Source organism: Pan paniscus, chromosome 5 (assembly GCF_029289425.2).
Source record: "Pan paniscus chromosome 5, NHGRI_mPanPan1-v2.0_pri, whole genome shotgun sequence".
NCBI lineage: Eukaryota > Metazoa > Chordata > Mammalia > Primates > Hominidae > Pan > Pan paniscus.
The window spans coordinates 26,330,989-26,475,167 of NC_073254.2; the positions used below are offsets into that span (position 1 = coordinate 26,330,989).

The 144,179-nt window shown below is 42.6% G+C and overlaps 1 protein-coding gene and 1 non-coding gene across 9 annotated transcripts; one reads left to right on the forward strand and one right to left on the reverse strand.

Moving 5' to 3' along the window:
- Positions 1-27,505: 27,505 nt before the first annotated feature.
- Positions 27,506-27,647, forward strand: LOC112440245 (small nucleolar RNA SNORA67). The gene has a single exon (XR_003028420.4). It is a non-coding gene; the product is annotated as a small nucleolar RNA SNORA67 (small nucleolar RNA).
- Positions 27,648-28,083: 436 nt separating this feature from the next.
- On the reverse strand, positions 28,084-99,411 carry ADTRP (androgen dependent TFPI regulating protein). 8 transcript variants are annotated; one of them, XM_055113182.2, is made up of 8 exons: positions 97,206-99,410; positions 96,287-96,671; positions 85,924-86,058; positions 83,909-84,010; positions 53,268-53,383; positions 41,027-41,178; positions 34,973-35,080; positions 28,084-32,194 (listed from the first exon to the last, which is right to left on the reverse strand). In XM_055113182.2, exons 2-8 carry the CDS (start codon positions 96,437-96,439, stop codon positions 32,160-32,162), a joined length of 801 nt encoding a protein of 266 aa, XP_054969157.1. In that variant the 5' UTR covers positions 96,440-96,671; positions 97,206-99,410; the 3' UTR covers positions 28,084-32,159. The 8 variants fall into 8 exon arrangements, with proteins under 8 accessions (XP_054969157.1, XP_054969156.1, XP_054969155.1 ...); XM_055113181.2 differs by having other exon boundaries at positions 97,184-99,410; XM_055113180.2 differs by having other exon boundaries at positions 96,287-99,410.
- Positions 99,412-144,179: the final 44,768 nt, after the last annotated feature.

The window sequence follows — 144,179 nt, forward strand, 5'->3', positions numbered from 1 at the left end:
ACTATGCCGCAGGTTCCTTCTTTAAGGGGACATGGTCCTCCCTTCAGCCAAAGGGATCTGGATGGGTGAACTGGTTTGGATCTAGAAACCAGGTGAGAGGTCATGGTCATCTATTGTACCATGACTCAAGTCAAGTTTTTAGCTCTCAGACTTGGAGTTCCATTATATTGTTCAAGGGTTGGACAAAGAAAGGGTAGTCCCTGGCCAGATCTGGCCTGCCTTCTGTGTTGTAAAACCTATGACCTAAGAATGGCTTTTACATATTTAAATGGTTGGAAAACATCAAAAGGAAAATAGACTTGGTGACAAATGAAAGTTTTATGAGCAATGTCCATAAATAAAATTTTATTGGAACCCAGCCACCTTCCTTTGGTTACTTGTGGTCTATGAATGATTTTACACTACTATGGCAGGGTTGAGCAGATGCATCAGAGACCAGATGTGTCTTCATTGCTTATAAGGTGACACTCAGCATGATGTTAAGGTGATGCAATTATAACGTGATGGCATTTTGAGTGCCATACATATCACTCCATTGCGAAATATTTTTTTTACCAGTTCATACAATTATGTCATGACAACAAAATAATAGTGAACTTTGCATGCATGCCTTTAAGGTACAGTGAAGCATGGATTATTTTGTTATCAAATTAAATGGCAAAGCATTACGTTTATTATGCAATGACACAATAGTTTCCAAGTGGTTCATTTGTTAGCCAAACAAGCGAGGAACACCGTTTACTAATGGTGGATTCATTAAATTATGCTTGATCATAGCAGCCAAATAAATGAGTCCAGAGAAAATAAACTTGTTCAAGACTATTAGCATTTCAGCAAGAACAGTTGTTTGAAGAGTTCAGAACATTGAAAGTAACACCAATGGTCAAAAAAAAAAAACAAAGCAGATGATTTCAAGTGGTTTTCTTTGGCTCTTTATGAATTGACAGATGTTTACAATACTGTTCAATTGTTTAATTCAAGGAATCAGTACTTGACTAGTTTGAAGTGACTAAAGAATTAGCCAGTATGAATAGTCTGTGTGGAATAAATGCAGGTAAGCATATGTTAACAGAAGTTAAGAAAATATGAATCTAGTATAACATGAAGTAGAATCTGCTATGATGTGTTACAATTGAGGGTAGTAAAAATATAACTGGAGCAGAAAAAGACTTAGACAAATTTGCAGTGCTTGTAACGATGTAAAAATTTTTAAGCCTCTGTTTATTTGTTGTAGTATCTGTTACAGGTATCTTGTGAAAAATACATTAATCTGTTATGTATTATTAAACCAGTCGTACCAGTGGTGAACTGCATTTACGATTGTAGATTTTACTGTCGGTTCCATGAATTTTTGTCAGAGATAGAAGCTAAACATTAAACATGGCAGTTTTATGGTTTAGCAGTGGTAAAGTTTTATTGCAATAAAAATTTTGAGCTGAGGGATGACACTGAATTTTTTCTGAAAGAGAAGAACTGGTTTAAACCATTATTATCAAACACTGAATAGCTTTGGAAATTAGCCTTTGCTACAGACTAAATAATGTTTATTAATGAATTCAACCTAAAATCATAAGGCAAATGTCACTTATATATGTGAAGCTTAACTATAGTAAAATTACTTTGACAACTAATGTTTGAACTGCAATTAATGTCAAGCTGCTTTATACACTTTCTAATCTGTCAATGGTTAAAACAAGAATGAGATCTCCATTCCCACATAAATTTGCAGTAGATACATTCTCAAGCTCAGACAATGGTTATGGCAATGTTTTTCAGACCTCAATGGAAGTGCAAAGGAAATTTCAGTATTTCGAAACTGATTTAGTTGTACAATTGAGGAACTTCTTGCAATGTAATGACCTGCTAACAGGCAAATATAAGGGAAGAGTCTAGTAAAATTCCATAAATACCTTCTAAGCAATGAATACACTCAAATACAAATCCATGCTCCTGAATTTCATGTTAATATTTGGCGATGCCTATCTGTATAAAAATGTAGTTTCAAATATTAGATTAAATGTATAAAAGTTCATTAAAGATCAAAATGACAGATGATATTAGCAAACAACTTTAATGATAGAAAACACTAATTTTGAACCTGAATTAAGTGAAATGTTATCCCCCCAAAAAATTCCTTTTCCTCATTAGTATTACAAAAAAAGTACTCAATTAGTAGTAGTATATTTTAAGTTTCATCAACAAAAATTTTGTAAAAATTTGTGTTATCTTCTGTAATATAAGTACCTATATAACATCATTAATTTTGCTTCTTGAAGTGAAAAGTCTAAAATATTTACTATCTGTACCTTTACAGGGAGAGTTTGGTAAATCCTGACATAGATTAAGTAACATTTTCATGGGTAGTCCATCTATTTCATTTCCAAGGACACTGTGGTCAGCAATGACCACTGTAAGTCAGAAACTTTCTAATTATCACTTTGTCTCTCCTGTACTTTTCTGTAAATGCATTTCATCTTTCTTTGGTAGTAAAAACTACCAAATGACCTATGTCACTCTGGGATCTCATATTCCCATCAAAATATCAATGTGGAATCCTCACCGTCATTTGAGGCCTACAGATGACAGCCACCATATAGCTAACATTCAAGAATGCTGATGCTCTCTTCACCAGTGAATTTCTCAATTGTGAAGGAAGCATCTTTGGGCCACCTGGGGATGTGGAGAGTAGAGGCAGGGTGTTCAGGGAACACATTATAAATGTGCTTCAACATTGTTGTATTCCTAAGACTCCAGATTCCTTCACATTTTGCCAAGGAAGTTCAGGCATGTCAATCTCATTAAACATAAGCCATGGTTGAGTCAATCTATCAACCAGGCAAACTGCTAGAGCCACATCTAGCTTCACGAGATAAAATATTAAATCCGGGGTTTCTGGTAAGTGCACTCACATCAATAAGTTCAATAAAATCCAGTCCACTTGTTATATTTCATTCTCCTTGGTCTAATACCCTTGGAATAAACTCCCACACATACTTTTTTCAGGATTCTACCACTAAAATTAGCATAATCTTACAACTGTTTTAGCATGTAAGTTATTTCCTCCTGGGTCAGACTTTGTACTTGCCCTTAGGGAACATGCTGAGATCGGGCCCTTATTATGGGTATAGTGAGAAAAGGAATGGTCAGAATGGGTTGATGAGAAGACGTATTTCATGGCAAGGCAACTGCCCCATTATTAAAGTTTATTCAAGAAACAGAAGGCTGGTCTCTCCAGGTATGTGAGGATAGGCATCTTCTGCTGGCAAAGGAGGTCAGATGACTCAGGGGTTCAGAATTCTGAGCTTGCTATGAATCCATCCTGATGTCATTCTTTCGAGTCTAAGGGTCATTATCTTTTCTAGTTGATACCCAACCTTCACTTGAGAAACTTGAGAGTCTATAAATTCAAATTCAACTTTCAACTCTGAAATCTGTGCAATTAACTTTTGTGTCTTATTTTCAGCAAACAAGAGAAAGAAATGATATTCTTTCAGGACTGGCCTGGAAGCTTCTTAATTATCTATGACTCAAGCTCAGAACTTAAAGAAGCAGGCTTTTTTTTTTCTTTCTTTCTTTTTTCCTTATGCAAGTGCTTTAGGGCATTCAGAGGGAGCCATTCCATACTATCACCCGTGTAGTCATCGTAGCTGCTGCAGTAGTCAAATGCAGAGGACATTTGGTTCTTCCAAGGCTCTTGCTTTAGTAAGCACTTGAAAAGCAACCACAGGTAATAGTTTTATAAACTGTGATGTCACTGCATGCCACTGGTTACTGGAATTCCATTTGCCATTAGCAGGAAGTTCAGCACTGCATTCAAGATGAGGGACACAGCCAAAGCAAACCCACAATTCCATTGTTGATGTTTGGTCCTACTGATTTGGGTTCTAGACCCCCAAGGAAAGGATAGCCACCTGCTAGTGTTTCTGAGGGGGCATGAATATTGGAAAACTACAACTGGAATCTTCTGCTACTTCCCTAACCATCCCTGCTAAAGTAAAGGAGTGAGGCTGGGCGATGATGACAGCAACGGTACGCAAACAAGAAGAGTGAGTGCCTTCTTCTTCTCCAGCCATCTAGTCTTCCTCCACCCACCACTATTAGAGGAGGCACACCTGGGGCCAGGCACAGTGGCTCATGCCTGTAATCCCAGCACTTTGGGAGGCTGAGGTGGGCGGATCACTTGAGGTCAGGAGTTTGAGACCAGCCTGGCCAACATGGTGAAACTCCATCTCTACCAAAAATACCATCTCTACTAAAAATACAAAAATTAGCCAGGTTTGTTGGTGGGTACCTGTAATCCCAGCGACTCAGGAGGCTGAGGTGGGAGTACAGGAGATTCGCTTGGACCTGGGAGGCAGAGGTTGCAGTGAGCCAAGATTGCACCACTGCACTCCAGCCTGGGTGCAGTGAGACTCTGTCTCAAAAAAAAAAGAAAAAAGGAAAGAAAAGGAAAGACACACTTGGAGGGAGCTGGTAAAGCAGAAATGGGATTTGCAAAGTCAGCCCCAGAATCACAAAGCCAAGTATAGAAGCATGAGTTTGAGTTTGATACCGAGAGAATAGCTTAATAACTGGCTCACTAATAAAGTGCACTAGGATGAAGTTTTAGCCACTTTTTCATTTAGTACACTTGTAAGACATGGTTAGAGTCTGGGCTGTAATTAAGGATATAGGAGAGGACATATATTTTCCCTTGAAAAGAAAATATTATTGGTTTCCCTATGAAATGTTTCTTTTTAACGTAGTCTCTGTGGAGTCACTCATTTACACTGTGAGCATTATTTATTAGCTCACGGATTTATAGAATACAAGTCAGGATGCACCTTCTGGGTTTATGGTGTTTGCTGCTGGGGGATTCTGTAGAATGGGAAAGAAACCTCATTTAAGCTAAGTTATGTTTTCAGCTGTGCCAGTAGCCAATTTATTTGAAGTTGGCTAGAGTCTTAGTCAATTTTCTTTTGCCACAGTCCATTATTTATCAACAGAGGTCTGTGTTAAAGAGAGAAAGAGATGAAAGAAAGAAAAAGAAAGAGAGAGGAACATACATTTAAAAATATATAAACACCTCATCTCGGCTCCTTGATCCATTTTCACAATCTCCCAGGGATTTGGGGAGAGGGAAGGAAGTGTGAGTCCCTTGCTTTAGGCACTGATTATATAAGGTGAGATTAATTTTCCCACATCGTGTATGGAATCCATCTCCTTGCTTGGCAGTCATAGTTCTGCCTCACTTAAATCTATTTGCATCTAGCTAAGCCCACAGAGGAGGGTGTAGCTTAGAATAGAATTTTGCCTTTCCAATGCTTCTTTGGGAACTTTTCAGGATGATGATAAAGGAAATAATATGGTTAGCTTCATACGTGCTCATAATTCTTCTGCAATAAAAATTGAAAGCGAGGGGTTGAGAGAAAGGAAGAGACCTGGCTATCTTCTGGGTCATGCTGGAATGCGCTGTTGGTTTTCAAAGTGTGAGGAGTGTTTTAAGATAGTAGGGATCAGGGACAGGCCAAATGGACCCTGTGATGGGGGCCTCTGTTATCCTTCACTGCAGTTAATTAATAGCCTAAGGGAGAAGATAAAGGAGAAGAGAAATGCTTTAGAAAATAAATAAATAAAACGTGGGTACAGGGTCAAGTAGTGCTCTCGCTGTAGAAGGAGATGATTATTGTAATTAGCAGCAATGCATATGGATCGTGCCAATTTGTGAAACTGTGAGGGTGTCGTATTTCTTCTATTCTCTCCTCCTACAATCCTCTGCTAACTCGGCTACTCTTGTTAACCTGGTTACTCTGCTGTCTCTGTGTTTCTTCTTTCTCTCTCTCTCTCTGTGTGTGTGTGTGTGTGTGTGTGTGTGTATGTGCGTACGTCTGTAGGTAGCTAGATACATGGCTGTGGTAAGTGGTTCTACAGCAGGCAAATATCCCAAAACAGTCGAAAGGGCCAATGTTCTTAGTTGAATGCGACTCAAAATGCAACCAAGTCCATGGTTGCCTGTGATTAATATGAACTAACCCCCTCCCACTTGAAGATGAGAGAGGAGGATTGTGTTGCCTTAATATTCACAATTGCTCATTATCTCGCTTATCAAAGAATGACTGAATTTTAAAGCTGGAAGGGCTTTAGAAATCACATTTTCTAACTTCTTATTTTTAAACATGAGAAAGCTGAGGCACGATAGGCTGAATTATGTCTCTGAAGTAACACAGCTGGAGGAAAGCTGGGCCAGGATTGGAAAACAAAGGTTTGCCAGTAACTTTATTGCTGCTTCTTACATGTGATGTACACATGAATAGAAGAGGGTAAATACAATATGTATGCATAATGTAATATGTAAATACATTCAGCTATATTTGAATATGACATTTTTTTAAAAACTGCTCTTTCTACTTTTTTATGTACAGACATGGGTTCAAAGATCTATTAAGCTTTATCGCATACATTCTTAGATAAAAAATTTGTTATTTGTTGAATATCAAACTATATCCTTGATAACGTCCCTCCTTTTATCTTTCTATATTCTGCCTTTCAAAAGCTTCTATGAGAACTTTTCAGGATAATGATAAAGGAAGTAATGAGGTTAGCTTGACATATGCTTAAGTTCTCTTTGATAACCCTGTCTAAGGAAAGATTCCTCGGGAGACAGAATGGTCTCTGAACTACGAAGAGAAGAACAGGAAGCAAAGGATACACAGACAGGGGTAGAGGTAACAAGAGAAAACTGCAGGACCTGGGCGCTGATCGCTAAGTTCCTGCTTGGTCTCATTTGGAGACCTTTGCTACTTTGTATATTCACCTTTAAAACTTTCTCTGGGTTGCTTCTTTTAAAAAGAGCAGTCTCTTTTCAAAACAAGACATACAGACAGCCAACAATCATATGAAAAAAAGCTCAACATCCCTGATCATTAGACAAAAGCAAATCAAAAACCACAATGAAATACCATCTCACACCAATCAGAATGGTCATTATTAAAAAGTCAAAAAATAATAGATGCTGGCAAGGTTGCGGAGAAAAGAGAACGCTTATACACTGCTGGCGAGGGTATAAATTGCTTCAACCATTGTGGAAGACAGTGTGGTGATTCCTCAAAGACCTGAAAAACAGAAATACCATTGGACCCAGCAATCCCATTACTGGGTAGATACCCAAAGAAATAGAAATCATTCTATTCTAAGGACACATGCACAAGTATGTTCACTGCAGCACTATTCACAACAGCAAAGACATGGAATCAGCCTAAATGCTCATCACTGATAGACTGGGAAGAAAATGAGGTACATATACACCGTGGAATACTATGCAGCCGTAAAAAAAGAACAAGCTCATGTCCTTTGCAGGGACATGGAAGGAGCTGGAAGCTATTATCCTCAGCAAACTAACTCAGGAACAGAAGATCAAATACCACGTTTTCACTTATAAGTGGGAGCTAAATGATAACACATGGACACAAAGAGGGGAACAGCAGACACTGAGGCCTATTGGAGGGTGGAGGCTGAGAGAAGGGAAAAGATCAGGAAAAATAACTAATGGGTACTAGGCTTAATACCTGGGTAATGAAAAAGTGTGTACAACAAACCCCCATAATGTGTGTTTACCTACGTAACAAACCTGTACATGTACCCCTGAACTTAAAATAAAAGTTAAAAAAACAAATAAATATAAACAGCAATTGTGTTGTAGATTCAGGTAGTTCTCTCTGACCTCACACAGCTCCTGTGCTTTGTTGATATTGAGTTCCAGAACTCAAAAACAGCCTTCAGTAGCCGGCATAGGCTCATTAGTCATCATTTCCTATCTTTACTCTTCCTTTCTTGTTTTCTGTCAGAACCTATACCATGAATTGTCAGGTCATTTACTTTAACAAATGTGTATATATTTACCTTTGAAAAGAGCACTGTCAAAAATCTTAATTTCAAGTTCCCACTCAGTTACTTAACTGTATGGCTACAACCAAATCACCCAACTTCTCAGAGGCTTATTTTTTCCTCTGTAAAACTGGAAAATTTATACTGGATCTGCTACTCTGATGAGATAAAGTGGGAGGTGCTTGTTATTTTTTGGTAAGTGTGGTGGGCAAAATTCAAAGATGGGCCCTGAGATTCCCAACCCCTGGTATATGCCCTGTGTAATCTTTTCCATTTGAATTTGGGTGAGACCTTAAGTGAATATGATGGAATATCACTCCTGTGATTTGGCAGGTAATCAATCAGCTGACTAAGAGTTAAGCAAGAGGGAGAAAATCCCAGGTGGGCCTGACCTAATGAAGGGAACACTTAGAAAGGAACTGGACTTTATCTGACAAAAGACATGAAACCAGGGAGATACTCCTGTATCTCTGAGGAAGGAAACAGCCTTCTTGTGAATTACCTACCGAGGGGTGCACCTGTGAATGAGGGACGGGTCTGAGTGTGGAGCTGAGAGTAGTCTCCAGCTGAGAGCTGGCAAGAAAGTGGGAACCTCAGACATGAAGCTGAGCATGAATAAACTCTACTACCACTTTATAGAGCTTGGAAACAGACTCTTCCCCAGTCAAGCCTCCAGATGAGAATATAGCCCTGCTGAGGCTGTGCTGGAATTCTGACTCATGGGAATTGTGAGATAATAAATTTGTGTTGTAAGCTGCTAAGTTTGTGGTAATTTATTATGCAGCAATATAAAACTAATGCACTGGGTGCAGTGGTGTGTGCCTCTAGTCTCAGCTACTTAGGAAGCTGAAGCAGGTGTATCAGTTGAGCCCAGGAGTTGGAGGCTAGCCAGGGAGACATAGCAAGACCCCATCTCAGATAAATAAATAAATAAATAAATAAATAAATAAATACAACTTAAAATATGCACAATGGCCTAAAAATAAACAAATAGAAAACTAATATAATTATCCAGTACTGCACTCCAAGAAGTGAGGGGTAAAGAAAGTATATATTCTTTCTTCTCACCTTGCAGCACCTAGAGGACAGATTTCTCCAATAAGATGTGCCCACCTAGAACTATGAATCTGGAAGGAGGAACATCCAGACCCAGAGACCAGTCACAGTGGCAGCAGTGGCAGATGCTAGTGGTGCTGGAGGTTGGGATAGCTTTCAGGCCAGATGTGACCATGGCATGACTTTGTGCCGCGCAGGGCCAGGTTCCCTTAGTTCCTGAGTGTTCTCTGTGCTCTAGGGCTCACATAAGTTCTGTGGACTATTCATCATTTTCCCAATACATTTATTTCTGCTGCAATTAATCAGACTTGGCTTCTCTTGTTTGACTCCAAGAACTTGGATTATTATGGACCATATATGTAAGAGTGCCTTGTAAACTGTGACAAATACTATACTATAAATGTAATGCACTATTTTAGTTGTTTCTCTGCTCTCGTTTTCCTTTAGGCTCATATGTATGACCTTAGACCCTCTCTGAGTTGTTATAATTCTTGGTGTCATCCTGCATGCTGATATTCCCATAAATAAGTGTACCTTTATTCCAATAAATACATGAACATAACATGAATCTATGTAAAAATGAAAGGCTTATTGACAGATCAGAAAAGTGAAAACATTTAAGGACTCAAAGTAGAGACTATTTCCTGAAGGGCTTGTTTAGGTTTAACATATTGCTTTCAGCTGAACTCAAAGGTCAAACAAAGCAACATCTGTTTCTGTCTTAAACCATTGAGAAAACAAATGTCTGCTACTATGAGTGTCTCCAGGGAAGAGGTCTCCTTGACCATTCTTCAGAATGAACTGGAGTCTCAGGAGTATGTATTCTGATGGGTTCAGATTCACATCTTCACTCACCAGGAACCAGAACAGAGGTCTCTATGTATCTTTCCAGACCTCTTACAAATTCCTATTATGAAAGGTGCAGAACAGTGAATAAGCACAATGAAAAGTTTCATCTTTGAAACTTAATTGCAAAGCACAGTTAAAAGCCAGACAAAACAAAAACCACTGTGTTCATCAGAGCCATCTCAGGAGCCTTGCAGGTAGTGGGGGAAAGAAGGGGCGAAGCTTTGGCAAGTAACTACACTCAATCATTGCAGCTATGCTCTGAGATTTGCATGTTGAGGTTTTGAGGCTCTAAAAACTTTGAGAGTACCTGCTGGCAGAGCTATTTGTTTTGATTGTCTAAACCCAGGACCATTGGGTAAATTTACGTATGGCCACTGTGGCTCTGCAAGGCAAAAGACTATAACGATGACTTTCTCCAGTCACTACATTTGCATCTAGTCTCCAGCAAGGGGAAATAAGTTTTTTGCCTCTGATCCCTGGGAGGAGAGCTCCAGTGAAGCAGAAGGCTGAGGTTCAGTCAGAGAACATGCATTTTCTGAAGCACAGGGAAAGAGGTAGGAAAAAGAGGTATTAGAATGGCATGTGGTGCTTTGCTGAATAGCTTCCCCAGGACAACAATATGAGGACTTCATTTAAGTTCCCAAATACAGAAAAATGCTGTCAACACAACCTCAGTAGAGAAAGCTGCAAAAGTTAATAAATACAGCAACTTCGGCTAGCAGTTTACTTGTAGCACTTGGAACAGAAACGATGAATGCACCAGAAAGTCAGCTGCCACGTGGCGGTGGGAGGTGCAGAGTGCATTGGTAGTAAAAGCTGCTGCTGCAAGGAGAGGCAGAGCAAGGCCAACTGACCTCATGGGTATCAGAGCCAAACTGGAGAGGACTCCCCTGGGAGCTGTCCCTGGCCTGCCTATGCCATGGAGGAAACTGTTGCTCTGATGTTCCCTAAGTTGATTTAACTTTAATGGTATATCCTTCAACACAGAGGGCAGAGTGTGGCCAGGGGACTTGGTAGTCTTGGAGTCCTATGTCATCTATGTGGTCTGATATGGTTTGGCTCTTTGTCCCCACCCAAATCTCATGTCGAATGTAATCCACATGTGTTGGGGAAGTGGCCTTGTGGGAGGTGATTGAGTCATGGGGGCTGACTTCCCTCCTGTTGTTCCCTTGATAGAGGTCTCATGAGGTCTAGTTGTTTGGTAAGTGTCTGGCACTTCCCCCTTCTCTCTCTCTATGTCTCTCCTGCTGCAATGTAAGATGTGCTTTCTTCCCCTTTGCCTTCCACCATGATCATACATTTCCTGAAGCCTCCTACCCATGCTTCTTGTTAAGCCTTTGGAACTGTGAGTCAATTAAACCACTTTTCTTTATAAATTACCCAGTCTCAAGCAGTTCTTTATATCAGTGTGAAAAGGCATTTGAGACTTTTATTTCAGAGGCACAGGCTTGGCTGGAAATAAGGATGGTGTACCACTTGATGCAGCAGAATCCACCTGGCAGTCAGCTCCTTTTGGCTGATACGAGGCCAGAAAATCTGTGCCTGTGTCCCTTCAGTCTGCATTTATGAACATGGGCTGTGATTGAGTGAGACCTTGTAACTGTTAAATTCCCTGTAGACATGGTGCCTTCAGTGAAGGGTAGTATAATTTCAGAATTTCAAGGCTCAAAAGATAATAAAGCAGAGCTAAACAAAGCTTAAATTGTATCTCCTGGTTCATATACAAATGAATATGGCTATGAGTGAGTCACTGGATGTTTAGAAAAATTGATCACCGATTTATACACATTGTTCACTTCATTCACATTACTGGAAAATCAGAGCTGCAACATTTAAACTAAAAGGCTTAAAGTTATATGAGAGAACAAGGGACACTGATATTTGGAATTTCTTTGACTTACTGCTGGAACCCAATGTGATCAAGACATCTTTAATGGGCATTCTAATTGGTTGCTTTGGCCAAAGTTTTGGTGTGACTGAGAGAGGGGGGATGATGAAGCCTAGTTAGGAGCTCTCCTACCTACCAGGGAGTAACAACTTGTCCCGTAGGGAAATATGAACAAGAACCATGTAACAGACCAAGGTCAATAGCAGTGGCAGCTCTGTATTGAGCATTTATTCAGTGTCAACTACTGTGCTGGGCTTACCTTCACAGCGAGACAGTATTACCATCATCATTTTACCAGTTAACAGTTACCTATGTAAGGCCACACCGTTCATAAGTGGTCGAATGATAATGATGATGATATTAACAATCATCATGAGAACTTACCTGGCATTGTGCTTTTCTGTTTACAGAAGGAATTTAAATAAATAATTGCATTTGATCCTTATAGTATGTTGGTGTTGCTATTATTATTTTCATTCTTTGTGTGGAAAAACTTGGACTGAAAATTGCCTTCAAAAGTAGCACATATTAAAATAGTAAGTCAAAATTCTTTCTTTATATCCATTGAAAGTATACCAACTTTCAGCTGTGTGACATTAAGCAAGTTATTTAACTTATTTAAGCCTTGTTTTCCTTGTATTGACTACTCAAGAGTAGAAAGAATGAATGCAATGATTGCCTTAAATTGTTTGGTGTTGTTGGGGTTCAATAAATATTAGCCATTTTAATATTATTATTATGAGAGTTTCAGATTTTCTGGGGAATTTTCCATGGGACTTATTTTACAAAACCATCAAAAGGACTTTTTAATAAGGTGCTCATATCCTTGAAACAGTATCCTAGTGTAACCAAGGACAAACTGGATGGAAGATGTATTGTTTACTTACGTCTTTTTCTTAAAGAATATTTTCTCCTCAATATATTGATTCAAGAAATGCATAGTTAATGCCTCCTCTGTGTCCTTTATTGTGCAAGACATTGAAGATAAGCCAATAAACCAAACCCGGTCCCTGTTTTCAAATAGCTTTCACTCCAATGGAGCAGCCATTTATATGGATAATACCAACACACTGGTGAGTGCATTTCAGTGCAGGTGCTTCACTTCTAGGTATTTCCTCAAGAGAAGAGAAAAAATATATCCAGTAAAGGCCTTGTATAGGAATATTCATAAAACCTTTATTAATAATGAATCAAACTGAAATTGACCCAAATGTCTAAAAAGAAGAAAATGGATTAACAGATTGTGATGTATCCATACATACTAAAGCAATACAAATGATGAAACATGGATGCAAAGATATGAATGAGTCTTTAAAACATCATGCCTATACCAATGTAAAGAAGCCAGACTATGTTCATCCTATACAATTTATATGAAATTCTATAATGACATTAATCTATGCTGAAAGGAATCAGAACAGAAGTTGCCTGGACTTGGAGGTGAAACAGGGATTTACCAGGAGGTGGCATGGGAGCTTTCTGGAGTGATGAAAGTGTTTTATATCTTGACAAGGAGAAAGGGACATGGCATAGGATACACAGGTGTATGCATTTGTCAAAACTCATCAGACTGAGCACATGAGATCTATGTATTTCACTGTATGTAAATCCTACCTTAATTAAAAAATTTCTAAGGATTTTTTGTTTTTACACTATGGTAAATTGTATTTTTGGACATTTTATTTTCCAAATCTTTGCTATTAATATGAAGCAACACAATTGATTTTTGTATATGAACCTTGCATCTTCAGACAGACAGTGATAAATTCACTAATTATTTCTAGTAATCAGTTTTTAAAAATATAACTCTTTTGGATTCTGCATGGTAGACCTCCTTCAGTCTTTCATTTCTCTTAGCTATTCCCTCATGTTTTCCATCTTTTGTCTCTCTGTGCTACACTTAAAATAATTTCTTTTAATATTTTAGTTCTCTCTAGTTTTGGCCTTTCTTCTCTCAAACTCATCTATTAGGTTTTTTATTTCTATATTTGTATTTTATTTTATTTATTTATTTATTTATTTATTTATTTATTGAGACAGAGTTTCACGCTTGTTGCCCAGGCTGGAGTACAACAGCACAATTTTGGCGTATCTCTGCCTCCAGGGTTCAAGCAAATCTCCTGCTTTACCCTCCGAAGTAGCTAGGATTATAAGCATGCACCACCATGCTTGCCTAATTTTTGTATTTTTAGTAGAGATGGGGTTTCGCCATGTTGGTCAGGCTGGTCTCAAAAGTCCTGACTTCAGGCAATTCACCTGCCTTGGCCTCCTGAAGTGTTAGGATTACAGGCATGAGCCACTGCTCCTGGCCTGTATTTGTATTTGTATTTCTAGAAATTTTACTTGGTTATTTTTCATATCTGCTAGGTCACTTTTCTTTTTTTACAATTTCCTGTTTGCTGCAAATATTTTCTATCTTTATTTCTTTAAACATTGCTATTTTGTAGCTTGCATCTAATTGTTCCTATACCTGAAGTCTTTCAGGGTCTGTTTATGTCATCTGTTATTGCTGCTGTTTCTTTCTCATCATAACTTCCTTTCTTGTGGCTTGGTTACCATGAACTCTGCACTGCTCATTGTCTAGAAGACATGATTTCTGGTAATTCCTGTGACTTGGGTGAAGGCATCCTTCTCCAAATAGTTTTGCCTTTGTTTCTGTGAGACATTTAGGAGCACTACCTCTCTGTAACCAATTTATATTAAAGTTATGGCTTGAAGTTTTCTGGTCCACCCTTGGGTTTCAAATTTAGGCTAACAATTCTCAGAAGCTAATCTCTAGACAGACTACTCACGGACAGGTTATGTGTTGTTTTTGTTTTTCTCCTTTATTTAGCACTAAGACACTGCTATCTTAGGATTTTTTTTAAACAAGAGGAATGGGTAATTTTTACTTCCTGAAGGTTTTACCTTTGGGATTCTAGCTTAATGTAAGTGGGGAGTCTGATATTAACATTCCAATTTGGGTGGGCTCTAGGCTTTTGACTTCTGTCCCCCTTATTTTGTGAGGTCTTCAAAACTGGAGCACAGTTCTCTATATGTTCTTAGGACAAAAGGCTTTGTTTGGCTGTGTCCCCACTGAAATCTCATATGATATGGTTTGGCTGTGTCCCCACCCAAATCTCATCTTGAATTCCCACGTGTTGTGGGAGGTAATTGAATCATGGGGGCAGGTCTTTCCTGTGCTGTCTGCGTGATAGTGAATAAGTCTCACGAGATCTGATGATTATATAAGGGGGAGTTTCCCTGCATAAGCTCTCTTCTCTTGTCTGCCGCCATGTGAGACATATCTTTCACCTTACACCGTGATTTTGAGGCATCCCCAGCCACGTGGAACTCTGAGTCTATTAAACCTTTTTTTCTTCCCAGTCTCGGGTATGTCTTTATCAACCGTGTGAAAACGGACTAATACAGTTTCTCTTCTGGGTTCCTGGAATCTCTTAGATCTTGGTCTGGTAATTCATTATTATCTTGTCAGTGTCTTGATGCTTTAAAGGATACTAGAAAATTATTGTATTCATTATTTTTAGTTGATTTTAGCAGGAGAGTTGACCAAAGTGGCCTAGCTCTTTATTATTAGAAATGGAAGAAAATAAAATTTGGAATTTGTATGGTCTATCTTTCATCATTTCTAAGTATAAAAGTAATCCCCCAAGTTGATAAGTTTCACTATGTAAATTTTTTTTTAAAAAATCTGCATGGCAAAAAAGAAAATAAAGAAAAAAAAGAAAGAAAATAAATCACAAAGAGGACTAATAGACATTCAACAAGCAAGAAAAAGCATTTAAAATTCTAATCAAGAAACTCAAGCTCAGGAGAAAGAGACCGATTTTCTTTCTTTTTAAAAAGTTTACCATTTTATTTATTTAATTCATTCATTCTTAGAGATGAAGTCTCACTCTGTTGCCCAGGCTGCACTTGACCTCCTGGGCTCAAGTGATCCTCCTGCCTCAGCCTCCCAAGTAGATAGGACTACAGGCACTCATCATTGCACTTGACTTAGCTTTCTTAATATATCAAAAACTCTATATTATTATCAAACTCTATATTATCAAACTATATCATTATCAACTCTATATTATCAACTTACACTATTTTATCAAGTCTTAAATATTGCCTTAAAACTTAATACCCTAGGGCAACAAATACTTATAATCTCAAAGTTCCTGTGGGTCAGGAATCTGGGAGCATATTAACTGAGTGATTCCAGCTCAGGGTCTCTCAGGATGTTGCAGTGGAGACATCAGTCAGGGCTGGGTCTTTCTAAGGCTTGCCTGAGGCTGAAGGACCCTGGCTAAGGTCATTCATGAAACTCTCAAAAGAGCCTCTGCTTCTCACCACGTGGTCTTCTTTATCCAGGGCTGCTCAAGACCTGGCTACTGGTGTCCCCCAGAGCAAGTGAGCTTGAGAGAGCCACCAAGACAGAAGCTGATTATCTTTTATGAGCTAATCTTGGGAATGACATACCATCTCTTCTGCCATATTTTATTGGTCACACAGAGCAACTGTGGTACAATGTGGGAGGGGGAGTATGTCAGGGTGTGAATATCAGGAGATGGAGTCATCTGGGGCCATCTTGGAAGCTGCCTGCCACAAACTCCTACAGTTCAATAAGACAAGCAAAAAACAAACCCCAAGCAGAAAAATGAACAAGAGATATAAGGAGACACATATAACTAAATACATGTATAGTAAAGATAAGGACAAAGGTGTATCTTTATGTTAAAATACATCTTAAACATCCAAAGATGCTTGACCTCACTCAAATTAAGAATAATGTAACTTAAAACTGTATTGGGGCACCATTTCTACCCATAAGATTGGTAAAGATAAAACACAAAGTTCTAACTCACGGTATAGTTGAGAATTTGGGGAAACAGAGCCTCATATTTTGTCAGTGAGCATAGACTTTGGTAAAACCTCTATGAAGAATAATTTGGCAATAACTATCAAAAGTAAAAATATACATATCCTTTGATCCAATAATTTCACTTCTAGGAATTTATTCTAAGTATATTCTGGCACACGTGCAAAAATGATGTCTGCAAGAAGATATTTATTGCAGCATTGACTTGTAATAGTAAAAGATTGGAAACCATCTGAATTTCTATCAATAGAGAATTGATTAAATAAATTATGGTAATATACATACATATAATAGAATTCTGTGCATCTCTTGAAAAAGAATGAAGCAGCCCTCTTTACACTGATTTAGGATTTTCTCCAACAGGTACTGAAAGATGTCAAAGCAAGGCACTGAACTGCGTGTCATCATTTGTGAGAAAAATACGTACATGCTTGCATGTGAACCGAATATCTCTACAAGTATATCCAAAGGGTTGATACTTGTAGCTGTTTTGTAGAAGGGAACCAGGTGGGTACGGTGTAGGAGTGTGAGGGAGACTTACCTGTTATGCATTTGTTATTGTATATGTTGAATTCTGTACTATGTACATGTATTAAGCACTCAAAAATAACTTAAAAATACATTTCTAAAAAGCATACCGTAAGCCTGGGCAACGTAGGGAGTACCCTGTCTCTACAAAAAATTAAAAAATTAGCCTCTTATGGTGGCACATGCCTGTAGTCCCAGCTACTGAGGAGGCTGAGGCAAGAGGATTGTTTGAGCCCAGGAGGTCGAGGCTGCAGTGAGCTGTGATTGTGCCACTGCATTCCAGTCTGGGTGATAGAGAGAGACCCTGTCTCAATAAAAAATAAAAAATAAAAAATAAAAAATAAAAATAAAAATAAAATAAAATAAATAAAAGGATATAGTAATGACCTGAAATTTAGGTGCCCCGATCTAAGTTGGCATCAATAGAAATAAAGAGAAGTAGAGCTGGCAGGACATGATGAATCATTGGATTGGAGAGTGGGAGAAGGAAAAGTTCAACGTGATGATCCACTTCTTGCTACAGGCATCCGAGTAGATGGAAGATAGGGAACCTAGGAGAATACCTCTGACAAGAAAACTTCTGTATTTGATAAAATGATTAAAGTTTATAGAAAAAAATACGTTTTTAAAAAGTCAAGGCTGTTCTTTTTTGTACTCTACTATAAGCTTCTTGCAACTAGATGTTATATTATAAATTTTCTTATAGCTCTTACAGTACTTAGAACGGTGTCTTACTTGTTATAGATGCCCCATAAATATTTGTTAGATGAGTGTCTGAAAATCAAATTTCTAAAACACTGTTTTATCTTTTCAGAAGGTGGATTAACTATTTGCCTAAATGCAAAGTGTGAGCATCAAAGAGGTTGAAAATGTAATATCTCATTATCTGTTTACTCAAGGGTGAGGAGAAAAGATGAAGAAAAGTGGAGAAAAGTGGAGAAAAGATGAAGTTTATGCAGCAAATTGCTAACTGGAACAAGGCATAGAATTTTCAAAACACAAGATAATTAGTTTCACTATCTCTTAAAAAAAAGAAGAGTCCATTTAGCCACCAGAGGGCTCTCATCTTCCCATTTAATTACAGGCCTAGACCCAAACATGAGATAATGTAAACATGCGGTTGAAAACCAGAAGAGAATATATATATATATATATTCAACTGCATTTTTGCATTTTATATATTTTGTATATATAAAATACACACATATATAGGTATTTCCTTTCCTCCCCATGAAATGTATACTACAATTGTAAAAACATCCTGCCAAGCCTTCTTATCACAACATAAGAAGATAGAAATTCATCAAATATGCTTGAAATACTCTATCTCCAAATATCAAGGAGGGCCTCCTTGTATTTTGTTAATTGCAAAATGAGGCCGGGCGCTGAGGCTTATGCCTATAATTCCAACAATTTGGGAGGCCGAGGAGGGTGGATCGCCTGAGGTCAGGAGTTTGAAACCAGCCTGGCCAACATGGCGAAATCCCGTTTCTATTAAAAATACAAAAATTAGCCAGGTGTGGTGGCGAGTGCCTTTAATCCCAGCTACTCGGGAGGCTGAGGCATGAGAATTGCTTGAACCCAGGAGGTGGAGATTGCAGTAAGCCGAGATCACGCCACTGCACTCCAGCCAGGGTGACAGAGCAATAGTCCATCTCAAATAATAATAATAATAATAAAACAAAAAAGCAAAATGAATTTGTCTCTAGGGCTCTGTAAGGCCACGACTGCTTAGGAGGCATTCCTATACACCAGTGGGAAGAAGGAGGGCACTGCAATGGACTGCTTTTCCTTTGCGTAAGCCTCCTGAAATTGGGTTATGTGTTGAAATGTTAATGCTTTTCATAGACTTAGAGGGTTCTAAAATCTAGGATTTCTAGACTCCATGGCATTTACAATATTTCATTGCTTTCCTTTATTTTTATTGTGTTTGGACTTCAAGTTGGGGAATGGGTGCTGGAACATGTGATTTGGGACCCTCTTGTTGATGCTGTGAAGCCATGCGGACAGTAAGGGAGCTTCCCTTCCATGAACGCCTTCTGCATCCTAGTCCTGCCATCAGCTCCCCTTCCATGAACGCTGTCTGCATCCTAGTGCTGCCATCAGCTCCCCTTGCATAAATGCCTTCTGCATCCTAGTCCTGTCATCAACTCCCCTTCCGTGAATGCCGTCTGCATCGTAGTGCTGCCATCAGCTCCTCTATACTATGATTTCACAGTACCTCTCCCAGGCGTTCAAATTGTGACCCATAAGTAGCCTCCACTGGATTAGTAGAGCCTTTTAGTTAAGAGAACAGAGAAAGAAACGGGTATTTATTGGATGCTAACACTGGGCTGAATGTCCTCAGCCTATTATTATTATCAACATCATCATCCTTCTTCTCAGTAGCACTAACACAAAGCAGGTATTGCGTTCCTCCTCTATATATGAGGAAACCTAGCTCTGAAAGGTTGAATGAGTCACCCAAGATGGTAAATGCTGTGGAAATGGGACTAACCGAATTTAGAGTATCTGTAAAGCTTATGTTCTTTCACTCTGACGCTTTAGTACCCCCGCGATGTGAACATATACTTTGGGCTTTCTTTGTCCCTGGGATACCACCAGCTGTCTATGGCATTCAGGGGTCTCTGGGGCCATAGCTTGTAGGTGGAGCTTTGAGGCAGCATGTCCGATGGCTGTGCAATGTCCACTGAGAATGTGGCTTAATGGTGGTTGAAGCAACACGACAGGGGCCCCTCTACATGTGTGGTAGGAAGGGAAGGATAGTGCCTCCTCAACCCTTCATCCTTCACAGGAGGAAGACATGGTGGCCCACAGCTGAGAGAACGCATGCTCAGGGATTTTCTCTGACTGCTCCTTGCCTTAAGCAATGTCATACGAACAGGCTGGTGGCATAGGGTTGGTTGTGAAATCTGTAGCCATGCAGGACAGTGGCCTTCAGTAGCTTGTTCAGGAGGCCACGCCCCAGACCACCATCTGGTAGGCACCACTAGCCACATGAGACCATGTGCCAAATGCAGACCTGTGCAGAGCAGACGGAGCCCTGTAGCCTGGCCTCTGAGATGGAGCCTGTGGAACACCAAGTCCCCTCACTGTCATGCGTGGAACAGTCTCCAACATGAATTTTCAAAGAAACACTCACACAGACAGTTTTCTTTCTGAAATCTGCTCCATGAATGGCTTCATCCTAGGGAGGAGAGACTGTTGTTTCCTTGATGGGATGATGTGGGATTTGGGGAGACTCTTGAATGAAAAGAGGAGAGTTTGGCAAGCAGAAGCGGAAGGATTATTATAGGCCTATGAGTCACAGACACTGCAGGCAAACGACACGGACAGCGGAGGGTGGGAGGATCCAGAGAAAGGAGGTGAGGCTAGGGGAGCCAAGGAAGAGTGTAGCAGTCAGGGATCTCCAGAGAAGCTGGATCAATGGGATGTGTATGTACCTAGAAAGAGATTTATTTTAAGGGCTTGGTTCCCATGATGATGGAGGCTGGCAAGTCCCAAATTATCAGGGCAGGCCAGCAGGCTGGAGACCCAGAAGAGAGCCAGGCCACAGTTCAAGTCCAAAGGTCATTTGTTGGCACAATTCCCACAAGGTGCCTCCCTGGCTCCAGTAGTCTGGGCTCTTGCTAAGGAAGTGCACTGAGGTCCCAGGGAGACAGGAGACAGCTCCACCGGAAAGCTTTGCAGGGGTATCTGAGCCGTTCCCAGAGCCTGGCTCCACACTCCACCCCAAAGTCACCTCTGCTATTGCACCCAAAGGGACCAGGCAGTTGGTCATGCCATAAAATGTGCTGAGCACTTGCATGGCTGGGCAGTGGCTTTACAAGGAAGCTTGGAACAAAGGCAGTGGCTCTCTCAGATGATGTTCAAAACAACCTGAAGACCTCAGCTGCTGCCATAGGCAAGGAAAATGGACAAGAATTCCCATACGTCAGGAATCCAGGCAGCCTTCAACCTTGGCTGCACATGGGAATGACCTGGAAGTGCTTTTAAGATTCCCAATGCCCAATCTGCAGCCCAGACCAATTCAGAAGCTCTGGAGGAGACATCTGGGCAAAAGTACTTTTAGAAGGTCCCCAGGCGACTCCGAATCTGCAGGCGAGGCTGAATGGCTCTGCCATATACTCTTAGCAGCAATTTGTATTTCCCCTTTCCCTTTGAGGTCCCCTTCTGTCCATTTACCCACTTGCATGCCTGTTAAGGCTCCGGCTCAGGAAAGAGGGTGTTTCCACCATAACACCCATGCCCCTGAGCCTGCATCCTTCCCACAGTGCCTCAGAAGATTTGAAATGAAAATATTTAATGTTTTGACCTTGAGGAGACAGAAGGAAGGGCTGATGTTCCAGACACTGTGAAGGGAACAGAAGCAGGATTTGGTAGAAGTTGTGTGGTTTAATGGAAAGGGGGTAGGTGTCAGAGCCAGCCAGAATGAGCTCTGTGCTGTCACTGGGTAATTCTTTGTTGGAAAAATCTGTCAACCTTACTGAGCTTCAGTTTCTTTATCCTTAATATTGAGAGAATGATGCCTGTCTCTCTGAGCATGGTGAGGCCTAGAGATAATGAATTGCAAATGCCTGTCCTGTAGTGGGCACTCAACAGATGGTATAAATTACGGGTGACTCTTTGAACCAGGAAAGACACGTGAGAAGTGTTAAAAGCTGGAATTTAACATCTCGATCCCCTCATTTGTCAAATAGGGATAATGTATTGGGTTGAATATGGTCTCACCCCTTTCACCCCCAGTACGCATGTCCACCTAAAACCTCCGAATATGACCTTATTTGGAAATAGGGTCTTTACAGATGTGATTAGTTTAGGATCCTGAAATAAACGATCCTAGACTTACAGTAGACTCTAAATCTGTGACTAGCATCCTTATAAGAGAAAGTACAGGGAGATTTGAACACAGATTCCAGATTCTCTGTAAGGTAAGAGGTGCAGAGACACACAGGGAAGAATGCCATGTGGAAACAGGCAGATATTGGAGTGATGTGGCCACAAACCAAGGATTAGTGGGAGCCACCAGGATGAAAGATTCTTCCTCAGAGGCTTCAGAGGAAGCATAGTAATACTGACACCTTGATTTCAGACTGCTGGCTAGCAGAACTGTGAGAGGATACATTTCTATTATTTGTATTTATTTATTTATTTATTTATTTTTAGACACAGTCTAGTTCTGTCACCCAGGCTGGAGTCTAGTGGCACGATCTCGGCTCACTGCAATCTCTACCACCCAGGTTCAAGCGATTCTCCTGCCTCAGCCTCCTGAGTAGCTGGGATTACAGGCGCCTGCCACCACGCCCAGCTAATTTTTGTAGTTTTAGTAGAGATGGTACAAGGTGTTTCACTGTGTCATCCAGGCTGGTCTCGAACTCCTGACCTCGTGAGCCACCCACCTTGGCCTCCCAAAGTGCTGGGATTACAGGCAGGAGCCACCACGCCCGGCCACATTTCTATCATTTTTAAGCCACCTGGTTTGTGATACTTGGCTATAGTAGCTCCAGGAAACTAAAACAGATAATAATAGTAACTATACTACTTCTAGGTTATTGTAACTAAAATAAATTTATATTGTAAATATAACTAAATTTAGTAATAGTGAAATTTTAGCTAAATGTGAATTGGGATTATTTAGATGCTAGGTAAGCAGTCTAGGGTGATGATTTCTGTGCTAGGGACAAAGGCCACTGGTGCTTGGAGGGCCTTTCAAGTGTGACTGTGTGAGGGATACAGTGAAATGGCAAGAGTTGAGTTTAGGAAGGGACAAGGTGAGACGCAATAAGTCAGCACCAAAGAGTGCCCTCTCGGGCACCTCCACTCACCAACCAGCGAAGAGCAGCTGGTTATCCTTTGGTCTCTATCTCACAAGCACCTCATGCACAAAGAGCTTAGCATCTTCTTGGCTGTCATCTTGGGGATCCCCCTTAAAGTTATACTTTCAATCCCATCCCCAATAAGCGACCACAGAACCACGATTCATGCAGCCGCGGCATTTTCGTTAAGCCCTAGAATGAATGGGTAAGTTTCCCTTTGTCATTGTGTATATAGTCATGCAAATAATCCCTGTCTTCCATGCTTGGGGTCTAAAATGGTTCCCAAGTGGACTTCGATATGTTCCTCTGTGAATTGGCAGGGCATTTTGGAATGGTTCTTTCCTTCCCCTTGATTTGAGGATTACATGGAAATCCACATTGCTGAGTAGGAAAACTCTGAATTGGTGTCCAGCAGTTCTTTTGGCCTCTTCCTCTTAGTTTGGTGATATGTGACGGCAATAAAAGGTCATGATGGCAGGATGAGTCTGGAAAAGGAGAAAAACTGGCAGTGATACTGCAATCTATTTTACAAGAAAGAGAATTTTATTTAACCACATGATTTTAAAAATTGGCAAAGTTGCCGGGTGCAGTGCCTCACGCCTGTAACCCCAGCACTTTGGGAAGCCAGGGTGGGTGGATCATCTGAGGTCAGGAGTTCGAAACCAGCCTGACCAACATGGTGAAACCCCATCTGTACTAAAAATACAAAATTAGCTGGGCATGGTGGCACACGCCTGTAATCCCAGCGACTCGGGAGGCTGAGGCAGGAGAATCACTTGAACCCAGGAGGCGGAGGTTGCAGTAAGCCGAGATTGTGCCATTGCACTCCAGCCTGGGCAAGAAGAGTGAAACTCCATCTCAAAAAAAAAAAAAAAAAAAAAAAAAATTGGCAAAGTTGAGTTAATGTATATATATAAAATGACAACATAAGTGCATTTTAGAATGTAGCTAGAAAAATTTTCATAAGGAATAAAACATGTCTGGATGGGAGTCTTTAGAATCACGTACCAGATTCCTGGCAAGGTATTGTAAAAGTCATACAGTACATGTTTTCCTAACTCTATGTCATCTAACTTCATTATTAGAATCTTAATAAAATTTAGTGTTGAGTGAAAACAAATCCCTAAAGTGTAACCAAATATATTTGCTCAGGCCAGACTTAAGCCTCAGCGGAAGGTTTTGTAAGCTCTTACGGTGGAAGGGATCTTTTTCTTCTTCCTGTTAGCATCTCAGAGGAGCTGAGTCTAGCAGAGCAGCTGCTAACAGAGGAAGCTGGGAAAGCCAGGCTTGGTGTCCCAAAGGAGCGGCAAGATGAAAGCATGCAATCCTCCATACAGGCCTGCAAATGCCAGGTGGATGACCACCATGTCCTTACACTCAGGCCATGGCATGCATATGGCCAGGGACATATATTTAGTAGGCACTGTATAATGAATGAACGAACCCTACAGTGTGGTGGAGTGGAGTGTTGTCCAACTTACTGAACTAAGTTGAACCCTATCATTAATATTATTGGATTAAGAAATTCATTATTTTTTAATAACACTATTATTGGATTAAGACATCAATTTCATGGTCACGACATATTTTAATGGAATAGGAAACAATATCACAGAAAATAAAGCGGTATGTCACCCATATTAAAAGCAAGTATGAGTTTATGAAACTTTTCACAAGCGTGTGTGTTTCTACTGGATTATGATGTAAAATGTATTTCTGAAGGTATCACTTAAGAAAGATTGAGCACTGTTGGTGGAGTGGAAACTATTTGAGGCATTTGGGTCAGATAGATCTTTATTTGAATTCCAATGCCACTGTCAGACACTGAGCGTGTTACTTAAATCCATCTGAGCATCACATATGCATTGAAAGTCAACCATATAGTATGCACTGTGCTCGATGAGGGAGATACAGTGGTGAGTAGGACATACTCTTGCCCTCAAAGAAACACAAAATATGCCCTTAATAAGTGTCCACCTCTCTTCAGCACTTCAGTATCTCTGTGACTGGTTGGTAAGACAGATGTCTGGATAAAAAGAGATCTTGGAGAATCTCAATACTGCTTGAGGTTTTTCAGGAGCCAAAGGAATCCTAATTTTTTCTTTGCTCTGTCTTCTTTCTTCTTAAGCATGGCAACAACTCATAGGTAGTAAAAGCTGTCATACTCATGCATTTTGAGGGAAATTTGAGAAATATCAATACCCAAAGCTTCTACATGGAGCCATTCATGTTATCCAGTCTTTGTTTCCAGAATCATCGTAGGACCCTGATGACAGTAGCACCAACTCTCAAACATAAATTCGAGAAAATGAAAAAGTGGCATTGAATATCTACACGGAACTTCAGAAGTACAACACACACACACACACACACACACTCATACACACAAACTCATGAGCAATCATAGTAATTTGAACAACAACAAAAACCATGATGTTGAAATTTGGAGGATGTAGAACCTAAGAGTCTAAGAAAGATTAATTTATGCTACCAACAAACACACATTTAAATTGTGGGAAAAAAGCATGGTGGCAATGCAACACTACTCTCTCAAGACACAAAGCAGGCCAGACGTGGTGGCTCACGCATGTAATCTCAGCACTTTGGGAGGCCGAGGCAAGCAGATTGCTTGAGGCCAGCAGTTCAAGACCAGCCTGGCCAACATGGTGAAAACCCATCTCTACTAAAAATACAAAAACTATCTGGGCATGATGGCACATGCCTGCAATTCCATCCTCTTGGGAGGCTGAAGCATGAGAATTGCTTGAACCTGGGAGGCAGAGGTTGCAGTGAGCCGAGATTGCACCACTGCACTCCAGCTCGGGTGATAGAATGAGACTCCGGCTCAAAAAATAAATAAATAAAAGACATAAAGCAAGTTTAAATTCCTGTAGTGCCAGCCAGATAATCAAGGCTGGAAACAGAGTGGCATATCACAGCTATGTCCCCTCTGTCCACCCCTCCAAGGGCATGCAGAATTTAGTTGACCTATCAGCTGCCAAAATCATGGACCAACTTCATTTTGGGGTGCTCTACCCACCAAGTAGCTCTCTCAGGGAGGGGTGCAGAACAATCATAACCTGCATCTATTGGCAACTCACACGGTGAAAAATTATGAACTAGGCAAGTTTTGTCCTTGGAGTCTACAGCTGACCCTTCGGCACCTGTTCCTTTACTAACAATATCCTCATTTTCACTCTGCCAAGCGCGCCCTCCCCCACATTAAAACTTGCTTTCAAATCATCAAATATCCTTCACTGAGAATTGAACATGCATGAGTTTCATAGGTCACTTCTTTCAGAAGTATTTATATGTTAAATCTGGCTCTCCATATGAAATGGGCGGCTTTATTGGTGAAAGAATTGTTTTGTACGTTAGCAAGATATTTAGGGTGGCAGTGAGAACAGAGGCCCTTTTCATGGCCCCGAAATAACTACACCATGCAAGAGGCTGACGACATCATGGTAACGATGATGTGCTAGTCAGACTAGACTGGGCCTTAATGATAAACACTTGCCATCTGTCAGGAAGGGGTGAGAAGTCACCTAAGGTAAAATGAATTATGATGTAAACAAGGTTTGTCTTCAACATCCCCCCACCTCCTGTTTAAGGATCAGTCTTCCTGACTCGGACCCTAGTAGCCCATAGGCTCTCCTTTGAGTCATTAGGGCCATCTAATCATCCATTCTAGAGCTTCCCTGCATGCAAGCCGTTTATCCTCCAGGCCATTCCTCATCTCCTTCTCCTTTTCATCAAATGTATCTGCTATGTGTCCTATTCTATCGATGTTCATTCACTACCAGTCCACATGAAACTGCAATTTGCTCGTCACTATAAATAGAATTGTGGTACGTAAGATGGAGAGAGTATCTGAAATGAAACAATAACTCTAATGTTGAGACTATCAGCTTCCCGGAAAGCCTAGGGTGGAAGATAACTGGTGATGATGCCTGTAAGGTTAAGAAGCTATAAGGAATCCTCAAGTCCGTCTGTATTTTTGAGTACTTTCTAATGGTGCAGAGTTAGGCTTTGTTGGAGATACAAAGAGGTAGACATGGCCCCTCATCCCGGGAGTTTGCAATCAAGCAGGTGGGATGGTGAATTAGGCCATTCTTGCATTGCTATAAAGAAATACCTGAAGCTGGGTAATTTATAAAGAAAAGAGGTTTGATTGGCTCACAGTTCTGCAGGCTTTACAGGAAGAATGGTGCTGGCATCTCCTGGGCGTCTGGGGAGGCCTCAGGAAGCTTATAATCATGGCAGAAGGTGAAGGGGGAGCAGGCACGTTATATAGTGAGAACAGGAGCAAGAGAGATGGGAGGAGGAGGTGCCACAGACTTCTAGACAACCAGATCTCGCCAGAACTCACTGGCGAGGCCAGCCCCAAGAAGATGGCATTAAATCGTTCATGAGAAATCCACTCCCATGATCCAAACACCTCCCACCAGGCCCCACCTCCAACACTGGGTATCATGATTCAACACGAGATTTTGAGGAAACAACACCCAAACTATATCAGACGGAGATCTTGGGAGCCAGGCACTTGCATCCACCACTTTAAATAATCTTATTTAATTGTGGTGGTATCATTATCTAACTTTGCAGACAAGGAACCAAGGCTCAGAGGAGTAAACTATTTTTATCCAAGGTGAGTCTCCCTCCAAGGGGCTGACTAGTGCCTCTCTTAGGACAGTAGCAAGTTGGAATAAAATCTGGCATGCCTAAGGTCTTTAAGGAACAGGGGATGCTTACTTCTTTTGCGTTCCTTTGGCGGCCTACATAGCATACTTAAGCTCCTTCTGGATAGACTGTGTCCTCTTATTCACATGCTGAAGTTGTTATATATTTTTAAACAAATAAAAAGTGAATAATACATTTTTCTAAAAAGTAACTGATTTTCTCTAGGTTCAATACAGATAGCCAGCCATGGGATTCAGAATTTGAACTCAGATCTGGTCTGGTTCTGAAGCCTCTCTTCTTTCCAGCTGTGAGACAAAGGAGCAAATATGAGAAGCGCCTTTTGCTCACTTCTGCTTGCCAGCAGAATTTCACAAAAGCCCTGGACTGTGAAGATGTTTGGAAAGATGCTTTGAAGACGAAACCTTTAACAGGGTTAGTGTTTATGCCTCTGTAATCTACAACCAGATGCACTGTTACACCCAAGCCTTGATGGGATTCTGCTGCGATGGAAATTCTGAGCAAATTTGATGTGATTGTGCAGGTACTGAACCTCCACTTCCTGTCTGTAAGCAGTGGGCTGAAATCCTGGGCTGGAGCAGTCTCATAGGATCTGACAGGCTGTTGCCAGGCTGTAGGCCTTGGTCTGTAGTCCTCAGTAAGACTTCTGAATACAACTAACTTTAATTCTTTAAAAGCTTGACTGTTTTCTTTAGTCGGCATGGCATTCCATACCATTTCAGAAACAGAAGCCAGGAGGATACATGAAGGAGAGAGCAATGGCATAGTGTGCGGAGCTGATTAGCTGTTAACTAGCAGAATTGAGAGAAGGCAGCCGGCCAAATGCCCTGGAGGGGCAAGGAAAAGCTTTTTCAGAGAGTTGGGAAGTGGCACTCCAGTGAGGTTTGAAGCCATGAAGGTTGACTTATTTATTCCACAGTAGCTACAAGAAGAGGGGTCTTTCTAGGGAGTGTGACCAGTTTAAGCAAAGGCTTGGGAGGAGGAATAATAACTTGCTGGAAGTGGGAAAGGGGAGCTGGTTAAGGGGCTGAAAGTTATTCCTTGTGGATTACCTTCTCTTCACACGCTCTTTGACCTCATTGTAGTTCAATGGAGGGAAAGAGAGTCAAAAACAGGAGGGAAGTTTGTCTCTAAGCGGACAGGGGCTCAGCAAACCCAGCCTTCCCCCCAGTCTTACCTGGAGCCATTGCCTGGGGAAGAGGGTGTTCAGGCCACAGTATCCCAAGGCTGGGGGCACCTTTGCTCAGAAGCCCCCTGTGGTGCCGCTCCTCAAGAGCCTCCTGGGAGGAAGGGCCAGGGAGCCAGGCGGTTCTCCCTTCCCCTTCTGGAATCCTGGCCAATTTCCATGTACATAACCCAGCTTAATCCATAGAAACAGGAGCTGCAAGGCATGTTCTTTCTCTTTTTTTCCTCTCCAAGACACGGAAACCTTTATTTTCTCCCTACACCGCAAACCGGTACTGTTAAATAATATTGGATAATTGCACCTGTCGTACTCCCCATATTGTGCTGAGGAAAAATAATTGCTGGTTTTCTGCTTTGCCGTTTAGCTGTGACTCCGTCATTTGACTCGGAGCATGTCATTTTCTCCCATTTTAGACTGTGTACAGTCAAACCCTGTGAAAGGACTCACAGATAGCGGCCCTGCGTGTATGAGTGGGCGCGGGCCTCATTCAGCAACGATTTCTAATTTATACAGCATTGAAAATCCACAGCTATAAATAAACAGTTCTGACTGGCTTTGCTGCCTACTCAAATGCTTTATTAAAAAAAAAAAGTCACCAGCAACTGCATGAGAAAGGAAAACAAGAATGTCTGGATGTGGATTCTGGCTTCTGAATCCTGGGCTTGGGAGTGGGGACGCCCCACCTTGGGAGCGGCTCAGTGCTCAGCCCCTCCAGTTTTTGGAAGGCCTGGCCTCCTCGCTCGTCGCTCAGCCCCTCACGCTCCCCACGTGTGGGTGCAATGTGTTTGGGGATTACAGTATATGAAACTGGCTTCCTGTTATGACAAGTATTGCAAGTGAGTAGGTGTGGAGGAGCTGAAAATAGCTTAAGAAATGTAGGACCCTTCTGGGGAGAGAATGGGGTTAAGGCATTGTTTAGGCAACAAGACGAATCTTCTACCCAAATTCAAAATTGGTTTCAAATGTGAGACAGCAACACTGGAACAGAAGCATGAGTATAGGCCAGTCCCTGGGGTAGTGGTGGCAGTGTCCTTCCTCCTCCTGTAATGGGGACAGTTTCCACCAATATGGGACCTCTTGACCACCTTCTTTTGTTCAGCTCTGCAAGATGTGGACACATTTTTGTTTTGTTTTTTAAATAAAGTTTTTGGATGACCCGGTACTGCTTTGCTCTGTAAGAAAGAGGAAGGAAAGTGGGCTCATGAGTCAACTATCCATGTGACCTGGGACTTGTCATTTCCCTGCTCTGAACGCAGAGGTGTGCTGGAGCCAGTTTGCACAACAGGCTCTCGAGGACTAAGTGGTTGTCCACATCTCTTCCCAACTCTACATTCAGCAACGTCTGCCAGCTTGAAAAAGGCCATGGGGAGAGTGTTTACACCATGGAAATGAGCACACATTATCAATCAGAGCCTGACAACTTTTCCCCAGAGAGCTGGTTGTTAAACCTTTCCCAGCACACCACCCTCAGAAACTCAGTTTGCTCATTTGTAAAATGAGAACGTAACTCATCTCCTACTTACAAAGTTTCCGTGGGCTAAAATAAGTGGGAGTGGTGATAAATTACTTGACACTATACAAATATTGCTGGTATCATCATGTGGTTGCTATAGTTGTCATTTTCTATTAAGGGCCTAACATAGTGCTATGCAATCTGCAAATACCATATACCTTTTAGCAAATGTTTAATCAGTGTGTTAGTGTTTTGTTGTGTATCTTTTCTTAAGCTACTGCAGCACCGAGCATGCCCTTGTGTGCTTAGGCATGTGCTCAATGGGAAATGGTTCCGAGACATTTCTAGTGTTGGAAGAGATATTGCACAATGGCCAGGCATGCTGCAATCAAGGTTTAATTTGGTCCTAGGGCCAGTAAAGCCACAAATAGAAATTTGCAGGCTCATCCCCACCAAGAGCTTACTGTGACTGAGAGTCACGCAGCCCGAGTCACCTCTGGGGTGTGGAAAATTTGGGTGATCCCCCGAGGGCTTCACGTTTGGGGAATTTCCACTGTGGCAACTGTTTCTGAGCTCCCGCTGAGACCAGGTGCTTGGAGCAGTGAAGAGGCAGCCGTAGATGTGGGGAAAGAGGTGGTATTCCCAGCTCCAACTGGAAAAGACTTGAGGCCCATATTAACAGAACAGTAGAAAAAGAAGTGGGAATTAAGCAGGTTTCTTGGTGCCTGTCCTGGTCTTCCCTTGGGCTGCCTTCCTCCCTGAGATATTCTGTCCTCTTCTGTAACCCTTCAAGACCACTCTTGCTCATTTTTACCAGATTTCTCCTATATAATGTTAGGTTGGGAAGTCCAAATCCAATTTCCTTCAGTGTCCACACCCCAACCCATATGAGCCTAGTGACATACTAGTAGACTCAAATATGTCTACCCACCAATAGCCATTTGCCATTTGTGTTCTTTAAAAAATGTGCCCACAAATAAAGGCCAGGAAAATAACACTAGGAAAATCACAGCAGGGATCATGAATCCTTGTTAAGCATCTGGAAATCAGCTTTGTTAAACCACACACTAATTCAGAAAAGTGCTTTGTAGCAAAGCAATCTCAACAGCCCTTATAATTCTATCACTTCCCATCCAGATTCTTCTGCAAGTAAAATGTCTTACTATACCATTTATTTGATGAATTAATCAATGTTCAAATGGAAGAGGTTTTGACAATGTCACTATGTTTGATGTTTATACCTGCTCTGAATGCTTGCTCAGAAGAGAAACAGATTTCCCAATATTTTTTATAACTTACTTTCCCATTGTCTTCAATTAATTTGCTATTATCCCAAGTAGACAGACAACTTCAGTAGTAGCCATCTCCCTACATTTTTAGATCACTGAAAAAAATGGATGAGCAACCCATGAAAATAACTAGCTTACTGAAATGCTTGTCTTTTAAAGAAAAGTTGGGATTATTTAAAAAAAAAATGGCCCAGGACCGGTAGCTAGGAGATCTGGGAGAGAGAAGTCATTGCCTTGGTTCTGACACTAAGTAACCCTTTTGCCTTTTGCAGGTAACTTCTCATCTAGGTCCTCAGCATCCTTCTCTGTAAACTGAAGAGTTTAAATGACTCTAAGTTCCTCTCTCTCTCTCTCGATGTTCTCTAACACCAAGTTTATGTGAGTTTCTTTGGCCAGATTTTAACCAGAGACCATCCTCCACGGAGGTCAAAGATAATTAATTCTGAGATAGCAGGAGTTGTTTTTGGCATGTGCAGTCAACCTTTCAAAAAACCAAGAGTTCTTAAGTTAAGCTACCTTCACGAACCTCTTATTAAATTTAAGTATCACTCTCTGTCCCTCCTACTTTGCTATGTTCCTCCACCACCTCCCTCCACCAGAAAAAAAAAAAAAGATGAGAAAAATCTCTTGTGTTTTCTTCTTTCTTGGTTCTTGGAAAATGGTGTGCAATTACTTCCTCTTCTTCCGTGGCTGCCTCTTGTCACCTGTACAAACAAGAACAGAGACAGACCTCAGGCTTCAGGCTTTCCCTAATGGGTATTTTTGTTGTGGGTAGAGATTCACTCTGACTTGGGGCAGTGGAAAGTTGAACACACTTTTCCCAAGGTGACAAGATACAGTTTAAGGAGTTATGAAAAACAGCTGCCACGATGACAGGGGCAGAGAACAACTCTGCCATCCTCCCTCAGTGCTGGGTTCACAGTTAGCCAGGCACCCACGATGCTGTTTGCCTTGAGGTACTCTGCATAGCTAAGAGGAGGCATATTGCTGTGACTCTAAGTGAGTGTTTGCAGGCTACACACAATCCATCAGCAAACTTTGAGACTTTGCAGATGGAGATGAAGAGACCACATCAAATTAGAGAGGAAATAGAAGGGTGGATGTTCACCTAATTGGGGTCATTCTGTGACCTCTTAGCAAATGAATTCATCAGCCTGGTGGAAAAGTACTGGCATATGGATTAGGTTTGAGTAAGCTCATTAGAGGGGCATTATTCTACTGAAATTATAGCATTAGATTTGTAGAATGACTTCTATTCAGCCAACAAGTTGGTACTCCATATTTAATGATCATAAATCTTTGTGTAAGCTCTGCAATTTATGAAATTTCATTAGCTCATTATCCTTTGTGCTTGTTGCCAAATACTGTCAATGCTACTTTAAAAACTTCTCCTCCATTCCAGAACTTACAGCCCTGGTAGTTCTGGCTTGGTATTCCTGCAGCAAATCCATGCTCCTAATTCCATGATTCACCCTTCAAACCCTGCCACCTTCATCAATTCTATCCTTAACAGTAAACACTAGATATCTTATACTCATTCCATTCTGCTGGAACTCCACTTCTTGGAGGCTATTGTGACTGGTGACTTGAAGTCCTGTTTGTGGCCCCTTAATTACACTGATGTCCTAGGATGGCCACCTCTTGATTATGCAGTCCTCATGGCTATCCTTGTATTCATCTCATGCAAAATTTTCAAGATCAAAACTCTCTCTTCTTCGTCTGCTCCTCATCAATCTAGACTACCCCAGTCACTTCAGCCGAGGCTTATTGTTTATCAAGCTTTATGGATTTCACGTTGTTTTCATTGGTGTGTCTACTTCTTTCTCTTCTGTTTTTCCCTTTTTTTTTTTTTTTTTTTTTTTTGAGACAAGGTCTTTGCCCAGGCTGGAATACAGTGGCACAATCTCAGCTCACTGCGGCCTTGAGCTCCTGGGCTGAAGTCCTCCAACCTCAGTCTCCTGACTAGTTGGCACTAGAGGTGCACACCACCATGCCCAGCTTTTTTTTTTTTTTTTGCTTTTTTATTAGATACAGGGTCTCATTATGTTGCTCAGGATGATCTTGAACTCCTGGCCTCACCACAAGGGATCCTCCCATCTCAGCCTCCCAAAGTGCTAGGATTACAGGCAAGAGCCACCACCCTTGGCCTTATTTTCCATTTTTGATGTGAATTCTCTCCTCCCTAGTTAGGCCTTCTCTACATTAGGTCTATAAGTACAAGCACAGCACCTCCTTTTTCTGTAGAGTATACTCTGGGCCTTTAATGAATTCTTTTTCAATTAAATAACCAGCTCACATACAAGAGGGACAATATAAACTTGGTCAATATAAACTCAAATTTCTACCCCTGCAGTCACTCTGAGGATTCCTAAAACTTTCTTTTATCCATGTTGTTTACCAATCCCCAAGCCCTCAAGCCTAACTGTAATCATAACCTCAGTCCTTCCACCCCAGGTGTTGAGGACTGAAGACTCCCTTCTCCATTTAAGAAATGCAACAGAACACGAAGGTTTGGAGAAAAGCCACCCAGGAGCAGACATGGTGGTATGAAGCTCTGCTGGGGGAGGACAGCAGGTGGCTCCTTCCATTGGATTAGAGTCCTCTGTCCAAAACCAAGTAGCTAGGAGGAACACTCAGAAATGCCCACATACCCATCCACATGCTAGAGAAGGCACTGTTCCCAAATGGGTCTCTGTGGTGCTCCCAAAGTCATTTTATTCTGTAGGGACTCACGTGGCGTGAACGTTGCAAAAATCATGTTTCTTTTTGCTTCTAGCAGCTGGGAATGGCAAGTGGGTCTTAGTCTTGAATTCTCACAGAGCTAAGCAGTTTCTAGGCTTCTTTAAGTCTTCAAAATTTATCTCTGACCATGCTTTTTTTCTTTTTCTTTTTCTTTTTTTTTTTTGAGACAGGGTCTTCCTCCGTCACCCAGGCTGGAAGGCAGTGGTGTGATCTTGGCTCACTGCAACCTCTGCCTCCCAGATTCAAGCGTTTCTCCCACCTCTCAGCCTCCTGAGTAGCTGGGACTACAGGTGTGCGCCACCACACCTAGCTTTTTTTTTTTTTTTTTTGTATTTTTAGTAGAGATGGGGTTTCACCATGTAGGCCAGGCTGCTCTTGAACTCCTGAGCTCAAGTGATCCACCTGCCTTGGCCTCCCAAAGTGCTGGGATTACAGGTGTGAGCCACCACACACAGCCCTCTGACCATGTTTCTGTAACGCATAGCTGGAAATAAGGAAACTGTTGACTTAATAATAGATCATATATCTTACCCAAACCAAATTCACAAAATGGATTTTAAGTTGTAATTGGAAAATTATGTTTATTATAAATATTTTCTTGATTGAGAAGCATTTTTCCCGGTAGAAAGTATCCTAGTTGGCAGATAGGAAGTTAGATTCACCCCGACTTGTTTTATTCCTTTAACTGCTGTCAGATAGTACCAAGGGCTAGAAATATTTTTATAGCCCTGATATTTCACCTGATATTCTTGACCAGTTGGTGCTTGGCTGGTGACTTCCAATCGGGCCACTGGAAGCAGAGATTCCAACAGATTCTAGCCTCCATCTTTGCAAGATCTGAACAGAAACTGCAGGCATGGCCAAGAAATTATTGTTTCAATCAACATCACCATAGATACCATATATAATTATATGCCTTATTATTCCAATAGTTAGAACTCTGGATAAATGAAAACATAGTGTTCTCAAAGATTTACACCTATGTATCTACAACCACAAAAATGAATGCCGGGAATTGAAAATTTGAAGAACATTTGCCTAGTTTCAGTGGGCTGACTCAGAAAAGGGCAAGAAAATTGATGGTTGGGGGGATAGCAGGTGTTAGAGAAATGAGATCTGAGCACTGATAATCCTATGTGCACACTGCAGAAGTCCAGGGAGGACAGGGAGCTGAGGGCTGGCTGGAGAAACTCCCGTGGGAAAGAGGCTGAGGAAGAGGCAGGGAGGCTAATCCACAGCGGGCTCTTTTTGAGTTTAGGGAGATGAAGTTAGGACAAGAAAGGCAAAATGGAGATAAATTTTTGCCATTGACTAAATGCTGCCCCAGCGGGACCATGCTTTAGAAGTACCTGTGGAGTCATCGCATGATACAATTCTTTTGTTATGGAATAAGCAGAGTTAATAAGACAAACCTCATCTAATTCCTTCATGAATAAAACAAGGAGGTGGACTAGATGGCCTCTAGGCAGCTTTCATCAAGAAAATCTGCCTTTTAAAAAACCTGGTTTATGGCAAATAATATTAAAAGAAAGTTTCCATGTCATTCTGTCCAAGACACACTCCCAGCGCCACTTGGCCAGGCTGGAATTTTCAGCTTACAGTCTGTCCTTAGGATGAGAAGGACCTATGGTCTTAGGGGCCCTGACAAAGGACAGCCTGACTCCTGGCATGTGTCCATCAAGGGGCATAGGGAGAGGGGTCACAGGCCCTGGATAAGCTGACTGTCTCTCCAACCACCCCCACATAGCAGAGGCCCTGCCATTTGGGCCTGGAGGTGTTTAGCCCCTTTCTGTGCCCCGTATCTCTTGTGGGATGATTTTCTCTTCCTGAGGAGCTTGTGTGCTGGTGTCAGCATCCTTGTGTGCTATCAATCATCAAAGAAAAAAAAGAAAATTAAGCACATAAGGGGCAGAGAAGGGAGCCTTTGATAGGATGTCCTGATTGCCTCTTGCCCCCAGTCAATGTGGAAGAGAACCTGCCCCGGGCATGCCTGGGTGTTCAGTCATGGTCATGGTGAGCCAAGCTCTCAATGTCTTGCCAGAGACAGCTTCCCCCATCTGCTTCTATCATGGTTTGAAGTTAACATTCCATCTAACTCCTCCCAAAAAGTAGAAATTGAATCTTTCTTGGGGGTGACTGGTCCCAGTAACTGACTCTGTGCTTGCCCAACCCTCTGCCTCATGACACAGAAAGGCTAGCCCAGGGCAGGGAGTGAGATGGTGACAGGTCAGGCCAGGTGGCCCTGAGGAACCTCTTGTGAGCTTTTTGAGTCTCAGTGCATTCTTGAAGGACCTTCCTGTGGGCCATGACAACACTTGCCTCCTTGACGCTCAAAGCCAGTTCCCTGCAACTGAGTGCCCTGGGAGGGCCTCATCATACACTTTCCAATTTAACATGTGATTCCCAGTATGGTTTCTTATTGCTGTCCTTCTTGCTCTCTTGTCCATATTCACCCACTGATGTGGCACAGGAGGAGGGAGAAAGTGAGTAGATGTTCAGCTATTGTGACCATCACCACCAACACCCTTCTCAGTCCAGCAGCCCACTCAGGAGAGCACCACACCGCACAAGGATGCCGTAGACAGAATTATCCACATTGGGAGGAGTCCAGGGTCCTGAGATGTAATAGAGCCTTGTCCTCAGACCAGCAGCATCAGTATGTCTGGAGTATGCGTTAGAAGGGCAGAATCTCAAACTGCACCCCAGATCCACTAAATCAGAATCCACACTTTAACAAGATCTCCGGGTTCCCCAAGATCCTCATTTTGATGAGCATCAGAGGCCTATACAGGTTTGAGAAGCGTTGCTCTGTAACAGCGGTTCCGGATCCCGATTGCAAGTTAAAATAACTGGGAAGCTTTAAAAAATACCCATGTCGAGTCACCATCTCTAGAGATATGGATCTAATTGGTCTAAGGCAGGCCTGGGAATTATTATTTTTTAAACTTCCCTAGTGTTTCTGTGATGTAAAAAGCCAAGGTGGAGAACTACTGCTAGAGAGATACTGTCACATTGAATGGGTCTTGACTGATACTTCGCCTGATATTCTTGACCACTTGGTGCTTGGCTGGTGACTTCAAATTGGGCCACTGGAAGCAGAGATTCCAGTTGTGTCTCAGGATTTCAGAAGCAGAGATTCCAACAGATTCTAGCCTCCAATAGCCTGACCTCCTATTCACTGTAAGTACCTGAGGACGTGCATCATCTCTGTCCATCTGCTATCGGGTAGCTGTTACCTTTAATCACTTGCAGCTGGGAAACTGGTAATTTATACATCAACTCAAAGGGGAGAATGAGGGAGAATAAGATGACCAGCAGCAGTGACTAACTCTGTATGCCAGGTCCTGCTGTAGGCGCTAGATCCTCAGCAAGTCATCTGAGGTTCTCCGTGAGCCCAGGAGGAGGCCACTAGCATTATCTCCACTAGGACAAGAGAAAGCTGGGGAACAGAGACCTTCAGTGTCTCACTCAGTGTCACAGGTACAAGTGGCAGGGCCAAGATAGAAACTGAGGCAGTTTGGCACCAGAACTTTTCTTCTAACCACAGCCCCCAACTGCCTCCCTAAAGCATTCATTTGAATTTCTCCTGTCATCAAAGGGGGCTCAGGCTGTGGAAGGAGGGAAAACATAGGCTTAGCTCTGGCTTTGGACAGAACACGTGGCTATCTATAAGTTTCCAGAACCGAAGATCTGGAGAAAGGCTCACTGGTAGGGGAACCAGTCAACTGAGTGCCCAAGCCTAGACGATATTAAACCTTATGAATACTGGCACAGCAGGAATAGACAGGGATCATCTCAGGCCACCTGGGCTTGGTGGTCACTCTACTTAGAGGCTATCTGATCACTGAGGAATTGAAGTGCATTGCCATAGAATACATGGTTGGTTTGCGGCCAGGTGAGGGACATACCCTTTTTTTTTTTTTTTTTTGAGATGGAGTCTTGCTCAGTCACCCAGGCTGGAGTGCAGTGGTGCGATCTCGGCTCACTGCAAGCTCCGCCTCCTGGTTTCACGCCATTCTCCTGCCTCAGCCTCCCGCGTAGCTGGGACTACAGGCGCCCGCCACCACACCCGGCTAATTTTTTGTATTTTTAGTAGAGACGGGGTTTCACTGTGTTAGCCAGGATGGTCTCGATCTACCATGGCTTTCTTGATTCCTATTCCAGTGCTCTTTCCCCTGTTTAATACTTTCTGCCTTAACATGTATGTCTTCAACAACTCTCTAACTGGTACGCCTTGTCATCACCCTCCTATACTCCTTAAACTCCCTGCCCAATACTCTACAGCCATTAGAGTCACTCCTTATCTGCCGTCTCCAGAACACCTTTGCAAAAAGTTGTACTTTACACCTAGGAAAAAAGGCCCTTGGATATTCTATTGTCTGCACTGATTGAGGCAACGAGAAAGCTAATGGAAATAGGGGATTTTAAGATGAACAAGACATACCCCTAATCCGTAAGACACCCGAGGTCTAGTGGAAAAACAAATCCCTAAAGCAGTAGTAAAACAGCAGTCATGATAAAATGGTAAGTCTGGTGACTGGGAGATAAAGGGGGAAGCACTGGGAAGGGCATGAAGTCCAACCTGGGCTGACCAGGGAAGGCTTCCTGGAAGAGGCGAGTGTTGAAATGAATGAGTATGAACCAGGCAAAGACTGGAGGATAGGAGAGACAGAATCCCGTGGACGTAAGAAACAACATCAACGTGGAGGGAAAACCAGCAGTTTGGTGCCACTGGGGCACAAATATAGAAGAGCAAAAGCCAAAGCAGGGACTGGGTCACAGAGGCCCTTGTGTGTCATTCCAAGTGTGTGGACTTTCTTCAGTCAATTGGGGGAAGCCTTAGAAAGTGTTTTCAGTAGAATAGGACATGGGGAAATGTGTTCACATAGGTTATTTAGCTTTCAGCACTGTAAAAGTGTTCACTGCATTGCAACTTTAACAAATCTAATTTTTCTTTATTCGTATTAAATTATTTATAATTAATAAAGATCTGTTCAAGATTTAATACATTTCTGATCTTATTCTGATGTTAAATAGGACCTTTTACCCTTTCTCTTCTTTAAAAAGTTAAAAATCTAGAAAGACCTCAAGAGGTAAGTACAGTCATTTACAATCGTCTCTTTCTACTTGAAAACTTGCATGTACATGAGGTAGTTGAGGGTCCATATGATGCCAGCTTATCTGTTTATTGAGACCTAATTATAGTTAAAAATTGGATGCAGTACTTAAACAATGAGGCTTGTTAAGAATGTTGTATTGAGAATAGTAATTTCAATAATAATAAATATGATGATAATTTTGTTTTTTAATTCAATGGATGTTTAAAATTCACCGTAGAGTAACAATTTAAAAATTAACTCAATACATTATTGAACTCAATACAATTGATTTTAAAAGTTATTGTTCTCTAAGCTCTAAGTAATCAAATTTTTCTCTGTACTTCCTATATCTTAAAGCTTCTTTAAATATATATATATAGAGAGAGAGATTTGGGGAGGCATCAGAAATCTTTACCCAGAACTTCAAGGAGCCAAAACTAGTTAAAATTATATGTCAACACATCTGAAATGTCAACACATTTTTTTTTTGCGATAATTTTCTGTGATTTGGAATCCTGATTGGGAAGTAATTTTTAGTATTCCATTTTTTTAAGTGTTTGCTTTCAGAGAGAATTTTGCCCTTGAGAGTTTCCTAAACCAGTCAAATTCTCCAAGAGTAGAAAACATGTGATACATCCAAGTTGCGTGCTTATTTCTCCAGGGTCTCAGCTTCCTCTCAGAAACGCACACTCTGGTACTGAACCTTCTGAAACTGTCAGGTTTTTTTTGCATACACGGGCTTATGTTTTCACACCAGTTCATAGATTGGGCGGAAGATGGCACTTCTGCCATCTCTATTTTGATAGAACAGAATGGCATGTGGGCGAGTGATGTGGGGGACTGGGTGTGACTCTTTGCCTTCCTTATATACAGAATCAGGGTAGAGTTCCTGCGCTTCTCCTGGGGTAGGGAAGCAAGTCATGGGTGTTTTACAGCCTGACTTTCTGGTAGTTACTTTTCCAACAATAAAAGAAAAATTCTGGGGTGGGGTGGGGAGAGAGGAAGCAGGAAGGAGAATGAAATCTTCCATTTTAAAATTAACTAAGTTAAGATGATTTTTTTTTTCTTAGGAAGAAGCAACAGGATTGTACCCACCTATAACGAGAAAGCTTAACTTACTGACATATTCTCATTGCTGAAGACTCTGTGTGAATGAGGATTTCAATCTCAAGTCTAGGATGTGATTTCCTCTGGTAAATGTCTTATGGAAGGCTGAGGAGCAGCCTAATGAGGTACTGCTGAGTTGGGAGGAGGTGGGAGGAGCTGAGAGGACTATCTGGACTCACTTCCCTCAAAATGAAACCTTGATATTTTCAAAGCTTGTGTCCCTGGAGCCCTCACTTGGGTTAGGGGGAGACCCCTGATTTTATTTATTCATGCTAGGGATGGTAATACCTTGTTCTCTAGGTCCTGGGCTTTCTAAAGAAGATTATTTTTAGCTCTAAAGTTAAATGACACATGGTTTGGGGGAGGAGGGGAGACCCTTTGATGGGGTCCTTTAAAAGAGTGCCCCACCCCCAACGCTGTCCTCTTGCCTTGGCAGGACCTCTTGGCAGGACCTGTCTGAGTACTTTGGACAAAGACAGTAAGCATCATTGCTTCTGTTTGCGGCTAGTTTTTCTTTCTGTTTCCAGGTGAAGGGGAGAGGCAGGCACGGAAGAAGCGCATCTGTAGCTAAGAAAGAAATACACTGACCCCATTTCCAGTGGTTGAGCTTCTCTCCAAGTAGGTAGATGCTGGCGATGAAGACGTAGCTGAGAGAGAAGAAAGCTGCTAGACCCAAGGGGCTGAGTTTGGCAAACACAGGATACACCCAGGTACCCGTCTCAAAGTAGAGCCATAGGATGCTGCAGGAAATAAGAAGTCATGGTGGTTAGAGCAGGAGGAGAAAAACAAGCCATTTTCTCATCAGGATTAATGAGGTACTGGTACCCAGGCAGGGGAAAAGAACCCATCAGGGACGTTTGTCAACAGCTGTAGTATTCCCACAAACCTAAAGAAGTGAGGCTTTTCTGGGTAAATCAACTTGATTCAATAAGACATGCTGTTTGATGGGCTGGGCTGGGCTGTTTTACCTAATCCACTTAAATTCAACATTGGTGAAAAAATATAAGAGAACATAGGGCCAGGCACTGTGGCTCATGCCTGTAATCCCAGCACTTTGGGAGGCTGAGGGGGGTGGATCACCTGAGGTCAGGAGTTCGAGAGCAGCCTGGCCAACATGGCGAGACCCCGTCTCCACTAAAAATACAAAAAATTAACTGGGCATGGTGGCTCAGGCCTGTAATCCCAGCTACTCGGGAGGTGGAGGAAGAAGAATCGCTTGAACCTGGGAGGCAGAGGTTGCAGTGATCCAAGATCACGCCACTGCACTCCAGCCTGGGCAACAAGAGTGAAACTTTGTCTCAAAAACAAACAAACAAACAAACAAACATAGAACCATCGTTAGCTAAAGAACTAAAGAGAGTATGTGGGAACACGAATGATCCCTTTCCCTGAGAGGTATGGCCTGCTGAGACATTGAACCTGCTATTATGGCATTCATTTTGCTGGCTCTGAGCCAGAGAAGTGGGGTTTGCTTTTTTGGATCCAAGAATCAGGTGCAGCTTTCCCTTAGCTCTCCAAGTCTGCTGGGATGAGGGAGCAGAGATGGAGCGTTATTGCCCTAACACAATATGCCTAGGATTTAACTGTCGGCCCTGATTTTCACTCATGCATATAGCCATAAATAGAGTGTTAGGCAGTAATGCATGGATTTGCAGGGAGGCTCAGATCTTGCTTATGTGAGGATAGGCTGTAAGTCATTTCTGGAAGCCAAGAGAAGGAAAAGAAATGCTAGGAGAAGAGCCATGATGTCTAAGTGAAGCCTAAAAATGCAGTTTGCTGGAAACCAACTGCACTGGAAGGTGCCAAAGTCTGAAATAACTTTAAAAAATTAAATGTGGGGAAGCTGATGCATCAGCTACAGTTCATCATTGGTTAGGAGCACAGAATCTGGAACTGGGCTTCTGTGATTCAAACCCTAGCTCTGCCACCTAGTAGCTATGTTACCTCCAGCAATTTCATCAACCTTTCTGTCCCCATCTCCTCAATGTGTAAAATGAAGATCCAAACAGCATACACCTTCTAAGGCTGTTGTAAAGATTACAGGAGTTAACACATGTAAAAGACACAGAACAGTGCTTGGCACATTGTAATATTTGACAAGAGTTCAAAAGCTTCCATCTCCACTGAGGGATGGCACAATGGGAGTGCTCTCAGAAAGCCTTCTTTGAAGCTGCTGATCTCTTGTAACAATTAGGATAGGCCAGGTTATGCTTCAAAAACAACATTTAAATTTGAATATCCCACGTTGTCAAAGGAATTCAGAAGGAAGAATGAAATTCTGTGCTTAAACTTTCAGAAACCCAAGGGTGATCTCTGTCATTTCAAATACTTGAAGTTTGTTAAATGGTTTGTGGAAGAGTCAAGGGCTATATTCAGGACCAGGAGTAGGGTGAAGCAAGAGAGGCCCTAGGGTGTAAAACTTAAGGGATCATCTCTGCATCAAAGGACACAATAAACAGTGTGAAAAGGCAATCCATGGAATGGGAAACAATATTTCTAATCATATCTCTAATAAGGGGTTAATATCCAAAATATGTAAAATATTCCTGTAACTCAACAATAACAAAAAAACCCAAATAACTCAATTAAAAATGGACAAAGGACTTGAATAGACCTTTTACAGAGAAGATACATAAAAGGCCAACAAATGCATGAAAGGATGTTCAACATCACTAATAACTAGAAGAAATGCAAATCAAAATGACAGTGAGATATTGTCTTACACTCATTAGGATGGATACTATTTTTTTTTAAAAAAGACAAGATAACAAGTGTTAGTAAGGACATAGAGAAATTGGAACCCTTGTTCATTGTTGGTAGGAATGGAAGATGGTACATCTGCCTTGGAAAACTATATGGTGGTTCTCCCCAAAATTAAAATAGAATTACCATCTGATCCAGCAATTCCACTTCTGAGTACACACCCAAAAGAACTGAAAACATGGCTAACATGGTGAAACCCCATCTCTACTAAATATACAAAAAATTAGCCAGGTGTGGTGGCAGGTGCCTGTAGTCCCAGCTACTTGGGAGGCTGAGGGCAGGAGAATGGCATGAACCTGGGAGGTAGAGCTTGCAGTGATTGGAGATCACGCCACTGCACTCCAGCGTGGGCGAGAGAATGAGACTCTATCTCAAAAAAAAAAAAAAAAAAAAAAAAAAGGAATTGAAAACAGGGATCTGAAGAGATATTTGTACACCCATGTTTATAGCAGCATTATTCACAATAGCCTGAAGGTGGAATCTCCCCAAGTGCCCACTGATAGATGAATGGATAAATAAAATGTGGCTTATGCATAGGCATTAAGAAGGAAGAACATTCTGACACATGCTACCACACAGATCAACTTTGAAGACATGCTAAGTGAAATAAACCAGTCGTAAAAGGACAAATACTGTATAATTCCATTTATATGAGAAACCTAGAACGTCAGATTCATAGAGGGAGAAAGTAGAATGGTGCTTGCCATGTGGTTGCAGGAGGAGGCAGCGGGGAATGCTATCTATGGTTTCAATATGGTTTGTTTGTTCCTACCAAAACTCATGTTGAAATTTGGTCCTGTGTGTGTTGGTGTTGGGAGGGGGAGCCTAGTGGGAGGTGTTCGGGTCATGGGGATGGATCTCCTAAGAATGGTTTGATGCTGTTCTTGTGATAGTAAGCTCTAGAAATGGATTTTTTTCTATGAGAATGTGTTGTTATAAATCTAGGGTGCCCCTCAGGTTTTGCCCTTTTCACACGTGTCCATTTCCCCTTTGATCTTCTTCACCACATTGTGAGGCAGCAGTAAGGCCCTTGTCGGCAGCCAGGGCCATGCCCTTGAACTTCTCAGCCTGCAGAATATGAGCTAAATAAACCTCTTTTCAATCTCTGATATCCTTTTATAGCAACACAAAATGGACTGAGCCAGGGAGTTATTGTTTAACGGGTAGACTTTCAGTTTGGGAAGATGTAAAAGTTCTGGAGATGGATGGTGGTGATGGATGCACAACAAGGTAAATGTACAAAATGCTACAGAGCTTAAAAATGATCAAAATGGTAAATCACTTAAAATGGTTAAAGTTGTAAATATTGTGTACCTTTTACCACAATTTAAATGTATCTAAGGAGGTGTCAATTTTAGGGTCATATAAATGTAGGGTTGGCATTTAGTTCCTCGCCTGGGCCCTGCTGGTATCACTCTGCTTTCCCAAACTTGTCTGGATGTTCCTCCCAGATTGAGAATGAGGTGACTAGAACAAACAATAATTATCATCATTGTTACTAATATTAGAATTCTTTTTTTTTTTTTTTAGATGGAGTCTCACTCTGTTGCTCAGGCTGGAGTGCAGTGGTGCAATCTCGGCTCACTGCAAGCTCCGCTTCCTGGGTTCAGCGATTCTCCTGCCTCACCCTCCCGAGTAGCTGGGTTTACAGGCGTGCGCCACCATGCCCAGCTAATTTTTGTATTTTTTGTAAAGACAGGGTTTCACCATGTTGCTCAGGATGGTCTCAAACTCCTGACCTTGTGATCCGCCCACCTCAGCCTCCCAAAGTGCTGGGATTACAAGCATGAGCCACCATGGCCAGCCTAGAGTTCTTTAAGATATGCGTTCCATGGATGCATTACAGGATGCCCACAGTGATTCTTACCTGCATGGCTACTTCTCATGGCAGGACAAAGAAGGTATATGGCATAGAAAATAAACAGTTTCAAGTAGATAGGGCTAGGAGTTTGGAGTCAGTGAGGAGCTCTGAATGTACTCCAAAAAGTTGCATCACTTAGTTCACTTTGTTTACTTTATATAGTTGAAATTAGGGCTTCTGAATTCCCATGCACATTTATGTAAGAGAGTCTATAAATAAGGACATCCCCCCAGAGGCTTGGAAAATTTCTGTTTACTTCATGTTTGTTTCCTTCAGCATAAGGCTTGTAAAGGAAAGTTCCCGAGGTAAGCTAATGAATTGTGTACTTTCACAGATAAAGTGCAAGGAAAGTTATAGGTGTGGTACCTGACAGTAGGAAAATTAACAGAGATACAGAGTATGAGGCAAGATGATAGTAATTTACCAAGGGTACTCAGCAGAGAGGCATGAGTGAGGACAGAGTCACACTGTTAGTTGACATCACTTCTTTATGGCTTGCCTGAATATGAGGGGAAGGTGGGAAGAGAGAGGGGAAAGAAGAAGGAAGGAAGGGAGGGAGGGAAGGAGGGAGGGAGGGAGGGAGGGAGGGAGGGAGGGAGGGAGGGAGGGAGGGAGGGAGGGAGGGAGGGAACTTTGCATTCAACATGTCTTCTATTTCAGCCAATGTCAGCCCTCCATTCAATCTTGCCCCCAAGTTTGATCCCATGAAATCATATCTATACTAAACTTCCTTCTAAATGTTTCTTCAGTGCACACATTTCACAATCTTCCTTCAGCCTCCTTCATTCCATCTGGGTTTCTGTCATTGTCTACCAACTAGGCTTTCTTGCTCCTTTCAACCCACTTCCCCTATTGCAAGCCATCAGTAATCCGGTAATCTTCCTAAAAGCGATCTCTGTCCACAGCCCTCCCCTGCCTGCAGTGAATCCCAGGATCCCAGCTGCTTACCCCAGCTGACCTGGCCTGGCCGTGCCCGCTTCCATCCGGAGATCTGCAGTCCATCCATATTGAACCCCTTTGTTTCTTGAGTGAACTGAGCGCTGCAGTTTCTTGGCTTTCACACCTGCTGTTGTCTTCACTGGGTACACCTCTGACCTTTTTGTTTCCTGGAACCTACTTCTCTTTGCCCTGTGTCTGGCTGAATCTTACTCACGCTTCAAATCTCAGCTTAAAAGTCTATTTCTCTAGAAAAGATTTCCTGAAGCTCTCTCCCCCAACCCTGATTCGGGTAAATGCTTACGCCAGGTGCTTCCTCCACCCTGGAACTTACCTTTGTTACTTATTTGATTGTTTTTCTCACTAGCTTGAAAGCTCTGCAGGGGCAGGGACTGTCTCTGTCAGGCACATTTATTTGCCAAGTGCCCAAAATGCAGCAGGTTCTTTGAATTTTGAAATGAATGGCTGTGTTGGGTGGCTCTGTAGGACACTGCTATGGACGGCTCTCAGTCGCCTGACTCACCAAGACCACCACAGGCTCTGGAAATTTGGAAATGTACCCAGTGGCCTTTCAAGTTTTGGTTAATCTCACTTTACTAATACTTTGAAGAGGCCAATGACGTTGCCCCTCAGTTCAAAGAGCAATTTCACATCTTTCTTGAGCCATCTGCTACGTGAACCTCTGTGAGTTGGACTGGGTGGGCACCAAATGGCAGCCAAAAATTAATCTTTTAGGGTCTCCTTATCCTAAATCTTAGAGTATTATAATGGCTGTCAAGAAATTCATAACTTCTGCGTCTTATCAGTAGAGAAATACCGACGTCTGTGGGTGGCAGATAAACAGATAACGGAGTTTTGTGGGCTTTGGGCATATAATTCTTTCTTTCGGTGTTAACCCTCATGTCACGTCTTTCCAGCCCAGGAGAATAAATCAAATAGAAAGAGTCAGGAGAAACTGCAAAGCTAGAGTGTTAGTCAAGTAGTTTACCTAGATGTTGAAGTGTCGGCAGTGATGAGAGTTATTGGGGTGGCAACCTCATCACGGCATTTAAAGCTGTTGCCCGACCCCTCCCTGAGACACCCCCTTCCAGTTTGAAGCCTCTCTGCCTTCAGGGCCCATGGTTTTCTAACTTCCTGCCCTTCTACTACCTGGTCATACCTTGCTACCTTTGCTGCTCCTTCCCCCTCCCGTCCCTGAGAGGAGGGCCCTTCCCTGGTGTTTGCTTCTTACTTATCTTCCCTCTCTCCTCTCTCTCTTTCCAGCAATCTTGTCACTCCACGAGGGTTCAACTAGCTGCATCTCCTCAGCCCCACCTTTCTTGAGACTGCAGGGTCTGAATTTCTGAATGGAAATTCCTCCAGGCAGGTGATTCTCCATCTTGTCTCAAAATTAGAATTGACTTGAGGGCCTTAAAAATTCCAATGCTGAGGGCATATCCTGAACCAATTAAACCAGAGTATTTTTGAAATGAGACCTAGATATGGGATATTAAACTGACTGTTTTACTTATACCCAAAACTATTTCTTTCACAATTCATTTTCATCTATCAATGGAATCACCATTTTTCTTGTCTACTAACTTAAAATTTTTAGAATTATCCTAATTTTTCCTTTTCATTTGTGTGGTACATGTCAATCAATCCATAAAACCTATTCTGTTGTTTCAACAATGTGTCTCAGGCATGTCTCTCATTTCTGATTCTACAGTTTTACTCTCTTCATGCTGTTATTATTTCTGATTTCTGTTACAGGCATTTTGGTTGAATAAGAACTAAGGTTTGAACAGGAAAGATGAGAAGAGCAGGAGATGAGATACCCTCTCCTCTCCTAGTCCTCCACCTCCATCCCTCTTCAGTTTGGATCCTGGCTGGGCTGGACCCCGCATGTTGACAACAAGGATGTGTTGTGTGGCATCTTTTTAATTAATTTTCATATATGAATTTACAGGTAGGGTAAGGATTTCTTCTGTGGAAAATGGTGCTGAGATTCCAATCCCTGCTGAGTTGAGGTTATAAAGCTATGGTTGACCTGGATGATCCCAGTTGAAGGTCATATTTTGGAAACGGTAACAGTGGCTCTGGCTCTGGTAGGGAGTTCACAACATGGTTGGTTCTGAGCAGGACCAACCATGTGTTAGGGAAAATATTTATTCAATGGAAAAATGAATAAGAACCAGAAAGAGAAGAAGAGAATTGCTGATTCTGGAAATGGCAAGGTGGCTGGTCCTGGAACTCAGCTTAGTCTACCCCTTGGCAGCTTTTAATGTATTCTCAGGGTAAGATGTGTACATGTATTTGTAAATGAGGCATGAATTTAAAGAACTGTTACTTCTGGGAACCCAGGAAGCTTTGCTGAGGGATCTTACCCTGGCGAGCATAGTATAAAAGAAAGTAATTCTCTCTCTTGCCTCATAGGAACTACTTTGGGGAAGGGACTTTACAAACATCTGCCCCAAGGCTGGGTGATAGCTGCACATCTGTGCAGTGTTTCTACTGGGCATGCAATACTTTACACACTAGCAGGGACACCTGCAGCATCAGTAGGTTTCTGGTCTACCAAGAGCAGTGTGATGATGCACTCCAGGCCAGCTGGGGTGGTTGCTGTGGCGAGTAACATTGTTAATTCTACCAACACAGGGGGCTGATGGGTAAATGACACTGTTGGCATCAGCAGTGGGCATGGTGTGCTAACCCTTAACACTGTGCCAGGTGGGGATGTTGGGCCCAGTGGGGATTACAGTTTTGCTATCTGTGTGTAAGAACAATGCTCAGAACAGTGTGCAGCATGGGTTGTGCAGTGCACGACAGGGGCATGTGTGAGCACTCAGCAGATTATTGGAACTCCTTGGAAAACTGGACCAAGACCTCCAAGGCAGAAGGGTGCTTGGGGATATCACTGGAACTGTGAAATAACCATACATAAAAAATAAGACATTGTGATCAAAGTACATAATGTGCTGGCTAGTTTTTATTTTTATATTGGTTTATATTTTATTTTGTTTCCCATCTCCTGTCACTCCAACTTATTTGAAGCACTATCGTCAAGAATGACATTTTAAAGCATAATTTGCTGGCCAAGTTACAAATACTGCTCACCCTTGCTTCCACTCCAAACAAACAAACAAACAACAGCAACAACAAATGCTCCCATTTTCTATACTATGTCCAACATCCTCTAGTCTGCCATCTGCAAGCCTTCATGAGTGGGTAGTTCCAGGGATATTTCTCATTAGTCTCTTTCACAAACAGGTCCAGCAAAGAGAATTACTGACCCTTGCTCTCACGCTTTCTGCACTCTCCTGGCCTTGGGACTGTGCTCCTTTTGTTTACTTTCTCTCATTTTTTCTAGCTCCAATCCTGCCGGTCCTTCGGGGCTCAGATCCAATGCATGCCTTCCACAGTGCCCTTCCCACACCGCTCAGCTGGATGCAAACTCTTCCTTTTCTGTGGCTCCTTGTGTTTTTTTTTATGAGGTTTTACCACTTTCCATCTTCTGCACTTCTAATTTGTATGCATGGGTCATCTCCACTTATTAAGGATAAACCCCCTGCAGGCTGAAGCTTGGCCTGATATAACATTGCTTTTCTGGGCAGGACCAACCATGTGCTAGGGAAAATATTTATTCAATAAAAGAAAGAATAAAAACCAGCAGAAGGAACATTTCTATTTTTTTGCTCCTCACCACTGCCTCAGGGAGAACTAGGTGAGGTGTTTTGGGGTAAGAGAGAAGGGAGGAATAAGTGAGCTACCATATTTAAAGGTGACTAATGCTTTCCAAAGGAAATGAAAGCTTTGCAGTCATTACTATTTTGCAAAGCTTTATTTTCCCACTTAGGGGAGAGCTCTTCAATTTTGCAATCTGAAAAATAACTAAAAGCAACCACCACATGTAAGGCGGTCCCCACGGTCTCAGGGACTATTTTTAGGTCATTTGAACATGGTTTCGGCAGTGAAATGCTTCTCCAGCTCAGCTTCAGTGCCGTTTTCCTGACTCATGTTCGTTTCTCACGCTCCCTCTGGCCCGAGCCCATGCTCTTTACCTCATTCGTGTTATGCCATTTCCCCATTTGACTGTCCAAACTGGCACATCTGACAGTGGGCCCATAGCCACTTCCCTAAAACATCTCCACGGGTGTCTGCAGTTTGTAGAACTTCATGGCCATCTGTGGCTGTGAGGAGCCAGGGGCCCTGGAAACTGCGTAAGGGTGGGAATGGCAGGCACCAAAGAGTCTGAGCCCCTCTAACCGGGGCGTGAACAGAAATACAGATGCTTCCATCAACAGGATCACATCAAACACCCTCCTTTAAGTGTCTATATTTGATTTGTTCTAGCAAAAATGGGGCTTAATGGACCAAATACCAACTTAGCATTTTTCATGAAGGACGAAATCCCAAACCACCTCAGCTCCCCACTGGGCACTGGGGCCCACCCAGTCACGTTCCTGCTGGTGACAGGTCTCCATCCCTTCCCTCCACTCCCTTCATTACCAGTACTTTAATGTCTAATCCAAGCACATAGAGCTGGGAACAACACGTGAAAGATTTCAAAGTGCAGAGCTAGGTCAAGCTTTGTGCATGCCCATCCATCCAGCATTTAGCTGAATGGTTTTGCACACACTGGGAATTGAGCAAATACCTGGCCATGTAAACACAGTGGAAAGACAACTGGATTTGGAAAGAGAAGACCTCAGTTTTAGTTGGCTCAAGTACCAGCTTTGCATTTCCACCCCTGCCATATGACCATGGGCATGTCATCTACCCTACTGGAGATTTAGTTTTCCAATGCTAAGTCATCTCTAAGTCACCTCCCATTGTTCACACTCTCTGATTTTATTTGTGGATTGATTGATGTTATCATCAGTTGGCTAACATCAACTCCCCTGAGTTACCAGCAATGCCACCAACTGGTCTACCTGTCTTGTTCCTCTTCAGTCTAATGTCCACAGTTCAGCCAGAATCGTCTTTCTAATCAGCTTTCTTACATAAACCACATCATTTCATTCCTCTGATTATAACACTTTTCTACAGAAAAGCACTTGGTTTAAAAGTCCAAACGCACTAATGTGGATTTACGACCTGGCTTTACCCTGTCCTCCAATTCAGCCATACCCTCAGCTCCTCCAGCCCTTTGCAGATGCTGTTTTTTCTGCCTGAAGGTCTTTTCCATGTCTCTTTTGACCTATTCTTACTCATTCCTTGGGCCTCAGCTTAGACAGTGCTTCCCTTTAAGAAGCCAGTCCTGCACATCTCTCTGTGTGCCCACAGCATCCTGGGCTTATGCCTATTACAGTCCTATCACCCTGTCTCCCACTGTCTGTTATGCTCCTCTTTCCCCGACAGTCTCTAAAGGTAGCAGGTTTCCTGAACTTCACTGTATCCTCCGTATTTTAGCACAGTGCCTGGCGCTGGTGAACCACTGAATGGATAAAGATGCACTTGTACCTGGCTCCCATCCTGTGGCATTTCTTTCTCCAACATCCTAATTACCTGCATCATGGGGACACCCGCCCAGGTACTGATAAACCAACCTCCTGGCCTCTACTTCTCATTTTTATAGCCACTACAATTTTCCCCAATAACAGCAGTGGCCTTAGGTGCTTTTTATCTTCTTCATCCCCAAAAAGGAAAAGAACAACAAGGGTCAGATATGTGAACTGAAAATCAACTTACAAGTCCTTAGGTAGAAGACATTGGTAAGTAAAAGGTAATAACATATATATGAACTACAAGATTTACACTTGGCAATAAAAGAGTAAGTTAAAGACCACCAAAAAAAATACAGCATACAAATTCATGTGTATAATCAGCTAGCTTCCACTTTGCTTCTCTTCAACACATGCAAGAACAACAACAACAAAATCTTTATGTGTCTATACTCTTACCCCAATCCAGGTCCCAGATACTCTGTCTTTAGGGATATATTCCTTTGTATTAAGCCAGATATGGCAAACACATAGCATATATCTTACCACTGTCCATTGTCATGCTATTGAAAGTCATTGCCTAATAATCACACAACATTTTCTTGGTAATGCCTCAGAATCCTTTTCAACAGAGTGCTCCAGACATCAACTATCAGTAGGACCCAAGCTTAAGCCTCGTTCTCTGAAATTTCCTTTGTTAAAATGTAAAGGCTTCAGAGGCTGAAGAACAATATAGAGCACCGGAGTCTGGGGGTAGATTTATTGAGCAAGTGCTTTCTTTAAGATGGGAGAAGAAAGATTTGGGTACTCAGGGAAAGAGGGGCACAGAAAGGTGGGAGGGGTAGACACCACAAAAGGGAAGGAAGGGCTAGGGAGAAAACAGCAGATGAGGTCTGGGCACCAAGTTTATTTGCTCTAAGACAGAGGCTGGTCGAGTCCATAAAACAGGCACTGCTAGAGCCCATGTTCTTTGGAATGCACTCTCTCTCTCTCTCTCTCTCTCTCTGCTTCCATCCCTGACAGAGCACTGAACTGAACTAAACTTCCCCGCATATAGGGATCGGAGGGTTGTCCAGATTGTCACACATGAATAGCTTGTGTGAGTCTAGAGAAGGAACACTGATTAGCTTCCAATCTGCAGGTCTTGTGTTCAGCAAGCCTCTTTCTTTCAGAAGGAACAAAAGCGTGGTGCTAGATGAGAAGGTTATAGAATGGAAGAAAAGTTTCCCAGTCACTGGGTGAAAGGCCAAGCACGTTCCCTTGATTATAGACTATTGGGCAGCATTTCTGAAAATGAGTACTGCAGGTGGTTGAATGACGAAATCTAGGCCAGCTACAGAAATCATCTCCCATGCAATTGCCCAAATGCCTTCTAGGAGCTCTGATGCCAGCTGCTGATGCAAATAAGCCCATAATGAAACAGGCAACAGGAGTGGACAAACCTAGCATGCTCTGCCCACTAAATGACTTTTCAGGTAGAATGTAGTTAGATGCCTCAGATCCCTCAGCCATTCAAGCATGTTCATTGAAGATAGAACCAAGGAGCAACATTTTCTTGGGAAAGCAAGATGAGTGGCTTTGCAATGATTCATTCTTCACGAGAGAGTGAGGGGAAGTTGTGACTTGCTGTGTATGTGTGTGCACACCTGTATGTTTCTGTGCTTGGGAGGTTTCCATGAGCATTAAAATCAAACAATAAGAATGCTTCTTACCTGGAAATGTAAACATGATTAAATCCTTATTAAACCAAGATAAAGGGATTCTGACAGAACAGTACACATTTCTGGAACTTCCCTCAGGGTCTTGAACGACAAGCCTAAGTTGACTTTCTCCATGTAATTCTTACCGGCTGATGTAAGCAATGCTGGCAGCAGCCAGCAAGGTGAGTCCTGTCTTCTTTGATGGATAGGAGTGAGGCCTGAGGACGACTTCAGCCAATGTGATGGGGAATATGAAAGTGTGCTGCAGGAGAGAAAATGGCAAATCAGAACGGCAGGGTGTCCAGGGTGCCTACAGTGCCCATAATTCTCTGTTCCCCTTCCAGTCTACCTCTTACACACTGCTAGATGAAGGTTTCCAGGTCATGCTCCCTAGATGCCCAAGGACCTACCGTGGCTCCCTCTTACCTACCACATTAGTCCAAACTCCTCTGTCTGGCTACCAAGGACTTTGCAATGTGTCTCACCCTCTCTCCGGTCCTGCTTATTGCCCACTGCTCCCCTCTCCCTACTTTTTTTTGGCGGGGGTGGGAGGTGGAGATGCAGTCTTGCTCTGTCACTCACCCAGGCTGGAGTGCAGTGGCACGATCTTGGCTCACTGCAGCCTCTGCCTCCCGGGTTCAAACAATTCTCCTGCCTCAGCCTCCTGAGTAGCTGGGATTACAGGCATGTGCCACCAAGCCCGGCTAATTCCTGACCTCAAGTGATCTGCCCGCCTTGGCCTCCCAAAGTGCTGGCTTGGCGGCTTGGTGTAAGTCACCGTGCCTGGCCCTCTCCTAAAACACACACACACACACGCACACCCACTCATGCATACTCATAAACATTCACACATTCATGCACAAACATGCACACTCGCACTCATGCATATATACAGTCATGCACATCCATGCACACACACACACACGTTCATGCATACTCACAGATATTCACACATTTGTGCACAAACACGAACACTCACACATATACACTTCGGCATATTCTCACATTTGTGCACACACATGCACATGCACACATCCATACTCTTGCATACTCTCACACACATTCATACATTTGTGCACACATACACACACCCACCCCCCCTCTGTTAGACCGAGGCTGTCTCCTTCACCCTCCGTTGTGCTCAGCATGCTCGCTCGCACTTCCAGCCTCCTGTCCCTGCTTCCTCTCCCTGTGTGGACTGTGCCTTCTCTCCCTGGGATTCAACTCCTCTATGTTCTTTGCAGCCAGTGCAATCTTCCATGATGCTGTCTCTGAATTTTCCTCTTGCTAATTTCTCTCACTCAACTCGACTGCATTTATATCCTGTGCCATGTAGTCTAGCACTTATGGTGTATATTCGTACGCTCTGGGGGGCCGGAGAACACGTTCCACCCAGTTCTGCGTTTCTTGTTGCATTTAGCATGGTGTAACTGAGCTCAGTCCTGCTGAGGGTGGTAAGTGTGTGGGGTATGCGTGAGCCTCCCTCTGAAACCCCTATGTCCTCCCCCTCCTTCCCTGCATCACCCCCTCCTTATAACCATCTGTTTTCTTACATCCTCCAAACCCTTAACAGTAGAGTTTTTAAAATGACATAATCAAGGAAATAACTTTAGGAATGATGGCGTTTTCAGATGCAAAGACTGCTGCAGCCTGCTCCCATCTTGGTTATAGAAGCTGACCTGGGAAAGGTCACTGGAGTATGTGTGCCATGTGTTTTCATTTATTGATAACATTTATGAAGTCCTTCTGCCACCCTCTGAGCTTACTGGAAACATCTAGTAGTGCTAGTATTTTGCGTTTTTTGTAGTTCCAGCTATCATTCCTCCTTCACTCCTGCTTGCCAATTTCCTCAGCTCGTGGCTGCCTCTTTCACCCACAGTCTCCACCTGCAAGCTCCCGCCCCATCTTGTTCCTGAGCCCCAAGGCAGCGGTGTTGGCCCCTCAGTTAGGGCAGTCTCTGGAGCTCGGGAATGTCATTGCGTTCCCATGCCCAGCAGTGCAGCTGGAACTCTGGGTGCTGGCTCTGGGCAGTCTTTGCTGTCATTCACAAAAGACTTGTGCTCAGGAGGCATCCCCAGGAAGCAGTAGCTTCCTCCCATCCGAGCTGATCTGACTACAGCAGTCGGATATCATAATGACCCACAGATGACCAGAAATGGGTCAAGTTTTGGTGAGGCAGGAGCAGGGTGAGAAGGACCAAGCTGTAAGTACAGGGCAGCACTGGGTGAAGAGGACCTCTCAGGGTGCCCCAGTTAAGGCCACAGTGGGGTGGCCCAGAGCACCTGGGCATCTCAAGGGCCCTGGGCACCCTGAATTTTACTAACGATGCCTAGAGGAACAGCATTGCAGACAAGCTACAGCTTTTACATAATTTGCTCAAGGTTGGTCCTGAACATACTGACTGGTTGGAGAAACAAATGGAAAGACTCCCAGGCCCCCGTCGCACCTTGCATATTTCTTCAGTCTGATTTTAGGCTGCAGCTTCTGTGTCTCTCTCCCTAATAAAAGAGCATGGCGTCTAAAGGCACACAGTTTCTAATCTAACCCTGGGCTAGTGACCAAATCTCTCTGAACTTCAGCTTCCCCGGTTATAAAATGGGGACAATAAATAGTACATACCTCTAGTGATGCTGCTATGGGGATTGACGTGAGTGCGTGTAATATGCTTAGTCTTTGGCCCTGGAGAGCTTCAGTGAGCATTTGCTGGGGTTGTCACTATTATCAGTGTGACTGTTGTCTTTCATCTCATCGGTGGGCCCAGGGTGGGGTGCAAGCAAGGGCCTGGGATATCCATGGCTTCAGGTGCTTAGATGAACTCTGGCCTGTGGTCTGCAAGAGGCTGTGGCATGCCAGCTGCTGGAGTATGGTTGTCCCTGGGGCTCCCTCCCCAGCCCACAGCTGGTGCCTGCGTTCCTAGTCAAGGCCACCTTGGAGCCCTGCTGATGCTCAGTGACCAACAGGGATACTCTCTGCATCCAGAGGCCAACTCAGCAGGCAGGAGATGGAGCTGTCTCCTGGCACAGCCACCTGCCCCTCTCTCCCAGCCTTCACTCTGCTGCAGCCAGGAAGATCCAACCTCTATTAAAAACCATTAACAAGCCCATTATACTGGCCATTGATCTGATGAATTTTATTAACCCTGCCCACAATCAGCAGCTCCCGTCCTCTACATTAATGATCATTTGGAACAGAATTCCTGTGGAATAATAGAGTGTGTTCGCGTTAGGAGTAAATGAGTTCGCAGTGATTAATGCTTTTATAACAAACAACTCAGGAATGCATGACTGGTCACCTCTTTCAGGAGCCTGCCCTTTGCAAGTGACATTCAATTGGATTTCCAAATGAATTCTCCCTGATGGCTTCTGGGAAATTTACTTCAGTGATGTCATTAGTGATGGGCCATATACCTTGGCTTCATCCTAGCTAAAAGGTCTTCGCAAGAATCACATTTTCCGGTCGGGGCTGGGGGTAGGAAGTAGGAAAAGAGCCTTCTAAATATTGAGCGGCAGTGAAGAGCTAAACATGATGCAATAAGCCTTCTGGTGTTTCAAGCGTATGGGTATTTCACCTCACTTTGACATAAATCATATGACCTTTGTCAGACAGCACATATTTCAAAAAAAAAGGAAGAACAAATTCAGTAAGAGAAAAATCAAATATGTTTTTGCTTCCAAAAAATCTAATAATTAGGCTGGGATTGACACAAGTTAGAATGCTGCCAAAAATTACTGGAAACACTGACTCACTCTGTATTTCAATTAACAGTTTCTCAGTTTCCCTTATAAACAGTGAAGCTGACAAAAATTAATTATCTCAGAGGGGGTAAAATATTTCCTTCCAAAGTAAACAAAACATCATGGGCTGAAACAATAGCACGCGTAAACAGAGGGGATCTATTGGAGCTATCTTTCCTTGTCCTTAAAGTCACCATTTTGGTAGATTTTCCTTTAAATGTCTCTTTCCAAATGCAACAGTTATAAAGAGATGTTCTTCTCCCATCCTTTTCTACTCAATTATACCTTCCCCCCACCATCCTCCATAAAATGCCAACTTTCACCTAAATATCTTGGAGTGAGAACTACAAGCATGAAGTATTGATTTAAGTATTAGTGTAATAATCACAGTAGATTCTCTGCTTACAAAATAGCCTTGCAGATAAGTACTAAGATTTACCAGCCCATGGAAAATTTGTACAAGGTTGCCTGAGTGACATGGAAAACAGTGATAATGATTTGAGCACTTGTGTGTACTCACCCCATACAGGTAGATAAGTGGCTCCATTAAACAATTTCCCTGCATATGAGGCTAAACTTACAGTAGGATGAAGTTTGCCTGACCCTTGAGAAAGAAGCAAGCCTTAATCATTGAGATAACACATGGATCCGACAGGTCTTTATCACTGTCATGGAAGCTCCAGAAACTGAATCTTTAAGGCTAGGCTGATCACACTCTTATCCTAAGGTTCCTGCGGGGACAAGAGCACTTAATTTTCTCCAGTGAAAAAAAATTCAGAGAGCCTACATATTGCAAAATCAGATGATAACATAAAAAATATATAATCTCTGCTTCTTTCCTCTATTTCATTTCCCTTCTGGACTATCTCTTGTGTTGAGTTTGAGTTGACCAAGGTAAATACACTGACTTCGACCCTCTCCGATGGGTCATCAAGAGGCTTTCTCCTTCAGATGTTGTTTCTATATCACCTGCTGCATATTTGCCTTAATACTCTCTTCCTCTCCTCTATTCAGGCCACATTCCGATCTGCGAATTAGTTCCTGATATTGGCTCTTCCCAAACTGAGGTCCTTTCCTCCAAGTCTCTGCAATAATACCATTGGTTTGCTTATGGTACTAACGGATAAATATTTTTAAGTGAAGTTTTAGTGCACTAACAAGATCTCATTTCTGAGTACATTAAGGAGGATTTCTTTTGTTTACAATATATCAAATATATCATTTTTTAATTTTAGAAAATGGAAGCCTTCACAAAATCTCCTTGGGGAAAACACATGACCAAAATATCAATTAAAACATAAACGTAAATACAATAGACATAGAAATGGAGGCAAAACAAACCTTAATCGAATGCCATCATATCCAGGCTTATTATTACGCTGCTGGGTCACATTTCTTAAGCTTGAAAATTGCATGCGATAAAGGCATGCAGTAATAGTTGTTTTGTAAATTCCAGTAAGGCAATCTCTGGTTTTGATAATACCATCCATTTGCCAGCTAAAAACTTTTACCTCCTTCCTCACTAACTTCCTGTGCTACAATTTCTGCCTCTAACTCCCTACAGGTAGAGACAATGGTGATGGTCCGTGACATTTTTAGGAATATTTTGTATCTGAAAGCAGAGACCATCTGTATTCTCTATGTTTCTTACATCATTAAAGATACAGTTTTGCTTTAAGTAAATCTGATATCTGGAAATCTGGAAATGTGCACGTAGGCTATAGAGCTTATGTCTCTATGGGACTTAAAAAACAACAACTTCCAACTACGCTACCTGTAGGAGTCTTTTCAGTCTCAAAGACTGAAGTTTTTAAAGAGAATTGGGTTTGTAAAAATTCCCTTTTCTACTTTCTAGGAACTCAAGTGCACAGGCTAGACACTACTGTCATTAAAGAGTCAACATTAAAATTCGTGGGGAGGAAGGGATTGGGGAGCGAAACCACCCACAGAAAGAGCCACTGACTTCTCTTTGATCTCCACTGTCAACCTAGGTGGGCTATCACAGGTTCCCCAGCCTGCAAACGCAAGTTATATGGCAAAGAGTAGTCATGTTTGCAATTTACTCTGAAATGCACCAAAAACAAGATGAATAAATGGATGCACAGGTGGAGAGATTTATGAGAAAGCAAAAACAGTAAACTATTAACAGTGGAATCTACGTGGTGGGTGACCCAGCTATTCACTGTAAAATTCTTTCAACCTTGCTTTATGTTTGAAATTTGTCATAATAAGACATTGGGGGAAACATGAATAGTCTTTACTGATCCGGAAAGAGAAATGAATGCCCCACTGGGCCAAGGAAGAAAAGCATAGTGTTGTTTATGAACTCTTATGTGACTTGAACAGGTGGTTAAATGACAACTTTATGAATCTTCTGAAGAGAATTTTTCAGGGATCTTTTACTTACTACACTGCTGTCCTTTGGGTTAATATGTCGTTTGACCAATATCTCAAAGCATCATTCTATTACAAAACTAGTTGGCTTTGAAGGAATCCAGCCTGGTGAAGAAGTGACAATTTGGATTCTATCCAGTTAAGGATAAGATTTTTTTTTTTTTAAAAAAGATATGGGATCTTAGGACCCTACAATCAGGAATCAGGAATATATCCACCTCTTCCTGCCCCCTTCCCCTCTCTCTCCACCCCTCTAAAGTATCCAAATCCCTTCTTCCTATTGAGCTCTCTCTGGCAATAATAACACCCTACACACCTGCTGTCAGTGCTGACTCACTCCTTTACTCCTCACACTCAAACTTCATTCACTTTTCTACCAAAATGCTTCCCATAGCTGCTTATTCTTTTATCTTCCCAGGCATCACTTCCTTAGCTTTTCCCTATTTTGGTACCTACAATCACTTAGCTTTTCCCTATTTTGGTACATATAATCAGGTGCATAGTCTGGTACGTTGCAATCGGGCAAACCTAAAAAACAAGTTTTAATGTTGCTACTCCCCAGCTCAAAAACCTTCTGTGGGTCTCTATTGCCTCTGTCCACTATCTATACACCTTCCCCCATCTCAGAGCATCTCAGCAGGCTCCCTCCCTTCTACTCAGTCTCCTTATTATCCTTTTGTTTCAACCCATTTTTCTTCTCTAGTATTCTTCCCTTTTTTCATTTTTTTAACTCTTTAATTTTTTCTCTCCCAATTAGCCCCATAAATCTTTGAGATACCTTACTAAAAAAGCCCATTTATTAACATGAGAAGATAGAAATAAAAATTAGAACTCAGAAGAACACTGAAACACAAATACACCAACCAGAAGGCTTACTGGGCTTCTATTGTTGAGATTCAAGTTTAGCAATATGTTCCCAGACAGATACAGTAAGAAGAGAGAGATGAAATGTACACACTTCCTAGTTTTTGTTTTTCAGAGAAATTAAAGTTTCCCCCCTAGGCATTAGGCCTGAAAGAAATTACTACCATTGCATTTTCATTTTAGCGGGACTAAGCCTCATAGTGACCTCAACAGTGTCCCCATAACAAACAGTTCAGAGGTCTAGTTTCCCTAAACTGATAATATCTGAAGGCAAAATAACGAAGCTCAATCAAGTGAAGGAGATGCTGCCAGTGAGGAGGTAATATTTTATAATTTTGTAGCCTTATGTGATCTGAGCAGTACAGGAACTCCAGAAGTACCATTTTCCATGGGTGTTTTGTTTGTTTTTGTTCCAATTGTGAATCGGACACCAGCCAGGATTTTATTCTTTGTTTAAAGCCTCAAGTGCAGGCATTACCACTGTTGATAACACAGTTATCTAAATACTTGGAGAAATTAAAAGAGTCAATGCTAATGTTGAACCCTTTTATTGCAAATAAGAAGCCTCACCAAGGAAACCATCCCCAGCCCTTCTGTATTTGCAAGGCTGTGGCCCGTCCTGCCTTCTCATGGGATGCTCACTCTTCTGTCTGTTCTGCAGCCCCTTTGGTCTGCACTCAATGCTTCAGTGCTTAACAGTATTCCATTTGGTTTTTCACACTGTCAATTTCATGTGTTTTTTTCCCCTTCCTTTTCTTAAAGAGATGATAAACTCTTTGAGGGCAAAGCTCTCATTTATTTTTTCAGGACTTCCCTCCAGCCTCTCCTTAACACACATTTTGACTCTTTTTCTTGTGCACTTGTCCACCGTAGGATCGAGTCTTTAATGTGGTCTGCAGAGGTCCCAGGGATCTATCTTTCTTCCTGTGCCCACCCTCTAATTACTCTGCTCTCCCACCTGAAGACCTGGTTTCCTCTCTCACTGTGGATACAGCACTCACCTGTCCCTCCCTCCCTCAGCCCCCTTGGCCTTCACATCACCTTACAGGGCTCAGTGGCCCTTAGCTGAATCCTGAAACTCCAGCAGGTGCCCTTTCTTGGCAGAACTGAAGGCTCCTGTGCTCATTCCCATCATGACATAACACTCGTACGTTTGCCTAATACTGACCAAAGTCTTCCAGAGATGGAAACAACTCAAGGCTTAGGGTCACCATTTTCTCTCTAGTGCCTACCACATTGTTTAATCTATTCTGGCCACTTAACATCAGTGACATTAATGAACGAAGCAATGAAACAAAGTGGGGCAGAAGAGGAACAGAGGTCTTCTGCACAGCCTGGGAAGCCAACCCAGACTTGCTTCACTGGATACCAGCACCCACATAGCAGGCTGCGTCCAGGATGGCAGGGTTGCAGAATCAACCCCACTTCCAGCTGGTGACCTTAAGGATTTCTCACAGTTGTAAATGGCACGCCAAAGCTTGGAAATGGGTGTTGGGAGTCAATACACTTGGATATTTGTCCCCTCCAAATCTCATGTTGAAATTTGATCCCCATTGTTAAAGATGGGGCCCAGTGGGAGGTGCTTGGGCCATGGGGGTGGATCCCCTATGAACAGCTTGGTGTGTTTGAGTAATGAGTGAGTTCTCACCCTTAGTTCCCATGAGATCTGGTTCTTAAAAAGAGCCTGGCACCTCCTCCCCTCTCTCTTGCCTCTCTTCTTCTCTTTCCATGTGACATGACATCTCCCTTGCTTTCTGCCATGAGGAAAAGTTCCTGAGGTCCTCACCAGAAGCCAGGCAGATGTTAGCAGCATGCTTCCTGTACAGCCTGCAGAACCGTCAGCCAAATAAACCTCTTTTCTTTGTAAATTATCCAGTCTCAAGTATTTCTTTACAGCAATGCAAAATGGACTAACATGGGGGCTACAGGAAAGCCTGTGAACAAGTATGACTCTTGGAAACAATCAATGGGTGCCCACTCTATAGTCACTAAATGGTAGACTCAATGAAAAGGCACCACTGAGCAGGAGCTGGCAGCCCTACAGGAAGTCAGAAGATACAGAGCCAGCAGAGACTGTCCTTTGTTCATCTTGAGACTCACTGGTCTGTGGCTCTACATTCTGAGATGGGGCCAGGTGGAAAGGCCCCCAGGTTTTGCTTGGTATCTCCTCCATGCCCCTCCTCTTCATCAATCTGTAATTCACCCTCCTCCATGCTTCTTTGCCTGGCTTCACATGGTGCACATGGAGACTTGTTTTAAAGACAGAAACAGATGGGCAGCTCTCTGGAAAGCTGCTCCAAGTTGGAGGAAGGAGATTGTTCTTTTAAAGAAAGAAGAAGTTTAGGAAGCATGGGATCTACTCTCACTTTTGGGAAACTGTGTCTCAGGGCACTATCCCTTCGTTTCCGATATCTCATCACGATGTCAAGTAAGGGCTCAGAGTGTGTAAGCAGCTGGTTTCCCTGGGAGATAATAGTGGTTCTGGAAAGCACCCTGTAAGCACAAACTCAGGGGCACAGTTCCAAACCTTCCGCATGACTGATCCCATGACAGATGTTTCCACACTTTCTCCTTCCTGCCTCTGGCCTTCTCTCCCTTGCTGACCTATGAGGGTTTTCTAACGGGATGTGCAGGCTGTTTTGTGAGAATGGCATCTACTCATTGGTGATTTTTCTAAAGGCACATAATCAGTTGATTTAGGGTTAGTCAATCTCTCTCTCTCTCTCTCTGTGGGTGTGTGTGTATGTGTGTGTGTACCTCTTGCCAGTGGAGAAGGGAATGGCTAAGAGTAGGGCCTAAAGGTAAAAGACAAGAAGTTGTTTTCCTAGGAAATGCCTTCATTCAATACCCATCAAATATCTCTTGAGAGGCAGTTCTGCTTCAGCATTCTAGGTAACTGAAAGGTATATAAGATATGGTCTTTGAACTCAAAAAATATTAATAAATTTCAACTTACATCTATTGTAACCCTACAGTGTCAATCTAGGACTAGGTGAGTCCTAAAGCATTATGTAGAGGAGGCTCTGAAAGTGTTAGACGACAGTAGGCAGCACCACATGAAGCCTTTGGAGTTCACACTGAAAGACCACAAGTCCTTGTTTAAATCAAAGAATGAGTTATGGCAAAAATCTTCCTATCCTAAAAGACTCAAGGATTTCCCTTCAACAGCTTTTGTGACATTCCCAAGCTGTATCTAACGATCTCAGAATGTGCCACTAAATTGTGTTTTGTTATTTCAAAATAAAAGTTAATTTTAATTCCCTATTATTAAAAACATATAACTACATGTGAGAGGTTACTTTTTCAATTATGAACATTTTTTTTCTTTTTTGTTTTTTTTGAGACAGAGTCTCGCTCTGTCACCCAGGCTGGAGCGCAGTGACATGATCTCGGCTCACTGCAACCTCTGCTGCCTGGGTTCAAGCGATTCTCCTGCCTCAGCCTCCTAAGTAGCTGGGATTACAGGCGTGTGCCATTGCACCTGGCTAATTCTTGTATTTTTAGTAGAGATGGGGTTTCACCATGTTGGCCAGGCTGGTCTCGAACTCCTGACCTCAAGTGATCTGCCTGCCTTGGCCTCCGAAAGTGCTGGGATTTAGGCATGAGCCACCCTGCCCGTCCATGAACTTTTTTTTTCTTGCTGAGAATCCAAGAGCAAAACAAAACAAAAGCAGAAGGCCATCTATAGGCTATCAAGCTAAAGATGTCCAGTAGCATAGTAAATTTATGAGTTTGACACTCAGAGGAGAAATCCAGCTGGAGACAGAGGTTTGGGAGCCATCAGAGTATGGACATCACTGGGTTAAGTGGTAATAGATGAGATAACCCAAAGAGTATATGAGTTGGAGGAAGAATAAAGCATATAGGAGAAAGCACTGTGGAGACACACCAGTTAAGTCAGGGTTTCTAAACCTCTGCACTGTTGACGTTTTAGAATCCATAAGTCTTTGTGGTGGGGGTAGGCTGGCCTGCGCATTGTAGGATGTTAAGCAGCATCCTTGGCTTCTACCTAGTAGCAAGCCTTCCCCACTCCCCAAAGTTGTGACAATTAAAGCTGTCTCTAGACATTGCCAAATGTCCCCTGCAGGGCACAATCCATCCTGGTTGAGAATCCTTGATTTAAGAAATAGGCAAAACAAAAGCATTTTGCAAGGCTGATTGACAAGAGTGGTCAGAAAGTCCAGAGGTAAGGAAAAGAGGGAAAGAACTATTTAGGAGAGATGTGTCCAATGTTGTGGAGTGGTATTCAGGCATGAGCACCAAATCTACTAGGTTTCCAGAGAAGAAGGCTGTTGGTAAGCATGCAGGCCAGGCGCTTGCCCCTTGTGTTTCCAATGAGCCTGTCCTTCCTTCCAGGCTAAGTCCTCCATTTCTTGTTGAGTGTCTGGGACTTCAGGGCTCAACCTCCTGCTCAGCGGATTCTTGGATGTGGAGCCAGGAGCCTGAACACTGAGGGAAGGTCAGCATAGAGATGCTCCCCAGAGGCCACTGCCGTCAGTTCCACAACCCCGAGGTTGGCTGGGAATCTTAACAAGTTTGTAAGTGTAAAATTTGGGCACCTGCAACGCAGGACCAGTTGGCAAGAAGCCCACTTGCTTAGAACCCACCACACTCCTGAGAACGCAAGCCTGGGGCATTGAGACAAATTCCCATGGCCAAGAAATGTGGCTCACTTCCTTATCATGGTCTTCTCAGGAAAAACTGAAACAAAATTTCTCCAAAGGTCACAAAATTCCTTCTCACCACAGAATAATACAATGTGGCTTTTAGGAGTTCCTAGTTGTGTTCAGAGGGAGATGCTGAAGACACACACACGCTTTTATTCTTAACCAATTTGTACCAGGCGAGCTCTCCAGAATACCCCTCTGAAATGATTGTGCACTTTTTGGTTTCCAAATTCAGAAGACACAAAAAGCACAAGGGTTTGTTTTGTTTGTTTGTGTAGGGCACTTTAGCTTTCAAGCTGAATTTTCATGGGTAAATTAGTTTCTAATAAAAGGAAGAGAAATGCTGAAATCTCCTCTGCTTTTATGAGGCTTCTCTTTTTATTCTGCCCTCAACATAAGAAGAAACTTGATTGCTATTGGACTGTTAAAACTCCAAATTCCATAGCAGCCATGAAAACACTTGTTCTGTTTCTATTTGTGGAATTCCACAGGCATGGATTTACTTTTCATATGCACAACAAATGAACCTCATTCCTAGCTTCTTTGCCCATCAACAGGAACCCCTGGTTGGATAGCATCAGGTATGTCTCCCAGGGCAAGCAGCAGCCCAGCAATAGTGATGAGGAGGGAAACTGACCTATCACAGGCTTTCACAGAGACAGAAAGGGGCTGTTTCTTTTTTCAACTGTTTCTCCTCTTCCCCTGATGGCCTCTCTTTCATCTGGTTACCGCCATGATCACGTCCTTATTCCTCTGCTTAATTGCAGACTCTGCCTCCTTTTTAGTTTGATTCACTAATTCTTTGGAGACATGAATACACAGTTACCTAATTAACATCTGACCACGGTGGATGTACAGAGGAAAGTATCAGCCTAGAAAACTTTCTGCCAGAGAGTATATGCTTTTAGCTACCGCACCAATCAGAACAGACATTGATTTGCCTCAAGCAAAATATATGTAATTATGACTCTATGCATCTCTTTGAACATAAGTCAGTCATGATTAGACCACGTGTCTCAGATATAACAACCAAAAGCCCTATAGATATTTCAAGGCACTGGTAACCTTCCTAGCAGTGTCCTCATTTATAACTTTCTGTATAAAAGAACACTCCAAAGTGTCCAAATATACAGTGTCAGCTACAGACGCTGACACTTGGGTTGCTAAAGGCTTTCCCTCTGCCTCTAATGCTTCTTGGCCCCAGCACACCTCACTCCACCCCAAAGGAAGAAGAACTCTGGGATCAGTTAGGTCATAGAGAAACTACTGAAGTAAGAGATGAAGTCTTCATTCATTCTCTCATGCCATAATCATTAAGTGCCTACCACATACCAGGCTTTGTGTGGGGTGCTAAGGATCAGAAGGTGGACAGATGTGGTCCCTGGCCTTGCAGACCTTACAGTCAATGGGCAAGATTTCCTATGAGCAAGTAAGGAAACAGATACCAATCACAATATGTGCTATGAAGGAAAACAAACAGGAATCTAGGTACCAGAACACGAGTGGAGGCACGTACTTCATGGAAGGCAGTCAGGGAAAGCCATTCTGAGAAGACCATGTCCAAGATGGGTTCTAAAAGCTACGGTGAGCCATGGGAGAGCAGATGGGGAGCATCTTGGGCAAGGGTGCAGTACGCGCGAAGGTCCTGGTAGGAGAATGAACTTCAAGAGCTGCAGGGCACGGTAAAGCCTGGAATGGCTGGAACATGGAGTGCCAGGGGGAGAGAAGCTCAATCTGTGTCTGCAGCATTAAGCAGGGCCCAGGTTTACCAGGTTTTGTTGGCCATAGGAAGGAGTTCAGGTTTATTCTAAGTGAAGCGGGAAGCCACTGCTGAGTACTAAAAAGGGAAATAACATTTTGCAATCGATTTTGCCATGGTCTGTAGAGGCCTGAAAAGGAAAGCTGGAGGACCAGTTTGGAGATGTTGTATTTAGGTGAGAAATAAATGTGGCCACGAGGGTGTTGGCAGTGGAACTAGAAAATGAACAGATTTGCTACCTATTCTGGAGGTAGAATGGATGAGAGTAGCTAATGGAATGGATAGAGTGGAGGGAGGTGGCAGGGTCAATGCTGGTTTCTGTCTTGGGCAATTGGGAGGATGATGGTTCCATTTCCTGAGATGGAGATGCTCAGAACAGATGAGAATATAATATATTCAGTGAGATATTATAATATAATACAATATATTCCATGAGAATATAATATATTCAGCTCTGTACATGTTGATTCAGAGATACCTACTGATGTATACAGTAGCAAGGTCAGGTAGCAGCTAGCTATGCAAATCTGGAACTCAAGGGAGATCTGAGCTAGACACTCAGCACATGGAAAGAACAAAAGCCATGGGAATGAATGGATGTCAGTTACTGGGGAAAGGGCATTAGCAAAGCAGAGGTCCCATGGGAAGCCCGGAAGAACATCACCCTTTAGAGGGCAAGTGGGGGATCCAAGCGGAAACCGAGGTAGGAGAAGAACAAGGGAGTGTGGCATCAAAGGGTTAAGGAAGCAGAGTTTCAAGGAGAGAGAGGTGCCCAGTGCTGCTGAGAGGTGAGGAAGATGGGGGCAAAAACAGGTGCCCGGAATTTGGTAACATGGAGATAATTGGTGACTAGAATATGATGAATGATCAGAATAAGAATAGATCCTAAGTACAGGTCTGAGGGCAACACTCGGGTTATGTTCCATTCCAAGAAGCACACTTGTGTGCTTGAGTGACAACATCTGCCCCAAAGGAACTCCCAGTTAGCCAACCCTTCTTCCACCTCTGTAAATCTTTGTAAGAAACAGTGCAGGGCTCAGGAAAATGAAGCCATGACTTGAGGTTTGCCTCTGCTTCGGGTGGTAGGAAGAAGGGTTGTCTTTCCACATCTTTACTTTCATCTTGTAGAGTAGTCAGTTCCAAAGACTGGAGGCCAGAGAACAGGACTCAGAAAATTGCTCAAGCAGCAGGTGCCATTCTGCTTCCAGTAAGGCCAAAGGGACAAAAGGCCCCAATATGATTCACAAGAATAAAAGAGGTTGGGAAATTGGGGAAAAATTAAAAAACAGCCACTACGTTGGAAGAATTTATACCCTGGGGCATTAGGCAGTCAGTGCAGGCCTGGGACAGACCTGAGAGTTTGGTTTCTGGTTAAATCCCTGAATGGTGGAAAATCCCAATTAACAAATAGGACTTGGATTTCACCTCTGCCCTCCTGAGGAGGCCCAGGTAGTTCTGTAGGTTTGTGTGCATAACTTCCATGCTGATACTAACAGCCAAGTAAATCAGGCAATCCTGGGTGCATTAAAACCCAATGCTGAGACTTTAATAATATGCAAACTAAATAAACAGCATGCACCAGGAAACAAATACAAACACATCCTTAATTGTTACATTGCCCAGCCTGAAAGGCAGGCAATTTGAACACCTCAAGCAATCACGTTATGATCAAGAGCCTTTTCTTAATTGCCAGAAACCCTACGGGCCTCTCCTCCAGGAGAGGATCAGAAAGGACAACACTCCAGCAAATTCGTCTATAATCACAATTTAGCATTATTACATAGCAGCCTGTCCCTAATAAAAGGATGAACAAAATGAATTCTTTAATCACTAGTTCTTTTTCTTTGCTGATGCCTGTCCCTTTAAAATGAGTATTTTAGAAACTTTGCATTTTCCTCTGAAATGTACTCTGACCTCCTGTACATGATCCTCCCCAATCTATGTTATCTATTTATTTATTTACTTTGAGATAAGAACCTTGCTTAATCGCCCAGGCTGGATTGCAATGGCACAATCTTGGCTCTGTACAACCTCCGCCTCCCAGGCTCAAACGATTCTCCTGCCTCAAGCTCTCAAGTAGCTGAGACTACAGGCATGCATCACCACACCTGGCTAATTTTTGTATTTTTTGTAGAGATGGGCTTCGCCATGTTGCCCAGGCTGGTCTCGAACTTCTGGGCTCAAGCAATCCACCCGGCTCAGCCTCCCAAAGTGTTGGGATTACAGGCGTGAACCACTGCTCCTGGCTCTGACTACATTATTAACTGGAATAGTGATTAGTTGCATAGTGTAGAAATCTGTGCCTTTAAGAACAGTAGAGATGCTTCCAGCAGGGAAGGAACATAAGCTTGCACAAAAGGCCTTTTCACTATGTTGTCTCCCACATGAATCTAATCTACTCCATACCACTTCCAATGTATTCCTATATGTCAGGATAGTTTCTTACCATGGATTCAAATTCCCATTAATATTTTTTCTAGTCAATATTTCCTCTTCTACTGACATGGAGGTCATACCCTCCATGTGTATTATGAGAGTGGTTATTTTAGAAATTATGATGTGCTTATTTAACCTGGTCATGGCTGACATAGGTCACTATCTGTAGCCCCTCACCCCCCAACAGTCCAACAGGACCTTAGAATACCTCTATTCCAATCACCCCCTCTCGGTTTACACTCTATTTTTGCTCAGCATTTTAGCTTATTTTGGGGGATTTTTTGTATTTTTAATCACTACACGTTGGACAAATTCTTTTCCATTGCTTTTAGTATCCAAAGCTCCGTTCTGAGATCCTATTTCTTCTTTCTAGAGTATTCCCTTTAGCATCTCCTTCAGAGAAGACTTGTGGGTGGGGAAATCTGCTCTAGTGTGTCCGAAAATGTCTTTATTTTGCCTCTATTGTAAAAGACACTTTCAGTGAGTAAATACATTGACAGTTTTTTCCTTCAACACTTTGGAGCTATTATTCCATCCCTGGCTTTGCTATTGCTATGAAGAAATCAGCTATCGATCTAGCCATGGTTTCTTTTTAGGAAATCCATCCTATTAATCTGGTTAATTTTTGGATCTTCGTTTCTAAGGTTTCTGTCGTGTCACACAGTAGGTAGATGAGAGTGGTTTCAGTCCAGCCTTAGTCCTGTATGGAATTTATTTTGCACTTCTTGAATCTGAGGATTACTTTTGCATACATTCTGGGAAATAATCAATGTTTATCCCTTCAAATATTGCCTTTACCTCACTCTTCTTGGTACCTTTTATTCTGCTTTATTTTAGTTTTGGGAATTTCCATTACTTTCTTGTTGGTAAGCCAAGCATTTTAAAAAGATTTTTAAGAAATATTTTTATTCAATGTTTTGGGTGTCTTATGAAATATTTTTTTTTCATGTTACGGTTTCACTATATGGCCAGAAACGAAATCACTCAGGACTTTTTTCCTTTGAATGAATAACTTTCTCCTCACATTAAAGATCATGGGCATGATTCAGAAGGAAGCTGTTGATCCATGAATTTTAAGGTCATGGATCAACAGGGTTCACTTGGGAAAACAGAAGCCCATCCAGGGATTCCAAGGAGGAAGGGTTTCAAGGCTTAGGAAGCTGTTGAAAAGGGAAGGGCAGTGAAAAATAAAGGAAATTTCAACCAGATGGGGGTGATTCATGGGAGCTCACCAGGAAGCTGCTACAAGTGTCAAAAGTCTTCATGAACTGCTACCATTGATCTCAGCTACTTGCAGGATGAAGTGTGTGATTCCTAGGTGCTTTTCCAGAAGCCACTGCTAACCTCATGTCTGCAATCTTCCCACACATCTATTTGAAACTACCCACTAGGGAATAATGGCTTCTCTTCCTCCACACCTCATGAGAATACCTCTCACTGGCTGACTGTTGCCTGGAACCATATGGAGAAAGGGATTCTAGCAACAGTGGGTGGCTCTGGGTTTATCCCCTGCAACGCAGAGGAGAATGGAGAAGAGGCGATGGTGATTCCAAGTCAATAACGATTTGCATGGGTCGTTAATGTATCACTGATAGCACTTTATATTGCACATGTGATATATTTGTTTCTGACAACAATGTGGAGAATTAAGGATGGTAAACATACTTTGCCTGTTTAAAGGAACCCAATATCAAGAGAGGTTTATTAATTTTTCTGAAAGCACACAGCAAGGCAATGGCAGAAATGGAATCAGAGTTGAGGTTTTCTGGTACTTAATTCTTTTCATGAAATAGAAAACAAACTTGTCAATTATTTTTACAACTTGGACATAGAGCTAAGAAATTTTGCTCCTCCTCACACCAATCTGACTTTTAGGGATCAAGCTCTAACACCTTTATTTCTAGTAGCTTATCCCTTTCAACTTTTTAGCCCAAGTAGACATTTTAAAAATGTGAAGGGGCATTTGTGAATAGATTTGAGTTACCAGATGGTCCATTTCCTGATGACCTGTACCTGAAGATGATTAGATTATATGCATTGTGCTCTAAACGTCACCATCTGAAAAAAAAGAAGCCACTAAATCTAAGGGTCATTCTCATTGGACAGGCAACTCAATCTTTCAGTTGTCAAATATTCAACAAATATTTCTGAAGTGCTTTTTTTTGCCACACTTACAATTTCTGTGATCCTGATGATATTTTAAGCTTCTGACTCTGACATTAGGTTAGTGAAGTATTATTTTAAAATATGTCAGTAAGAGTATGCATATTAATTAAAATGTTCCCATATATAAGCCTTAAACTAAACTCCCTGTGCCAATTGGAGACAAAAGACCTTTATTAAATACTATTAGATAGGTTAAGTATTTTACTATTTCTGCCAATCACTGCTACAAAATAATATTCATTGTCAAGCATGAAATGGGTAAAAAAGGAAATCTCATCTTATTATCGTCTCTTAGAGTCACATGTCCTAAGATGATAGCAAAACCAGCATTTGCAAGCAATGGCCACATCCTACTGCTCCTGATCAGTAGGCCTGTTATCATCAGGGCTGAATTCTGTTTCAATGCCAACATAATTACATTGCTGGTTCTCTGAGCAGATAGAGGGAGGATGCACCAACACACCTAGAGATTTTTGTGTTAATCGAGGTGCTCTCAAATGGCATCTGGGGCCATTTTAATTGTCAGCCCCCGTTAAAAGTTTGCAAGTACACTCTGCACTCAACGTAGAATCCCTAAGATCAGTGATCTGAGTGAGAATCAACAGAATCCCAAATTTGAGCAGACCTTTTACTCACACTTCAGTAGATACTGGCGGGTCCCCCTGTCTCTCACATGGCTTAACATGCATGAGCTTCCTAGAGACAGAGCTCTTTCTTGTCCTCATTTCTGCACCCCTCTTTAGTTTTACCCCATTGTAAAGTTTTAGAGGAAACGATAAATCCAGCAAATGCATGAGAGTGACAGAAAGGGGATGAAGCTAAGGTAGGTAGGCCAATGATAGGTTGAAAGAGTTGAAGAGATTGAGGAGGGAGATGGCAAAACAAGGACCTTCTCTATATAAATGGACTTGGATCTTGGATTGGGAGAGGAAGATAAAGGGCAGAGCTGAAAATTCAGAAACTCAAGATGAGAAATATCTAAGAGCTAAGGATCCACGTGACGGACGTGTAATACATGGGCAAGTGTAATTACACTATCAAGAGGACTACCAGGAAATGCTCTGCAGAATTATTCCACTGGCTGGTAATCCAAGGACCTGGAGGTGGGAGGAAGACAGAGGAATTGGACAAATTCAAATTTCCGATTAGGCATAAGTGGCTTCTTAGTAGGCAGAGAAGATGATGAGACCAGGAACAAGGTGTGGGGGCTGGTTGAGAACCTGTCAGAAGCTCCCTATTCAAGGCAAGGACGGAACTCCACAGCCTACAGCGTGTCTGCCTCTGGGGTTATTAAGCAACCAGAAGCATGGCAGGGCCTTTTCTGTGCTGGCTATTTAATTAGGAAGAGGAGTGTCAGTTCTAACCTGGCAGAGAAGGCGCTCTCATCCGCCCAGCAGGCTGCTCTCGGGGATTTTTCACGTCTGTCTTGAGATCATGGGAGTTTGGCTCTTTCCTTCCACTTAGATTTTTAGTTTTTGCTCTTAGTATTTCAGAGAGATTTAGGATCTTCTGTTATGAGTTTCTCCAGACTGGTTATTCTCCAGCATCAAGTCATTCTTCCCGTTGGGGTGTTACACATGGTTGCCATGGATGTGAGCACTGGTTGATTCACACAGGAGAGGGACTCACTAGCAAGCCCTCAAGGTCACTGAATAATTTTCATTACTAAAATTCCTAGTAACTTCTCAGAAGACATCTATACTTTTTTGATCACTAAAAACCTTTGACCTTGATTGAGAAATTAGAATTTTTTTTTTTTTTACTGGTTTTCTTCTGTTTAAAAAGCAGCCTGTTGATAATACGAAATCACTGAATAATGGAATTTTAAAAATATGCTACTCTTGAGCATACATTGGAAGTTCTTTGAATTGGGATTAAAAGGAGGAAAAAAAGAAAAGGCATGCTTTCATCATCCTGGTCCCTGCTCTCCAGAGATGAAGAAAGCAAACACAGTGAGTGCCTGGTTCTAGCTATGGAAAACCACCAGTGGACTGGTCGTCCTCTGGACGTGTTCACTATTAGACTTTCCTCTGTTTAGCTTAAGATTTCTTGAGAGGCAAAATGGCTTTATTGTGGTTATTCAGGTAACTCTGCTTCCTCATCCCAGTTTAGCTTCTGATTTCACTGTGGCATTTAAGGCATTCAGTGTCTCAGTGTTTCCCAGGTAAATGACGGAAAAGATTCTGACCTACTCTAGGTTAGGAAGTTAGTGGAATGAATTTTTTAAAAAAGGGTGGCTAGAAAGCTGTTTCTAAACAAGGAACCACCCATCAATAACACTGTAATGCTAAAACCTGAAATGATATCCAAGTAAATATCTGGGTGTGGTGAATGATTCCACTTTATTTCTGCTTGGGAGCTTTGGTACATGTTTAGCAATGCTCTGAACAAGGGCCTTCCCCTCGGGATGCCATGGAGACATTCATACATTGGCTTAGTTTATGTATCTCTATTCTCCCTAGACTCACATGAGAAGTTATTTCCCAATACTATTTGCTGGTCATTGTTGCCAGTCATGTTTTCTCTTTCTCATGTAGACCTGGTCTAGAATATGGCAAGAGCAGATTTTAGAATGTAATGGTACAAGGGGGTTGGACCTAGTGGCTCACATCTGTAATCCCAACACTTTGTTAGGCTGAGGCAGGTGGGTCGCTTGAGCTCAGGAATTCAACATGGTGAAACCCCATCTCTAGCAAACACAAAAAATTAGCCAGGCGTTGCATGTGCCCATGTGCCTGTAAGTCTGGCTACTTGGGAGGCTGAGGCTGCAGTGAGTGGAGATCAAGCCATTGCTCTCCAGCCTAGGTGACAAAGCGAGACTGTGTCTCAAAGAATAATAATAATAATAATAATAATAATTTAATGGTACAAGGGATGGGGAATCACAGTTGGGTGACTTGATGTGAAACAGTTGCTTTTGAGATTGTGATTTTAAAGACATTTCATACGCCCTACCTTGGAAAAGTGTCATTTAAAAAATGCATTGAGATGTTACCATTGGGGGAAACTGGGCAAAGAGCACACAAGACCTCTATGATTTCTTACACTTACATGTAAATCTACAATTATCTCAAAAAAAAGTTTAATTAACAGTGAGTTAAGGAATAGAGTAAAGGAAAACTATGCAGATAGTAGATGCTGGCTATGTGTTTATACAAAGATTATGGAGGAAGAAATTTATTTTTTTTCTGACTATGGGACTGGGCTTGCCTTGAGTAAGGGATGTATTAAGCACATGAATATTAGAGAAAACACAGGTTTATGACTTTGGATCATATTCTAGACCCAGCTCTATCACTAATCAGTTCTGTGGTCTTGGGAAAGTTGAATAAACTACTCAAACCTCAGTTTCCTCTTCTGCAAGGTGAGCGGTTTGTAGAGATTGAGGCATTTCAGCTCTATGATTCTAGGTTGACATTTATGTCTCCAGGAAGCAACACAAGGGAAGATGAATTAGGGCTCACTATTTGATAGCAACTAACACTGACTCAGATCACAACCAACGCAGATTACAAGCAATTTACAAAGATAATGAATGTTGTATTAACAGAACCAAAATGGGCATTTTAAGTGTGTATCAGAAATATATTTTTACTCTCTTCTTCTTTTGCCTGGAAATCAGAATAAAGGAAAAATAATATACAGTATATTTCCAGTGTTTCCCTACAAAAGAAATGTAGAGTCTGAAATTCAGGGAGAGCTTTTGATTTTTGATTTTTTTTAGTAAGTCATGGAAGTGATTCCAACGCTAACCCACCCTATATGATGGCAACATCTCTTAAATCCCCCCAATCTTTTACTCTCTAATTATGAGCACTTGAAGGTAGAGACTATTCCAAGTTCAAAACCTTCTATCAATCTCCTTTGCCTACAGAATAGAAACAAAATCCTTAGCATTCATGCCCTTCAATATCTGACCCCACGTCTGTTTCTCCTCTTTGATATCTTTTCCCCTCTTTGATACCTTTGCTCTTGCCAAACTAACTGTACTAGGTTAAATAGTGTCCTCAAAATTCATGTCATTCCTGGAATCTCAGAATGTTACCTCATTTGGAAACAAATGCAAATGTAATTAATTAAGATGAGGTCACACTGGAGTAGGGGACCTTAAACCAATCTGGTTGGTATCCTTATAAAAAAGGAGAAGAGGCACAGAGGCACATATCTGCAAGGAGGAAGAGGTAAAGACAGACACACAAACAGGGGAAATGTCATGTGATGACAGGGCAGAGACAGCAGTGATGTGTCTACAAGCCAAGGACTGCTGGCAACACCAGAAGCTGAAGAAGGCATGGAGTAGATTCTCATCTGGAGCCTTCTGAGAGAGTATGGCTCTGCCAGCACCTTGGTTTCGGACACTTAGCCTCCAGAACTGTGTGAGAATACATTTCTGTTAATAAAGCACCAGTTGCGGTGCTTTATTATGGCAGCCTAGGAAACAAATACGCTGATCTACTTACTCATGGTGCCCTGAGCCTGCCTTGGGCTCAGACATTTCTCTCCTTCGGCTCAATATTCCTCATACTTGGACATCACTTGCTGTCTTTTCTATCCAACCTTTGAACTGCAGCTCAAATCTCCAACTCATTCATCATCTGTTCTAATCTGTGCAGTGGGAAGTGACCTTCCCTTTAGAAGTATGCTCATGGCATTCATTGGACCTTATTCTGCACTCTTTGACAGCATCTTGTGGCTTGTTCTTTGACTTTTTATATTTTCATGATGGGAATATTGTCTTTTATCCCCTGCTAGCCCAAATGGTGCCCACTCTGTGCCCAGCACATGATGAGATTTTAATGAATATTGGTTGTTGGGTTAATGCTTTGGCAGTGGAAGCAGAGTCATGCAGCATCACTCTTTAAAACGAGAATCCCCGTATGTGTAGCTACGTGAAACACAGCCTCCAGGTTTTCTCCATGGTCTCTAAAGAAAGTGGCTGTTTTTTCATTCTCAGCAAACTATCGCAAGGACAAAAAACCAAACACCGCATGTTCTCACTCATAGGTGGGAATTGAACAATGAGAACACATGGACACAGGAAGGGGAACATCACACACCGGGGACTGTTGTGGGGTGGGGGGAGGGGGGACGGATAGCATTAGGAGTTATACCTAATGCTAAATGACGAGTTAATGGGTGCAGCACACCAACATGGCACATGTATACATATGTAACTAACCTGCACGTTGTGCACATGTACCCTAAAACTTAAATTATAATAATAATAAAATAAATAAATAAATAATAATAAAGAAAGAAAGTGGCTTTTTAATACCCTACATGAAGCACTTCAGGGTGGTGTTGGTACGTTGAGAAGGTGGTAAGGTGGGGCATTGATTCTGGCTGCAAAAAGGAACATCTGGTCACAATCCATTAGTCTGCTCTGTGATAGTTCAGAAAGCATGCTGTCCCACGTCTTGGAGTAAATAAAGCCTTTACTCTCTTGCTTCTCTTCTTCTGATCAACTTGCCCTGCTCATGTTCCAGGCCCATGTTGCAGAGAATATAATTGAGGCCAATATTCCTTTAGGCAGTATGGAGGAAGGGCAATCCTGCTCACCTGGCAGGGAGTGAGATGGGGCTGGCGTAGTGACTCATATCAAGTGACATTTGCAAAGGGAGGCCTACTGTTCACTAGCGAGATGCCAAGCAGTGTCTTTTGTTGGGCCCCTTGGAAGACTGACGTTTAGCCAGCAATTCTCTTTGAGGGAACAGGGGCAGAGAGGGGAAGTGGAAAGGAAGAGGAGGAGTAGAAGAACCTTTTGGAAAAACCTGAATTTGACACTGTCAATATTTGGGAATGTGCTGTCACCTTTATCAATATCCTACTGATCACTACTTATCAATATCCTTTGAGATCTGATATCTCCTTCTCTGACCAGCCATTCTGAGCTTTACCTTTTCTACTTTTACCACACTTTGCATCTGTATCATACAATCTCTATCAAATTATATATGTAGTGCCTTACTTTTTCTATTGATAGGTAACTGCAAAACTTTTTTTTTTAAAAAAGAAAATACTTAGAATAGAGGTCATTATTACATGAGTTTTGCTATACGTAGTGTAAGACAGCCTTTTCAAAACTGGGGTGAAAAGGGTTACAATGCAGAGACCTAGGTTTGCATTCAGTGGTGTTATCTTATAGCATAGGAGGCTGAATAATGGTCCCCAAAGATGTCTATGTCCTAATCCCTGGAACCTGTGAATATGTTGATATGTTACCTTGCATGACAAAGGAGACATTGAAGATGTAATTAAATTAAGGATTTTAAGATTAAGAGGCTATCTTGAGTCATCTGGATGGGTCCATTGAAATCCCAGGGGTCCTTATAAGAGGGAGGTGGGAATGGCAGAGGCAGAAAAAAAGGTGATGCGAAGATGGTGGAAGCAGAGGCTGGAGTGGTGTGCTTTGAAGGAGGAGGAAAGGGCTATGAGCCAAGGAAGGTTAAGTGGTCTGCCTGGAAGAAGTAAGGAAACAGAGTCTCCTCCACAGACTCCAGAACGAATGCCACTCTGCTGGTATCTGGATTTCCTCCCATACAATCCATTTTGAACTTCTGACCTCCAAACATTAAGATAACACATTTGTACTGTGTTCAGTTACGAAATTTGCATTAATTTATAATAGCAACAAGCACACTACTCTGTTCTCTCACCTTGTTTATTTATTGTGTGTTTACTGCTTATCTTCCCCACTGGGATGTGTGTATAGTCCACAAGGACAGAGCATAACCAAGGCTCTATCCTCCCCCCACATACTCTCAAAACTGCCCTTGAACAGGTCACCAGCGAGTACGAAATTGCCAAGTCCAGTGGAAAAGTCTGACTTGAGTCCTCTTACAAGGTCATCATATTCACCTCTCAGCAGCTTTGGACATGAAATACTTCCTCCTTCTTGAAACATTTTTACACTGAGCTCCAAGAGACGACACTGCACTAGGTTTCCTCCTAGCTGACTGACACCTCCTTCACGATCTCCTTTGTTGAATCTCCCTCCCCTTCCTCCCAAACACTGAAGGCTGGAGTATTCCAAGACTTAGTCTCCTGGAATATCTTATCTAACCATAACTACCCCCTAGGTGATTTTATTAAATTTAACTTTAAAAACAATCTGCATAATGAAGATAATCAGATGTATGTCACCATCCCAGAAAGCTACCCTACACGTGTCCAAGCTACAGCAAGCACTATGTCCAGCTGCCTGTTCCACGTCTTGACATCATTATCTAACAGGCATCTAAAACTCACGTGCCTAAATGGAACAATTGATTTCCTTATTCACAATCCTTGCACCTCCCAAGCCTCTGTATCCATACTCCTTCCCTGTGGCTTAGGCTAAAAATATTTTCTCTTTCTTTTTGCCATATGGATTATTAAGTATATACATGTATGTTAGGGAGGGACAAAGAAGGTGTCCCTGAAGAGGTGACTTTCTGTCATACTCAGAATAAAATGCAAACTCCTTGCAAGTCACATAAGGCATAATCTGAATCCTGGCTACACCCTCTTATCTCCTCCCTCCTCATTCTGAACCAGCCATGCTGGTCTTCTTGTTTTTTAGAGATGCCAGTATTTCCTTGGAGGCTTTTTAAAGTCACTGTTCTGCTGCCTGAGCCTTTCTTCTGCCAGAATGTCCTGTGGCTGTTTCCTTCACCCTATCCGAATTTTTATTAAAATATCAGCTCATCATAGAGGCATCCCTTGGCCACCATAATTTCCCTGCATGCTATTAAACCTGCTTTTTTTACACAAACACACCCACCCACACACCACTCCGTTCTCTCGCCCTATTTATTGTGTGTTTACTGCTTATCTTCCCCACTGGGATGTGTGTACAGTCCACAAGGACAGATCTTTTCGATGGTCTTGTTCATTACTGCATCTTCAGCTCTTAGAATAGGGCCTTGTACATAGCAGGCATCTGATAAATACTTTTTAGCACTTCCTTATGTTAAAATCAAATGTCTTGCTTATTATTATACATCTTAGCTATATTGCATATTAGATTAGGTATATAATATCTCTTTTAAATTTCTTAAGATTAGGGACCATATTTGATGTTTTTCCTGTCACCCACATAAGGACACAACAGCCCAAAGCACATATGAGTGATTTTCAAATGAGTGATTCTTCATTTTGTCTTTTTGATTTGAACTCAGCAATGGAAATCATCTGGGGACCTTCTTTTCAAGTGTATGTTCAGTTATGTCAGGTGTTCTAGGTAAGAGGCCCATAAATGGAATTTGGAGGGCTCATGAGCCTCCTAAAATTGTACACAAAATTTTATGGGTATTTGTGTTTTCCTGGAAAAACAGTCTATAGATATTTTCAGGTTCACAGAGGAGCCTCTTCCCTCAAGGTTGAAAACCACTGAGTTGTACCAAGGTATGTAGACTGTGGGTGACCTATGCCCAGGGCTGGGGCTGAATTGAGGGTGAGGAATCAGGAAGGGTGGGAGGAGTTTGCAATGCTTGGGATGAAGGGTGGCTGACCTTACTCACCCCCACTTAGCAGCCCAACAATTTCACACCAAGCTTATGGGTGGCAGAGAAAAATCTGTGATTGGGTCAGAATGCTAATGATATCATCTTGCATGCTATGACTGAGGGAGAAACTAGAAGATTTTAAGTTTTACTCCCTGGGCATTTTGACTTCCCAGCACATCCCTGGGAGGGGACTCAAAGGCCATCCAGGCCAACTAGCCATGCCTTGCTCATGAGTTACAGTCAGGCCAGGACACGTAGGGCACAGAACCCCTCCTGTCCATGTTCTTCCTTCAGCAATAACCATGTCCCTCCGCCTAACACCACTATGCCACTGCCTTGTGTAAGCATTCACTCACTATTTCAACTTCGTGTGTGTACATTAGACTCAACCAGATTTAAGATTGCTAGATGTCAAAACCCTCATTAAATATCAATCATAGTGTCACACACATAGTGGTACTTAACTGCTCTTTTTCAAGTGAATAAATGACAACTAATTAAATAACTAGGTGGCTGTATTTGGGACTTTCTCCAATTTAAAGAGCCAGGGAAAGTCCTGTCTCTCAACAGCAGATTGTTTTGAAACCCCCCTTAACATCAATGAAACTTTTTTAGTTCTAAGACTCTGTGATCATGGATTGAGAATAAGCTAGTGGATCTTGGCTGGGAATTCTTAAGTTTTACATGAGAATACCTTACATTCATGCAGTCCTTGACAGCTGTTGAAGTTTGCACACACATTCTCAATAATCATGTACTATTTTCAAAGATAGAAGGGGCTCTGAGGAGTTCTCTGATCTATTTCACCTCTCCTTTGGGGCGACCTGAACAATTTAGGTTGATTTCCAGAGAAATAAGTCCCCCAGCTCCCCTCGGGTTAGGATCTGATAATTTTCTCAGTTACTGAGAGTCCTCTTACTGCTATTTAAATCTGTCTGCTCTGATTCTATCTTTAGTAGGCATTTAGATAAGACCTGAGGAGTTAATGTTTTCCTGGCAAAACCTGAAGGGCTACTTTGCTGTTCTTTCCCTTGTTTTATGAAGACTGGAGAACTGCTTAGCACTAAAACAGTCAGATTGATCTACTTTAATTAAGGTGCCCTGTCCACGGTGGATGCAAATATCTCACTGATGTTTCTATTTAGTCTGAATACATAACAAAGGCAGGAAAATGTCTGTTAGAGACACAATCTGCTTAGAACAGTCCTGCTGCAATGACAAGTTTCCAATGAGCTGCAAGGGTTGAGCTGGGAGCAGTCCAAAGACTTGATTAATCATGAAGGTCCTACAACCACACTGTGTCCAAGGGGAGAGTGGTATTTCTTACTTTGACAGATACTACTCATAACAACTGGGGCAGCATCATAAATGGCAATGGGGAAAATATTCCAAAGCTAAGGCTAAAATAGCAAACACAGGGAGTGTTGAGAAATCAAAGAAGCTTTCAGGACAGCATGGCACTGGCGATGGAAGGCAATTGTTCTTCTACTGTGGAAAGGAAAAAGGAGCTGTACAGGGGACAGGGCTAGCCCCACGCAGAGGCACCTAGTACCAAATGCCCAGCCGGACTGCCCATCATTACTCTGGCTGCCATAGTGGTGATTTCCCAGAATTGTATTCCTTCCTTTGGACTGTCATGGACAGGCACTGGCAAAATGTGGGAAATGTTAACAAACTGACACAGTAGCAGCCATTTCTACCATGAGTTCACCCTAGTATTTAAGAACTTGGCAGAGAACATTCCTTGAGGCAATAGGCCAAGAGCATTTAATAGTGGGGACAGAAAATGTCCAGAACAAGGAACACAGTCTAGAAGACAGAGATGAGATATAGTTATTAGGACACTTAATTTGGAGCAGACACCAAAAGAAGGCAGGAAGTTTGGGGATGACTGTGTTAGGGACACCTAAGGCCAATTTTGCTGATACCAACATTTTTCCTAGAGATGGATCTGTTGAGAGTTTCTTCAATCAAACTAAGAGAAACACAGAAACATCTGTATATGACCTAGGGTAGCTTCCTCCTCCTCTTCTCTCCTTGTCACCATTGTTCCACTTCCTTTGACCCTTGCTCCTTTTCTCTGAGGGATTCAGGTTACTTGAATGACCAAAGGGCAAGGGGCAAGGTCCACAGCACCCCTCAGCTTGTGAGGCACAAAAATATTTAAGCATCTCCGTTGCACAGTATCTGCCTTGCTAATTAGCTCACGGATGTGATGTATGTTATCCAGCTCTCTGCTTCCAAAATTATCACAAATCCATATGGCTGTTTATTTAGCAAGGTCACAAATATTGGACACCATCATCATAACTATTTGAAAGAAATCCAACTTTACATCAACCCTAAAGTGGGGGGAGATGGTAGTCATTGTGAAAAAAGCTACAAGATGAGCACACAAACCTTGAGAAGGTGTTTGCTAGGTGCATTTGGCCCCACATAAAAGATACTTATAAGACTCTGCTTTGTTATTATTTTAGTAACAGCTAGCTCAGCCAGTAGTTTCAAATCTCTTCATTTTCTTAGAATTTTGGCTTAGTAGCATACAGATGAGGATTCGTTTTTTTTTTGTTTTTTAAGTAAGAATTCACACTTTGCTATATTGATCAAGCAAAGCGAGGTCCTTTTGATTGCCTGGTGAATTATGAAACAAAACCAGATCGAATCACAAGTTCTGGACTTACTGCAGCAAAAGGCAACGAAGGGTGCATTAGCCTCGGATTTCCATCCTAGCTGTGCCTCCTATGAGTTCAGTGGCCTCAGGCACATCACTTATCCTCTCTGAGCTTTTATTTTATCTTATTTTTTCATTTGTAAAAATCAGGATTATAGTAGTTCTCTAAAGAAGGCTGTGTGCATTAAATGAGCCCATACCTGAAAAACATGCTTTGTACAATATAAAGTACCATTTCTTTAAAAAAAAAAAAAAAAAGCAGGAATATTCACTACATCAGTGTCTCAGATTAACATTCATGGGAAACTGGGAAGGTGAAGAGTTTGACAAGAAAAAGCTGAGAGGAGGAGGGTTCCTGAGAGGTCAGACTTCTGTAAGGTAGTTCTGGTCCTGAACTCCAAAAGAGTTCAGAGCTGTGGTCTATTAGTCAGTCAATCATCAATAACTCACTGAGCACAAAATTTAAGCTGAAATTAGTTTTTTTCTGGAGACTGGGGCTTGTGGCAGGGGCAGTGTTAGTGGACTGAGTTGTTTTTCTGAGTTGGTCATCTTGTGAGTTTTAAGACCATGGAAAGATGGGCAAGAGTGAGGGTAGAAGAAAGTCTGTGAGTGAACTTTTGAGGAGTCTTGACATGCCACTTCCTTGTGCCTTTCCCCTGGTTTTTTTTTTTTTTTTTTTTAGGCAGAGTTTCACTCTTGTTGCCCAGGCTGAAGTGCAATGGTGCGATCTTGGCTCACTGCAACCTCCGCCTCCCAGGTTCAAGCGATTCTCCTGCCTCAGCCTCCTGTGTAGCTGGGATTACAGGAGCGTGCCACCACACCCAGCTATCCTCTGGGTATTTAAATGTCATTACTTTCAGAGAACCTGAGACCTTTTTATAATCTCCTGGTTGATGTGGAAATACATTCGTAAGTATCGAGAAGCTGAGTTAGGTCTTTGAACAATTACTTTGTTCACATTGTGCCGATGATTCAGTTATCCTCCTCCAACCGAGACCTGGCAACCTCATGCCAGCCCTGCTTGTTTGGGTCCCTGTTACTGATATTCAGGTTCCAGTGACCTAAAAATCTCAGAACAGCCTCTGTTTACTATTTGGCCTCTCCAAAACACAAGCCTGAATAAAAAACCAAATGGAAATGTATTCCTAGAAATATGTAAATGTTAATCCCATTTGTGATGCAGAATCGTGACAAAGTGTGTTACTTAAGTAGCTGCTGCTCAGCTATGAGATATTCTTTGGATGTTGGGGTGGGCTTTTTTTTTTTAAAGCTTACTTCATTCCATCCACACATCGGAAGTTTATGACATATTTGCAGAAGTCACTTCTCTTTCAGGCCTGTCCTCTCAGAACTGTGTGTCTTTTCAATGACTTCCTAAGCAACATGGCAGACTCTCACCTGGACATCTCCTGTGTTCTCAGTAGACTCACTGTAATTATAGCACTGGCTTGTGTTCATTTCATACCTTCAATATGCCCTTTAAATAAACAGTGATGAGGTAGATTGGATGCTGGGAATTGAGACATTTGGAAACATAGATAAGGCACTGTGGAGTTTTCAGTACAGAGCCTATTGGTGTTCTGAGTTCACTGAATTTTCCCCTCACTCACCATTGCATGATTCAGCCACACTGGGATGACAGTATCTAGGACCTTGGGGTAAATGAGATCTCGATTGTAGAGAAAGAGGATCCAGAATGCCAAAAATACAAACTGGAAAATAAAACACAAAAAATAGCATCATTAGGCTTGTTTTTAATCAGAGCTTTCTAAGATAATCAAGGAAACACAGCTAAATAAAAACAGACAACCATTTTAAAGATATCTTACATATACATTGTAGGAATGTAGTACATATACATTATAATAATTCTACAATAAGCATTCTTCCCTTTATTTCATTGCTATATCTGCTTTTTCTGGGGATTCCTCAATGTGCCAGAGAGTTAGAGATCAATTATTTGTCATCGTGGCAGGCAGAGAAGATACGAATAAACAGGATTCCCAGACCATTAGTCATTTATTTTAACCAATTACTTCTTTTTCTAAACTTTCACCAGGAATGCTGAGAGTAGGCACATGGAGTGGCTTGAGTCATACATGTTCCTTGTCCACCCTCTAAATAGGCATGGCTAGGGGAAGCAGGAAGGCTGAGAACCATAAGTGCCAAGCTCCCAGGAAAATGTACAAGCTAGCTGACTGAGGGCTGGATCTCCCTGGTGCTCAGAACTTTGAATTGATCTCCTCTTGTACTCCTTGCCTCTCTTGTCAAAGCATCTATCCTCTATGCTACGAAGTCAACGCATAGATAAGGAAGTTAAAAACTATTAAACTTCTGATCTTCCTATCTTCTGACATTTCACACACTCCATTTCTAAGCCTTAAAAAATAAACAGACTTCATTGCTGATTTTAAAAACTTGGCTATAGCCAGACTTGGTGGCTCATGCCTGTAATCCTAGCACTTTGGGAGGCCAAGGCAGGCAGATCACTTGAGCTCAGGAGTTCAAGATCAGCCTGGGCGACATGGCAAAACCATGTCTCTACCAAAAATACAAAAAAGTAGCCAGGTGTGATAGCACACACCTGTAGTACCAGCTACTTGGGAAGGTGAGACAGGAGGATCACTTGAGCCTGGGAGGTTGAGGCTGCAGTGAATCGAGATCACACCACTGCACTCCAGTCTGGGCAACAGAGTGAGACTTTATCTCAAACCCCTCCCCTACCCCCCAAAACCAAAAAGCTTGGTCATTAGAAGATTTTACGTGGGCAGAGGTAGAGGTATCCTGCAAAGTAATAGGTGTCCTTGCTTTGTTATCAGAGAACTCACTAGGGCTTGGAGAGTTGCATTTTGCATTTAAATTAAGTTCTGTACTATAGGAAGCAGGACAATGACAGGTAGAAGAAGGTAGTCATTTCTAATTATAGGCCCTGCTGGGCAGCCAGCATGCCTGATCTCTGTTTATTTCCATTCTAGCTAACGAATGGAAAACATGAACAATGTCATAGAAATGTGGATGGCATCAGCATACCAGTTTACTGTCCCTGCCATATGTCTCACTTCTTCCTGACATCCATCCACTCAGCAACATGAATGAGGCACCCACTGTGTACCCCACACCAGGCTGTCTTTCTCTCCTCGGTTGTCTTTTCCATGTGCCACCTTTGAAGGTCTCATATCTCTTTTCAAAAAAAAAATTATTTGATGGTTTTCCACTTGCAGAAGTAACATATACTTATCGTAGCAAGTGAAACAAGATGTGTAAAAGGGGAAAATTCATCATCTCCCTCCCCAGGGCTCTCCATTCCCATCACCCTGATGGAACCAAGGTTGTCTCAGTTGTATTTTGATTAAGAAAGGTCTTTCAAACTTCCCCATTAGACAGCAATAAGGACCTTGTACCAAGCCTTTGCAGAGGTACAAAAGCTAGTGATAAAGCTGATCACTAATGTGCCATATTTCCTAAAGACACTGGGCAATGTGGCGCAGTCCTCAGACAGGACATTGTTGTAAATGCAGTGGGTGTGGTTTCCAATTATGGGCTCCCAAACAGCTTGGCTGCCCAGGAGAAGCGTCTGTCCATATGCACGTTTCTGTTAGATTATGCACACATCTTTGTAACTTACCGTGGATACAGGAAAAGCCAGTGTGGTGAAAAGCAGGTCTCTGAAGGCAGTTAGGAACTTAACGTCTTTTCCCCCTTTGGTTCTTTTCAGCACATCATCCAGGCAGGTGACCCCGTAGAAAATGGTCTGCAAGAGCTAAATCCATTACAACAAATGAGGGCACTTTCATTTACTTTAATTAATACCTTCTTCACTGATGGAAAACTCCATCCCTCTGAGAGTAATGTGGCTTTGAGAGGAAGAGGGCTGTTGGGTTGTTTTGGTTGACAGCCAATTCAAGGGCTGGGCTTCCAGCTCATTGGGTCCTGACCCTGCTCGCTAAGACTGATTGAGTAAATTTGTTTAGGGGACAATAATGTGTACGGTATTTAGTGCAATGGACTTGAGCTAACATGGAAACAAAATAAAGAGTCAGCCTAAAAGGGGAATGTAAGGAGATGGATACCTTGACGGCACAGAGGTTGGAAGAACCAAATAAACAGCTCAAAGGCAAAGAGGCAGATACAGGGTGGACAGAGTCAGGAGTCTTCCTGGGAAGGAAAATTAGGAAAAATGCCTAGTGCTGAAATCTCACTAGAGAAACTGGAATCAGGTCAAGAGCACCACCACGAATCTCTGTGCTCTCCCAAGAAAGGCACACAAAAGGGTGCCTTGCTCAGCCGAAGAAGAGCCGGTGCACTTTCTTCCTTAAATAGGGTACCTGCAGGCCTCACCGAGACAATCTGGCCGTGGCAGCAATTTAAATCCAAGGGGATAGAGCAAGCCATGAGCGCTGGTGGGTTACTAAGTGCTGTGTGGTCCCCAAAGCCAGGAGAAAGAGAAGGAGGGTATTTTTCAAGAAAGTAATACGATATGGAAGGCAAGCTTTGTACATTCTTGTTGCTTTGTACAGTTCTGTGGTTTCTCATTTAAGGACTGGTAGGTCATGAAGATATGGAGTTTGGGGGGTGGGGTTGAGTTAGGCTTGCGACAGAATCCATCCAAATCCTTGAAAGCCCTGGACTGGTACAAGAGGGGTGGTCTGGACTCTGCTTTTAGGGTATAAGTCAGGAAGGTTCTAGAGCCTGGGGAGCTGGGCTGGGGATTGATCAAGGTGGCTGTTGGGGAACAATCTTTGAGCTCTGGACTCTAGGAAAGACGTAGCAAAGTCAGCCACATGCTGCTCCTGGGCTGAGGGCGTAGGCAGGAAATGATACAGAGGTGGGTCAGACCAGCTACACCCATCACCCAGGAGCTTGTTAGAAATGCAGGACCTCCATCCTATCCCAGACTACGGAATCAAAATCTCTGGAAATGGGGTCCAAGAGTTTGTTTTTTAAGAAGCTTCTCCAGAGCTTGTTAAAGACTGTTTATCTGGGTGGGATGAGGGGAGAAATTGAAAAACTACCTATTGGGTACTAAGCTTATTACCCGGGTCACAAAATAATCTATACTTATATAACAAACCTGCAAATGTACCCTTGAATGTAAAATAAAAGTTAAAAAAAAAAAAAGAAATTTTTGGCCAACCTTATTAAGATACACTTTACAGAATATAAAATACAGATTTTAAATGTAGAAAAAGATTATTTAATCTTTATGTAGGCTAAAGCTAGAACCACTGAATGAGACACAAGTTTAGCACTCAAAAATCTTACTACTCGAAGCTATAAAGCGGACTTTTATTCATTACTTGGTATGTGCCAGGCACTGAACTATGTGTTTCATTCTCGTAACAACCTTATGAGCCAAGTGCTATCATTAGACCCCCCGCCTACCACCATTTTACAAACGAGGAAACAAACCTGCCTAAAGCTTCCTGGCTGGTAGATGTCAAACCCAGCAGTCCTGTTCTTGAGCTAGACTTCTAAAAAATAAAAAAAAATATCAGGTTTCTGAGCGTAGTTCAGATAAAGCATTGTGGGAGGTCAGAAGAGAGACAATTATCTCCAGGTGGGAGAATGAACGACAACTTCACAAAACACCGGTGCCTGATTCCCACCCCCAGAGATTCTAATGTAATCAGTCTGGGGCTAGGGCCTAGGGGTTGGGATTTTTAAAATCCTCCCAGGTGATTTTAATCACGGGCAGCTGAGGCTGAGAACCACCTGCCTGGAGGAACTTCCGTTTGGAAATTCAGACCCTGCAGTCTCAAGAGAGGCGGGGCTGGGGAGATGCAGGCTGTTGAGCCCTCCTGTGGAACAAGATTGCAGGAAAGGGAGAGAGGAGAGAGGGGAGAACAGAAAAGTAGGCAGCAAACAGCAGGGAAAGGTCCTTGTCTAAGGGACAGGAGGGGAAAGGGACACAAAGGTACTAAAGAACGACCAGGGGGTAGAAGAGCCAGAAGATAGGAAATCATGGGCCCTGGGGTGGAGGAGCTTTCGAACCAGAAAGCGGTGTCTCAGGGAGGGGTGGGGCAACAGCTTTAAATGGCAGGAAGGGGTTGCCACCCTAATACTTCTCATTATTGCTGCTGATTTTGACATTCACAGCCTCAGGGCTGCAGAATTTGGATGTGTAGTCATTTGCACAGGGAGTTGGGAGAAGTTCCCTCCTCTCTCCCTCCCCCACCAGTAGCCTCGCCTCACCCTGGTTTCACTTCCAGCCGCTCAGGCCGCAGCAGGCCAGGCTGCTGCTGTAGTTAGGAAGAGGAGGCATAGGCTTGGGCCCAGGGGAAGAGGCCCGCGCTGTTCTATCAGCAGGGCAATTAATCCCATCCTGAGCCTGGGCCAGGCCTTCCCTCTCTGGGGAGAGGCCGCCTCCGCCCGGCGTGTGAAGTCCATGTGACCTGCTTTCCTCAGGCTGGAGCTTCCTAGAGTCATCGTGAGTCAAGCTCCTCCTGACTTTCTCCTGCCTCTCCCAGCCACAGGATGTGGAAATCGGATTGGGGGAAAGAACGCATTACTCAGATCCTCCAGGCCTTCTCCATCAATAAAAACTTGCTTTACACCTCCAACTTGTCAGTCCCCTCTCCCTCTCCACCCCAGCTCACGGTTACTTCTCAGGCTTATGGCACACGGGCCTCTCTAGGTGCCCATTGGTGTGTGCCAGGCAGCCCTGTCGCCATCGAGCTTACTCAACATTGAGGCGTCTTTGTCCGAATTCACCAGAAGCAGGTGGAACCCCCGCGTGGGGGCTCAGGAGGGAGGCACTAGGGAGCTGCCAAGGAAAAGAAACCTGCAAGAGCTGGGGCGTGAAGGGGCTGCCAGGAGCAGCTGGGGCACACGGAGAGCGAGAGAGCCTCTCCCAGGCTCCATGGGGAGGCTTCCAGGAGGGCAGCAGGGACAGGTGTGGATCAGCCCATCCCACCGGAATGGTCTGCTTATTCTCCAAAGACGATGCAATGTTTATAAAACTCACGATGAGCTTGACTCACGATAACAGACGGAGCGATCAGGGGAGGCAATGTTAGCTGTTATGGGCTAATTTATATCCCCCACCAACCACCACCAAATTCATATGTCGAAATCCTAACCTCCAGGACCTCAGAATATGACTGTATTAAAGTGGTGATGAAGTTAAAATGAGGTCATGATGGTGCACCCTAATTCACTATGACTGGTGTCCTTATCAGAAAGGGAGATGAGGACTACAGACACACACAGAGGGAAGACCACGTGAGGGCACAGGGAGAAGGCGGCCATCTGCAAGCCAAGGACAGAGGCCTCAGGAGAAACCGACCTTGCCCACATCTTCAACTTCCAGCCTCCAGAACTATGAGAAAATCAATTTCTGTTGTGTAAGCCCAGTCCATGGTAGTTTGTTACGGCAGCCCTAGGAAACTATACAGTAGCATTAAAATATGATCGCCACAACTGGTCTTCTTTTGAGACTCTTACAACAAAATTACTATCATTTACATTTCACAGCTATTTTGGCCGCCCAGAAAAGCCCAGACGTAACGGCATCTACTTATTCTAAGTTTATTTCAGACCTGCTGCTCCCTGATTTATCCTTCCTCCTGGTTCTTCCCTAATTCTGTTCCCACTGCGTGTTCTGTGCCTTTTCCTGAAATGCTGCTTCTCTGAGTTCGTTAGCTGTCTTTTGTTTCTGTTGCTAGCTGACAAACTAACACCTGCGACAAAGCTGAATTGACACTTTTAAATAACTAATGCAATTCAAAAAACTGCAGTTAAAGGATATTTAGTTTTTACATTCATGTGTTTTCACAAACCCACAAAAATCTTCAAATCGTGGAAGCTTAGCCTTTCCAAGTCATCAAGCTTATCTCTTGCCTTTAAGCCAGAGCCCTCTCTCTTTAAACTACCTTAGGAAATGAGAATTTCTTCTATTTAAAAAGTAATTCCAGGGAGGGAGATTCCACAAGTTTCCTGAGCAAGACATTACAAGTCTTATTGGATGAGTCAAGTAATCCAACACCTAACTCAGGACTGTGCCTGACTCAGCCAGGCGGGACTTTCTTATTTCTCTCCTTCGAAATGATGCAAGAATTTGCGGTGGAAGACTACACCAGAAGAAAACAGCAATTGGGGGCTGTGATGAGTCCTTTATATAACAGTGGTGGTTGTATTTGGGGCAGGTACTTTGCCAAGTATATCTGTATTCGTATGGAATATAGGATTTCTGTCATCATTCATACATATTTAACTTAAGAAACTGAGATTAAAGGATGCAATAAAGAACACAGGAGGAGAAAGAATGTGCAGAACCACAGTTTGGAATAATGAAGAGAAAAATGAGACCAAGAGCATCAAGGGACAGGTTGGAAAGAAGTACCAGAGTGCTTGGCCAATGTCGCATAGCTGAGGACAATGGGCTTCAGTACAGCAGTAGGGTGGCTGTGGGATAAAACACCTTCATGATGGGATGGCCTCATGCCTGTTAGAACCATGTTCTGGTCATTCACTCATTCAACCAACATTCACGGAATGTCAGTTAGGTACAGAAATTGTTGGTTAGGTACCAGAACATAATACAGGCCAGGGAAAGCTCTGTGTTAGTGTCTTTATCTGGAATTAGGAAAAGAAGAAGTGGAAGAAGATGATGAGGAGAAGGGGGAGGAGGAAGAGAAGGGAGAGAAACCTTTCCTGTATGTTTGGTATTTTACACGATGCAGGTCGGGTTCCGTGGGAAGCAATCTGAGATTCTGAGATGTGCCTGCAGGATGTTCACTGAAGAACGCTCTCAGACATCTACAAGAGGCAAAAAGGGAGAAGGATTGAAGTGGGGAGGCTAAGTGCTGGGCAGTTGCATGGAATCAGCTGATCCCTTGAGGAGCTCTGAGCTGAGCTGCTCCTTCAGAGCTGTCCGGGAGTGCAGCATTTGCACCCCATATTGGATGCCAGTTATGGCAGGCAGCAACGCCAGGGAGGGGCCTAAACCTTGGTCGAGGCAGCTCCCTTCTGCTGAGGGCAATTCTGGGAGGGGATCTCAGCTTTGCAACATCAGCAGCCAACACTCCTGAGAGCTGGGGACTGAGTACCTCAGCACTGGGGAGGTATGAGGATCTGGGTGCCTTATCAGAGTATCCACTGCACGTGAGAAAACTGAAGCACAGAGAAGTTAGGCAACTCACTCAAAATCACACAGCAAGTGAGCACAGCCAGTGTTCTGGCTTCAGAAGCCAGGTCTTCAATCACTCATCTCTATACTGCGTCCAAAGAACCTACCAAAATGCTGTCAGAGTTACTTGCTCAATAATTTATAGCTGCTTTATTTTGGGTGCTGGTGGTGACTATCACATAGTTCTCTCAGTCCTTACCCTTTCAGCTATTGAAGTGCATCTTTGTGAGGCAGAAATAGTTAAGTGTATTTCTGACTCCATGTTGCTGAAGAGTGCCATAGGGGTTGGGTGCGGTGGCTCACGCCTGTAATCCCAGCACTTTGGGAGGCCAAGGCAGGCGGATCACAAGGTCAGGAGTTTGAGACCAACCTGGCCAACATGGTGCAACCCCATCTCTACTAAAAATACAAAAAAAATTAGCCAGGCATGGTGGTGCATGCTGTAGTCTCAGCTACTGAGGAGGCTGAGGCAGGAGAATTACCTGAACCCAGGAGGCAGAGGTTACAGTGAGCCAAGATTGTGCCACTGCACTCCAGCCTGGGGGAACAGAGAGAGATTCCATCTCAAAAATAAATAAATAAATAAATAAATAGTGCCATAGATTATTACTTAAGGTTGGTCCCCCAAGTGTTGAAGTGGGTGCCATACTATAAATTCAACCCCATCTTCTCACTGTTCACAGGCTGCCTTGAAGTTTAGACCCATAGAGGCCTCCCAGCTCCTCTGTTCCCCCAGCCCCAGGCCAGCAACCCCAAGGACTTATGTGGTATTGCCACTGTTGTCATCATGAGAAGTTGAGGGTGATGACGACGGAGCTGCCTGGGGCTTGGGCAACTTATGAAAAGGGAGGGAAAGGTCATGCTTCTGTTGTTGAAGGGGGTGTCAGGGGTGTGGGGAGGGAGGGGCCCACTCAGAATCTCCCCTGGAGATCCCAGTTATGTGGCCCCACCTCTAACAATGTTTCAGAAGGAAGTTTATCTTTAAAAAGAGGAAACCCTAATAAACTGAATGAATTCTGCAAGCCAAGCTGTGGCTGCTGAGCCTTGCCCTAAACCCCCTAGCTCATATTCTCTGGGATTAGGGACAGTCCCTGGATGGAAATGGGGTGGACAGAGAGCAAGGGACATAGCATTTGTGGAGGACTCGGGCACTGGATGATCTAAGCCAACCTAAGCAGCTTGAGGACACCCATGGCACTGCCTTGGTCTCACGCCTAGCCTCTGGGGTTCCCCATTCTGCATGGCTGTCTGCTGGAGCCTGCAGACTCTACCACCAGGACTGCCTGGTGCCTGCGGGCAGCTACAGCAGGGAGAGCAGTGGCTCGACAGTGGTCCTTCTCCAGCTGGGAAGATGGGGCATGCAGCTCGGGGAGGGAGAAATAGGAGCCATGAAGGGGAAGGGGGTGGATGACTCCTGCTGGCCTCCACCCCACAACAACCTAGGTGCTCAGTGAGGAGACTGATGTTCTACTAAGTCACCCTCCTGCATCACCTTCTCTACCCAGAGAAGTTCACCATCACCTCCCCATCTTCTCTCCCCACTGTCCACTGCCTAACACCCTGCTGACGCCATTCTGAGCGCTTCCCACCTGTCAGATCATTTCTCCCCCATGGCTACCCTATGGTTAGGTACTATTTTTATTTCTATTTGACAGATGTGGAAATGAAAGACACAAAGAAGTGCCTAGCCCAGGGTCTCGGGGGCAGTAAGCAGTGGGACTGAGGTACCATCCCAGAGATCGCAATTGTAACCATTGTGAAATACCACCTCTCCCTCCCAGCAGGGAATCAGTGGCCCCTTCACTGAGGTCAGTTTACTCTCTTATTAGGCAGAGACTCCTATCTGTCCTCTCCTACCTTCACTCTCCTTAGTCAGAAATGGGTCACCCTGACCAATTCTCAATGGCACCTTAGCCACTACCACCAACCCCAGGGGAGTAGCTCAGTGCAACTCCTGTCTGTCTCCTGTCTCCTGTCTCCTGTCTGTCTCCCCTTCCAGTCCCCTGGGATAGCTTCAAGGGGAACTGGGGCAATGCTCCCAATGCCAACTGGCACAAAAGGGGGCTTTGCTCTTACAAAGGGGACAAAAATGATACTCAGCCAATTAGAAATTCAAGCTGTTTACGAGGAGGGGTGTAAATTTTCTGGTAATCAGGACTGGATACTAACTTCCCCAAGCTGAGGTAAAATAAATATAAGAATGTGAGCGTAAGTTGTGAGACCTTTATGACTTAATAAACACAACCACCAATTAATTAGTCATGAATGAACACTAATTAATCATTAGGAGACACAACCATTAATCAGCCCATGAGATCTCAAGAGCTAGACATTTGCAGGTCCAATATTTCACCTTAAGCAACATATTCGAAATCTACATTAAATCGATCCTCTGAAATACACTCAACCCATCTTCACCAGTTGGGAAGCATTTCATTAGGTCACACTTTCAAGATGACTCCTAATGGAGCTCAGAAAGAAAATCACCACAGGCAAGCCCCTCTCAGCTTATTTCCGAGGGCCAGAAGATACCAGAAGAGAGGGACTGCTTGAGGATGCAGAAAGGCTGAGGTCACGTCAACGTACCAAGTTGCAGCTTTTTAATATCTGGGTATCCTGTGCCAGCCACTGTGCTGAATTCAAGGTAGAAATATAGACGGTTAGGGTTGGCAAAGACCTAAGATAAAAAAAAACTTCTGTTTTGGAGCCAAAGTTTGATTGGAATGTTAAGACTCACATGGCAGGGAGAGAGGGAATTAGAAAACAATACTACATATAAATCAGCAGAGACTGAGAGATGCTGTGAAAATCAGAGAAAGGAAAAGGAAATTTGGACTGGAGTTGGTCAGCAAGGATTTGGGAGGAGTATATGTGATTCCCAATGTTCTATGAAAGAAGCAATGTGGTGGAGGGAGGTAAGTAGGCCTTTCTTCTAAGGATAGAGAGAACATTGGGCAGAGAAGTGACAGCAGGAAGCCCAGGGACCAATACTAGTGAGACGCAGTCCTTACTGCAGAAGAGACCAGCCTCCCAGGGAGAGGGAACCTGAAAGGCTGGTTGGGCAGGTGAGCTCTTGAATTGGGAGTTTGACATTGGGTCCATGAGGCAGGAGGGAGCCACTGTGGTTTCCTGAGCAGCAGACCACACTTTTAGATCCAGGTCATGGTATTAAAAAACAAACCAAAACCAGTGCTTTGAGAAGATTAATTTGGAATCTGAGTGGCTGGATTGGACCATGAATGGACAGTAAAGAGATGATATGGTCATCCAGATAGGCTTAATATAAGCCTGGAATGAGAGAGACAGTAAGGTTGAAGAAGAAAGGATGAACTTAGTAAAAGGAAAAACTAATAGGATTTGGTAGCTGATCAATCAGGGAAGCAAAATTGGGATTAACACCAGGAAATGATAGTATCATTGACAAGATAAGAGACTTTTCTCACTCTTGGAAAATAAGGGCTCTTGGAAATGTAGGTGAGCTAGAATTAAAAAGTCAGGATCAGGTGTGTGTGTGTGTGTATACAAAGAAGTAAGGGAGCTAGTTAATGAGTGTGGTGATAAATCTATTCTTAGCCACACATAGTGTGAGGTAGGACATTCATACTGGAATTGGATTTTATTAGAAAGTCAGTCCTAACTACAGACACACTTCCCTTTTAGTGGACTGTTTTTCATAGAAAGCCAATAGAGACACAAACCTTAGGGGTGTGTGTGTATGCGCGTGTGTGTGTGTGGTTTTTTGTTGTTGTTGTTGTTTACCGTGGCACTCCTAGTTATACAAAAAACATTTTTTGTTTTGTATCTGTTTGTTTTTCTCATAAAATTCCATGATTGAAACAAGTAGTCACCTTGAAGTTTTCAAAGACACTAGAGCTGTGTTCAGGGTTCCAATTTTTCAGGCCCAAATCAAGAGGCCACTAACCAACCAGTGAGGAGGAAGCAGCCACTTTGGGCCTCTTTGATTTTAACTCTCTCCATTTCCACGTCCTTAGCATTTCAGAGTGTCACAGTTTCTGACCACATACATTCTCCGCTTGTCAAATGAGGATTACAATTCTGAAAACAGATGTTTATGTGGCACCCAAGATTTTAGTCAAAAACCTCAAATATTAATTCACATCCCCAAATGATTCCCCATTATTAGCTTTTAACTTTAAAAGTATTTTTTTAACCTATTCCTCAAAGTATTTTTCATAATCTGCTTTTCTCCCATTCATTCACACTTCATCAGAATGCAGTCAGCCAGGTTAGGAAGACAAGTAAGGAGTAAGTCATAAGATTGGTTTTTAAATAGTTGAAAATGTGTATTTGCCATTCGGTTGGGTGATTTGTCCTTTAAGATGGAGCCTGAACCTATAAAAAATTGAGGTGGGAGCTGAACATGGCAAAATGTGTTTGCTTTTCTTAGATAAATCTGTTAGTCTGTGTGTGCTGTAAAATGGCATTATTCCTTCATTGGAAATTACACTTCCTACACACCATACGCCACTCTGCCTTCTCTTCACAGACTTCCCCAAGCAAAGTTCAAAATGCCTCCTGCATTTGTAGTTAATCCCATGGTGAAACCATTAGCATGGTCCCCTCTTTGAGCTCATCTGAAAAGAGCTCCAAGATGAGATTTTTTTTTTCAAGAGAGCATTTAACAATGAGCCAGCATAGAAATGTTAACTATAGATAATTTCCAAATTGGGTTTATCAGAGCAAATTGTTAAGTAAACAAAAAACCCAAAACTCACAAAACGGTGAAGAAGGAAGACAAATAACAAAATTGTGTATTTAATAAAATCCAAAGATGGTATGTGTGGCAGCACTGATATTCTAGAGAAATGGATCGGTTCCTGGTACGGACATATGGACTTACCAGATTAAGCAGCGTCATGTATTTCCACCTTGCACCATTTGCCAAGATTTTGGGTTTCACCTCGTCTTTTCCTTCCTGTGAGATGTAATAATTGAGGAAAGTATACCAGCTCAGAACAAGGAAGTGGTATATGCATGTAGAAGTCTTCGTCATGGCGAGTGCTGACCGGGGCACCGTGAATGTCTTGAGTACTTTCTGGCGTCCTTCTGTGGGTCACAGCCGAAGTCCAACAGCAGGCCGGAGAGCTATAAACCACACCCCTCTGGGACTGAGAGTTCCAATACAGGCTGAATTTGGTTCTCTTTTAAGCTCCTTTCCTGATAAACTTCAGAGGCAGGATTACTGCTGGTTTTCAGATGACTGCATTTAGATAATGATAGATAATCTGTAGATTTGCATAAAATACAACATGTGGGCTTTGAGAAGGGCAGGTAGCAATGCAAGAGCTGTACATTGTACTGTTTCACTAGGGCACTGGGGCAGGGGCATGGTTAAATGAAGTAAGCATGAAATACTAGGAAAATCTAGCGAAATACTTCCATGGCTGTAGTCTCTTTTCTTTTCATTTGCATATAACAAGGAAGTTGCAACCTTATCTCTTGAGAAAAGGAGGAGCAGGTTGATAAACCAGATCATGGGTGTGCTTAGGGCATGAACAGTAGAAAGGAAAAGTGTGCTGTAATTTTGCTCCTGAGGTCTCTGAGATTCTAGAAAGTCTGCAACAACCTTTGATCCTCCAGGGAGCAGCTCCAACGGTTTCTTTTCTTTTTTTTTTTTTCAGTTTTGTAACTATACCCTAGAGAACCAAGAGTAACCCAGGGCTGTCCTAGACACTCCATTTGCATAGGCATTTCTGTGCCCTGGGAGGGAAGAAGCAGCACAGGAGACCATCCTTACCATGGCCATGACCCCAATATACCTGACGTTAGACATTGCTGGGAGAGGGTGAGAGTCCCTGCTCTGCCATGAATAGGATGAGACGTGGCTGGGCTAGGCAGCATGCAGGACTAGGCTCTGACTCAGGCTCCCCAGAAGGGAACTGAGGAAGAACTAGAAGTGGATGCCTTGTGACATCGCCAGCTTGTTTCCCTGGGCAACTGACTCCGAGGGGTGAGCAAATCCCTCAGAGAAATGCTCCTGACACAGTTATGTAAGTCTGTAATTGGTGCTTTTCAATGACTTAACCAGGGCTTAAAAGTACTAGCAGAAAGAACTGTAGGCTGGACAAGGAGGACAAACCATAAACAAACCCACCTCCTAAGAGTCAATAGACTCCCAACATCAGGATTGGGAGATGGGAGGAGAGCAAACCTGAGCCCACCATGGAGTTCTGCATTGTAACCATGTTTTTTTTTTTTTTGTTGTTGTTGTTTTAATCTGTTGGGGCTGCTATAACAACGTACTGTAAACTGGGAAGCTTGGAAACAACAGAAATTTATTTCTCAGTTCTGGAGGCTGGAAGTCCAACATCAAGATGCTGACAGAGTGCCTGGTGTTTAATGTGGGTCGGTTTCCTGGTTCATAAATAGTGCCTTCTGGCTGAGTCCTCATGTGGTAGAAGGGGCAAACAAGCTCCCTGAGGCCTGTTTTATAAGGCCACTAATCCCATTCATGGAGACGCTGCCCTCATGACCTAATCACCTCGGAAAGCTCCCCTCTCCTAATGCCATCACCCTGGGAGTTAAGATTTCAACACAGGAATTTGCAGGGAACACAAACATAGACCATAGCAAACCATTCTCAAAGGAAGGGGTGATCTGGGAAATGGGTACATAAAACTCTGTACAAAACTCCACAGCCTGGGCTAAATTGCAAATAATAACAGAAGCTAATACTTTTATAGTACTTACTGTTTGCTAAGCATTGTTCCAGTTGCTTTACACATATTAGCTGATTAGCACTCTAAATAACACTATGAGGTAAGTACTATTACGTATTAAGTACATTTTCAGATGAGGAAATTGAAGCCCGATCTGCTAAAAGGATGTGTTCAACACTTTGTAAGAGGCAGAGCTGCCGTCTGAACTCAGTGTGATGGTTAATATTGAGTGTCAACTTGATTGGTTCGAAGGATGCAAAGTATTGCTCCTGGGTGTGTCTGTGAGGGTGTTGCCAAAGGAGATTAACATTTGAGTCAGTGGATTGGGAGAAGCAAACCCACCCTCAGTCTGGGTAGGCACCATCTAATCAGCTGCCAGCGTGGCTAGGATAAAGCAGGCAGAGGAACGTGGAAGGACTAGACTTGCTGAGTCTTCCGGACTTCATCTTTCTCCCATGCTCTCAGGATGCTTCCTGCCCTCGAACATCGGACTGCAAGTTCTTCAGCTTTTGGACTCCTAGATGTATACCAATGGTTTGCCAGGGACTTTCGGGCCTTTGGCCACAGACTGAAGGCTGCACTGTTGGCTTCTCTAATTTTGAGGTTTTGAGACTCGGACCGATCCACCACTGGCTTTCTTGCTCCTCAACTTGTAGACGGCCTGTTGTTGTGATTGTGTGTCACTTCTTAATAAATTCCCCTTCTTATATACATACATCCTATTAGTTCTGTCCCTCTAGAGAACCCTAATACAACCAGTGTACCTGCCTACAAAGGAACAATGTTGCTCTGCACACTCTCAGACTCCCACTTTGATATTTCTCCTCTCCCTACTGAGTGCCCCCCTTTTTTTTTTTTGAGATGGAGTCTCACTCTGTCGCCCAGGCTGGAGTGCAGTGGCGCGATCTCGGCTCACTGCAAGCTCCGCCTCCTGGGTTCACGCCATTCTCCTGCCTCAGCCTCCCGAGTAGCTGGGACTACAGGCGCCTGCCACCATGCCCGGCTAATTTTTTTTGTTTTTTTAGTAGAGACGGGGTTTCACCGTGTTAGCCAGGATGGTCTCGATCTCCTGACTTCGTGATCTGCCCATCTCGGCCTCCCAAAGTGCTGGGATTACAGGCGTGAGCCACCGAGCCCGGCCAAGTCCCTTTTATTCTTCTCTCCTCTCATCAGAAAATTATCTCAGAAAAGGATCAATATGTTTTGAAACTTGGTGCACATATGAATGAATGAATGTCTCCAAGGGTGTTTTCATTTTAGACACCATTGTTGATTCAGAGGTTTTATTCCTTTATACAAAAAAAAATCTCAAGTCTAAGTCTGCAGATGGGTAAGGATTGAGGCAAAGGTAGGAAAGGAGGGGAAGACAAAGACCCAAATCTCTGAGATGTGTGTGTCCAAACCTGGACACTGGCCTTTCACCACCTAGATGGTTTTTTTCTCTATGTTAGCCTCATTGCCCACAGATGGGGCCTCTCATAAATATTGATAAAATTATTTAAATTTATTTGTAAGAGTTTTAGTGTTTTACATTGGGATCCAATGAATTGTTAGCATTTTAATAAATAATGACATTAATATATAAGGATTTAATAACATGTAATATCATTTTAATACATAGTAATAATTAATAAAATGATATTTTAATAAATAACATGTATATGTATATAAGGATTTAATAATTACATGTAATATATGTATATAAGGATTACATTATGAGTTAAGGATTATGAATTAAGAAATAGTTTTATTTCTTAAGAAATATTTTAATATTTTAAGAAATAAAACTATTTCTTAATTCAACATCTGCATTTTCTTATAAACTTTTCACAAAATTGTTGCCAATGAAAAATCTACATTGCAACCATATTCACATCATAATTTGTGTTCCTGGTTGAATAACCAGATCCATTTTCATGAAGTAGCCTGAACATCTGTTCCCCACCATGAGACCAGGTGGAGCTTTGGAGAGCAATGAATGTCACCTCTTAGTTGCACGTTATAAACTAATACATACTAAGCGTGCTGTTTGTCTGCCTTTTCCTCTCTCCAAGTATCTGAGGGCTTCACGTCATATCCAGGAGAAGTGGGAAGGAATTGTTCAAAACTTTTATTATTTTACACAGGAAATTTTAAACATTTAAAAATAAGCATATTTCATACTTTGATTTGGATACTACACAGGCCACTTGGTTACTAAGAGTGACTTTCTTTGAAACTCTCTACCCCCCTGGGAGTCCGCAACATGATTCTTTAATTTCACAAATACTTATTAAGCAACAGCTATCTGCTAGGTCCTGGGGATTCCCCGAGGAAGAAGAGCGATGCAAACCCTGCCCTCATGGAGCTTATATTTTAGCAGGAAAGATGGACATTAAGCAACAACAAAAACAAGTGTTAATTTATAACTATGGCAACTTCTGTGAAGGACAAACACAGCAGACTTATTAGAGGGGATGGCAGTATCAGACCTGGTGTGGGTAGGGCGTCAGGGAAGCTAGCCCTAAGGAAGCCACGTGTGAGCAAGGCTTATTCTCCCAACATGCTCTTACTATCCTTCTCAGTCTGTTTAATGTGCTCCTCTTCCTCCACCAGCTCCTTCTGTGTTGGCATTCCCCAGAGAGCTGGTCCAGCTTACTGTCCGTCTCCCAACACATACTCACCCTAGTGATTTTATCCATGATCATAATTTCTACCACTGCCTTCCAGTTTGTGACCACAGATTATATACCTCTGGTCCAGGCCCTCTCCCTATCCCCACCAAGCTTCAAACACATCTTTGACTACCTGTTGGAATCTCCTGAAGGAGACAGACACACCTCAAACTCCATATGTCTAAAACTAGCTCACTGACTTCCGCCAAACCAGGCTTTTCTTCTCTAGTCTCTGTCCTGTGACCATGGCCTCACCATCGACCTGGGAGCTTCCTGTGTCCTCCCGCTTTTTTACTCTTCAAATCCAGTTAACCACCAAATCCTGCCAAGTTCATTTCTTACATCAGGGTCAAATCAGTCCCTTTCTTTCCATCCCTTCTACAACTGCCCTCGTTCAAGTGGCCTCCATCTCTTGCCACCACCATAGCAACCAGCAACCTAGCTGGTTTTCCTGAATCTAGTTTGATGCCCCAACGCTGTTTTTCACAAGGTCAGTGAGTGATTCTCTCTGAAATGCCACATCCCCCACCAGCTCATGTCGTTTTACTACATCAGCATCACCCACAGCATTACATCCAAGTTTCATAGCTTTTAATAACCTGCCCACTCCCCACTGGCTCTTTCCATCCTCGTGTTGCATCCCACATTGGATGTCACTCCAACAACACTGCATTGACAGAGCTTTTCACCCACACCTGGCTATGTCACATACCGGCACCTTTACTCCTACTATCTCCTCTCCCTGATGCCTCCTCTCAACATATCTTTGACTGGTTACGTCATAACCCTCATTTAAAATGCAGCTCAGCAGCTTCTTTCTCCAGGAACCCTTCCTTGATGGCCACCACAACCTGGCCATCTTAAACAGCTCCCTCCTGTCTTCTTTAACCTGCTATGCATCCCTGCATGTTGCATAATGATTAGGAATTAGTCTTTTTTGTATGTCATTATCTCCTAGGGTTCACATATGATGTGTTTGAATTCCCAGAGCTTAGCATAGTGCTGGACACACAGTAAGTACTTAATAAACATCTGCTGAATAAGAAAACAAATAACCCAATTTAAAAAATGGGAAAAAGACCCGAATAGACATCAAAAGACGACATACAAATGGCGAACAGATATATAAAAAATGTTCAACATCACTAAACCTCAGGGAAATGCAAATTAAAACCACAATGAGATATCGCCCTACACCTGTCAGAATGGCTGTTATCCAAAAAAAAAAGAAAGAAAGAAAAAAGAAAACACGTGTTGGCAAAGATGTGGAGAAAAGAAAACTCTGATATACTGATGGTGGGAAATAAATTAGCACAGATATTATGGAAAACGGTATGAAATTTCCTCAGTAAATTAAAAATAGAACTATAATATCATCCAGCAATCCCACGACTGGGTATATATCCAAAGGAAAATGAATCAGTATGTCAAAGAGACACTGCACTCCCACAGTCATTGCAACATTCTTATTTACAATAGCCATGACAGGGACTCACCCTAAGTGTTCATCGACGGATAAATGAATGAAGAAAGTATGGTACGGATACACAGTGGAATAACACTTAGTCTTCAGACAGAAGAAACTTCTATTTGTGACAACACAGGTGAACCTGGAGGGTATTACGTTAAGTGAAATAGGCCAGGCACAGAAAGACAAATACTCCTTGACCTCATTATATGTGCAGTCTAAAGAAGCAGAGAGTAGAATGGAGGTCACCACGGGCCTGGGGCGGAGGTGGGAGTGGGGGTTGGGGAAAGTTGGTCAAAGGATATAAAATTTCAGTTAGACAGGAAGAATAAGTGTAAGAGGTTTATTGTACAACATGGTGACTATAATTAGTAATAATGTATTGTATGTTTGAAAATTGCTAACAGAGTAGATTTTAAGTATTCTTGGCGAGGCATGGTGGTTCACACCTATAATCTCAGCACTTTGAGAGGCTGAGGTGGGAAGATCACTTGAACCCAGGAGCTTGAGACCAGCCTGGGCAGCATAGCAAGACCCCGTCTCTACTAAAAACACAAAAATTATGTTTTTATGATGTGCACCTGTAGTCCCAGCAACTTGGGAGGCTGAGGTGGGAGGATTGCTTGAGTGTGGGAGGTGGAAGTTGCAGTGAGCCAGCATCACACCACTGCACTCCAGCCTGGACAATAGAGTCAGACCTTGTCAAAAAAAAAAAAAAAAGTATTCTCACCGCAAAAAGAGGATAAGTAGGTGAGGTAATGCATATATTAATTAGCTTGAGTTAGCCATTCCACAGTGCATACAGATTTCAAAACATCATGTTGTGCACCACAAATGTATACAATTTTTATTTGGCAATTTAAAAAATAGTAGCAGTTATGAAAATATTTGCTGAATAAATGAATATGTGGAATACCAGGTGTACCAGTCTACCGAGCCTTACCCTAAAGCCAGCTCATTCATTAAAAACCTACTGTGTTCAACGTGTTCAGCTGCTGGGTTGTGGGGAGGAGGTGGAATACAGAAATGAGTAAGACAGCCTGAGCCCCGGAGGAACTCACTGCCAAGTGGCAGAGACAGGTATGTAAACAAAAAATTACAGCACGATGTGATAAGTACTATAATAGAGGTATGCACAAAGTACTAATGGAGCCTAAATTATCCTGCACATTATTCTGTCATTCTAAATATATGGAAGATTGAGCTAATGATGAATGCATTGAGTAAGTCATGGGAAACTCCAGACACCACGTAGGAGAAGATAAGGATGAAAGGAGTCCCACAGTAAAGTAGTCATGGCCACCGGCACAAATAACAGTTTTTCCTGGTAAAGATATAACCCATTTCTTGGCCAGTCACCAAGGGATAAGGTACAAAACGCAGGGAGTCAGGGCAAGGGGCTTGAGTCCAAGCCTGTATATGCTTCAGGACCTGGAGCTGATCAGCCATCAGCTTCTCTGGGGTGTTAATTTCCTTCGGTATGAAATGGGGTTCAGGGAACCTGCAACAGTGACTATCTCATGTCCCAAAGCTGGGACGCCAACTGAACTAAGGGAGCAACTGACCAGGGCTGGCCTCTGAAGAAATGCCCCAACCCCACACAGATTCACACACCCCCACACATACCATGGCGCCAGCTGCAGCGGGAGGGGTTGGATGACACTCCTAGGTGACGCCTGCAGGTTGAGCAGCGATGAGCAGGAAATAGGGACACAGGGCACAGAGTCCTCGAGATTATGGTGAACAAGTCTGCTGAAGTGTGGTTTCATTTTGACACAAGAGAGGGGTTCTCCAGCTGCTGTTGCTAAACAAACAGCTAACCAATATAGCTCTCAGATGTTAAACTTGAAGACAAGGCAAGTTGGCGGGACTTGTACTTGTTCCACCTACCCTGGTAATCTGCACAGAGCCCATCTCAGATGGCTCATTCCTTTACAGCTGATCTGTACTTCCACAGTTCTTACAGAACTGTCTTACCTTTGCCCATCCTTGTGCTAATAGTCCCATCATTAAACTCTCAGCTGAGGGAAATGCCTTTTCCTATTGGAACCTTCACTGATGCAGCCAATCACTATGAGCTCCTCCAGGGGTGTCTGATACATCTCTGTGCCCTCAGCACTATTCATGGTAGCAGGTAAATTATAAATGCTAATAGAGATTTGTTGTTTGCCCAACTATCTTACCCAACAGTAACATACATAGGAGTCCAACTCTCCCCCGGGGCCCGAGCCATGACCCCAGCACAAGCAACCTTAATAAACAGCTTGCCCCCGCCTTCCTCAAAAAATGAACTTCTCTCTTTCTAGGACTGGCAGGTTTCTTTAGGACATGGATTCCCAACTTTGCCCTCCTGGCTCAGCCCCTCTATGAAGCAGCCAAAGGCCCTCTCAATGAACCCCTAAGCCCCCCACACAATATACTTCCCAGTTTCCGTGGACTCCAAACCGCTCTCATCACTGCACCTGCCCTGTCCTTACCCGACATCTCCCAACCCTGCGTTCTCTATGCCACCGAAAACCAAGGAATAGCTCTCGGGGTCTTAGGGCAACAAAAGGGAAATCCTCTTTCCTTTACCCCTGTGGCATACCTCTCAAAACAAACAACACTGTCAGAGGGTGGCCAACCTGTCTTAGAGCATTAGCAGCAGCGGCCATTTTAGCTCTGGAAAGTAAAAAACTAACATTCAGCCAAAGCACCACTGTCCACAGCTCTCACAACTTACAGGATCTCCTCTCCTCCCGGGCGTTAAGCTCCCTCTCTCCTTCCCGAATTCAGTCACTCTATGCCCTCTTTATTGAAAATCCTGAATTCAGCCTCACCAAAACGCACCCCTCAACCCAGCATCCCTACTCCCCATATCCTTTTCCCCTCCTACTCATTCTTGCACTGACATTCTGGATCACCTGCAGCCACACTTCCCTAACATCTCCTCCGAGCCTCTCACTAACCCAGATGACCAACTATTCATAGTTGGCTCATCTTCCGGAGCCCCCGTCTCTCCCAAAATTGCTGGGTATGCAGTAGTTACCTTAAACCATGTAATTGAGGCTAAAACCCAACCCCCAGGAACCTCCTCCCAGAAGGCACAACCCATAGCGCTCACCAGAGCCCTAACCCTCTCCAAAAACAAATGGGTCAACATATACACAGACTCTAAGTATGCCTATCACATTCTTCATTCCCATGCAGCCATCTGGCAAGAGAAAGGATTCCTTACCGCCAAAAGAACCCCCATTACTAACGGCCACCCTTATTTACCAACTCCTTCAGGCGGCACACCTCCCAACTGAAGCAAGAGTCATACACTGTCGAGAACATCAAGCAGGATCAGATGAAATCTCAAAAGGAAATAGAAAGACCGACGAGGCAGCAAAACAGGCCTCCCTTTCTCCTCTCCCTGCCCCCATCCTCCTTGTCACCCCAGCAGTCCCACCCAGATACCCTCCCACTGAAAAGTCTTCACTACTACAGCAAGGAGCCTCCCTTCAAGGGGACTGGATAATCAAAAATCAAAAGCCTGTTCTTCCCCAAGAGCAAAGCAAGGAAATTCTAACACCTCTTCACCAACCCTTCCATATCAGTGCATGCCCCCATACCTACTCCTTCGCCCTTGTTTCTCCTCCCCCTATCTATTCATCTCACTAAAGGACACAACCTCAAACTGTCGTATATGCTCTGTTACTTCCTCCCAAGGGGCCCTCCGCCCTCTCCTCATCCTTACATACCAGCTCAGAGGAACACTCCCAGGGGAGCACTGGCAACTAAACTTCACCCACATGCCTCCCGTCAAAAAAGCTAAATATCTTCTTACCCTTGTAGACACTTTTTCAGGTTGAGTAGAAGCATTTCCTACCCCTTCAGAAAAAGCTGCAGAAGTCTCTCAGATTCTCATATCAGAAATTATCCCTAGATTTGGTCTCCCAAGCCCCATACAATCAGACAATGGGCCTAGCTTCATCTCCCAAATTACCCAACAGGTCTCCCCATCCCTTGGCGTTCAGTGGCGCCTCCATATCCCATATCAGCCCCAGTCATCCGGAGAAGTCGAGAGGGCAAACGGAATTCTCACAACTCAGTTAACCAAACTCACACTGGAGATCAAAAAACCTTGGACCTCCTTTTTACCCATAGCACTGGCTCACATCAGAGCCAGTCCAAAGGCCCCCTCCTTCCTCAGTCCATTTGAGTTAATGTATGGACGCCCTTTCCTCTTACAAAAGACCCCCTCCTAACTCTCAATTAGGAGAGTACCTCCCAACACTCTCCCTCATCTGTCATCCCCTCCACGAACAAGCTGACCAGGCCCTCCCAAAATCCCACCAAGGCCCCACCGACCAGGAACTCCTTCCTGGAGAATATGTGTTCCTAAAAACCCTTACTTCAACGAGTCTCAAACTGAAGTGGGAAGGCCCTTTCCAAGTCCTTCTCACTACCCCCACCACAGCCAAACTTTCAGGATACAACTCTTGGTACCATCTTTCCAGGTTAAAAAGAGCCCCTGCCGCTGACCTGCCACCGACTAACCAACCAGCTGTTTCCTGCAAATACTCCAGCACTCTTCTTGGAAAAACTCAACTCCACCTAATGCCCATCCCAGAAGACCCCACTCTTCCCCCATGAACCATAACAGACAAGTTATCACCCCTTACCATTAAGTATCCAAACGCTTATTAATGGAAATCATCTATTACGCTGCCCTTGCAGGAATCACCCTACTTACTCTACTCTTTGCCATAGGACTATATACCGTCTCACCTCCTGGGTGGAGTTTCAAACAAAAAATTTCCATATCCGTAACATTTTGCCTCACAATCCTCCTTATAGCAGGTATAATAACCACCACCAACAGTTGCCCCTCCTAAATGTCCTGTCTTTGCCCGTCCTGCCGTTTCACCCTCTTCCTTCACTGCATCACAGAATTTCATGGTCCTACCGAGAACATCCCACCCTCACGGCATTCCTTGACTGGATCACTGATCTTATATTTCAAGGGGATTTACAGGAATTCACTCCAGATGAAGCTGAATTCTTTACCTTTACACTTGCTCTCTGTCTGTTTACTCCTCCTCCTTCTCACTACTGCTCCCACCTTCAGCGCACCATTCAACAGGCACATAGGATACTCAATCAAACTAACCCCTCCCTGGCCAAGGCCTGCTGGTTCTGTGTACACCCCTCAGAAACCATATCAAAGGATGCCTTCCCAGTTCCCCTCAAAGACTGGGTCCTCATCAATATAACCCTCCACCCCCGCTACCAAAGTTTCAGAGGAGTAAATGCACTCAAAAGTTACAAACTCAATCTTACCACACATACTTCAGAACACAAAGTTATCTTAGGAGCACTTACTTCAGACTCAAAACTCAGCCAACAAGCATTCCTATGCATAAAATGTGAACTTTCCTCAGGAGTCCCCCCTAGGCACCCTCTCCTCTAGCTTATGCAACTATACCCTAACACTCACTCCCCCAACAGGCATCCAAACAGTAACAGTAACAAACCCCACACAAACTCTCAAAATCTCCAACCCCCCTCAGGCCCAAGTCACAGGAGAAACATCAGGATTCTGCAATAACCGACATAGGCCCTGCATAGAAATCGCAGGGTGGAGCACTTGTCTAGACCCCCACTTCCGAATGCGTGGAAATCCCACTGCCTAACACACCCTCAAACAGACTACTTATTGACACAAAATGCTTCTTTCTACACTTAGAAAACTCATCAGTAGGAGCTAGCCAGCTCAACTCAACACACACCCTTCAACCCCTAACCGGAGTGGCTCTAGCCTCCTCCCTCCACACCTGATGCTCAGAAAACAACATTTTACATCCCCTTTTTGCCATACATTTCCAATTCTGCCTCCCTAGCCAAGGTGTATTCTTTCTATGCAGCACCTCCACCTACCTCTGTCTCCCCACCAACTGGACAGGCCCCTGTACACTGGTCTTCCTCAGCCCTAAAATAGGCATAGCTCCAGGAGAAAACCTGCCTCTCCAAAACCTAAATACTCAAATCCCACACCGCAGGCGCCGGGCCATACAGCTTATCCCACTACTCGTAGGCCTGGGCATCACAGCAGCCACAGGCACTGGAGTAGCAGGAATCGCAACCTCCTCTTATTACCATAAAACCTTATCAAAGGACCTTTCAAATGGTATAGATGACCTTGCAACGTCTATATCCACCTTACAAACTCAGCTAGACTCCCTAGCGGCAGTCGCCTTACAAAATCACAGAGGTCTTGACCTACTCATCGCTGACAAAGGAGGACCCTGCATTTTTCCTAGATGAAGAATGCTGCTTTTATTTTAACCAGTCAAGCTTAGTTTAGAATGCAGTAAAAAAAGTTCAAAGATGCACCCAAAAAATCAGGGAAAGCAGCTCCTCTACCTGGCCCTCTTGGCCCTCTTGGTCTCTCAGCACCTGGGCCCCCTGCCTACTCCCTCTCCTTGGACCTGTTATAATTCTTTTTCTCTTCCTCCTAATCTTCAGGCCTTGCTTAATACACCTCTTCACCCAGGTTTTGCAGAATCATATCTGAGCCTTTGCCCACGGAACCATACAGGACATAATGTTACTCCAGGAGTATCAACAATTTCAAAACTAAAGCCACCCCCACATTCCAGCCTTTCCCTAGTCGCTGCCCTCTCAGCCTGAAGCAGCCAGACAAAAAATGGCACCCCCTTTCCTATCATCTATTAAAAGGCTGGAATGTTAGGGTCACTCCGACCAGACTGTTTCCCCTCCCTTCCCATGGGTCTTACAATGCAGTCCTTTGTGACCTCCGCACAGCTCCCCCAGGGCTAAAGACAAACCCCTCTTCACTGACCCCTCCAGTAACTGTCCAGGCAGTTACAGGATGCAGTTAACATGTCTGTTCACCTTGCATAACAAAGCTGGCAAAAAACATCTCCAGGATGCGGTCAAGACACCTGCACCCCCGACTCATCTCCCTCACCCCGACTCAGCCCTCCTGCACACCCAGCTCAGCTCCCCAACCCTGACTCAGCCCACCTACACACCCAACTCAGCTCCCCAACCCTGACCCAGTTCCTCGCCCTATAAAGCCCTGTGGTGGTCTGTAAGCCTGGCTGTCTCCTCGGCTTTGGTCAGGAGGTAGCCCGGCAGGACTGACAATAAATCAGCTTGCCTGAACTTGGGTCTATTGGCCTCATTCCTTTCTCAGCTGTCCTTCCCATTATCCCTTACAGTAGGTTGATTCTTTTATTATTCTGTAACATTGCTCTTTGTTTCTAGAAGTTTATTTGCTTGGATAAATTCTACTTTATCTGAAATAAATATGGCTATTCCTTCTTTTATAAAAAATAATTAATGCTTACACAGTATTTTTTTAGTCCTTTGACTGTCAACCTACCTATTTCATTGAAATGAAAATGAGTTACTTGTATATAGCATATAGTTGAGTCACGGTTTGTTTGTGTTTGTTTTGTTTTTTATCCACTGTGCCAATATTTGCCTTACAATTGGTGTATTTAAACCATTTACATTTAAAGTAGTTGTTATTAGGGCTCAAGTCTTCTGTGTAATTATTCATTTTCTCTTTGTTTCCTCTCCTTATGCCTCTGGTCCTTTCTTCTTCCTGTGTGTTACATGAACACTTTTAAGGATTCCATCTTGATTTACTTATAGCGTTTTGGAACGTACCTTTTTACGTAATTTTATTAGCAGTTGCTCTGGGTGTGACAATATACAAATGTAACTTATTACAGTCTACTGGCATTGATATTTTACCACTTCAAATTAAGCATGGAATCCTTACTTCTGTTTTAATCCCTTTATCTTTTCCCACTTTTAAACATCGTAGTCTTGACTCTCAGATGCTATTGTAATTTTTTGTTCTAATCATTAAATATGATTTTTTGGCCAGGTGCGGTGGCTCACGCCTGTAATCCCAGCACTTTGGGAGGTCGAGGCGGGCGGATCACGAGGTCAGGAGATCGAGAACATCCTGGCTAACACGGTGAAACCCCGTCTCTACTAAAAATACAAAAAAATTAGCCGGGCGTGGTGGCGGGCACCTGTAGTCCCAGCTACTCGGGAGGCTGAGGCAGGAGAATGGGGTGAACCTGGGAGGCGGAGCTTGCAGTGAGCCGAGATCACGCCACTGCACTCCAGCCTGGGCGACACAGCGAGACTCCGTCTCAAAAAAAAAAAAAGGATGTTTTAAATTCCTGAGAAGAGCTAGTCTATTGTCTGTATTCCTGACTTTTACATTGTTCTTTCATCTTTCCCAATGCTTCAAGTTTCCTTCTTTGATCATTGTCATTCAGTTTGAGTCACTTCTTTTCTACTTCCTTTAGGCTTGCAACAAATCCTTTAAATTTACCTTCATCAGAGAATGTCTTTATTTCCCTTGTATTCCTGAAGAATAGTTTTGTAAGAGATAGAATTCACTGTTGACAGTCCTTCTTTCAGCACTTAAGAAATGTTGTGCCACTTATTGTGGCCTCTGCGGTTTCAGATGAGAAATATGCTATTATTTGAGTTTGTATTCCCCTGTGGTAAATGTGTCGTTATGGTCTGGCTACTTTCAAGATTTGATCCTTAGCTTTCAGAAGTTTAATTACAGTGTGTCAAGACATGGATTTCTTTGGGCTTTCCTATTTTAAGATTGTTCAACTTCTTAAAGCAGTAGGTCTATGTATTTTAGCAAATTTGGGGAGGTTTCAGCTTTTTTTTTTTTTTTTCAAATACCCTTTCAATACCACTCATCTTCTGCTCTCCTTTTGGGAATCCAAGGATACGAATTTTTGATCTTTTGTTATTGTCCTACAGCTCCTTGAAGATCTGTTCTTTTTTTTTTTTTCAGGATATTTTCTGTCTGTTTTTCAGATTAGGTAAATTCTATTCATCTATTTTGAAGTTCTTTGATTCTATCCTCTGTCATCTCCATTCTATTATTGAGCTCATCCAGTGAGTTTTTATTTCTGTTATTATATTTTTCAGTTCTATAATTCCCATTGGTTCTTTTTAAATAACTTCAGTTTCTTTGGTGATATTTTCTATTTTTGTTTCAAGAATTCATAATTATTCATTAAAGCATTTTTATAATAACTGCCTTAAAGTCTTTATCAGATAATTCCAGTATCTGATTCACCTCTGTGTCAGTGATTATCTTGTTTTCATTAAAGTTGTGATTTTCCTGATTCTTGGTATAACTATTACTTTTCAGTTGTATCCAGAATAATTCCTTTTAACCAAATGAGCGTGAGCAACTCTGCAATGAGTAATCTGCCAAGGTTATTATTTATTCTGTGTTTAACCTGGACATTTTGTATTTTGACTATTTGGAGACTCTAAGTCTTATTTAAATATTTTATTTTAGTAGTCAGCCACCCTGCTTAGGTTTGGTACATGGGTCCTGGCCTGACTTTTGTACACGATGATTCTGATGACAGTTTAATTTTCTGGGCCTTTGTGATGCTAGATTCATCCGTTTGGTTTATCTAGTACCATGGGGGCTCCCAGTGTGATAACCAAAAATGTCTCTAGACATTACTAAAAGTTTCCTGGGGGAGAAAATCACCTCCAGTTGAGGACCATTGATCTCAAAACCAGAAAAATTCAGTGTCCCCAGTGTGAGACACGGCATGATCCTATGAGGCGAGGCAGATGGAAACTCTTCTAAAGCCTGATAGAAGCACTTTATGGCCTTCTCCAGTGTTTTTCTGAAGCAACTCCTTTCCCTGGGAAGAGGAAAAGGCTTTATTTGCTTCTTTCTATATCTGCCCACACTTGCCCTCATGGAAGATGTCAATGATGACGCCTATGATAGACCAGGATTTGATTTCCTGTACAACACAGCTCAAAGATTAATTTAGCCCTTCACGGACAAGTTGTCTTTATTAAGGCATTCAATTTCAAAGTGAAATCCTTTCAGAATTACACATGTTTGTGTACATACTTATATTCCGCTTTAAAACATGCTGTCAGGCCGGGCACGGTGGCTGACGCCTGTAATCCCAGCACTTTGGGAGGCTGAGGCAGGCGGATCACGACGTCAGGAGTTCGAGACCAGGCTGGCCAACACGGTGAAACCCCGTCTCTACTAAAAATAGAAAAATTAGCTGGGCGTGGTGGCAGGTGCCTGTAGTCCCAGCTACTCAGGAGGCTGAGGCATAAGAATCGCTTGAACTTGGGAAGCAGAGGTGGCAGTGAGCCAAGATTGTTACCACTGCACTCCAGCCTGGGCGACAGAGTGAGACTCTGTCTAAAAAACAAACAAACAAAAACACAAAACATGCTGTCAAAGATCATTATCTTTTTTGGTTGTTGATTTTTTTTTTTTTTTCTACATTGCTGAAATGACATCACATGACCTTTCAAAAGTTTTTGCTTTTCTGCCTGGAAGCACAGGGCAGTGTTTCATAAAAGCAAGAAAAATGTTGCTGTGCTTTTTAAAATCTCCTTATCTTGGAAAAAAAAAGCTGCCAGATTGCTCAGAGTTCCTCACACTCATTTGGTTAAAAGGAGCTATTTTGGTTAATCGTTTACTGCCCTGTGGATAGAAAGCCATCCTCAAACTGTGTGAAAATAAAACGAAACCTCATAGAACACTTGTTTACAAAACGGCTGAAATTGAAGGTCACACCCATCGGCCTCCGTGGTATTTTCTCCTTGCTAAACAAGTCTGCATTATTGCAGATTAATAAATCATCTGGGATCGCTTCACATTATCTAGTTGGTTGAGGTTCATGGACACTAAGCATTTTCCACCAATCTCCCCTAGAATGCTCATGGTGTTTTAGGCCACTCAGCATGAGTCCAATTTGTTTTGTGGGTGCCCAAAATAAATCACACACCAGTGTAAAATAAAATTAGCTTCTCTCTCTTATTTTCAAAGAAAGATTTCTTTGAACCCTGGCCTGCTGAGGATAATAATGTTTTGTAGACGTGAGCTCCGTGGACAGAAGTACAGCTGATTATCAGCTGGTTAGAGCAACTGTCTCCTGACCCTAGACTCCAGTACCTGTTCCCTTGTATACTTTGGTTGAACGATGTCAAAATTTCTTTCCACCATGTTTTGCCCTTTCCCCTCCTGTGTTTACCTTCTAACATTCAGAGGGAGTGATGTCAAAATGATTTGGAAAAGGCCTACATAGGTCGTAGATGGAGTGTAGCCATTTATCTTCAAAGCTATCCTCAAACCATGAGGCTGCTTTCTCAATGAACTTGCTTGAAGTGCTAGGGAGGTAGCTTTTTTTTTTTTCTGTTCTGGAAAGCAATAATTACTGCACTGCATCCAGTAACCTCATTTCAGGGATTCATTGCATGACAATACCCTCCCCACCACTGTGGTAACATAAAACAGTTTTTATGTAGTCCTTGGCCCTTGAATAGGGCAAATGTGACAATCCCTGTTTTCATCCATCTGGCTGTAACTTTCAAAATGAGCACTGGATCAGGAGCAAAAAGAGAACACAGAGTCCAGAAGCCATCAGGCTACGCGGCCAAGTTGGAGAGTCTAACCTGCAGCCTGGGCTCTTGCTGTTCAAGGGTCTGTTGTCTACCACTAGCGTCATCCTTAGGATGCCATGAATGAGAGGATGCCTGAGGAAATGTCTGACAGCTACCAGTTGACTTGAGGGGCTCTTGAATCGTTTTCTGTTATATTTTCATGAGGCTACTGGCCTGCAGTGAAATGCTGGCTTCTGAAGAAGTGTGAATTCCAAAGCTAATCAAGGCAAAAGATTTTCACATGGTGGCCGAGAGTGTGAGTCCTAAGTCCTAAGTTACCTACCTCAAATCCTGGCTTCAGCCGGGCATGGTGGCTCATGCCTATAATCCTAGCACTTTGGGAGGCCGAGGCGGGTGGATTGCCTGAGCTCAGGAGTTTGAGACCAGCCTGGGCAACACGGTGAAACCCCGTTTCTATTAAAATACAAAAGAAATTAGCTGGGAGTGGCGGCTGGCACCTATAGTCCCAGGTACTCAGGAGGCTGAGGCAGGAGAATTGCTTGAACCCGGGAGGTGGAGGTTGCGGTGAGCCGAGATCACGCCACTGCATTCCAGCCTGGGTGACAGAGCGACTCCATCTCTACAAAACAAAAAAACAAACAAACAAACAAACCCTGGCTTCACTTGTTCCCAACTGTGTGGCCATGGGCATGTTCATGAAACTCTCTGTGTCTCAGTTTCCTCAACTATGAAATGGGGAAGATGATAATAATACACAACTTACAGCATTGCTGTGTGGATTGGAGGAGACAGTGCTCGTGGAGTACTAAAGACAGAGCCTCTGAGGTCATAAGCGCTCAGTAAGCATTAGGTTTTAGCATCGGAAGCACCTGGAGAATGTCTGTCCTCACAGCCACAACCTGGCCAGAATGCCCGTGTGGCCCACAACAAGTACCCCATTGCTAGAAAATGTGTTTGCCGGAACAACTTCTGCAGTGTTTCTTCAGCATGGCCGAGGTGCTAAATCTATCACTAGGCTTTCAATTGCTAGCAGCCGGAATTCTTTCCAGAAAACATTTGGTGAGAACAATTTCCAAACATATTTCACAGTTGTCTTAAGGCCAACATTAGCTTTTAAACTGAAGAAAAGTCTTCACTCTTGACCTGGGGCTTTCCATTAAGACTGTAACAACTCAGAATTTCCCACTGGCCCCTGCAATTTCTTAGGAATTGAAAAGAGCGACTGCAGTTGACCTAAAGTCGCAAGTTGGTGAATTATCATTACCTGTCTCTTTGAGGCAGGGTGGTGGAGAGAGAAGGAATGTGTGTGTGTAATTAGTAAACATCAGCCCATTTAAAATTATTGTAACATATTATTTTATTTTTTAATAACAAATATACCATCTATATAAATAAAAATAAGTACTAATGTTTATTAGGCCTGTCAATATGGCTTAAGTATGTGCACACACTTTACACACATTCTCTCACTTTTTGTTTCCTACAACCCTCTAAAGCAAGGGTTATTTTGCTATATTATAATCAAGGAAGCCACATCTGAGGATATGAGTGTTTAAATAACTGGTCCAAGGACGCACAGTGGAGAAACAGCAGAACTGGGACTTAAGGCCATGGCTGTCTGACTCAAAAATCCATGATCATATGGGGACTCTCTGTACTATCTTTGCAACTGTTCTATAAATCTAAAATTATTCCAAAATAAAAAGGTCATTTAAAAAAATAAAATTTATTGCCAAAATGGCTCTACTATGCTATTTCTCTAAATGACTTATAAAAGGATTTTGCTTTGTTTATATACTGCATTTCTGAGAAATCTTGAAAAATAGAATGCTGTATTTTCACTTGAGAATCCCTCTAGCAACTCTATTCCCAGAGTATTGTCTTGTACTTCTTCATGTAAAGAACTTAGAATAGAGCTTGACACCTGGAAAGCACCCAATAAATGTTGCTTATTATCATCATCACCACCATCACTATCACCATCATCATTATCATTGCTATCTTCATAAATCGTCATTTGTTACATTAAATCTTATATTTTTTAAAATTAGTAAATACGTTAGAGTCCCCACTAGACTGTGAATGACTGAAGAGCAAGGACAGAATTCTGTAGGTCTTCAATAACATGTTATGAAACAGATAAACCCCTATGCTCACAATTACATTCTTCAGCACTGAATCTTTAAACAGACAAGCAGTTTGTCTCTGTCTCTGTTTCTAATTTGCCTTTGCCCTGGGGGAGGAGAGATGTTGCCAAACATCTCCCTATGACTGTGACCACTTTGTAGTTCCCATCCGACTTTATAGCCCATTGTTTGGGTGAGGGATGAAATGGACTTAAAAGCTGTTCATTCCAAAGGTGGTTTTCCTTGTGCCTGAGCTCCTTTAGCTCTAACTCAATTTGACTCAATTTGATCCTCTCTGCTATGCTGCATGTCAAGGAAAAAAATCTATAAATGGGAACAAAATTAGTGTGACCCTCATGCCTCATGCCCAATTTAAAAGAGCCAAATTATCTTTTCTTGCTGTCATGTTAAATGTTTCTCCTGCCATGTCCCCAATTTCCACTAAATGCCAACAACTGTTTATAAATTCCTGGGCTCTAAGAAGATGAGGACATAGTCCCAGAAGCCTGATGCATCAGGATATGCAAACTCTAAAAGACAAACGTTTTCACTGCGGCTTTGCTGACCCAGTACACTCTGTGCATTCACTGAGGTGCCAGCCACATCACATGAGATTGCTTAACACTTGACTAGGGCACTGTTTTAAAGGATGTTAGTTCTAGGCAATTACCAGAAATACCCTCTAGCTCAGCACTATCCAACAGAACCGTCTGCAATGATGGAAATTTCTGTCTCTGCGTTGTCCCATGAGGTGCTCACGTGTAGTCATAGAGCCCTTGAAATGTGGCTAATGCAACAGAGAAACTAAAGTTTTAATTTTATTCTATTTTAAAATTTGGAGACTTAAACAGCCCCATGGGGCTAGTGGCTACCTCAACCATCCCGGTTTACCCGGGATAGAGGGGTTCCTTGGAATGTGAGAGTTTTAGCACTAAAACCGGAACTGTTCTGGGCAAACTAAGACATTTGATCACCCTAAACTGGATCCCTTTTCAAAATATGTTTGGCATTTTTGGAAGCATGAAATAGACATGTAGCAGCTACAGTGTAGATTCAAAAGGAAATGAAGAGATAGGTAAATAACTGAGCTTTCCTTCCCAAGCAAAGTACAAATAAATGTTTTCTAAAAATTATTGAATTGGTGAGACCACAGGGTTGACCCTTACAAGTGAAGTAGTCTATGTGAAATCTCAGTAAAAAGCCGAGCCGGGCCGGGCACGGTGGCTCACGCCTGTAATCCCAACACTTTGGGAGGCCGAGGCGGGTGGATCACCTGAGGCCAGGAGTTCAAGACAAGCCTGGCTGACATGGCAAAACCCCATCTCTACTAAAAAAATACAAAAAATTAGCTGGGAGTGGTGGTGGGCACCTGTAATCCCAGCTACTCGGGAGTCTGTGGCAGGAGAATTGCCTGAACCCAGGAGGCGGATGCTGCAGTGAGCCAAGATCGCACCACTGCACTCCAGCCTGGGCAACAAGAGCAAAACTCTGTCTCATAAGATGTAAAACAGTTCCCTCAGCCACAGTTCCCTGGGCCCAGTTATAGCCAAACTTTCCCCAGGCCCTGTCCCTGGCAACTACTGATCTGTTTTCTATCCCCATAGTTTTTATTTTTTATTATGAATTTTTTTATTTTAGAGATGGGGTCTCACTCTCTTATCCAGGCTGGAATTCAGTTGTATGATCACAGCTCACTGCAGCCTCAAACTCCTGGGCTCAAGCAATTCTCCTGCTTTGGCCAACTGAGTAGCTAGGACTACAGGCTTGTGCCACCATGCCCCGCTAATTTAAAAAACCAAAAAACAAAACAAAAAAAATACTTTTTTGTAGATTTGGGGTCTCACCGTTACCATCTTGCCCAGGATGATCTCCAACTCCTGACCTCAAGTGAGATTCCCACCTTGGCCCCCCAAAGTGTGGGGATTACAGGCGTGAGCCACCTCCCCTGTCCCTGTCCCTATAGTTTTAACTTTCCCAAAATATATAAATGGAAACATAAGGTATGAAGGTTTTGAGTTTAGCTTCTTTCATTTAGCATAAGACAATTGATTCATGTCCATGATGCTCTATACATCAATAGTCATTCCTTTTTATTGCTAAATAACACTTCACTGATGGATGTACCACATATTAGTTATGCTCTGATTTAGGTACATCTGGGTTTTTTCCCCATTTTTCTCATTTATGAATAAAGCTGCTATAAACATAGATTTTCTCTTTTAAAAAATTGTTTTGGGGACAGGGACTGGTCTCACTATGTTGCTCAGGCTGATCCCGAACTCCTGGACTCAAGCAATTCTCCCACCTCAGCCTCCTGAGTAGTTGGGACTACAGGTACACACCAGCATCCCCAGCTATAAATTTTCATTTCTCTTGGGTAAATACCTAGGAGTGGGATTTCTGGGTTTTATGATAAATGTTTAAATTTATATGAAACTGCCAAATTGTTTCCCAAAGAGACTATATTGTTCTGTATGGCTACTACATTATATGAGCATTCCAGTCACTTTGCATTCTTGCCAGAACTTGGGTTTGTTGTTTTTTTTCTTTTAAGCTATTCTAATAGATGTGTAGTGGTATTACACTTTGGTTTTAATTTGCATTTCCCTAATGACTAATCATGTTTAACATTTTAGCAGCCGGGTGCAGTGGCTTATGCCTGTAATCCTAGCACTTTAGGAGGTTAAGCCAGGTGGATCACTTGAGCCCAAGAATTTAAGACCGGCTTGGGCAACATAGTGAGACCCCATCTCTCAAAAAAAAAAATTAAAAATTAACTGGGCATGGTGGTATGCACCTGTAGTCCCAGCTACTCAGAAGGCTGAGGTGAGAGGATGGCTGAAGCTGGGGAGGTCGAGGCTGCAGTGAGCTGAGATTGCACTGCTACACTCCAGCCTGGAAAACAGAGTGAGACCCTGTCTCAAGAAAAGAAAAAAAATATTTTTTGCATGTATTTATTTGCCATCCATATATCATCTTTGTGGAAGTGTCCATTCAAATACATTTTTTTTTCAGACAGGTTTTCACTCTGTTGCCCAGGTTGAGTGCAGTGGGGGCGATTACCAGGTTGTTACTGGAAAGGGGTCCCAATCCAGGCCCTAAGACAGCATTCTTGGATCTCGCACAATACACACACACACACACACACATATATACACACACATATATATACACACACACATATATATACACATATATACTATATATACATATATACATATATACTATATATACATATAGACATATATATGCTATACATACATATATACTATATATACATATACATACATACATATATACATATATATACGTATATATGTATGTGTGTATATATATATGAATGCCAAAAAACACACATATCAGTGTGGAAAAATAACCCGACTTTGTTGGATTTAATGTTCATGCACTAGAGAACAACATTATTTCCATTTACTCAGAAAATTCTTCTGTGGGGGGTTAAGAAAGTGAATGTCGCAGACATGCTCTGCTGTGCTGCACTATCCTGTGTGTATATGTATTTTTAGATTAATACAAGTCATGTGCTCTATTCCTTACGTAATTTATAAAGTTACACAAAATATAAAGAGGAATAAACTTCTCTGAAACTTTTTGGGGAAGGAAGGTAACCTACATGTAATAGTGTCCTTTAAGTGTACATGAAAATGTGCGTTCTATAATGAAATGGATTCATTCTACTACAGTAATGCATTCTATAATAAACTTGTCCTCACACTACCTGCAGAACCCACCAGTAACTGACTTGACTGCATTTTGAATCCCACTGGAGAAGGAAAGGTGATTGGGTGACCACTGAAAAATCATAACTGTCTTGAATTCCTGATCCCAGCCAAGGGTGTGGTTAAGAACCACTAGAAGTTTCCTACTGGATATAATTATCCTGGTAAAAGCTTCTCTGCCTCATAGCTCATCTACCTGCCAACCAGAGAGCCCAAAATTCACCACCGAAGATGGATTCCTTCAGACTAAGCCTCATTTTCTATTAAAACACAGATATCTTCTAAGACTGGTCATGTATAACCATATATTAGCACCATATTGTAGTTAATTTTTTTACCTTTCAAATCGATCTCCACTATCAAAGTCCTGAACACTTTTGACTATGCACCCTTATCAGTAAAAAATTTTGAGCTGTGTCCCCTATATATATATATTTTTTGGTAATTACTGCCAATCTATACATTAATAAGGCATATTTATTTGAAGAAGAATCCCACTGTTACTTTTTATTTTGCTTCATTTTGCTGTTCTCATGGTTCATTTGACTTAGGTCAGCATCCACATTAAAGTATATATGTATGTTAATACTACTGGTTACCCAAACCACAATTGCTCTGCAAGTAATGATGGCTTGGATGTCTCTGAGTCACTGAGGAGAGTTAAAAACCATTCCACTTTCAGCAGTCTAGCATTTGTTACTTGGATTTTTCTCTCACCTATTCTGTTGCTTCCCATTTAATCACATTTTTGAGCATTTCTTTTTCTTGTCATTGGGCTGTTGGAGGATGGTGGTAGAGACTACAGCCCAGTTGCTGAGATAAAGGTGAGCCTGAAGTCAAGGCCTTGGGTCCAGTTCCTTTATAAATCAATTTATTTGCAATCTTCTGGAAGTGGTTACCAAATATTATTGTGCAGAAGAATTACTTAGAGAACTTGTTAAGAGAAACAGGATTCTTAGCCAGGTGCGGTGGCTCACACCTATAATGCCAGCACTTTGGAGACCGAGGCAGGAGGATCACTTGAGCATGGGAGTTTAAAACCAGCCTGAGCAATATAGCGAGATCCCATCTTTGCAAAAAAAAAAAAAAAATTAATTTTTAAAATTAGCCGAGCATGGTGGTACATACCTGGAGTCCCAGCTACTCAGAAGGCTGAGGTAAGATCACTTGAGCCGAGGAGCTTGAAACTGCAGTGAGCTGTGATAACACCACAGCACTCCAGCCTGGGTGAAAGAGCAAGACTCTGTCTCAACAATAATAACAACAACAACAGAAAAAACACAAAATGAGATTTCTGATCCCTCCCCAAGAGATTCTGATTTAATAGGTCTGAGGAGGGGACGATAATCGCCATTTGTAATAAGACCCCCTCCCCCACAGCACCACCCACACAGGCAGTCCGGGGTCAGGCTGTGCTTATACCCCAGGAAATATTGGAGGCGTGAGAATGGTGGTTGCCAAAGCAACCTTGGCACTGGGTGAAATAGTCCAGACTTTATTACATGGTGACCATGCTCAAAAGCTTGACCTTTGTCACAGAATTGGTAGGGATAGGGCAATGGAAGGAGGGTGTGTGGGTGCAGGAGTGGGTGTGTGCAAACATGAGGCCGGGTTTCTACCAAAGGTGCTAAACAGAATTGGTTTTCCTTTTCTCTCTCTCAAAGTGGAAGTTTGTTTTGAATGCACATATTTTAATAAACTAAATGACACTTTATAAATTACACCTTTTCAATCTTACACCTCCAAAGAATTATTTCTAAATTCGTATCTTATTAACAAATGTGCCATTTGTGCCCCCTCAAAAAAGAATGTTTTAAAATGGACATCTTGGTTCCTGGTTCACAATGAGATTTAGGTCAAGTGTGAATTATGATCACAAGGTAAACATATTACTGTGGCACCGAAAGAATGTAGGGATCACAAGACAGACTTCCAGGTGTACATTTTGCTACTTGCTACAGATGAGTTACTTAATTTGGGTTGTGGGGAGGAGTTGGATAATTTATTTACTAAAAAGCTCTTAAGACCCCAAGTCTGTAAGCCTATTCCTCAGATCCTAAACATACCCAGATCTGTCTGTATCCCAGTGTGAACACACAATACACCTTCTCCTAAAAGTGAGACCCCAGATCTACTGATAGATAAAGTGAATGACAGTTATTGCTGAAGTAGAAATAAAATCATATTTCAAATACAGTTTCTTCATAAAGTCCTATGGCAATTTTTACCCTTTCTGCATTTTTCTTTGAGGCCTAACCTTGAGAAATCAATAAGCATAATTGGTTAGAAAATTGAATTTCTTTCTCTTTGCTTACAGGAATTAATTTGGCAAGCCATAGTTAATTTAGTGAGCATGTTTGCACTAACCATATTTTATATGTCTAACACATGGTATACAATTGTGCTCTGTGATCATTGTGAAATGGTGCCTGCGGCCTGTGTTACGAAAGTTCAGAGCTGCAGCAAAGCTTTAGGGAGACTCACACGATGTGAGTGGGGGGCAGTTCTAGCTTCCTGATTCCGTGAAGGGCATACCCTCAAGTGTAAATCTATTATTTGCTGCCGGTTGAAATCTTGTTAGTCCTCAGGGAACAGTTTTCTGGAGATCATTCTAAATCAAATCCATGGGATTTCTAGCCCAGGATCCCTGAGATTTGTCAGTTTGGTTCAATAGGAAGACCTAACAGCTAGGACATTCCAAAAAATCATGATATAGATGGTTTACTTTCAGTGCCTTGACCTACTGTCATGGACCGCTCTGCCACTTCGCCCTGCTGTCTCCTTCCTTCTGGGGCTTCCATGTACCCCCAGGAAAACTCATTTTCCCCTTTCTTGTGTCTTGGGATGGTTTTCAGTGTTTGTCAGTGTGAAAGGAAAATAAATCTCAGGAGCCCACAATGAGTAAGCCAAAGGGAAGTCAAGCTGGGACCTTCCTCCCACTTCATCCTAAATAAGATAGCTACAATGAGATAACTGCTTCATGATTCGCTAACAAGAAAATTCCTTGTGGACAAAGGACAGACGGACCTCAAAGTCATCCCTCTGCCCAAGTGAGACAAATGCATGTCTGATGGCTTCCTTTGCCCTGTTGTTTCCAAACTAAGGCATAGTGATTATTCCTCTCTTCTCCTCTCACAGGTAAATTGTGTATTCAGTGAAAGGCTAATCAGAGACTCAAAAGAATGCAACCATTTGTCTTTTAGCTACCTATGCCCTGGAAGCCCCCTCCCCTGCTTCAACTTGTCCCGCCCTTCCGGACCAAACCAATGTACACCTTACACATATTGATTGATGTCTCATGTCTCCCCAAAATGTATAAAACCAGGCGTGGGTGCCCTGACTACCTTGGGAACATGTCAGGACCTCCTGAGGCTGTGTCAAGGGTGCATCCTTAAACTTGGAAAAATAAACTTTCTGAACTGATTGAGATCTGTCTCAGATACGTTTGGGTTCACACTAGGTGCCTATGGGCTGATTTCATCCCTAGCAAGTGAAGACGAGCTGTGGCGAGGGTAGCAGAGGGATGTCAGGCTTTGCTGAGTGGCAGGGGGAGCAGCCAATAGTGTGGGGATATGGGGGCGGGGGAGGTGTCCTCTCCCCTCCTCCATGACTCCCTGCTGGATCACGCTACCAAAAAACTAGGCACCACCACATGTGTAAATACCTGAGATGCTGGGAAACCATGCAGGCTGGGCTGTGCTAAAACCCTTCGTTTTATTCTGTATCAGGGTAAAGATTGTAAAGAAAAAACTCCCTGAGTGTAAAGAAAAAACTCAATTACAATTGGACCCCTAGGCTTCTAAAGGAAAGTAGGTGAGAGACAGAAAGGGGCGTTTTCTAAACTTCATGGCATTCAATGTTCCACAGCTGTGGAAGATTGCAAGTGACCTCTGCCTGGGGCTGCCGCTGCTCATCTGGATAGGTGAGTCGGGGGTAGCCGGGCGTGGGTGTGTGCACCAAGGCAGCACAGGGCAGGACAAAGCCCGGCTTGCTCTCATCCCTCAGCCTCTGAGTCTGCAATGCTGTCTGTATCTTACCAGTGGCCTGCAGTAGCAGGAGCCCCATATTGGGTGGTGAATCTACCAGTGACTTCAGTGGTTGGAAACTTGGGAAAGTTTAGGCTACATTAGAGAAGGAGTGGTTCACAGGCAAGCCACTGGCGGGGGTTAAGAGATGAGAAGCACCTGCCAATGATTTGGAAAACACGACTTGCTGGCACCTGCCTGTTCGGCAGTTTCTTTCTGCAGGTTGTGAGCCCCTTTTGTCATTGTTAGTGCCTAAGGGTCCAGGAAGCACTGTCTACCCTAGGAGTTTGTTAATAAATCGCCACGGTGAGTTGGGTAATGTTTGAGAGCAAAATGAAATAAAATGTCCTATATGTGTTTAAGGTGTAGAAAACTAGGAATGGAAGATAAAAAGGCTTTCTGCTCTTGGATCCCAATTTACCTAGTGGGCAGGAAGCCTCCCCAGCACCCTTTCCTCATTTCTGACCAAAGCAGTTAATGGCATTAAATGTCTTCATGTGATCTCACGCTAGAACTGTATTGGAGCAGACATCTGGCAACAATTTATTGGCGCACAGGATAAATTTTCAGAAAACGAAGTTGCAGTTCTGAGAAACTTCACAAATCCACCTTCCTGCCCACCCACTTCAAAGCCCCTCACCCTCTCGGCAACTGTTCACCCTCCCACGCTGGCACCTCAGACGCCTGCAATAACCTCCGACGAACTTGTCGGACAGCCCTAATCTCCTAACAAGGGAAATGCAAAGAGCTCAAGACAGAGATCAACACTCTGGAGGGGGATTTCCAGGCCCAGATCAGCACCCTGCTGAGACATGCTGTCTGGAAAATCAGAAATGTGATGTGGGAGTGCACAGCCCCGTGGCCCCCTCACCTGGCCATGCAACCGCCTCTCCATCCAAGCCAGTGGTCAGGCAGGGAGGAAGGACACTCACCTGTAAGCTATTTAGACGTGGCCTCACCTTGTGGGGTTTCCACAGAATGGATCTCTTCCAGAGTATCATCATCATCATGACTGGCGATGATGAGGAGCTAAGGATCTCCCTCTCGGGTGGGTGGGAACTCACTTCGCAAGAAAGGTGGCTCTGGTTTGGAGACTCTCTGGGCTGGCTGGCTGCTGGGAAGGCTGTCAAAGGTGAGCAGGCAGCATCATACCTGACCAATGAATGGCAACAGCCAGGACTGCTGGGAAGTGTGGGTGCAGTTGCTGGCAAGAGCCACCTTTTTTTTTTGGTGAGTGGGCGTTCAGAGGCAACTTCCCCTGGAGCTGGCATCCTCTGTCTGGAGTAGGGAATTGGAATGCGCAGGAATTGGGGAGTGGAGGGAGGTTGTGTGTGTGTGTATTTGTGCACATGTGTGACTGCAAGTGTGTACAAATGCAATACCACGTTTCTATCTATAAGGCTTAGAAAAAGCCATCCTTGAATGAAACCTCTATTTTACAAGAGGCTGCAAGAGCTTTGGGATTTTCTTCCATGAAGTAACATGATTTCGCAGTGGATTTCAAACACGTTTTAAAGCACCAGAAACCTCTCTTTTTTTTCCTGCCCAAACACAATCATATTCAAAAGTCACAGATTAGAAAAGAGATCGAAGCAGGGTTGCCCTAATTAAAGTGTGTGCTGGCCCCAGAGACCCAAACCCTCTGTTGGTCCTCCTCTCTATGGCCAGAAAGGCCCCAAATGAACTCATGGAGGCCCTAAGGACCCCAGAGCAAAATGTACCAAACTGGTAAGTGAGTAGGATAAGTTCTGGCTTTCAAGTCAGACAGACCTGAGTTTGGGTCCTGACTCTGCCACTTGTGAGCAGTGAGGTCTTTGTCCACTCATTAACATATCTGCTTCTCAGTTTCCTCATCTATACAATAGAAATAATAACCCTTATATTGCAAGGTATCTTCAAGAACAGGAGAAAAATACACGTAAGGCATGTGTTACTAAATCCCCATACCTATGAGCTGTGGCTGGCACATACAGTCTTTACACAATGTATTGTTGCTATATGACATAGTTTGGATGTGTGTCCCTGCCTAAATCTCATGTTGAAATGTGATCCGCAATATTGGCTGTGGGGCCTGGTGGGAGGTGACTGGATCATGGGGGTGGATTTCTCATGAATGGTTTAGCACCATCCCCTTGGTACTGCCTTGCAATCGTAACTGAGTTCTTGTGAGATCTGGTCATTTAAACGTGTGTGGCAGTTTCCTTCTCTTGCCCCTCCTTTGGCCTGCTCGCACTTCTCCTTCCACCATGATTGTAAGCTTCCAGAGGCCTCCCCGAAGCCAGGTGACGTCAGCATCATTCTTGTGTAGCCTGCAGAACCATAAGCCAATTAAACATCGTTTCTTTATAAATTACCCAGCCTCAGGTATTTCTTTATAGCAGTGCAAGAACGACCTAATACACTATGGTTAGTTCAAGGAAGCTTTGGATATGAGCTGTCTATTGATAGCCAGGAGAGAAAACAAATGACAGTGAGGAGACTTCCCTTAGCTCAAAACTTTTATGCCTGTTACTATCCTGTTTGGTATTCTTTTCCCAATGGCACCTAAGTGCTTTGTTTAGTATGTTCTCTTTAAAAACAGGACAATCAAGACAGTAAATACATAACCTACAGAATGAGAGAGGATATTTATAAATCTCATGTCTGGTAAGGTTCCAGTATCCAGAATATACAAAAAGAACTCGGCCGGGTGAGGTGGCCCACACCTGTAATCCCAGCACTTTGGGAGGCCGAGGTGGGCGGCTCACGAGATCAAGACATCAAGACCATCCTGGCCAAAATGGTGAAACCCCATCTCTACTAAAAATACAAAAATTAGCTGGGCGTGGTGGTACACGCCTGTAGTCCCATCTCCTTGGGAGGCTGAGGCAGAAGAAGCGCTTGAACCCAGGAGGTGGAGGTTGCAGTGAGCTGAGATGGCACCACTGCACTCCAGCCTGGCAACAGAGCGAGACTCCGTCAAAAAAAAAAAAAAAAAAAAGCCACACACACACAAAACAAAACAAACAAACAAAAAAACCTCTGACAACAACAACAACAACAACAACAAATCCAATTTAAGAATGGGCAAAGGACTTGAAAAGTCATTTCTCCAAAGAAGATATACAAATAGCCAAAAAGCACGTGAAAAGATGCTCAGCATCCTGAGTCATTAGGGAAATGCAAATCAAACCCAGAATGGACACCACTTCATACTCACTAGGATGGCAATGATAATTAAGAATGCAGAAAACACCATGTTGGCAAGGATTTGGGGAAATTGGAATCCTCATGTACCACTGGTGAGTGTGTACAACGGTACAGCCTCTATGGAAAACAGTTTGGGAGTTCATTAATAAGTTAAACACAGAATTATCATATAACCCAGCAATTCCACTCCTAGGTATATACTCAAAATAACTGAAAAAAGACAATCAAACAAAAATCTTTACATGAATATTTACAACAACACTATTCACAACTTCCAAAAGGCATAAACAACTCAAATGTCCATTTACTGATGAATGGATATACAAAATGAGTTATCTACTTAAAAAGAAATATTATTCAACCATTAAAGGAATGAAATACTGATACATGCTGCATTTTCTGTGAATCTTAGAAACATTATGCTAAGTGAAAGAAGTCAGACACAAAGGACTACATACTGTATGATTCCACTTAAATGAAATATCCAAAACAGGCAAATCCATAGAGACAGAAAGTAGATTCATGGTTGCCAGGGGCTGGGGGGACGTGGGAATGGAGAGTGACTGCTAATGGATAACAAGTTCTCTTTTACGTTAATGAAAGTGTCCTGGAACTAGTTGACAGTGATGCTTATGAATATTATGGGTTAACTTGATGCCACTGAACTGCATACCCTAAAATGATTAAAATATGTTTTATGTTGTGTGTATTTTATTGCAACAAATAAAAAGCAGGACAAGTATCCATCTAGCCAAAATATAGTCTGTGCATTTTTAAAGCAATTTTAAAGGTTTCTTTTTCCTCTTTGACCATCTTGCATGGATGCAATAAAACACAGTTCTGAAATGCTAGGACATCTGTCTGCACTAAAGAAGTCTCATTCCAATTTCAAGGGCTCACTTGCCTCTGGAACTGGCCTTGAGAATGGGAGTGCCTACTCCTCCCTCAACAGCTGACGTAAAAGGGAGAACTTCCCGGAGGCCAGCCAACAGCCTACTGGGGCATAATCAGGCTGCCCAGCTTGTTGGCTTGGACATGGCTCCTCTCCACTTAGGAGGCTCTGCCCACTCACATTCCAGGCCTCAGCTTGCCATGTTTTCCTGTTAAGCCCAGAACCCTTCCCCTGGGTCCTTTCCTCAGAGGGGACATGTTGGGAGCCACAGTCTCAGAGATACTTGGGATTTTAAACATGATGCAACTCTAGGGCTGACTTTGGAATTCTGTGGGCTGTGCTTGGCCCAGATCCCACCTTTGGGCCACTTTTGCTGCTGCTATTATTTTTAGTTGGTGGGGCAATCATTGTGTGCCTTTGTACAGTTTTCATTTGGGAAGCCTTAGAGCTCTTTAACTCCACTCCATTCTATCACATCCTTGTTTAGCAATGATCATCCTTTTGCATTACAAACTAGAAAAGCAACTCCGTAAGACTAACAAACTCTCTTCAACCAAGTAAAGGAGACTCCTTGTGGAGGGGAGCCCCTGCCCGCTCACCTGGATGACCATGCCTCACCTCTGCCGATCACATGCAAATATTTGTCCTGTTCTGAGACATCCTCCTGGGTCCCAGCTTCTTCTCTTGAAGAGTGAGTTTGATTTGATTTTGTATTTCTGTCTTGAGCTACTTCCTGCTTTATCATTCAACAGCCTAAATTTAGTTCAACACTCCATCTTTACAGTACAGATTTCCAGTGCACCATCAGAAGCCGAAGTAACTGTGAGTGGGAGGCATTGGAGCCGGCTGGGAGGTAAGCATTCGGGCCAGCAGGGAGGAGGAGTCGCCCATGTAGCAGTGCTGGATGACAACATTCCCACACTGCCCTCGGACACATCACAGACCCTGGTACCACAGGATCCCTCTGATTCAACTGAAGAGAGATGCAGAGCTGCATGCCACCAAGTAACTAATCCGTTCTTTTCTTCTTATATCCATTGAGCAGTGTGCTGTGTTGGCACAATGCACAGTACTTGTTAACCACTCCAGGAAAAGAAAGAGCCACTCATTCTGATTAGCTGTCAGAACTAATTTTAAGCTATGTTATTATATGGTAAAGAGGAAAAAGGAAATACAAAGAAACTGTACTTAAAGCCAGTGCCTAATCAGGTTTTTTCCCCTTCGTCTGTTTCATACAAAAGCTCCCTGGAATCACTGGGGTGAACCATTTCATTCCCCTCTTCCGGTGTTAATTACATGTGATATTCTAAAATATACACTCCTCTCTCCAAGTAGACCAAACCGAGCCCTTTGTAAATTGCTCACTGCCCATTCGTTTTCCCCAGCAGCTCCACCTCATTTCCTTGTACCTCCTGTTTCGCCGTGGGGCCACAACTCCAGCAGCAATAAGTATAGAGTAATTATTTCTGCCAGAAACATTCCCCCTAAAAAGGGCTGGGCTGACTTTGGTGTATGTATGTGTGTACTTGAAAGAAAGGCATATAATAATATCAGGCCTCTTTGTTTTCCCTCTTTTAATACCCACCGGTTCTCCAAGATGTCATTGGCAAACACAACAGCATTTGCTTTTGTTCCCTTTACAAATATTTTCCTCTCAAGGCCTATTTCTTTCTTAAAACTGCTGCGTGTCTCACTATGGAAAGCAATAGTTCTCAATTAGTAGACTGAATGAACTCTGCCTGTGTGGTTTTGATTTAGGAAATATTTACTAAGCTTTTGGTCTAAAACTCCCCAAAATCCGGAGCAGCTGATAGTCTCTTGGGTAAGTGAAAGCAACTCAAATGGTAGGTATTTGTGTTTCAGGTGGGAGTGGGGGCAGAAGAGGGGCCTTGGGAAATCCAGTTAATCTATCTATCACTTCTTTTCCAATCATGTCATTATCCATTCAACAAATAATTGCTGAATGCCTAATATGTGCTTGCTGCTCTTGGGTGAGTTGGGACCACCAAGCGTGACCATTCAACCCAAGAAGAACTCTTATTACTCTTGCAGAAACAGAGCTGGGCATTCTGTAACAGTCTAGAGATTTTACTGGAGTAAGGGACAACCATATGATTTGTCTTTTGGCATAATACAAATGATATTCATTTTTTAAAATAAAAAAATTACTTACATTTGTATCTTATGGTAAGCATTTCTTCCAATATAGGGAAATGCTAAATGTCTCCAGATTTCTGCATAGGGCTTACATGTTGCACAGATTTGTGACAATCTTGAGATTTGGTTCCTTGAATGGAGTCTCTAATACAAGCTTTCTACTTGGATTGAATGATCAGCCTTGATGGTCCCAACTTGCCCAGGAGTAGCAAGCACATAGTAGACATTTGGAGAGAATCCATCTTTCTATCAGCATAGATTTGGACTAGAAGGTGTCAATGGAAGACCCAGAGATTTAGAATGGAGAATCCAAGTGGTAGAATGAGTTATGAATAGTGGAATGGATTCATTAGATTTAGATTCTTAAAGAGGCCAAGTTGGACTAGATTCTAGAAAGACTGTGGTTAGAGGTACTATTTTTGTTCAAGAACAGAAAAAGGTGAAGTAATACATACTTATGTACAACCAATCAAATTAAACATCTACTATATAAGAAAGATGATGTGAAAAATAATCACATACTTCTATTAACAGAGTTATCCAAGTGGCCTGAATCATGCTTGTGAGTCCCACGTGTGGTACCCAGAACAGAAGAGAAGAATCACACCTGTGCACTGGGCCACATTTCATTTAGGTCCAGGGCACTCCCAATAGAAGGAAGAAACAGCTCCCCCTCAGAGTTATTTTGTCATGAAGAGTCTGGATTTCAGAGTTCCAATGCCCAAGTTAAACAGCTTAAGCTTGGGGGGCCAAAATTTTTTCACAAAAGTGTCACCTATGTGCAATAGGACCTGTGGCTCTTAACCGCCTGAGTTTTCCAGAGTATCAGTGAGTATTCCTTGAGCAGAAACATGATCTTAATGGACTTCTTGGCATGGAGTGGCAGGGTGTGGGTGCATTCTGGATAACTGGACTTTCCCAGTGTTTGAAATTGTGCCATTTGGTTTCCTGACAACTGCTATGGAAAGTTGGGAAAGACAGAAGGTGAAAAGAATCCAGACATATTTTTATCTAAATAATGACATCTTAAAGACAGGCACTGAATGGCCTATGCAGCCCTCACTGGTAGAGGATGTGCAAAGAACAGCAGAATGAAGTCGGAGGCAGCTTTCTTTCCTGTTCCCCTTGGGGACTTTACAGCTGTCTCCTCTTCAGCCCTTCCATATCCCCTACAACTACCAATTATCTTGAGAATCAAAAGCAGCTTTTGTTCAAGCAAAAAATCAATATGTCTTATCTTTGAATATCTCCAAGAGTATTCAAGCTAAATGGGCTTTCTTAAAAGACACATCAGCCAGGACTCCAGAATTAACAGAAGTGATGAGCCTGTGTTTATTAGGGAGCTTCAAAAAGATTAACACGAAAACAATGCCCCGTTCCCCCTCAGGAAATATTGGACAGATACCCAGATATCCGTCTGCCATAGAGATTGAGATTTTGTTTCACTCAACTTGGAAGAGTTGGGGAGATTTAAATCTTGAAACTAACTGCAGATGAATAATACAAAATTAGAGCTTGCCTTGATGTTCCCACCAGGGACACATCCATCTCATTATTAGGTCACTCTGCATTTGGGGCCTCAACTGAACTTCCCTCTGGCTGGAGATAGTTACACTGTACAACAGTATTTCTCACACTTTAGTGTGCACACAAATCACTTGGGATCTGATTAAAATGCAGATTCAGTAGGTCTGAGGAGCGCCCAAGGATCACAGGTAATGCTGACGATCCATTGAGCACACTTTGAATAGCAAGGATATTGTAAATGTACTCCAATTGTAAATGAGCCAAAAGACATGGGTTCAATCCAAGTAACTTGACTTTGTACAAGTTACTTAATCTCACTAAAATTCTGATTTTTTTTCTCTACAAAATGACAAAGACATTTGCCTCACAGTATTAAGAGTTCAATGAGATAATCAGTAAAGCACTTTATAACTCTACATTGGTTGGTGATCTTGAAGCTTTCTAAGGGGAAATAAGTGCTTGCTTGGATTGTCCACCAAGCATGTATTGGGCAGCTGGTATCCTATGGGCTTTTCCCAGCAGAACTGAGAAGAGGAAGGTGGGGGAGCCCAGCTTCTCGGTGACTGACAGTCTCCATGGCTGCTGTCTTGGGGAGTGGAAGGGTGAGCAAAGGTTAAACTGATTATGGTGCTGCCATCAGAGGCTGGTTGAGAGGCCCCTGGAGAGTGCAAGAGCTAGCTGTGTTCCCTCTTCAGTTCTGAAGGAAAGCCAAGGATACCTATTTCTCTTTCGATTCTGTTTCTTATTAAAGACAAAGGATGGAATATAGAAAAAGTTGCTTTAACTGAGATGTTGGAATGAATGAATTTTAGAGACAGATGGAGTGATTCTCTCCTAAGATTAAAAGTGATAACTCATGGAAAAGGCCTTTGAGACCGAAGGCCCTATTATTGTGGAAGCTCATTGTTGAAAAAGACCAACTGGGCCACACGCTGATCATGTTGAATTGGCAAAAAGCTTATAATTCATCCAAATGAAAGTGGCTTCCCTGGGTCTTGGCTGGTTATGCAGGGTTAGAGTTAGTGTGAGAGCTATGAGAGATGGCTAGGGTAAAGGTCAAACAAAAAACACATTCCCTTGAATAATCATGAAACTTCTGAAGCAAATGCATATGAAGCCCCTATGATGTTCTGTAATGTTTCTCTAAATCCCTTTTTGCTTTGGTTTTCTGCCAGAAATGGATGCAGATGCATCAGCTACCTCACAAGGAAAACCTGTTCTCACAAGTTTTATCGCACCACTTGGCAGAGAAAAAGGCTTGGGTAGAGGCTGAGAACTTTCACATATAACCAGAAAGCTCGGGAATTCAGCCATCTTGACTTACCGCCCACCGCTGAAAAGAAACTTTCGCAAACTCTCAGAGCCAGGATCTAAGAGTCCCCTCCTAATCAGAAAAGGAGGAAACTCTACAAGGTCCAACTTTCTCTTTAAAGGAAATTCTGTAGATGGCTACAAAGCCAGGTCATTTTAGAATTTCTCACGGTAATGAGGAGCTCAAAGACTGGTTGGCATGGTTCTCTCACCTCTATCCTTCTTGTCTCTTTCCTCCCAGTCTCCATTGGCCCAAGGCAAGTTCCCTCAGAAGACTGCACTCCCAGGAAAATGCCAAGCTGGGGCTGGGAGGGATGAGGGCTGGTATAAAAAAAGGAGCAGGAAGAGCAGTTCTTTCTATTTGGGCCATTCTATGTATTTGGAAGTCCATGAGAAATATAAGAAGGGCTCACTCTAAAGAGTAAACAATGTAGATGGCAGGATATGTGACTGGGAATCTGCTGAGAATGTCTTCACATTACTCACAAGTTAATAATTTCCCTAAGAGTGGGAGTTTCTTGAGGATGTTTAGGATTTATTTTTAAGCCTTTTAGAGCTTTGGAATAACACTCACAGTTTCTTTTTTACTATTTTCATGGTGTTCAGAGATTTCAAGCCCACATTTTAGAACCCACCCACCTTCAACAGATGTAGACAAATTAGAAATACGCAGGGACCTCTCAAACTCATTACAGAGCTTATTTGGAACATGTGAATTATATATGCATTTTCTACCTCATTATCTTCATGGGACACTGTATGTTGATTTCATTGTAAATCTGCAATGGTAGCATCTCACTGTATATAACCTGCAACTGTGTCCCCAAGCTATTATCATTTGTGCTAATGACAATGCTACCTCCTTTTCACAATTAGTGCTGTGGAGTATATAAGTCAAGAGGCATTTGCTACGAACCTACTAGGTAGATACCAATGCACTAGGGCCTGGGAGGGAAATATGCCCTCAGAAGATTTGCCCCTCCCTGCCTGGTAAAAGAGGCTTCTGAAAAATTATAAAGGGAGGAAAAAACCAGTGAGGAATCTGCATTTCAATCAGATCTGCCCGTGTTTCCAGGTTACCTGATGGGAAAACAAACCATCGAGCTTGCTTACCATTTGTTGATTTCACAGATAATTTTATTCCAAGTGTGAGTAGACCTAAAAGACATGCAAAGATCAATGCAATGTGATTGAGACTGAATCAATAAATTCCAAAAAGTATGGCACACAGTAAGAGTATAATAAATATTGGCTCTTATTATTATCATCATCATACTTATCATTATTTCTGTCATCAAAGACCTCTAAATCTAGTAGAATACATGACATGTATTGGTAATACAATGAAGAAAATATACAGATTATATTGTTGGCACAGATAAAATTCTGTAAGAATTCAGAAAAAAAAGAGAAAATAATTTCAGACTGAGGATAAGAATTGAAGACATATAATAATAAAGAAGTCCAATACCCTTATTCCCTCAGTATGATGTGTCTGAGAAGTATGGTAATACGCCCTTCATACAAGCACTCCAAGTATTCCTGATTTCCTTAATAATATACTATGGCTCTATGCACCATTAATTGATTCCAATCCTTTCAAGATCTGTTTATATATTTAGTCATTTGACCATTAAATAAGGGGGTCTCCAAGCCTATTGTTTGCCAAGTGTCTTTTTTATTTTTATTTTTTGAGACGGAGATTCACTCTTGTTGCCCAGGCTGGACTGCAATGGCATGACCTCTGCTCACCGCAACCTCTGCCTCCCGGGTTCAAGCGATTCTCCTGCCTCAGCCTCCCGAGTAGCTGGGATTGCAGGCATGTGCCACCATGCACAGCTAATTTTTTTGTATTTTTAGTAAAGACGGTGTTTCTCCATGTTGGTCAGGCTGGTCTCAAACTCCCGACCTCAGGTGACCCACCCGCCTCGGCCTCCCAAAAGTGCTGGGAATACAGGCGTGAGCCACCGCGCCCGGCCACTGAGTGTCTTTAGGTGGTAGAATTATAGTACTTCTTTGGTAATTCTGTGGTCACTCTATTTTTATCTTCATGATTTTATAATTTTTTAATCTCTTACCAGCCTTGCAGTAGTCTAAGTAAGGAATTTTAATATGTCAATTAATGGCCCCAAAATAATTCATCCAATCACTTGAAATGCTTCCTGCAGGTCTCTAAACTCTCAGTTATCATTTTAAGGTATGATAACAGAACAGTACACAGAAGTTCTTGTGTAGATGTACTTTCGTTAGGTTTAAGAAGGTGATGATGTTTCCATCCTATTGTTAAAAACCCCAAGCAAAGGGACCAGCTTCAGCTTGGCAGGAAAGTGTTCATGTCATGGGCCTTGGAGCATTGCTTGTTATCTAGGTTACAAATAATAATAATTATTATTATAATGCTCAATTGTAAATTGGTAATGGCTTTTTATGAAGTTGCCTAAAAGGAAATTGACATAATATGATTAATGTCTTACACATTCTTTTTACTCCTTGTGCTTGTGACTGTATCAATCAGATTACTTATTGAGCACCATTTACATACTCTGCTTTGCGCTGGGCCCCATAGAGATGACTAAAAAAGTATGTGATAGGTCCCCTGTGCTCGAGAAGTTTTAAATCTACCAGAAATGACATGAAATATAAGAAGACAGCACATGATCTCATATGATATCTATAATGAATGTTCTGCAGTAAGTTTCAGGCAAAAAGAGCTTTGAGGAGTTCACAGAGGAGAGAGATCCATGTTGACCAGAGTAGTTAGGGTAGGGGCGGTATTTGGGGGTTGAGGAGAGCTTTTTTGGTCTGCATTGTGGAGCAGAAATGGCCTCTTGTCACAGCCCTTAGTACTCAAGAGCCTTTAGAAGTAAAAATCCCAAGTGGGCTTCTCATCTAATGAAGACTATTCTGTGAGTTCTCGCATGTTTTCAAAGGAGGCAGCTATAAAGAACGGAGTTCTGTGAGTGCTTTCATTCACTCCACATTATTCTCCAGCCGAACCCAATGATCAATCGCCTTTCCCTGAGGAAAATGTCTGAGTTATCTTGTCAGGGAAGATGAAAGTTGGCTGTCATCCTCCTACTTGCCACAGAGGAGAGGGGATTGTTTCTCAGCTGAAAGAGAGCAAGTCTGGTCATATCCTCAACATTATCAGATGTCAAAAAACATCACATCCGCCCCCTTTTGAGAACGTGCCTCGATGTGATGGTGTGGAGCAATTCACAGTGCAAACACCTGTTTCCCATGATGGGCAAGTGTATGTTTTCTCTTTTCACAGATTAGCCTACACTCCAGGGAAAATTAGTCAGAATAACAGAGCCACAGTGAATTTGGGTCAGGCCGATCCAAGGGCCGGCATCTTGGATTTAAATTCGATCTGCCAGGTTCTTCCTTGGTCACAGTCACACCCTCCCAGCTTACTGCTACCTGTGGAAGAGGCTTAATGACTGAAAAGGCATGACCTGTGCAATGATCATTCCCAGAAAGTCTTTCCTTTGTTTGCAGTGGTGGACCGTGGGCCATGGGACTGCCTGTAACCAGCACGAACATACAGATAAAGAAGCCTGGATCAAAGCCTCTCAAAGCCAAGCAGAAGCCTCTCTGCCACTCACTCCATAGGCTCATACATCTAACCACCATTAGCTGAACACCTATAACTCTCTGGGCATCTCTCTAGGAACCACCCATACAAAGATGAGCTCTAAGTCTGGGGAGAGATAGGCTGTTTCTCCCAGTGAGAAGAGTTAATGGAAGAAGAGGGCATAGCTCTCCAAAGTCTAAAGGCCTGCATACTGCTTCTCCTTTTGAGGCTTCTGGAGACTCCAGAGGCCATCTCAGACACGCCATCCACCATCTGATCTGGTAGACCTAAGTTCTCAAGTTGTAGAGCAGCTTAAGTACTAGCTTGGATCTGCTCTGCAGATTTCTTTCTTTCTTTTTTTTTTTTTTTTATGGAGTCTTGCTCTGTCATCTAGGCTGCAGTGGCATGATCTCGTTTCAGGGCAACATCCACCCCCTGGGTTAAAGCAATTCTCCCTCAGCTTCCCGAGTAGCTGGGATTGCAGGTGAGTGACAACATGCCTGGCTAATTTTTGTATTTTTAGTAGAGACGGGGTATCACCATGTTGGCCAGGCTGGTCTCAAACCCCTGACCCCAAGTGATCTGCCTTCCTCAGCATCCCAGTGTGCTGGGATTACAGGCATGAGTCACCATGCCCAGGCTGCAGATCTTTCTCTTGTTCTCAACTCTTTGCAAAATTGTGTGGGTCAAAGATAACTTGGAACATAGACGAGAACAGCACACCTAACTATGACATCCACTGCCTCCAGAGCTCAAAAACTCACCAGCTGTTATGCCTCTTTCTTGGTGGTAGAAGGTGCAAGATATCACAAATTTGGCTTCATCTCACAGGGCATACCTCCGATCACTGCGCCCCTAGAAACTTCGCCATAGGTTTGGTTTCTACTGTCTGCCACAAGAGAAGTATATGGCAGATAGGGGCTGTTCCTTCAGCCTGGGTCCAGGAGTGAAAAGACACTTGGAACAGGGTCAGGCAGAGCTGCAGACAAGAAGTAGATCTGAGAGCAAGATATAAATGGATGTGGTTACAAGCCTCTGAGATGTGGGAGTTATTTGTTATCACAGCAAGAGCTAACTGATACATCTTCCTATACATTTTATTTCAGCCTAATGTGATTTGTATCCTGATAGATGCCTCATTTTTTCTTATTATCATTTCTTGATTGGCAAATTCAAGTACTCTTTTTCATCTTTTTGTGCCTAAATCCAGGCTTCAATTCACAAGTCAGTTATTTCTTAATCCTTAGTTGGAAATAATTTCTCCAGGTTTAACACCCAAAGCACTTTAGTTGTGTCTTTTTTTACAGTTTATCACTTTCTATCTTGCACTTTATGATTTCTTTGCATGCCTATTGTAGCTACTGTGGTTGATTTCCTAACATCTACTCCATCTAAATCTGTTAGTCTAAACCAAACGTTGTAATCCCATCTTTTTATTTGTGATTGTTTTTGCAATGGTATTAGAACAAAATCCTGGTCAATGATAAAATACAAGAAAACTCTGGAGGACTTCCGGGAAAAGTTTCCCTGCTTCCCACCTGCCCCCATCCCCCAAAAAAAAGAGCAAAGAAAGAGACAGAGGTAGCCCTTCTGCCATTACTTCTTTGTCTACTTTGCTAACAGTGTGATGATTAAGCAAACCTAAGGGAAGAGAGCCAGAGCCAAGCTGAAACAAGCACAGAGGAATGCCCTGCGCAGCTCCACGTATATGTCCACTGCAAGCATTCTCCACGGCACCAGCGTGGGCCTTGACCAACACAGACTCAACGAATTTATTTCATAAATAAGTAAAAGGAAAGCCTTTCAGATATTTACATTTTGCATATAAGATCTTTGAACAAAGTGTAAGACAACGACAATTATTGCAGCCTGGAAAGTTGGTAGAGAAACTACTTAATCAAAATCCTCATGTATACATAGTTTTTAAAGCAAATGAACAAAAAGATAAAATTATTGAGGAAGAACTCCTGCAAAGAAAAAAATAGGGAAAGAACTTTCTGAAACAGATATTCAGTAATCTCACTTTCTGAAGTCTCTGTAAACTAGGATAAAGATTATATGGATTTTCATCTGTACAGGATTCTGCCATAGAATTCCAGTGAGTGCAGCCAAACTAAACAAGGATGGGAACTGGAATTTTTGATCAAAGACCACACATAAAAATAGAGTAGTTTATTATATGAAATAAAATCAACAGATATTTTTGTATTCATATATATATATATATATATATATATATATATATATATATACACACACGTGTAGTAGTTTCATAGAGCAGCCATTCTCCTGTTGCTTCTAAGGACTGCACTGTTTCTCTATTGAACAGAAGAGCAGGTGACTTTTCTTTGGGACCTTTCCACAGCTATGATCTTGAAGCTCCAAAATGGGAAGTCATCTTTTTGAAGCCTGAAAAAGTTCTGTTACCCCTTGAATTGCTCAACTTCCTAGCATGGAATATATTAATATAAAGCTCCCAGTAAATGAATACTTTAAGTAAGGTGAATGAGGTTCTATAGAGTTTTTGTTTTGTCTTACAAACAGAAGATGTTGGTAAACTGGTCGACTGCCCCATGGACAGGGCAGTTGAGGTGTCAGTCCTTATGAGAAAAAGGACAATTACAAAATCCATTATATAATTATTAATTTCTGGTTTCCTTCAGCCTGGAAAAGAAAAACTCAGTTTTCCCTTGATCTGTGATTCTCCTTTCTCCCCCACTTTAAATCCTAAATGCATGGATATTACTGGGGAGAGTAACAAAAGCAAGAGAGACATGGTTACTGGTAAATTTAAAACTGAAACTCCCATTTATGCAACCGATATATTAGGAGGCATGAAATTCTGTCCTATAGCTATTATTTTTTCTCCTTGCAATACTGAAAAAAAAAATTGCTTCATTCAACTGAAATGGTGTGTCTAACATGACAGAATGCTGAAGAATCAATATTCAGTTGCAAAAGTACAGTTATTTATTCTCTCAGACACACAATGAATGATTCTCAGGCATTGATGTGCTCAGCTTGTAAAGGCAGTGCAATCTCAAGGTAGTTGTTCCAGTATGGTGCAGGATTTGAAAATTTTATGTGACATTTCTGTCTTTGGTATCGATTCTCAAGGAAGTGTAAAAATAAAATCATTCTTTATTCTGTGACTCAGTTTACTGCTTTTACAAATGAGCACATTATATGGCAACATTCTTAGCACACAGCCTTGAGAAAAGCAGGCCAGTTGTTCTCCTTTGCTTATTTCCTTTAGAAAATCATCAATCATCGGCTCATCAAATCCCCATCCTGCAGAAAGCAAGTTCTCAGCACATGGTTGTTGCATCAAATACATGGAGAGCAAGCGGCTTTGTGCTTGACCTTTTGAGATAAATGCTAAGTGGGAATCCAAGGAGCAACTTTGACAGGAGCTAGTATGGGAAGAAGGCTAGAGCATGAAAGAAGAGATGGCAAGCTGGGGTCTGGGCTGATCCAAGGCTAGTAACTAAAGAGATCATAGGGAAGCAGAAGAGTGTTTGCTTTGCCTTTTTTTTTGTCTTGTCTTGTCTATTAGAAGATATAAAATTGACATTTTATGAGACACTGATAATATTTTAAACATTTATGTCAAAGATTCATCTCGTACCAATTCTAAGTTGCCTGATAGTGTGTTGCTGTTGGTTGACTTATTTAACTGAGTAGTATTATAAATATTTACGTAGTTAACTAGAAACTGAAAAGGACCATTTTTAAAAAAGATTTCCTTAGTACTTTTATTTCCATTCACTCATTTATATAAAATAATTTTATTGAGTAGGAAGCTAAAAATGAACACTGGATATGAGGTGGCTGTGATAATGGGACTTGCAGATCTTGGCTGTAGGTGGCATAATTGACCCGGAGCTCCACGATTGCACTTTGAAATACACGACCACATTCTGCCAAGGATGTGCGACAGTAGGCAGCCCACATCCCAAAGCCCAAGGCTACGCTTCCCCTGGGCTGCCCCTGGCCAATGGCTAAGTGTGGCAGGGACATAAGGCAGGCTCTTTCCTGAAAGACAAGGACTTCCTGTGATGGGAATCATGGTCCAAGGACTGCCCTTTGAGAATCCAAAGATACTCAAATCTCTTCTCTACAATGGCATAGTATTTGCATATAACCTCATCCTGTACATCATCCTGTATACCTTAAATAATCTCTAGATTACTTAAAATACCTAATACAATGTAAATGCTATGTAAATAGTTGTTTCACTGTATTGTTTTATATTTGTATTTTTTTCCAAATATTCAATCCGTGGTCGGTTGAATCTGCGCATGCATAATCCGTGGATATGGAGGGTCAACTGTACTTTCTTAGAACCACACTGCAGTCTAAGACACTTGCTCCCAACCACCCTTCCCTCCTTCCATCTTGTCTCACCTCTGAGTTCTAATGGCCCTCAGCCTCCTCTGCCTTTCTCCCTGTCTTTCTCCCAAATCTCTTTCCCCTCTAAATCTGCGTGTCTCCCTCTTAGAGAGTCCAAATTAGCACAGGGTAGGGGAAGAAAACTAGTCATTTATCATCTTGCTGAGTTCTTACAGGGGCCTACAGGATCTACAATCTGGCCCCTAGCTCCTAGGGGGGAATTAGTGTTAGAATAATCCTAATCACTAGATTAAAGCTTTCTGTACCTTTTCCCAGGAGACGGTTTGACTCTCCAAGGTCAATGGTGTTGCTGACCCGGTACCCTTTGTCCTGGATGGCAATATGAAAGTCTTCTTAGCTTTACCCTTTGTAATCTCTTTTAACTTTCACTAAGGGCATTTTCCTTTTGACACATCTTTACTTTAGATGTATCATCACTTTGGAGCCATATAAACCTGGAATAAGTTACTCAAACTACAGGAATCTTAATTTCCCCATATATAACTTGGGAACAATAATAATACCTATGTTGTACGGTCATTCATTATTTGTTCGGTAAATATGTATTGAATACCTACTAGGCTCCAGGCATTATGCTGTAAAGAGAATTAGTTAAAATACATAAAGCATGAAGCTCACAAGTTGGCTTATATTAGTTGTTCAATAAATGATACTATTACTGATTTGTTGTTATTTTTATTACTGGCATGATGATTGAATTGTAATTCTGCTCTTTAATCTGAGAAATATTTTACCTTTTTATGGTAATTTTTGCATAGATGATCTTATTAATTATTTGCTATTTTTCAAGTTTAATCCTTAGAATCTTAAAACCCCATTTCTCCTGGTTTGTCACTCTCTCTTTACATTCAAATTTCTTGAAAGAATTGTCTATACAGCCTGACTCCATTTATTTACTTACCTTCAGTTAGTCCTCAGCATGCTCTAATCCAGTTTTCTACCTTCATCCTTCCCCAAAACAACTTTATCATAGGTCATCTATGGGCTCCTTGTTGTTTATATGCATTAGCTTGGGCTGCCATAACAAAGCACCAGAGATTGGGGGGGTTGAACAACAGAAATGTACTGTCTAGCAGTTCTGCAGGCTGGAAGTCCCAGATCAAGGTGTCAGCAGGGTTGGTTTCTTCTGAGACCTCTGTTTTTGGTTTGTGTCTTTACATGGTGTTCCCTCTGTCTGTGTGTGTCCTGATTTCCAGCACCTTGGGAGGCCAAGGCAGGTGGGTCATGAGGTCAGGAGTTTGAGACCAGCCTGGCCAACATGGTGAAACCCCGTCTCTACTAAAAATATAAACATTAGCCAGGCTTGGTGGCGCAAGCCTGTAGTCCCAGCTACTCAGGAGGCTGAGGCAGGGGAATTGCTTGAACCCGGGAAGTGGAAGTTGCAGTGGGCGGAGATCATGCCACTACACTCCAGCCTGGCAACAGAGCGAGACTCTGTCTCAAAAAAAAAAACAAACAAAAAAAAGCCCCAACTCCAAATACAGTCACTTCAGGAGTTAGGGCTTCAATGTATGAATTTTATGGGAAACAATTCGGTTCACAACATGCTACTTACTTTTTTCCTTTGCTTGTTTTACTTGACCTTACAGGGTAATTCGAGAGTACTATCCACACTTACTTTCTTGAAACCTCTTTTCTCTGGATTTCTGCAACCCTGACATGTTCCCAATTTGTCTGTTATTCCTCTGGAAAAGGAGACCCTTTTTCAAAATTATCTTTCACTTTCTGACAATTAAATATTGAAGTTTTTCAAGATTTTAACCTTAACTTCTTCCATTCCACTCTCTTTCTAGGTGTTCACATCCATCCAGATGGCTTCAGCCTACGTAGAAAACTCTTGTTTTTTATGTGGAGACTAGAAATGTTGTCTTGACCTTTCTATGCATTTTCCCCTGTCTGGAATATAACAGACATTGAGAAAAACAGAGGGTTTTTTTTTTTCCTATTCAGAATGATTGTTGTATTGAAACATATTTACCCCGTAAAATCACCTGTTATTCCATCGTACCAATACATTCGTAGGAGGGAATTTCCAGACTAATCGCAGATGAATTTGTGTGGCCCTTTACAGAGCTGACCCACATGTGTAGCTGTTCTTGACATGAAGGTGGTGGGGCAAGAGGGGAAATTCCAAGCTGCAGAGTGCGTGAAAACAGTTTTTTAAAGTTGACTGATAACCATCTCCATTGCAACTATTCTGCGGCTCTGTCATTGTATGACTAAGGACTCTGATGCTGCTGCCACACACTGCCAATGGGGAATTCTTGTAGTCTGAGCTAAGTTATTTCATTTGCTAGGCTATGGTGAACAGTTTCAAGATATTACAACTCTCTTGATGTTAGATGTAATTATACAGATCCTGAGATGGTGCATTACCATTACCAATTAGAAATGAAAATCCGGGAAGGGTGTGAGGATGGAGGGGGAGTGAGGGATGAGAAATTGCTTAATGGATATAGTACACCTTACTCAAGTGATGGTGACACTAAAAACTCAGACTTCACTACAATATATCCATGGAACAAAGCTACACTTGTACCTCTTAAATTTATACAAATTTTTCAAAAAAAATGAAAGGGGTAAAATTCAATCATTCACAAAGAATGGGTGTGGTAAGTGGCTATACCGGGAATCAAGTATAGTGCTAGTGAGTGGAGAGGCAAGGAAAATGGAGGATGGGAGGGTCCCAAATACAAGCTCCTCAACCTCATCAATGTCATGATTGTGCCTGGACCAGCCCTGTTCATTACAATCAGAATCCCTCCTGTGCATCTTGGACATAAGCCTTAGCTAGCTGGCCAACCTCAGAACAGACCCTGCCCATGTTTGTCCCAAGGCAGCCTAACTCCATTTTTTATTTAGATATGCAATTCTGGCCATTCAAGCTTCTTTCACCAGGAACTATTTAATTATATGCATTCCATGTTCGTCCTGAGGTAAATTAGCCTAAGTGATTATTGTATCAAACCCTCCAACTAAATTGTGCTCAAGGACATCTAACCTATTAAATGTTATATAAATGAACATAACTGGACTTACATAATTTTTAAATAATGCATGATATTTGTACCTATTTGGGGGGTACATGTGACTTTTTTATATATGTATACAATGTGTAACGATCAAATCACGGTATTTAAGATTTCCATCACCTCAAACATTATCATTTATTTGTGCTGGTAACAATTTCAAATCTTCTCTTCTAGCTATTTTGAAATATACAATAAATTATTGTTAACTACAGCCACCCTATTATGCTATGGAACACTGAAACTTATTCTTTTATCTAAATATATATATATATATATATATTTAATCTATTAACCAACTTCTTCTTCATCCCCCTAAAACACACCCTTGCCAGCCTCTGGTAACTATCATTCTAATTTCTACCTCCATGAGATCAGCTTCTAGAGCTCCCACATATGAGTGAGAATATTGGATATTTGTCTTTCTGTGCCGGGTTTATTTCACTTAACATAATGACCTCTGGTTCTACCCATGTTGCTGCAAATGACAGGATTTCATTCTTTTTTTGTGGCTGAATGGTACTCCATTG

Coding starts and splice junctions, on each gene's coding strand:
- ADTRP (XM_034961438.3), bottom strand. CDS start 96,439: ATGACGAAGACTTCTACATGCATATACCACTTCCTTGTTCTGAGCTGG. Junction 84,011..85,923: donor TGGCTTTTCCTGTATCCACG/GTAAGTTACAAA, acceptor TTTATTTTCCAG/TTTGTATTTTTGGCATTCTG. Junction 41,179..53,267: donor AGCATTGCTTACATCAGCCG/GTAAGAATTACA, acceptor TATTTCCTGCAG/CATCCTATGGCTCTACTTTG.